We start from the raw sequence: 142,300 nt of genomic DNA on the forward strand, positions 1-142,300 counted from the left end.
CCATCCCAGGACCCTGGGATCACAACTTGAGCCAAAGGCAGACACTCAACCACTGAGCCACCCAGGTGCCCCCTCTGTTCACTTCCTAACTGGAAGATACTGGGGCGGTGGGAAAGGGGCAGGAAATGCAGAAAGTTCACCCACTGTCTCCAGATCCAGGGTCGGAGTTTTCAGTCTTCCCTCCTCTGCTAGCCCACCCTTGTATTCTCATCCCTCTTCACACTTCTCCACTCTCTCCCTCCACCCCCTTACTCTTCCAGCACCAACAGGAACTGCTCAGTTCAGCAAGTACAGGCTAATTACCAGCAACAGGCATAACTGACGTGTTCCATCCTGGAGGACATAACCCTCCTCCTGCCTCCAAAGCAGTGCAGACAGGGTTTACTGCCTTCTCTCCTCTGTGCTCCCATAACATTGTGTCAGTGTGTGTGTGTGTGTGTGTGTGTGTGTGTGTGTGTGTGAGAGAGAGAGAGAGACAGAGACAGAGAGAGTGAGAGTGAGAAAGGGAGTCTTCATTAGCTGAGGATTTTGTATTTGTGAGTTCACCTACTTGCTCATACTCCTTTGTAACCCCCAAATCCATATCCTTATTATTTTTGCAGTCATTCCTAGACGTGTGCACATGGCCAACGTGTTGAGTCCCCTGAGGCAGCCTGAGTTCCCAGCTGAAGTCAAACCAGGTGACCTGCTCCTTGGTTCAACTCTCATGCTATAAGCAAGTGTACTTTTCACCGTCTGTTTAGTGCCACATTTTTCACAGTTTTGTGCTTGTTGTTGATTTTGCTGCTTGAAATGCCCCCCTGCCAAGCACTGTGCCAAAGTGCTGTGTAGTGTTTCTAAGAACAAGAAGGCTGAAAATGTGTGTGTTTAGAGACGTGCCATTCGGACGTGAGTTACAGTGTCGGTGAGTAAGTGTTAAAGAACTAATGGTGTAGATTAAATATATCTTTGAATAGAAACATAAAACAAGGTTATGTATTATTGATCAGTTGATGAAAATGTGACCAGATTGGTCACACACACACACACTCACACACACATATAACAAGGTACCATCTTTTCTCCCTACAAATACCTCTTCTGTTTAAGAGAGTCAGGCCTCTGTCTTATTCACATCTCAACCACCCCTGCAACTTAGTAGTGGTACTTAGAGGTCTGCAGGAGGAGTTTGAGGAGTGAAGCATGAATGACCATCTTCTAAGGCCCTTCAAACCACACCGGAAAATCCCCAGTTCCCTGAACACTTCCCACAGGCCTGACTCCCCATGTGGATAGTTTCCTCAAGGTGATTAGTGTGGGAGGTGTCTAGAGAAAGTCATTTGTAATGACATGGACTGAATAAAACCAAAGGCAGCTTCATTGCTTTAATGTTATTCCCTGTGCACTGCCATAAAACATACTAGTTATAATATGACAAAGCCCTGGGTCTCTTGGGCTTACTGGTCCTGGGAGATAGATGATAGATGATTGATAGATAGATAGATAATAATAATAATAATAATAATAATAATAATGATGATGATGATAGATATAGATATGATGGAAAGGCATATTGTAAAGGACACGTCCATCTTACAAAAGAATGAGTCTTTTTCCTTAGAAAATTACGGAAATGTATAGAACTCTGACATCCAGTCTGGAAAATCCAGACAAGGGTAGTACAAAAATTTTGTCCTTGACTCTTTCCCTAAACTCTGCCCTGGTAGCCTTATCGATCCTTGTGGCTTCTACTATTAACTCCAAGGGGTTATCTTTCAGCCCTCCCACTCGGTCTGCAAACACCGAGCAGCTGCTGTCTGGTAAACATCACCTGGATATCCTGCTGCAATATTTAACCCAATACTTATTCCAAAATTCAGCTCCTCATTGCTTTCCTGTCTTTCCCACCGAGCTATTTATTCCCGCTCTGGTACATCTCTTCCATGGTACTCCTTCCCCATGTTCTCTCCAGATCTCAACTCTGCAGCCATTTCTGGCCCTTCTCTCTTGTTCCCCATCGGCTGCTTGCCGAGGCCCTTCCCAGGGCCCGAGTGCTGAATGAATGCACAAACTAATGAGATCAGTGACTCAGTCCTGGGTGCAAACTATTGAAACGTTTCCTCCTTGATGGTATCAGTATCTAAGAGCATTAGGCAGAGAAGATCAGATGTAGTGGTAAGGAAGGAGGCTCAGGGCTTCCTGATCCAGGGCTCCAGGGACGGTGTGGGATCCTCTGTTCAGAGAGTCTCTTTGTAGAAACGTGGATGCATGAACACATGCAGTGCTGGTGGGAGTGGGAATTGGGCACTTTGGGAAGCCATGTGTAATGCTGTTGGAAATTTTGTCTCAAGGGATAAGACTATATCTTCCCTTTGGGAGACCACTTGGGTTTCCTGCTATTTAGTGCTTAGTCAACTAGGGTTGCTAGAACAAATATCATAGACTCACTGTCTTAAACAGTGGGAATTCATTTCTTACAGTCCTACATGCTACAGGTCCAAGATCAGTGTGCCAATATGGTTGGATTCTTTTTTTTAATTTAAATTCAATTAGCCAACATATTCCATCATTGGTTTCATATGTAGTGTTCAATAATTCATCAGTTGCATATAACACCCAGTGCTAATCACATCGCTGTCCTCCTTAATGCATAGTTGGATTCTTGATGAGGACTCTCCGTGGCTTGTAGACAGTCACCTCTATGTTGCATCCTCCCATAACTGAGAGAGTGAGAGAGCTCTAGTCTCTTAATCCTTTAGAAGGGCACCAATCCCATCTTGAGGGCTCTACCCAATGTCATCCAAACCCAATCACCTCCACAGTTCCTGTCTCCAAATATCAACACATCAAGGATTATGGTCACAGGATATGGATTTTGAAGGACATACACCTTCAGTCCATAGCACTTGGGGATTTATGGTAAATAATGACATTAATAATTTCCTGCTTCTTTTTTTTTAATTTCCTGCTTCTTAATCAATACTTGGTATTTACGTAACTAGCACATTTTAATCTTTATAGTATTCCCAATTTTTTATTTTGGTTATCTTCAAAACTGCAGAAGAGTTACAAAGAACCATATGCCCTTTGTCCAGATTCACCAACTATTGATATTTTGTTACTTTGATATTTTCTGATTTCTCTCTCTCCCTCCTTGCCTACACACACACACACACACACACACAATCTTAAAACCTCATGTCTGTTTCATAAGAACAAACACAGTTTCTCACATAAGCACATTGTAGTTCTCAAATTCAGAAAACTTAACTCATGTGGTATGATATAATTTACATTTCATATGAAAAATTTGCTGTCTCAATGGAGTTTTATAAAGCAATCTTTCCTCCTTATTCCATGATCCAGTCCAGAGTCACATTGGAATCACACATTGCATTTCATTATAAATTCTTTTTATTACTATTTTTAAAATTTTTTATTAAGTAACCTCTATGCCTAACATGGGGCTTGAACTCATGACCCTAAGATCAAGAGTTTCATGCTCCACCAACTGAGCCAGACAGGCACTCCAGTTATAAGTTCTTTTTAATGTCCTTTAGAACAGTTCTTGAGGCTTTCTTTGTCTTTCACAAATCTCCATTTTGGAAGAGTGTTAAATTAGTTGTTCTATAGAATGCCCTTCTAATTTGGGTTTGTCTAATCTTTGCTCATGATAGATTTAGTTCATGTTTTCCGCCTTCCCCCAGGAATACCACAGAAGGGACATTGTGTCCTCAGTGTATCACATCATGGAAACACTTGGTATCTGTTTGTCCCATTATTGGGGATGTCAATTCTAATCCCTTAGTTAAGGTGATGTCTTCCAGGTTTCTCTGCTATATAATTTCCCCCTTATAATTAATAAGTGGCTTATGTTAATTAGTTACAATTAATTATTAAGTAGTCTGTAGAGAGATAATTTAAGAGTATACAGATAACTTATTCCATATAAAATTTTCACTCTCTAGTTAATATACATTGATGATTCTTGCCTCAGTTCATTATTACAACAATGGTTACAAGGTTGGTTTTCTATTGTTTCATCTATATTCTTAGTCATTGGCATTTTATTGTGTGAAAAGTTTTGCCTTTTTCCTTCTTTAGTTAGTACTAGTATGGGATCTCTATTTTATTCAACAGATGGTAATTCACTACTCTCATTATTTGTTGTAATGCCCAGGTTGTGCCAGATTTCCAAATGGCTTTTTTTGGCAGCCGCTCATCATTCTTTGAGTGGCACAAGGTCATGTTGTACTTCCCTATCCTTGGGATCAACCATTTCTTCCAGGAGCTCTGGCTGCTTGTAGGAGGGAATACTACCTAGAAAGTGAGACCTGGGTGCTAGATGAGCTAAGAGCTCTCTGGCCTCTAAGCCTCCACAGTGGACGAAGTTGGAAAGAATAGTCATTTCACGTGGCCCCACTCTCATTCCTGCCATCTATGTAAAATTACGAATTCATACTGCTCCCTCAAACACCAATCCAAAGTCAGAATTTTCCTTGTCTTTCCCTGTTCCCATTCTCCTCCTTGGTGAGAACCCTGGTTCCCAAAGGACAATACAACAGTATCATTTGTTCAATATTGCAACACAAAAATAGTTTCAGGACTGCTGCATCCATTCCACTACAAAAAAACAAACCTAGTAGGTAGAGTTCAACATTTGTTTGTGTTTCTTTTTTCTTTAGACTGAGGCTATACAATCAAAAAATTGTATTCAAAAATTACTTGGATTAGCCCACTTTTCCCCCTTTCACTGTGTCTGATATTCATTTAGAAACACAGGCTCAAAAAAAAAAAAAAAAAAAAAGAAACACAGGCTCATTTGTTTCTGTAATCAATTTTCATTTTCTTTCCCCAGCTTTATTGAATTAATTTTATTGTTCTGAATAATTATAACATTAACATGATTCCAAAAGTCAAAATTCTATAAGAAGGATGATTTAGAAAATAGTACTGGCAATTTTGAGTAATTTATTTGCCTCTTATTTATATTTAAAATTCTCTTTTAATTATTACCAATTATGTCTCCTTTCTTTTATATATATATATATATATATATATATATATATATATATATATATATTATGTCTCCTTTCAATAAGATTTAGTGAGAGATTCCCCTTTGAACATGCCTCCTCCTTGCTCCATTCAGCCTTGGCTGTCCCATATCTCTTTTCTTTCCAGCTTTATGGAAATATAATGACATGTAACATTATGTAAGTTTAAGGTGTACAGTGTGATGACTTGATACTCATATATATTTAGAAATAATTACCACAATAAGGTTAGTTAACACACTCATCACCTCACATACTTACCATTTATTTCCTTTTTGGGGAGGCAGGCATTGTGTTGGTGAGAACATTCTAGATCTACCCTCTTTATTTGGAAGTATACAATTCAGTATTGTTGGCTGTAGTCACCATGCTGTACATTAGATCCTCAGACTTTACTCATCTTACAGCTGCAAGTTTGTACCCTTTGACCACCATCACCCATCTGGCCCACCCTCAAGGCCATCTCCTTTTATTTCTTCATCAGTATCTCCTTAACCTCCAACAATCAAGCCAAATCCAGAAGAGGAGTAACTGAATCATAGCTGGGCTTCCACTAAAAGAAAATGTGCCAGAGATGCCAGCCCTCCATGAGAATGTGTCCTGCAGTCAAGTTCTGTGAATCTGCCAGAAGTTAGCACACATGGGGTATTGGAAAGGGCACATGCTTTGGGATGACATAGTCATCAGATAGGGGTGAAAACACCTTCCAACAAAGTCTGAGGCCTGAGTGTAAGACCTTCCACTTGGCAGTGCTGGCATGCAGTAGGCACTCAGTAGTGTACTTACCCTTCCCTTCTTTGGTCAGTGTGTGGGCAGCCTGGGTGAGCGTGGAATACTGCAATAGAGCCATCCCCTGGGAGTGATGGCCACAAGCACCAGAGCTTCTGGGCCAATGGAGCTATTTGCAGAGCAGCACCCTCCAAGTTGGCTTGTACAGGTGTGAGTGAGGTAACTTGGGAAGTCCCGGGTCTGAGCAAGGTGCTGGGCGGATCCTCAGAAAGAAACTGCACCTAATGAAAGATTAGCCTTCTGCCACCAGCTCTAATTTGGAAACCAGTGGAAACCAGCTAGTGAAGGCTGCAGCTCAGCCAAGTGCATTGTTGCCTGGCATTCTAAAGTGACAATACAGTCTGTTTGCAGGATATAAAAGGGTGCTCAGAGGGGAAGAACTTGTCAGTATTTGTCCAGCCTGCTGGGGAGATGCTGGCATCCCGCTCCAGTGTAAATTAACCAGCAGGATTCCAGGTTATACATCATTTGCTTGTGTATAGGGTCACCGTGAGTCAGCCCCCCAGGGCTCAGTGATTCTGTGTCCTTAGGAAAGCCTGAATGTGTGACCTGCACAGCTGACACAGGCTTGACATCTCTCCATAGACCAGCACTTCTCCCTCCAACCTCATTCACAACGGTGAGTAGGAGATGTGGGTTTGGAGATTCTAATCCCTTTTCCTTAGGGTGCCTTCTTACCCTTTAGAATCTCTTTGGTGAGGTATTGAGGGAAAGCTGTGTGCCAGGCCCTTTATTTGTGTGTGGGAACACACCTGACCCTCACATCCAACCGTGGATTAATTGCAGCCTCAGTTTATCAATGAGGAAGCTAAGATTCAGAGAGGGTGAGGACCCATCTTTGGTCACACAACTGATGAATGGTAGAGCTGGAATTCCGACCCAGGCTTGTTCGAGCCCAGAGTCTGTTCTCTTGGCTACGACACCATAGGGGTTCTTAGAAGAAATCCCACTCGTGATACTGTCAGGGAGTTTTGCCCTAAGAATTTTTGACACTGAAAAATATGCCCTAAACCTTCTGAATTTTCTCAAACATTGCCTAAATATGATTGATAAAAGTAAGGGAGAGAAAAGGGCTCCAGATGTAGGGTACTTTAGGAGATAGACTGTCAAAGGTAACCCGAACCCAGTGGGTAGGACAAACACCATTCAGTTTATAGAGAAGACAGCTTGAAGGACATGGAAGACAAACTATGTAATTCACATTTTTAAATGTTTACTGATTCCTGCTCCCACTTCCTTGGGCTTGTCTATCAGGAATACTTCTACTCATCCTTCAAGCTCCAGGCATAATGTCACCTCCTCCGAGGAGCCTTTCTTGACTTCCCCAGCAGAGCTAGTTTCTCCTCTGGTGGCTTTCCTAGTACCCACTGAAGAGGGCCTTCCTTTCTGACACCATATAGGCTAGATGCAAACCCCAGCTGTAAGACTTCAGGCAACATACTTCACCTCTCTGTTCCTCAGTTTCCCTTGTCTGGACAATGAAGATAATAGTAGCACCTACAGCCCTGGGTTGGTTGTGGACTTTAAATGAGAAAAGGAACACGCAGCCTTTAGCACAGGGCTGGACACATACTAGGAACTCCTTAGAGTTGTTTATTATTTATAATGCTGGGCGTTGGCAGCATATGAAATAAATGCTCATTCAGTATTTGTGGAAGGAAGAAAATATACAAGGAAGGAAAGAGAAGAGAGAGAAGAGACCAAGCAGCCACAGAGGCTCTCTTCAACCAGGGTTGTGCCAGCCTGGCATTTGGAGCTGCAAGTGCCACCTAATTCCTCTCTGTATGCACCCTACCCTCGCAGGTCAAAATTTGGTACCTGCATCTCTAACTCCCCAGAGACCTAATCCCATGCACTGCGCCTCTCCCAGCTTTGCAGCAACAGTGCCTCACCTGTCTGACCAGTTCCTACTCTAGAACAATCACCAATCACACCTGTGTTAGGGTGGACAGACGGGAAGGCCTGGGACCAGCCCCTCTGGCTCAGGGAAAACCAGCCTTGTTTCTCCTAACCTGGCTCACCTGTTTCTTCTAACTCCACCTACTTGGTGGTGACTGCATTCAAGTGGACCTGGAAAAGGTGACCAGCAGAGTGGCACGAGATCTGCAGTATTTGTGACAAGGTGAGAACCACAAGGAACAGCACAGCACTAACAGCAGACACTGTCTCTGTGCTTCCGATGCACCAGGGCTGTGCCAAGCACCCTGCGAGCACTGCCCCTGCATCCGGTCCTGACCACGGCCTCAGGAGGTGGGTGCTCCTGCCACCTTCCTTTGCCAGGGAGAAGCCCAAACGGCCTAGTCAAGCGGCCACATCTGACCGTTGAGCACCTTAACCGAAGTCTGCTGCAATGTGAAACAGAGTGGAAACGTGCCCATTCCCAGCTTCTAGATGAATCACAGATTGAAATGATAGTGTTTTGAGTACATTGGGCTGACCAAAATATTACGATAAATTGCATCTGTTCCTTTTTACTTTTTAAATGTGGCTACTAGAAAATGGAGGCATGTGAGTAGCGTTGTGTCTTCGAGGAAGCACCGGGTTAGGTGATTACCCTAAGCCAAGGCCAAGATGCCAACCCAGGTTGAATGTTTCCACAGCCTCGCTCTTCACTCTGATGCTGAAGCCAAACTTCTACGTGACACACACATCGTCCCCACATGTGATGGGGACCAAACAGAAGTGTACCTGGGGTGTGGCTCCTGAGGAGATGAAATACATTCATTCCTCTCTTCCCCCAAGCTGGTGTACGTGTGTGTGTGCGTGTGCGTGCGCTGCTGTTTCATGGAGAAAGCAGGGAAATGCTGGGGCACACCCATGGCCTCTCAGGCCCTCAGCCGTGCAAACAGCAGAAGCAGAATCTGTCTACTTCCAGGTCTGTCTGCTTCTAGAAACTGGCCTCCTCCCTGCAGCCTCTCCCAGGCCTCCTCTACTCCACAACCTAGAAGGAGGCCAGGCCCAGGTTGTTTGATACAGGGTTGAAACCCAGATGCCGTGGAAATGGAACGATGTCGGGTAAAGAGAAAGGCAGAGAGGCCTTCACGCAGCTGGAAGGGCTCTAGGAAATTGTGTGGCCCCAAACCCAATGTCACAGATGAGGAGACCGGGCTTCAGGAAGCTGTGCCCTCCGTCTTGGTCACACAGCTGAGGTCCGAACCAGGACATCTGGGTCAGAGTCTGCTTTACTCTCTGGCAGTATGTCATTAGATTTTAATCTGGTTTGCAGAGCCCTGCCTTTCATTCCGGGTGCAGTAACGGCCTTCAGCTGTGCACAGGGCTGCACTTCCTCAGGCCACACACACTGCCTCCTCCTGTCCTACGTCCTCAGTCCTTCCCAACCTCTTTCCACACATTGCTCAAGCCCTGTGAATATTCACTCGCTGACCATAAACCTTTGTTGGACCCCAGAACTTGAGTATCTAGTTTCCATGCCCATTTTCTGGCTTCTGTGCCCATTTTCCTAGTGTTGCTCCTATTTGAAAACAATGCCCAATGCCCATCTCTAAGGAGCTGGGATCCTTAGATTTGGGTTTGTAAATCAAGCCTCAGAAACTTTACTTGCTTGCAGAAATCAGCTAGGGGCTGTATTTTATTAATCTAATTAGTCTGATTAACCCTTGATTCCAGAAAGCCTACCACAGTCCCTGGCATTATAGAGGTGCTCAATAAGGGTTTGTGGAATTTCAAGTAATTATCATGATTATAGTGACAGCAATAGCTACCACTGTGTGCCAAGTCTGGGTCTAGCCCATTTCATAGATTTGGCTACTGAGGCTAATAGTGGTTAATTGGCTTTTCAAGAACTTATTAAACTCAACAGCAAAGAAACAAACAATCCAATCATGAAATGGGCAAAAGACATGAACAGAAATCTCACAGAGGATGACATAGACATGGCCAACATGCACATGAGAAAATGCTCCGCGTCACTTGCCATCAGGGAAATATAAATCAACACCACAATGAGATACCACCTCACACCAGTGAGAATGGGGAAAATTAACAAGGCAGGAAACCACAAATGTTGGAGAGGATGTGGAGAAAAGGGAACCCTCTTGCACTGTTGGTGGGAATGTGAACTGGTGCAGCCACTCTGGAAAACTGTGTGGAGGCTCCTCAAAGAGTTAAAAATAGACCTGCCCTACGACCCAGCAATTGCACTGCTGGGGATTTACCCCAAAGATACAGATGCAGTGAAATGCCGGGACACCTGCACCCCGATGTTTCTAGCAGCAATGTCCACAATAGCCAAACTGTGGAAGGAGCCTCGGTGTCCATCGACAGATGAATGGATAAAGAAGCTGTGGTCTATGTATACAGTGGAATATTCCTCAGCCATTAGAAACGACAAATGCCCACCATTTGCTTCAACGTGGATGGAACTGGAGGGTATTATGCAATTGGAGAAGGACAAACTTTATCTGGTCTCATTCGCTTGGGGAATATAAAAAATAGTGAAAGGGATAAAAGGGGAAAGGAGAGAAAATGAGTGAAAATATCAGTGAGAGTGACAAAACAGTGAGAGTTTCCCATAACTCTGGGAAACGAACAAAGGGTAGTGGAAAGGGAGGTGGGCAGGGGTTTGGGGTGACTGGGTGATGGGCACTGAGGGGGGCACTTGATGGGATGAGCACTGGGTGTTATTGTTATGCAATATGTTGGCAAATTGAACTCCAATTAAAAAATTTATTTAGTTGATAATCAAAAGAGTTACATTAGACTATTGCTATATTTGGTATGATGAAAAGGATTCTAAACTAGAAGGTTTCTTACTGGTTCTACCACCAATTCGTTTATGATTTTTCTTTCGGCACTCCACCTTCCTAATCCTCAGTTGTCTCACCTGAGAAACATGCTGGTTAGATTCACTCAATTTCCGTTAGGGGCACTTTTCAATGAGGCTGTACACTACCACCAGGTGACCTACAGTGCCATGATTTAGCTAAAAGCATGGTTATCAAATAAGAAAAAAAAACTAGTTTCTACTCAACTTTTAAATAAACATTTAGATTTTTATCACAATAGCTAATTTTTACAATAATCTTAACCAGCAACACAAATCATATTTAAGATTTGTGTGAAATTAAACCTAGATCATGTTAAATGCCTTGCTCACATTTAGTTTGCTGTTATCAGCCATGACTGACCATATCCTGAATTTTGGTTCAGGTCAGAGGGACATTCTATCAATCCATTTGATATATCTCCCCTTCCACTCGAAATCTTCACACCTCTCACCAGTTTCTTATCAGAAAACCTCAGAGATAGCTATTCTTACCACTCGTACAGCAATTCCAAAAGTATTTTTTTGTGACTTAATACTAAGGACTACAAATACCTCTCTTCTAGTCATGTAAGTATAGGAAATTGTGGTATAAATACGTTTCTACTTTGGAGAGGTTTTCACAGTTCAATGTGTGTTGAGACCCTACAAGATTGAGCTGCTGTGGATGTAGCGGTTCCTAAAGATGTCTGAGCACAGAACACTGAGGACAAGGGTCAGGGGTGGGGACACATTTCACGGGGACTAGCGAACTACGGAATAGCTTCTTGTGAAATCCTAATCTAGAAGCTTCCTTCCAGTCTTTCCTATTTTCTCCTAGAGCAAACTACCTCTGATGTGCATGGTAGGTTTTTCTAATGGAAAGTTTAAAATGATATTTGTGTTTTGTACAGTTTCAATCAGTAGAACCTTCCTGAACTTCCTGAACCCCAAGCAGAAGCTGCAAGAAACAAAATAAGAAACAGAGTATTACTGGCTTTCTAGCCCATCTATCAATCACTAGCTTTCTCTTTTTTATTGTTTTATGCTTGTACACATAAGTTTATTTTTTTCATTTATTTGGTTTTTATTTTAATTCCAGTTAGTTGACATACAGTGTTATATTAGTTTTAGGTGTACAGTATAGTGATTCAATAATTCCGTACATCACCTAGTGCTCATCCGGACAAGTGCACTCCTTAATCCTTGTCCCATTTCACCCATCCCCTGATCCACATCCCCTCTGGGAACCACCAGTTTGTTCTCTGTAATTAAGAGTCTGTTTCTTGGTTGATCTCTGTCTCTTATTTTTTCCCCCATTGCTTGTTTGTTTTGTTTCTTAAGTTCCACATGTGAATGAAATCATATGGTATTTGTCTTTCTCTGACTGACTTATTTCACTTAGCATTATATTATATACCTCCATCCATGTTGCAAATGGCAAGATTTCATTCTTTTTTATGGCTGAATAATATTCCACTGTGTGTGCATATATACATATAATATTTTTCCTTTTTTTAAGATTTATTTATTTATTTATGATAGAGAGGCAGAGACACAGGCAGAGGGAGACGCAAGCTCCATGCAGGGAGCCCGACGCAGGACTCGATCCCAGGACTCCAGGATCGTGCCCTGGGCCAAAGGCAGGCGCCAAACTGCTGAGCCACCCAGGGATCCCCTCCTTTTATATATATATATATATACACACACACACATATATAATATTTTTCCATTCAGTAGTCCATGGACACTTAGGCTGCTTCCATATCTTGTCTGGCTGTAAATAATGCTGCTATAAACACAGTGGAGCATGTATTTCTTTGAATTAGTGTTCTTGTATTCCAGTAGTGTGATTGCTGGGTCACAAGGTACTTCTACTATTAACTTTTTTTAAAATATTTTATTTATTTATTCATGAGAGACAGAGAGTGAAAGCAGGAGACATAGGCAGAGGGAGAAGCAGACTCCCCGCAGGAGCCTGTTGTGGGACTTGATCCCGGAACTCCAGGATCACACCATGGGCCAAAGGCAGATGCTCAACCGCTGAGCCACCCAGGCGTCCCTACTATTAACTTTTTGAGGAAGCTCCACACTGCTTTCCACAGTGGCTGCACAAGTTTGCATTCCCAGCAACAGTGCAAGAGGGTTCCTTTTGCTCCACAGCCTCGCCAACACCTGTTGTTTCTTGTGTTATTGATTTTAGCCATTCTGACAGATGTGAGATGATGTGTCATTGTAGTTTTGATTTGCATTTCCCTGGTGATAAGTGATATTGAGCATCTTTTCATGAGTCTGCTAGCCCTCCATATGTCTTCTTTGGAGAAATGTCTGTTCGTGTCTTCTGCCTGCTTTTTAATTGGATTATTTTTTGGGTGTTGAGTTTTTTAAGCTCTTTATTTTGGATACTTAGCCTTCATTATCCAATGATACTGTTATGTCATTGCAAATATCTCCCCCCACACTGTAGGTTGCCTTTTAGTTTTGTTGATTATTTCCTTTGCCCTGCAGAAGCTTTGTATTTTGATGAAGGTTCAATAGCTTAGTTATGCTTTTGTTTCCCTTGCCTCAGGAGACAAATGTAGAAAGAAGTTGCTATGGCCGGTGTCAAAGAAGTTACTGCCTCTGCTCTCCTCTAGGATTTTTATGGTTTCAGGTGTCACATTTAGGTCTTCCATCCATTTTGAATTTATGTTTGCATGTAGTGTAATAAAGTTGTCTAGTTTCATTCTTTTGCACATTGTTGTCCAGTTTTCCCAACACCATTTGTTGAAGAGGTTGTCCTTTTCTCATTAAATATTCTTTCCTGATTTTTTGAAGATTAATTGACCATATAATTGTGGGTTTGTTTCTAGGTTTTCTATTCTGCTCCATTGATCTGTGTCTATTTTTGTGCCAGTATCCTACTGTTTTGATTGCTACAGTTTTAGCTTTGTAATAGAACTTGAAGTCCAGAATTGTGATGCCTCCAGCCTCACTTTTCTTTTTCAAGATTGCTTTGACTGTTCAGTCTTTTGTGGTTCCATACAAATTTCAGGATTGTTCTAGCTCTGTGAAAAATGTTGTTGGTATTTTAACAGAGATTGCATTAAATGTGTAGATTGGTGTGAGTGGTATGGAAATTTTAACAATATTTTTCTCTTCCAATCCAGAAACCAGTGAAATAGAAACCAAAAGAACAGTAGAACAGATCAGCAAGTGATGCCTGGGTGGCTCAGTGGTTGAGCATCTACCTTCAGCTCAGGGCTTGATCCCGGCATCTGGGATTGAGTCCCACATCAGATTCCCCACAGGGAACCTGCTTCTCTCTCTGCCTGTGTCTCTGCCTTTGTCTCTGTGTCTCTCATGAATAAATAAAACTTTTTTAAAAAAGAACAGATCAACAAAACTAAGAGCTGGTTCTTTGAAAGAATTAAGAGTGATAAAGCCCTAGCCGGACTTACCAAAAAGAAAAGAGAAAGGACCCAAATAAATAAAATCATGAATGAAAGAGGAGAGATCACAACCAACACCAAAGAAATACAATTATAAAAACGTATTATGAGCAACTATATGCCAACAAATTAGGCAATCTGGAAAATATCCCTAAAGATGTATAAACTACCAATACTGAAGCAGGAAGAAATAGAAAATCTGAACAGACCCATAATCAGCAAGGAAACTGAAGCAGTAATTAAAAATCTCCCAACAAACAAGAGTCTGAGGCCTGATAGCTTCACAGGGGAATTCTATCGAACATGTAAAGAATTAATACTTATTCTTCTGAAGCTGTTTCAAAAAATAGAATGGAAGGAAAACTTCCAAACCCCTCCAAGAGGCCAGTATTACCTTGATCCCAAAACCAGACAAAGACACCACCAAAAAGGAGAATTACGGACCAATATCCCTGATGAACATGGATGCCAAAATTCTCACCTAACGACTAGCCAATAGGATCAAACAGTACACTAAAACATTATTCACCATGACCACGTGGGATTTATTCCTGGGCTGTAAGGGTAGTTCAACATCTACAAATCAATCAACATGATACACTACATTAATAAAAGAAAGGACAAGAACCATATGATCCTCTCAATAGATGCAGAAAAGGCATTTAACACTTTCTTGATTAAAACTCTTCGCAGTATAGGATAGAGGGACCATATCCTGATATCATAGAAGCATTCTAGAAAAATCCCATAGCAAATATCATTCTCAATGGGGAAAAACTGAGAGCTTTTCCCCTCAGGTCAGGAACACAGGGATGTCCACTATCACCACTGCTTTCAACTTAGTACCAGAAGTCCTAGCCTCAGCAATCAGAAAACAAAAAGAAACAAAAGGCATTCAGTCGGCAAAGAAGTCAAACTCTCACTCTTTGCAGATGACATGATCCTCTATATGGAAAACCCAAAAGACTCAACCCCACAATTGCTAGACCTCATACAGGAATTCAGCAAAGTGGCAGGATATAAAATCCATACACAGACATCAGTTGCAGTTCTATACACTAACAATGAGACAGAAGAAAGAGAAATTAGGGACTCGATCCCATTTATAATTCCACCCAAAACCATAAGATACCTAGGAATAAGCCTAACCAAAGACGTAAAGGATCTGTAGTCAGAAAGCTAAAGAACACTCATGAAAGAAATTGAGGAAACACAAAGAAATGGAAAAATATTCCATGCTCATGGATTGGAAGAACAAACATTGTTAAAACGTCTATGCTACCTAGAGCAATCTATACATTCAATGCAATCCCTATCAAAATACCATCAACTTATTTCAGAGTTGGAACAAATAATCCTAAAGTTTGTATGGAACCAGAAAAGACCCCCAAATAGCTAAAGGATCATTGAAAAAGGAAACCAAAACTGGTGACATCATAATTCCAGACTTCAAGCTCTATTACAAAGCTGTAATCATCAAGACAATATGATACCAGCAATGTCCACAATAGCCAAGCTATGGAAAGAGCCCAGATGTCCATCAACAGATGAATGGATAAGGAAGATGTAACATATATATATATACAACGAACTACTATTCAGCTATCAAAAAAATGAAATCTTGCCATTTGCAACAAAGTAGATGGAACCAGAGGATATTATGCTAAGTGAAATAAGTCAGAGAAAGACAATTATCATATGATCTCACTCATATGTGGAATTTAAGAAACAAAACAGAGGATCATAGGGAAATAGAGGAAAAAATAAAACAAAACAAAATCAGAGAGGGAGACAAACCATAAGAGACTCTTAATCATAGGAAACAAACTGAGGGTCGTTGGAGGGGAGGGGTTGGGGGCAGATGGGGTAACTGGGTGATGGACATTATGGAGGGCACCTGATGTAATGAGCACTGGGTATTATATAAGACTGATGAATCACTGAGCTCTACCTCTGAAATCAATAATATATTACATGTTAACTGAATTTAAATAAAAATTTTTAAAATAAGAAATAAGGTCCATTTTATCTAATGTCAGTATTGCTACCCCAGCTTTCTTTTGACAGACATCTATTTGCATGATAAATGTTTCTCCATCCCCTCACTTTCATCCTGCATGTCTTTAGTTCTAAAATGAGTCTGTTAGGCATCATATAGATGGGTCTTGTTTTTTTAATCCATTCTGTCATCCAATTTCTTTTGATTAGAGCATTTAACACATTTACATTAAAACTATTATTGATAGATATGTATTTATTGCCATTTTATTCCTTGTTTTGTGGTTGTTTCTGAAGATTTTTACTGATCCCTTCTTGTCTTTCTCTCACATCTTGCTGATTTTATTTAGTGATGTATTTGGATTTCATTCTCTCTATTTTTGCGTGTTTATTGGTAGTTTTTAATATGTGGTTACCATTACGTTTGTATATAATCTCTTCTGCAAATAGTAGTATATATTAAGTTGATGGTTGTTCAAGTTTAAACCCATTCTTTTCTCCCCCTCAATTTTAGACATACATTATTATATTTTATATCCTTTTTGTAGTGTGAGTTCTTTGATTTTTTTTACAGAAATACTCATTTTACTGCTTTTGTGTTTCCTACTTTTATACTGTCATTTTTAAGCTCTCCTTTCCACTCAAAGGGTCCCCTTTAATATTTCTTCCAGGGGATCCCTGGGTGGCTCAGTGGTTTAGCGCCTGCTTTCGGCCCAGGGTGTGATCCTGGAGTCCTGGGATCGAGTCCCGCATCAGGCTCCCTGCATGGAGCCTGCTTCTCCCTCTGCCTGTGTCTCTCATGAATAAATAAAATCTTTAAAAAATAAAATAAAATCTTAAAAAAAATATTTCTTTCAGGGCTGGTTTAGTGGTCACGAACTCCTTCAGTTTTGTTTTTTCTTTTTTTTTTTTTTGTCTGAGAAACCCTTTTTCTCTCCTATTCTGCATGATTAGCTTTCTTAACCATAGTGTTTAATGAGTTTGCTTCCATATAGATCCACAGAAAGAGAGATAGACTTGAAGTATGATGCAAGAACTATTGATGTACCATTCACTTCTTTTTTTTTTCTTTTTTTCTTTATTTAAATGATGTCTTGGTTTTAAGAAACTTAAATAAGGCTAAATAAACACTTTCTAGCCACATCCCAAAGTGTGTTAGGCATGACACTGGTGCTTTATGTAGGTAATATGGGTGGGGATAGAGCCATTTTCCTGATCTAACAAGAATGGTAAACACGGGAGGTCAGGCAGGAAATCTGAACTCACTGAGCACCATTGGGACTGAACCCGGGGTTCCATGCCTGGAATAACTATTTGTGTGGACCAGGACATCGACTGGAGGTCGGGTGCCAGGGGAGAAGGGAGAAAGTGACAGCCCACATATTCTGATTCAAGTGGAGCCCTGGACATGAACCAGAATCCAGTCATGACCTGCTAGGAACCTTGACCCAGTGTTTATTATGGTTTCTTAGGAAAAGGTTAGGAAACAAATTTGTTTGCATGACACATGAATATAAGATCGCTCAGGGGTCCAAGGTTAGAAACATTTGCAAATCCCATCCAAAGTACTGACCTTGGGAAATCCACACTTAGAATTCAAGGAGCTAAAATGGGACATTGTATTTCAAATCCTGGTTACTGTTTAGATTGTGATTGCAAAACTGCTCAAACTGGCTTTACAGAGAGAATGCTTTAAGCAGCCCCATCCTTGTAGCTCTACATCCTGACCCATCCTGGGCCTTGTTCCTCACAGAATGGATCTGCTCCTATCCCTCGTGCTCTGCACGCTGGCGGCATGCTGCTGGGCTACATCTGTACCCATGCCAGTCCTCCCCTTACCTGTCCTCTCCCGTGACTGCAATAACTCGGGTATTCTGGAAGTCGCAGGCTTTGCCCTGCAGGACATTAACAGAGACCGAAAGGATGGCTATGTACTGAGCCTCAACCGAGTGAGCGATGTCCGTGAACACAGACAGGCAAGTAATGGTCCCCTATCCAGGACAGGTGCTTGCTGAAGTTGAGGAGGCCAACCAGGGGATGGGAACCCAAAGACACATGTTGGCAGGTGCTTTCCAAATCGGAAACCCTGCTAAGAACGTTCCTCTATTCTCTGCCAGTGTGTTCTATGTGTTTTTACTGTTTTTTGTGCTAATAGTTCTCCTACTCTGACACTTGTCTAGTATCCCACAGGTTATCAGAAATCTTCACAAACATCACAGAGTTTGGCTTTGTCATAAAAGAGAGACTTTTTGGCCAGTCTTTAAGGGTTTCTGCTTCATGTGGGATGCGATGCATTTCTCAACCCCCTTCCACAGGTTGCTATGGGATCTCTGTTCTATCTCACACTGGATGTGTTAGAGACTGATTGCCATGTACTCAGCAGGAAGCCGTGGAAGGACTGTGGGGTGAGGCACCTACATGAATCGGTAAGTGCTTATGTCTAGGTGCTCCAGAAAAGCTAGGTGTGTTCTGGGTTGGGTGAGGATTGCTCAATATGTGTCATTTCTTTAATGTCCTTCATTATAATCTCGGCCCAGGTGGTTATTCCAATGCTGTAGGTCAGAGTTTAATCCAAGGAGTTTCTGAGAGTCCCACTGGGAGTCATAACCCCAGAAGTGAAAAGTTGCTCCCAAATTATTTCCTACCTTTAAGACCCTCTTGTAGGCTCTGAGCTAGTGTTTGAATTATGAGAAAAAAAGATTTGAGATGTAATGCTCTTGTTGTGTATCTAAGGAAGACTGTAGAAGCAATGGAGGGAGAGCTGCTTTATTGGTTTTATTTTGCCTTATTTTGTTTCAGTGAACACTGATATGAGATGCGAGGTTGGGGAGAAGGTAGGCTTACAGTATGGGAGCTCCCAGAGGTGCCATGGAAGGATTTCCTGGAATCGTAGAACCTAAGGGGCCTCAGCATTCAACATTTTAAAGGCAACTATTAAAGAAGCTTGAAAAAAAAAATGAAAAAAAAAATAAAGAAGCTTGAAAATAACCTAGCTTTCTTTTGCATCTCAATTATCCTGAGGTTATTTCCATTAATTGATATGCAACTTTATATTTTGAGTGCAGGACTATGTTTAGAAGTAAAGTATTTGATTAAGATATCTTTTCTAATCATTTAACTGAATTTGTCAAATTGCACCTATCTAGTTTTGAAGAGCAAAGAATGTTCTTACCCTGTTGTGAATTATATTTGTTAAGGTGATACTAGCTGCGATAATACATACCCTAAAAAGTGTTTACTAATTCCAACGTGGTAGAAGTTTATTTAAAGTTCAAAAGAGAAATTCCAATCAAGAGGGGGGTTTCTTCCAGGAGTGACTTAGAGACCCAATTCCTTCCATGCTGTGGTTTTAGACTCTGTCCCCTTCAAGCCATGGTGTCTATGACCACCGTGCTCATCTGCATCAGGCTATGGAAAGAGAAAAAGCATGGTAGACAGGTGACATGTGGGAGAACTTCATGGGCCACATGGAAATGGTTCCAATCACTTCTCACATTCCTGTGGTTGCAATTCAATTATACACAGTCACATCTGATCTGGAAGGAGGCTGAGAAATGTAGACTAGCTGGGTCTCAGAAGAAAGTTGAACTGTTTAATTTGCTTGCAATTTCTCACACCCCAAACTGCCAAAATTGGCCTTAGCTTTTCATTATTTAAAAATAAAATGTCTAGTCTAACTTCGGGGGTATTTTTAAAAGCCAGAGTTGGTTCCATCCTTTCATAAAATGTGTGTTTCTTCCAGGTTTATGGTCAATGCAAAGCACTATTTTATGTTAATAAGCCAGGAAGAGTTCTCTATCTACCTGCTTATAATTGTACTCTTCGCCCAGGTAAGAAGGCACTCTGATTTTGTTTCTTTTAATAAAAGATGGAAAAAAAATAAAAAATAAAAGATGGAAAAAGAGCATTAAATAGGGCTATGCCTAGAGTATGCAGTGTTCTCCCATCCTATTCATACCAAGGCCATGTTCTTATATCTAGTATTTGCCTCTCCTGTGAAGTTTAACTTGCACCATTCCTTTTCCCCACAAGGAATCTTCTTAAATCACTTCTTAAATCATTTATGATAGAGGGTTGCATTAAATCCTAAATTTTCAGTCTGATAGAAATTGCTTAATCTCTGGTCCCTAGGCTCCCTTTCTAGCTCTCTCTAACATTATTTTCCTGACTATACTAACACTCCACTTCCTACAACTGGATGGATATTTCACTATTTTCCAGACACACATTGCACTTTCCAATCTCCACATCTACTTGTGTGCCTCCTTCTCCACTGAGAATGCCCTCACCTGACACCCTCTGCCCTTAGAACTTACATTCCTTGAGGACCCCCCCAATGCTGCTGTTTCTACCATGTTCTCTATTCCAGAAAGGAAAGGTGCTCTCCCGTGCTCATCCCTATAAAGCTTAAGCCTAACCACTCATGGAACAACAGAGACAATATGCTGCCTTGATTTGGGTCTCCTATCTTATATCATGTAGAACATATATTCCTTCCTCCCTGTCAAAAGCCCTCCTTCCGTTCCTATTAAGTGTAAGGAGGCCATAGTATTGTTGAATAAGTGAACTAAGAATGCACTGAAACTAATGACACTTCAAATATGCACATGTATTTGTTCTGGATCCTTCTTTGGAAAGCAAGCATCCAAGGCATGGGGAAACAGGATATGGCTACTTGTCAAACTATTATGTGCATGTGACTCCCCTAGTGGAACTTGTTCAAGTGCAGATTCTGAATCTAGAGGTGTGGGGTTTGGCCTAAAAGTCTGCATATCTAATAAGCTTCAGGAGATAACAATGCTTTGGGAGATAAAGCAACAGAGCAAGTATTTTATTAGCCACAGTTTAAGCTTCCTGGTTGTGAAGATGAGTCTTACTTAAAAAATCAGAGAACAACCAACAAGACAGACTGGGATTGTTGTTAGTGGTACCAGAGTTATAGAAGGCCAGGAAGTGACCCTTGGGGGCAACGGTGCAGGAGTGACAACCTATGGAAACTGCCTCATGATATGCCCAAATTTGTGCAAATAGACATGCAGTTGATCAAAACAATGCATTTGCTCTATAAAAAGAACCTCTGGGGATCCCTGGGTGGCGCAGCGGTTTGGCGCCTGCCTTTGGCCCAGGGCGCGATCCTGGAGACGCGGGATCGAATCCCACATCAGGCTCCCAGTGCATGGAGCCTGCTTCTCCCTCTGCCTGTGTCTCTGCCTCTCTCTCTCTCTCTCTCTGTGTGACTATCATAAATAAATAAAAATTAAAAAAAACATTCAAAAAAAAAATAATAATAAAAATAAAAATAAAAAGAACCTCTGGAAATGCTCCCTGGCCTGACGTTCACACAAGTTTTGCCACCCCCAGCTCCTCCCAATCAGAAATTCTCGCTATATATTTGGCATAATTATTCTATCCAGTAACACAGTGATTTGACCAATATTTGTTTTCTGGCTCACTTATATGGTGTGCAATGACCTTCCATAGGTCATTCACACATCCGTCATTCACACATCTGTTCACTCAACAAGCATTTGCTAAGCACTTATAATGCATTAGACATTATATTAGGTGTTGGGGGCTAAAAGGTGAATAAGACACGACACTAATGAAATCCCAACATTTTAAGACATTCAGTCTGCCTGACAGAGGCAATGATGGTGAAAAGTATTGAGCTAACTGGGAAAAAGTTTTTTATATCAATATAAACACACATATTATGTATTTTTGAGCAAAATTCCTCTGGTAAATAACTTTGTGTGAGGTATAACAAAAATCTTGCTTTTTTGGATTATGAAAATAGTACACACTCACTGCAGAAAGCTTGCTGCTGACAGTTTTCTTTCCAGATAATGCCTTTTTCACTCCATCCTTGCTGAAATGATTTTTTAAAAATTTCTGCCTCTGCTGTGGTCATATGATTTATGGGATTAAAAATCATTAAGGAGTTTTATTTTTAAACTTCTCTCTTTGGTGTCAACAGTTTCTCGAAGAAGGATTCACAATAGGTGCCCTGATTGCCCCAGCCCCAGAGCCACTGACTTGTCAGATCCCAGGGTTCTAGAAGCTGCCCTGGAATCTCTCGCAAAATACAACAGTGAGAGCACCTCAAAGCAGTATTCTCTCGTCCAAGTCACCAGGGCTTCTAGTCAGGTGAGGCTGAAGTGTCGTTACACCAACAATGTGTCTCATAACTGTTACTGTCAATTCCTAAGCTGAGAGGAGTTTTGATTCCAGCTGAAAAGCCTTTTCTTTGTTCCCTACTCGGGTAGACCTCATGTACATTCAATCATGTTTCAGTTTCTGAGTTATGCCATGGGATTTCCATCAGAGTTGTGGGACTCCATTTTACTTCATTGGCCTTAAGGTGAGAAGGGAACTAGACTCATAGTCTCCTTGGTTATTCTACTTAGGTTCACTATTTGCTGCTACAGTCTCATATTTGATTGACCATGGATCATTTAGCAAGCCAATTTCTGCTTCATCTTAAGGTGTGGAGTAGATTACAGAGGTTTACAGATTAGGGAAAATGGAGGCTCACTTTTATTTGGATTATGTTGAATCTATTTATATAGAGAAAGACTAAGCTAAAAACAAATCTGCAGGAGAAAAAAGCAGCTCACCCAAGGGAAGGTTTTTAGAGCTCTTTCAAATCCTTAAGAGGGGAAGAAAAGTATGATGATTATATTTTTAAATAACAGAATCACAATATATGCTTTGATCTTGGGGGAGTACAGGGACAGCAGGAGACCTGTGTTGACAATGACTCTGAGGACATTTGGTTCTCGAAAATAAAATGCTGTCAAACCTGAATCATTTCTCCACATGGTAAGATTTAATTTTTATTTCTCAACTTCCCTCTCATACCAGTGGGTGTATGGCCCTGCGTACTTCGTGGAATACTTAATCAAAGAGTCACCATGTACCAAATCCCAGGTCAGCAGCTGTGCACTTCAGCCCCCTGACTCTGAGGTAAGTATTCCTGAATGTCTTCATAATTTAAGATTTGGGTTCACGAGTCATCTATACATACTTATGATCATAAATTATTACATGAGGTGTTATAATGCATGAGATGCTTTTCTTCCCCTCAAGGAACAACTAAGTAGAGATTGTGTTGGCTCAGATGCAATAATAAAGGATTTTATTTTATTGTAATTGCAATTTTCATCAGCAATATGATGCCTTCACATACACAAAAAAAATTGATCATAGGGCACTATAAAACACAGACAGATTTTCTCAGTGGTTTGTGATAGTCCTGCTTCTATCTAAATAAATCCAGTTATATTTGGAATACAGCATGGTGCTCCTTTCCTTGGACCACTCCGTAAGAAGGAAAAGAAGTCAAATAGGGTTTCTTTCAAAGAATGTGGCCAAGATAGGCAGGGCACCTTGAAACCATCTGAAACATACCTGGTGAGAAATGTTGATTGACACAATGTGTTATAGCACAATTGGGTAAAATGAGTCAAAAGGCTTTTTCCTCCTTATTTACTTATACTAACAACTTTATTACGATATAATTTACACATCATAAAATTCACCCTTTAAGGTATATTCACAGAGTTGTGCCACTATCACTACTATCTAATATTAAAATATTTTCATCATCCCATAAAGAAACCCCATACCCATTAGCAACTGTTTCCTCACCCCAGCCCCTGGAGATTGCTTGGCTACTTGTTATCTCTATGACTTAGTCTTTTTCTGAACATTTTGTATAATGGTATCATGTTGCGTATGACCTTTGGTGTCTGCTTTTTTTCACTTAACATAATGTTTTCAAGGTTTATCTGTGTTGTAGCATGTATCAGCACTTCATCCCTTTTTATGACCAAATAACATTTCATTGCATGGATGCACCATGTACTGTTTATTCATTCATTAGTCTGGATATTTGGGTTGCTTCCCCATTTGAGCTATTATAAGTAATGATGCTATGAGCCTTTGTATACCAGTTTTCACGCATACTATGTTTTGTTTCTCCTGAGTATGTAGTTTGAAGTGGGATTGCTGGGTCACACTTTATGTTTCACCTTTTGACTAACTGCTGAACTGTTTTCCAAGGTGACTGCACCAGTTTCACAATCCCATCTGCAATGTATGAGGGATACAATTTCTCCATATATTTGCTCATACTAATCATTACCTGTCTTTTTAATTGTAGCTATCTTATTGAGTATGAAGTGATATCTCATTTTGGTTGTTACTTGCATTTTCCTCATGGCTAATGATATTAAGCATCTTTTAATGTACTTATTGGCCATTATTATATATATGTTCTTTGGACATCTCTCCAATTTAAAATTGGATTCTTTATTTTCTTATTGATGAATTGTAATAGTTTTTTACATATTCTAGATACAATCCCTTTATCACATACATGATTTCAAATATTTTCACTCATTCTCTGGGTTGTCTATTCATTTTTTTAAAGATTTCATTTATTTATTCACAAGAGACACAGAGAGAGGCAGAGACATAGGCAGAGGGAGAAGCAGGCTCCCTGCGGGGAGCCCAATGTGGGACTTGATCCCAGGGCCCCGGGATCATGCCTGAGCCAAAGGCAGACACTCAACCACTGAGACACCCAGGTGTCCTGGTTTTCTTGATGATATTCTTTGAAGTGCAAAAGTTTTTAATTTCCATGAAGTCCTATTTATTTATTTTTATTGTCATTGAACGTTCTTTTGGAGTCATCTTTAAGAAATCATTGCCTGATCCAAGATCACTAAAATTTACTCCTTTGCATTTTTCAAAAATTCTTGTAGTCTTAGTTCTGATGTATAGGTTTGTGACCCATATTAAGTTAATTTTTGTATATTGCGTAAGGTAGGTGATTCAACTTCATTCTTTTGCATGCCAATGTCCATTTGTCCTAGAATTTTTGTTGAATAGACAATCATTTCCTCCCATTTAAGTGTCTTGGCATACTTCTTGAAAATCACTTGGCCATCAATGTCAAGGTTTATTTCTGCACTCTCAATTTTATTCTATGGATCTATATAGCAATCCTTATACCAGTGCCTCACTATCTTGAATACGATAGCTTTGTAGCAAATTTTGAAATTGAGAAGTGTGAGTCCTCCTATTTTGTTCTTCTTATTCAAGATTACTTGGGTATTCCAGATCCCTTGCATTTTCATAATAATTTTAGGATCAGCTTGTCATTTTCTATTTTAAAAAGGCAATTAGAATTGTGATTAGAATTGCCCTGAATCTGTAGACCAATATAGGACATACTGTCATCTTAACAATATTAAGTCTTTCAAGCCGTGATTATGGATTGTCCTTCCTTTTGTTTAGGACTCATTTGATTTCCTTCAACAGTGTTTTATAGTTTTCAATGTTTGATACTTACTTATTTGTATATCTAAATATTTTATTCTCGTTGATGCTAACATAATGTATTTGTTTCTTTAATTTTGTTTTTGAATTGTTTACTGCAAGTAAATAGAAATACAATTGATTTGGGTATACTCACCTTGTATTCTGTAACCTTGCTGGATTCATTTAGTAGTTTAATAGTGATCTAGTAGATTCGTTAGGATTTTCTACATGCAAGATCATGTCATTTGCACTTAGAGATAGCTTTACTTCTTTCTTTCCAATGTGTGTGCTTTTTAATTCCTTTTCTTACCTAATTTCTCTGGCTAGAACTTCCAGTACAAGTCAGACAGAAATGGGAAGAGTAGACATTCTTATCTTATTCCTGTGGAAAGTATTCAGTATTTTATCATTGAATATGATGTTAACTCTAGTTTTTTCATGCATGTCCCCTATTAAATTGAAAAAGCTCTATTCCTAACTTCTAAATATTTTTTCTTAATAAAGAAAAGCAGTATTAGAGTTTATTAAATGTTTTCTCTGAGTTAATGAGATAATCATGGGGTTTTTTTCTCCTTTAATCTATCATTATTGTATGTAACAATGACTATTGTATGTTAAAACAATTTTACACTTAAGGGATGAATTCCAATTGATCATGATATTTAATCCTTTTTATGTTTTGCTAAATACAGTTTGCCAGTAATTTTTTTACAAGTTTTCCACTTATAAGCATAAGAGTATTAATCTCTAGTTTCCTTGGATTGTCTCTGCCTGATTTTCATGGGTTTAACATTAGCCTCACAGAATGAGTTGGGAAAAATTCCCTCTTCTTCTATCTTATTTTGAAAGAGTTTGTTAAGGATTGGTGTTCAGTCTTCTTTAAATGTTTGGTAGAATTCACCAGTAGGCCTGAGCATTTCTTTGTGAGAAGTTTGGGGCTTTTTTTTTTTTTTACTATTATTAATAATTCAACCTCTTTACTTGTTAGAGGTCTATTCAGATTTTCTATTTCTTCTTGGGTAACTTTTGGTAGTTTGTGTCTTCCTAGGAATCTGTGTATTTCATCCAAGTTAACCTAATTTCTCAGCACATAGGAAAATGTTCATAGTATTCCCTTATTTCTGAAAGATTGGAAGTAATGTTCCCTCTTTAATTCCAGAGTTAGTAATTTGAGTTATTTTTTCTTGGTTAGTCTACCTGAAGTTTTATCAATTTTGTTGATCTTTTCAAATAATCAACCTTCAGTTTTATTTTTCTGGGTTTTTAAAATCATCTAGTTCATTTATTTTCTCTCTGTTCTTTATTATGGCCTTCTTTTTGATTGCTTTGGGATGAGTTCTTTTTTTTCCCTAGGTTATATAAACAATTTGCTATCCTTTTTTTTTTCTTTTAAAGGTTTTATTTATTTGAGAGAGAGTGTGTGTGAGTGAGAGAGAGCACAAGCAGGGGGAGGGGAAGGAGGAGAAGGAGAAGCAGACTCCTCACTGCATGGAGCCCCAATTTGGAGCTCGATCCCAGAATCCTGGGATCACTACCTGAGCCAAAAGCAGATGCTTAACTGACTGAGTCACCTAGATGCCCCACCTCTTTTTCTCCTTTAACAATAGTGTTTACATCTACAGATTTCCTTCTAAGCAATGTTTTAGCTGCATCTCATAAGTTGTGCATGTTTTGTTTTGGTTTCCATTCATCTCAAAATATTTTCTAATTTTCTTTGTGATTTTTTTCTTTGACCAATTGGTTATATAGGCATATGTCATCTAATATTTGCAGAATTCCCCAATTTTTTCTCTTATCCATTTCTAATTTCATTCTATTGTGATTGGACGATATGTTCCATATTATCTCAATTCTTTTAAATTTATTGAAGTTTGTTTTATAATTTAACATAATGTTCTATGCACACTTGAGAAGATTGTGTATTCTACTGTCTTTAGGTGGAGTGTTCTGTAATGATTCGTTTATAGTGTTAAGTCTTGTATTTCCTTGATGTTTTGCATAGTTGTTCTAACCATTACTGAAAGTGAGGTTTCCATCTATTATTGTTGACTTGTCTTTATTTTCCTCAAATTCTGTCAGTTTTGCTTATGTTCTTTGGGGCTCTGTTGTTAAGTACATATATATTTATAGTTGTTGTGTCTTCCTAATAAATTGAACTTTTTATCATTATAAAGTGTTTTCCTTGTCTCTACTAACAATTTTTGTCTTGAAGTCAACTTTGTTTCATATCTGTTTCATTGCAGCTCTCTTTTGGTTATGTGTATATAAATGTGTATATAAATATATAATATTTTTACTTTTAGCCTCTGTGTGTCTTTGGATCTAAAGTGTGTGTCTCAAAAACCTTGTATAATTAGTCAAGTGAATTTTCTCAAGGAATAATTGGAATACATTTTCATCCTATTCTGTAGGATCACTCCTCACTTCTCAATAACATCTTGGGCAGATCCATAGCTTTCTGGTCATTTTCAATAATAAGCTCAACTTCACTTAGGTAATTAAGATTCACTTGCAGGTCTGAAAAAATTATACTCAATCAATTCTGAAACAACACTTCTATCTTAGATCCAATGCAAAGCTTTTCTTTCTCTCTGTAGCTTCGGCCTGACTCAGAGCTTAGGGCCTGCTGTGAGAAAGGAAGTCAAGGTCTATTCTTTCATTTTTTTTCTCTCCTTTCTGTAATTTTTTGTTTAATTCTGGCTCTTCCAAGTTCCAAGAAGAATGAGAGCGGGGAAGAGTGAACAGTACAAAGTCTTTTTTATATAACTGCAGTTGTAGTTTTCTCTTGCTCTACACTAGCCCTCCATAAGACAGGTTCCAGTACTGGTTCTCTAGAGTAATACCGGTGTGGATTCATCCAGAGATCCTTTCCTGGCAGTATGATGTATTCTCTAGTTGACTCCTTGGAGCCACTCCTCCTTAGATTCAGCCCTCACAGATTTTTACTATCATATGCCCCTTGTCTGGAAGATTGTCCCTTCAGTAGATACTTTCAAAAAAGACCTACCAATGGCATTTGCTTGTCCCATGGAAATCACACATTTTTACTCTTCCAAACAATTGAAACAGTCTTCCCTTTCCTGCCCTTTCTCCTTACCCTACCATAGCAGGCTGCTTTAGCCAAGATCCTGCTTTCAGAATGCTCTGAAAGAAAAGCTAATACAAATCTTCATAGCCCATATGTCCTCACACTTCACATGTTAAGCATGACCACAAACTCGCTCTTTGTGGTTCACTCTAGATTCATCAGGAAGTAGAGTAGCTCAGCAAATCCTACTCAGAATAGGAGTAGACAGGCTCTACTTGGTACAGGTAACTGCAGTGTCTCCAGAAGGTTCTCTTAAAGAGTGTCTCCTATATGATTTGGTGATGAATTGGAGAAGGAAAGAGACTAAAGCACCATTCTCCAAGGACTTTCTACATTAATTAATTTTCCCATCCTAAGGAATTTCTAATCTTCTCTTTCTATAGTCTGGACATGGGTGATCAAGTTATATTCAGGCAATCCATTTAGACACATTTTAGTAAATTCCATGTGAATATTCTTAAGCATTCTTCTTTAGAAATTGAGGCAATATTTTTTTTGCAATATTTCATTACAACATTCTATTTGTACTTGGATATATGTATACTCTATGACTCTAAAATTCCTCTTCTAGGAATTTACCCTGAGAAAGTAACTAAGAACTTATTAAATAATGCAGAGGAATATTAGCTAGTGGTTATAAAGAAGATCACAGAAAACTATTTAATGCCATTAGAGGATTTTCACAATATATTATTAAGTGACAGGAGAGACTTACAAAATAATATATGTAACAATCCTATTTATCTAGAAGAAAAATATATATGCATAGGAAAAAGAGTTACAGGAAAAGAAATCAGATCATTGTGGGAAACAGGTACCTTTCATGCAGTTACAGGTCTTTTTATTTCTTTTTGTTTATTCATATTCTAAATAAGTATTTATTATATTTGTATTAAGAAAAAAATTACTTTATGTCTAAATAAAGAGATGTTGAAGGAGCTGAGAAGGATTTTGTCTGAGGAAACACAGGTGGAATATATATAAAAGGCACTACTATGTGAGAGATGAGAACAGGTTTTCAAAATGACCCAAAGATAGAAGTAAGACCAAGAGGTAGATATCCTGTAGAGACAGATTTCTACTCAATACAAAGAATTTTCTAACGGTTTGTCCTCAAGAAATCCTGGGTTTAGAAACACCTGGGTGGCTCAGTCGGTTAAGCATCTGACTCTTGATCTCAGCTCAGGTCTTGATCTCAGGGTCATGAGTTGAAGCCTCTCATGCTTGGCATGGAGCCTACTTTTTACAAAAAGGAAAGGGGGGGCTGTGCCTGAGTGGCTCAGCTGGTTAAGCACCCAACTCTTGATCTCAGCTCAGGTCTTGATTTCATAGTCATCAGTGGAGCCTACTTAAAAAAAATAAAATAAATTTAAAAAATAATTCCTGAGTTTCACATCATTGGAGGATATGTAGCCTAGTTTGGGTGATTATTTGGTAAAAATGATCTAGAGAGAATTGACTCAGAGCCTGCCCATAACATTAGGAACGTAAAAATGTCGATTGGTTGTGTGTATACAAAAGCAGAAAGCAAGTTGATTTCTATTTATAATCATTGATAATCATTAATACTCACAGGACATTGTGTTTTCTCTTTCTTTAGCCTGTTGGTATTTGCAAAGGTTCTCTGGGTCAAAGAGAATTAGAAAAGTTCGTCTCCGTGACTTGTCACTTCTTTGAACCACAGGTATTTTTCAATCTAATTGTTTGTCTTCTTGTGAAGAAGAGAACAGATAAGCTAAATTCTAACTGCCCCCACCCCACCCTCTCCTTTTTATTTCCTAAAATCCATGATCATCACTTTATTCAGCCTGGCCCAAGGTCATACCCACAGCATGGCAGGTTAAAGACCAGTCAGTCATATTTTGTTTACTATGAGGGAAAGAACTATAGTTGAGAGGGTGACTGAGACAGGCCACCCTGTCCCATTGTGACTCTGGGAACATTCTTCCCTCTCTGAGTCTTGGTTGCCTTGTCTGTAGAATGGGATTGCAACATCCACCTGGTTCAGATCCCTGTGGGAAACAAAGAGAGGAATTAGATGAAGAGCCCTGTATTGGGCCTGGCAATGAATAAGCAATCAATAAAAGTAGCTGTGGCTGCACTACTGCAAACAGGGTGACAGTTCCCCGGGGGACTTGAAAGAAGCCATTTAACCTCTCCAAACCACTGTTCAGCTCTGAATTTGTAAGATTTGCAGTCAAGCTTCTGTTGTCTGGTTTTGCTTTATAACCCTTTAACCAGAGGTTCATCCCTCTAATTGGTCTCCCTTTGAAACATTACATCGGAAAGTCCCAGAACAGCTTAGCTTGGTACTAGCCATGACAGGCAGAAGTTTTTCCTGGGAATGTTCCCTTATTTGAAAATTTGAAAATGTTCATATTTCAGGTTCCTGCACCTGGAGAGGAAAATGCTTCTGCTAGCCAGGGACCTGTGGACCTCCCTGGGGTGGGAGAGTTCCAGCAGAAAAACACAGCTCCTACCAACTCACCCTCCAAAGCTGTGCCTAAGGGATCTGTCCAACATCTCCCTGACTTAGATGATGAGAAGAAGCCTGAGGGTGCTCAGGAAAACAGCCCTGTCGAGGCCTTCCCTGTGAAGCTAGATCTCACCACAGATCCTCAGGGAGAAAGCCTGGATGTTTCCTTCCTTTTCCTGGGACCTATGGAGCGGAAGCTGGTTGTTCTGCCTTTCCCCAACAAAGAACAACGCTCTGCTGAGTGCCCAGGACCAGCGCAGCAGGGCAACCTTCTTATTCTCCCACCATGAGAACCATATAGAGGATTCCATGGGGGTACAGTGCCTTGTGGGAGAAGGGAGGTGCTGGAGAATGGGGACAGGGAGACAGAGAACTCAAATGTAGAAAGTGACTAATAAAGTGTATCATTTGACTCTTTGTGGTCTCATCATGTCATCTGGAAGTGTAAATAATGAGACTACACCGTTGACTTATACACAGGGCTGCATCCCTTCTGAACCATCCAAGGCCTCACACACCATGGACAGATGCCTCTCTGCCTCTCCTGTCTTCAGCCTCTCCCTCTGTAATCTTACTGCCTGTTAGCTAAGTCTCTGACATAGGGCCTGCCATATTCAGAAATGTCCTCTTCTTTCTGGGCAAAAGCACATTGTGAGTCTTTTGATCAAAATAAGATTAAAATGGAAGGATATCAAGAAACTGGGGAGATGCCTGGGTGGCTCAGCGATTGAGCATCTGCCTTTGGCTCAGAGCATTATCCTGGATTCCTGGGTTCAAGTCCCACATCAGGTTCCTTGCATGGAACCTGCTTCTCCTTCTCTCTGTGTCTCTGCTTCTCTTTCTGTGTCTCTCATGAATAAACAAAATCTTTAAAAAAAAAAAAAAAAGAAACTGGGATTCATTGGAGTGTCATTCTACCTATATTCCATAATTATTTAAACAGCAAGTATTGGTCAAATGTTATTTGCACAGCTTTCAACCTAAAGGTGGAATTTTGTTTTTTTATGACCTGTATGAATAGTCTCCGAGCCCCAGAACTTGATAAACTCATCTGTCAATAGGAGTAATTGGAAGCGACAGGTGCCTGTGGCCTGCGATTGAGCCTGGGGAGAACCAAACAATGCTCCAAGTTGGAGAGCTTTTTGACACCTATAATAGTTTTGCTTAGAATAGAAATTAATGTTCTGGTGACATTCATTCCCAATGTTTTCACTTAATAATATATATGTATATAATACAGTATATTATGTGTGTATATATTTATCCAAATATATGTAATAGCTGCATATACATATACACACATATCTTTTGAAATCTGACAGGTGTTAGGGGTTGAATTGTTTCCCCAAAATTCATATACTGAAGTCCTAACCCCCAGTACCTCAGAATCTGGTTGTATTTGCATATAGGTCTTTAAAAATGTAATTAAGTTAGAATGAGATCATTAGCGTGGGCCCTAATCCAACATGACTGGCATCCTTATAGGAAGAGATCAGGACACAGATTAGCACAGAAGCAAGGCCATGTGGGGACACAGAGAAAAGGTGGCCAAGGAAAGAGGCCTCAGAAGAAACTCACCTGCCAACACCTTAATCTTGGACTTGTAGCCACCAGGATTGTAGGCAATCACTTTCTGCCATTTCAACCACTCAGTTTATGGTACTTTTTTATGGCAGCCCTAACAAGCTAATACGACAGGGAAATCACTGGTGTAACAATTGTCCTCCAACCTAGTAGCCGTCTCTTAAAAGAAGCACATAGGCCTTGATAGCATTTGTTTAAAAGCAGTTAACAATAGCCATGTGCTGTTAACTCTTAGCTGCTTCCTTTAGGAAGGAAAAATGATGAAGTAGGGGCATCATGCAGAGTCTCGGGGCCTGTCGCAATCCAGGTCTAGCAAGAAACACAATGCATCACTAGGACTGTATTGGCCTTGAGGGTTCAGTGAAGGAAGGGGAGGAGAATGCATGAGCACATCCAAATCTCAGCCAAACTGTAGGAAAAGGTTATCCTCATCCTGGGAGCCTTTCCATCCCCTGCCTTTCCCTCCACCAGCCTTTAGCTCCCTCAAAGGCACTCTGTATTGGGTGTGGCCAGTAGAGCAAGAATAGAAGGCGTAATTAAGGAGCTCAGCTCATCAAAACATAGTAAGTTTTCATGTTCATCTGTAGTTTTCTCCCTGCCTCTCCTCAGGTTAGAGCCCATTAGTGACATCTTGGCCAGATTCATACATACTACTCCTGTCATTCTAAATTTCATTAAAGAGGTCCCATTTCGCTAAGCAAAAGCTAGTGTCGTTAACACTACAGGTTCAATATCGAGCATAATTCAAAACATGTGTCTTCCATGTTTAGCACTTGCTAAGCCAGCCTGTGACTCTGGGAAGTGGGGCCTGCTTTTCATATACCCTCCCCTTTCCCTCTCTCTTCCAACAATATCCCTCCCTTCAGAGTCTGTTTAGAGTCCAGTGGTTCTCAACTATGAATGTACATTGGAATCACCTGTAGGTTTTCAAAGTACCAAGACCTAGGTCCACCCTCAGAGATCCTTATTGCTCTGGGAAGAGGCCTAGACAAGGATTTTTAGAAGTCCCTCAGGTGATTCTAGAATGAGAACCACTCAGACACTCACTGCAGAGAGAACAGGAAGTGGGGAGCTGCTATTTAAGGGACCTGTCAGGGTCCCAGGAGGGAACCTGGGCAGATTCCTTCAGGAAAAATACAGGCAGGTAGGTTGTTTCTCTAGAAGGGTGGGGGTGGGGTATCAGCCTAATGCCAGGCCTGCCACCCAGGTCAAGCCCTTCCTAGGTATAATGTTCCTAACTCCTTCTCTGGGATGGGCATCAAATTGCTTGATTCCTACCCTCACAACCATTCTCATCCATATAAAGCAATTCTCTTTAGTGCACTTTAGGGGCCACAGAGAACCAGATGATAAGAGGTGCCAACTTCTCAGAAACATTAGTGATAATAATAACAAAATACATCGCATCATTTACTCAATACCCAAATCTGTGCCAAGAATTATACTAGTTACTTTATATGTTTCCAATTTAAGTATCACACAATCCTACCAAGAGGTATGAATCTCCATTTTATAAATCAGAAAATTAAGAATCAGAGAAGTTTAATGGCTTACCCGGCATCACACTGTAAGAGAACAGGGCAGGTTTGAAATTCGGATCTGACTCCCAAGTAACAGCTTTTTAATCCTTCTCTTTAACTCAGAACTCAGTTCCTTTTATGGTGTTAACCATTTAACATGTTACCTCCCTTATATAATGCAATTACTTTTCTTTTTTGTTCTTTGTTCTTGTTTCTTTTGTTCTTTTTTTTTTAAGATTTTATTTATTTATTCATGAGACACACAGAGAGAGGCAGAGACACAGGCAGAGGGAGAAGCAGGCTCCCCATGGGGAATCAGATATGGGACTCAGTCCCAGGACCCCGGGATCACACCCCGAGCCGAAGGCAGACACTCAACCACTGAGCCTCCCAGGCGTCCCTGTAATGCAGCTACCTTCTGCTGAGGATGTTGAATGCCATAATCCAGAGCAGGGAGTGATGGTGGAGCTTTCTGGCAGAAACAGGGAGGCAGATGGAGGGAAACTGCTTCACTTCTAACCCCACCCCACACACCAATGTGGGCAGTGCTTGTGGTCAAAAACATACACTGGATCTGCTACTACTAGAAAAATCCAGATTTTGTGCAGATCACGGGTCTACCACTCACCAGCGGCATGCCTTGACTTTCTGTCCCCAGGACCCACTAATCATTTACAGCATGTTGATAGATATTTTAACCAGGGTTCAAGGTGACTCTCCCCGGTTACACAACAGAAATGTATAAAGACTGTGTTTAATCAATTATGCATGTGTGTATGTGTGTGTGTGTGTGTGTGTGTGTTTTAGAAAGTCTTTATAAAATTCCCTGCTGTGATGTACTATAGCAAGGGTTGGTTTTCCCATTTTCACAAAATGAGAGCCTTCCCTGCAGCACTGCTTCTCCTCCCTTTAGTCGCGCTGCCGAGCTCCTGTGCTGTGATTCCCACAGACTGCGATGCTACTGAATCCTTTGCTGAGAAAGCCCTAGACTTGATCAATAAGGGACGGCGGCATGGTTACCTTTTCCAGTTGCTGCAGGTCGCTGATGCCCATGTGGACGAATCGGTGAGGAATCAGCAGCGCTAGAGCTGAGCTGGGCACTGTGGCTCCGGCCTGTAGGCTTACTGCTTTGCACGATGCAATGGCTTAGGCTAGGGCTTCCAGTTTAGATTCTGCTGCTGCTCTACACTGTTCTTTTTTCCTTCAGACTAACATTTGCTATTCAGAGCGCTTAATTATGAATCAATCTCTAAGTACTTATAAGCGTGTATGCTGAGCCAAGTCCAATAGTGAGCACTGTCAGAGAAGAATTAGAATCAGCCGTAGGCAGGGACCTCAAGGAAATAATCATTGGCTCACATACAGGCACAGGCACACTGTGTAAGCTGGGACACATTCCCAGAGCCAAGTGAGCGGTATAGACGCTGAAGCAACCCCAGGAAAGGGAATCTATTAAAATTGGATGGGAGAAGGATGTGAGTAGGGAATCAGGAAGGAGGGTATCAGGGAGTAATTTAACATAAGCAGAGGGGTGGGGGTGGGGGTTCCAGAAGTTTTATATGGGCTTTGGAGCAGCTATCAGGTTGGAAGAGAGACTGTAGGCTTATCTTGAAGCAGGGAGAGCCTACCGCTTTCATTTAATGATAAGATTATATGCTTGTTTGGCGTGGATTTGAGGGCTTGATAGAGATTATGGAAGGAAGCCTCCCTCCACGCCCCACTCCCCAAATAACCTACCCTTTGGTGGAACCACTGAAATCAAGGAGGCCAGACCATGGAGCACCACAGAAGACAAGCAGAGTAATTCCTACTTGTTACAAGTATTAGAGACAGAGGCACTGCAGGTTGCAGAAAGCAAGAGGGATTGCAGGAATTTGGGATTCGGCCAGCAATTTAGTGATCGTTAGTGTCATTCCTGGCTGTTGGCCACATGTGTAGGGCACAGTGCTACCTCTGAGTGGTGACAAGAGGGTATGTGGGTGGGTGAGGCAGGGGCACAGGGTGTCTGGGGAGATGGAGGCAGGTGAGGTGAACTAGGAAGCTATTTCCTGCATTCAAGAGGAAGGAAATGAGGACCAGCCCCAGGCAGTGGGGATTAGAGCAGGGAGGATGAGGAACAGACACGAGATATTTCAAAGGAAGGCCATGGAAAGCCTGGCTTCTGGATAGTAAAAGCAAAGGAAAGAAACCACTGTTGACCTTCCGATTCTAAGCCGGAGACTAAGACGACAAATAATTAATGATGCCTCCCACAAAAGACAAGGGAGGTTGAGAGAGAGCTGGTTTTTAAGAGAAGAAAGCGGTTTCAGCTTTGGGCCAGTTGAAATCAAGGCAAGCAATCCAAGTTCAGGAATAGAGCTGGATGAGAGGACACAACTGCACGTACAGATTGGAGGCTGTCATCACTCATAATTCTGGGCTTGCACCTCCGACACCTCCGCCCAAACCCGCGCTGCTATTCAATGCTTGCTTTTTAAAGCTTGTGGGCGGAAGCAACATCATGACCGGTTAAAAAGAACATTTGGAAGTAACTCTTTGAAGCTATGTATTCAAAATAAGTAGATCAAATGACACAAAGGTAGGACATCTGTGATGCTTTGGAGAGGAGCAGGAATTCTGTTTCAGAAATAAAGAGCCTGCTTTTACTGAAAAAGCACTAGGCTCCCACAAGCTATTCACCTGTTGCTCTTTTGGCATTCCTCAGGAGTCTGTGGCTGTCTATTATTTAGTCTTGGATGTGAAAGAATCAGACTGTTCAGTCCTATCCAGGAAACACTGGAATGACTGCAAGCCAGCTCTTTCTGCACGTTTATCCGATATAGTAAGTAAGCAGGGTACCATCCTCTTCCTTTTATTTGCCTTGACCTCTGTTTACTCTGCTTACTCAGGGTGGCTGCCTGCCTGTGCTCATGCAGTGAAAAAGGAAGAGCAGATTTTGCCTCTTGACTCATGAAGACTATGTGGACCTTGAGTTATAGTCTCCTGAGAACCATACCTGGGATCCCAGTTCAAGATGAGTCCATGGGGATTGCGGTCCCATGGGATAACATGCCCAGCTGTGAGACCTGGGGCAAATTACCTAAGTTGCTAGACTTTTCCTCCTCAACTGTAAAATAACAGAAGGGGTTTAGGGTAGCTGGACTCTAAGATCCACTCAGGCTGACAGTCTATGGGCCTAAGAACCTATGAATTTGTGACTGTGTCCTACGAAGCCTGGCCCCATTGGCAGGAATAGCCAAAGGGATTAATGCAGTTACCTTGAGAACTAGGGTCTTGTTCTACATTGCATGTGGGCACTCAGATGGCAGACCCTCCACCACAGGAAAAGAACACAAAGGTCAATAAGCACATATATAAGATTTCAGTTCTAGAGAATAAGACATTTACATACCTAGGAGTCTTAGCACTTTTTTCCCTCAAAAATGTTTGGGATATGGTCATAATCTGTTTAAACCATTTCTCCCCGGCTCTCATGAGGCTTTTGGATGCCTATAGTACCCAGCTCACGGGAACAGACTAAGAAAATACAGGTTTTGAGAGACGACTGGGTGAGAAAAAACAAAAATGAATTCTCAATGGATAGTAAGAGTATGTGACATCACTTTTTGTCCCCTCCCCACATTCAACCCGAGGAAAGCAGTATGCAATGACATGAACCCTTTTCTCTTACAGGTGATCGGACAGTGTAAGGTAATAGCTACAAAGTGTTTGAATGAATCTCAGTATCTTAGAGTGAACGACTTTAACTGTACCACAAGTTCTGGTAAGGTCATCTGTTAAAATGCTAATTAATTCTAGATTAATGTAGAATTCAGTCGTACTGTGGTATCCATCATTTGATGCTAAGATATACATATCAGAAATGGTCCCTGCCTTCATGGATTCAATTATTTGATCTCTTCAGAAGAAAAGGGGGAGAGTTTCCTTCTGTTACAGATATACCTCCCTTTAAAGAAATTCAAGGTACAAGAATAGAAATCTATGAGAGGCAGTACAGCATAATTGTAGAGAATGTAGGCTCGGAGGTCAGATAAGTGATGAATTACAACTTCATCACTTATTAGTTGTATAGTCTTGAGGGCAACTTACTTAACCTCTTTAAACTTTCCTCCTTTGTAAAAGAAGGATAATCATAGTATTAGCCTTCTGGATCCTTCTTAGAATTAAGTAAGGCGCTCTATGTAGTACACTTTGCAGAAGTGTACTACTCAGCCCTCAATTATTGATTTCAACATCTGTTAGCTATAACTGTATAGTTCACAAAGCGGTTACACAGATGTTATCCCATTTCATCTTACAAGACTACGTGAGGTAAACATTATGATACTTTCTATTTTAGAGATGAAATAACTGAAGCTCAAAGAGGTTCAATGACTTGGCCTTGGGAACACAGCCAAAATGTAATAAAGACATGATCCTATCACACCAGTGTTGACTCTAAATGCCATGCTCTTTTTATTTCTTTTTTCAAAAAGAATTACCACAAAATTCCTTTTAAAAAAGTCCATTTCAACATGATTCAATATATAAAAATTCAGCAACCAAGCAACTCCTTCAAGAAGTCACCTTGAAAAAAGGTTGACCTGTATCTTCTCTCTCTGGGCGAAACTGTATTAATGATGCCTCTCCCTCCTTGGAGAGACAGGAGTCCCTTGGAGGGACTGTCTCCCTCCTTGGAGAGACAGAGTGAAACAGTAACACTTTGTGAGTGACAGGAGGAGGGGTGTCTAAATGGGGTTATAGCAGAAACATAAGCATTGGAAGGATCTGTGTTTAAGTTTAGCTCTGCTGCTGATTGGCTGATTTGATCTCAGACAATTTATTTAACTCCTCCATCCCTCAATTTGAAAAACGGAAGCTATCATTACTCTTGCCACCATGCTTATGTATATTAAGTCCCGACATGGACAATGCTGGTTCCAACCTGGTACTACAAAGATGACATCTTCTTTCTCCAGTCTCTTCAGCACTGGCCAATACTAAAGACAGTTCCATCCTATTTGACTTCTTCGAAGATACTCAGCCTTACAGAACACAAGCTGACAAAGCCCTTGAGAAGTACAAACAGGAGAATGGAGATTTTGCCTCTTTCAAAGTGGACCGGTTGGAGAGAGTTGTCAGAGCGGTGAGTCACTACTCACATCAGCTAGTGTCTGAGGGCCCAGCTCCAACCTGGCAGGTGCAGAACCCATGGCACTGGCCCTCTCCACTGGCCTCACACGTCCAGCTCCTTTCAAACTGAGGGCCCTGTTGCAGCCTCAATAGAATAAGGCTGCTTTACTGCAGTTTTCTAATTTTTGGAATTGTGGGGAGTATAAATATCCACTGAAGAAGAGGGAAAACCCAAAAAGAAAAGAGGGAAAGACAGAAGAGCATATTATGGTTATGTGAGTCATTATAAATCATCTAGTCCTAATCTCCTTGTATTATGATAGAAAACAGAGGCACCAGAGAAACCGTCTTGGCACACCCGGTGGTGTGGCTGAAGCCAGACAGTGCCCCTGCCTTCCAATCCAGGGGCCCAAGTGCCTCCCCTGCCAGAGTAGTCTTGCAAAGCAGCTCTTGGATGTCTGTCTTACATTTTGCAAATGCCAAGTTAAATAAATTATGGTGTGTACAACTCATGGAATGAACACAGCGCAATCACTAAAGAGAATGTTTTGGGAGAGATTCCTAGGGGGAAAAGCAGGTTGGTGAACAATACTTAGACTCTGAGCCCATTTATGTTAATTAGATATACGTGTATATGGGCAACATATTTAGGAAAAGGCTAGGAGAAACAATCAAATAGGTGGTAGTGATACATCTGGGACAAAGATATTGGGTGCAGGAAGTGTGATTTTTCACACTGTGCTGACTTAGGTCTATATTATTTGACATTTTCAGTGAAATAGTATTTACCTTATCACTTATGTGATAAATTTTTTTTATAAAGATTTTATTTATTTATTCATGATAGTCACACAGAGAGGCAGAAACACAGGTAGAGGGAGGAGCAGGCTCCATGCAGGGAGCCTGACGTGGGATTCGATCCCGGGTCTCCAGGATCGCGCCCCGGGCCAAAGGCAGGCGCCAAACCGCTGCGCCACCCAGGGATCCCTTTTTTTTTTTTTTTTTAATAAAGATTTTAATTATGTGATAAATTTTTAAAAGGCAGTGGCCATAAGAAAAAGGGCACATATTGGTGATTTTGAATCCCTGTGTTGCTTTACAGCATATTGGATAATAGGTATCTACTGTCAATTTTTTTTTACTCTTTATGTTCCTGAAACTGCTTTGATCCAATTTGTTCTAGAGAGGAGGGGAAAGAACCAATTACTATGTGGACTTCTCTGTAAGGAACTGCTCCGTCAGCCACCATTTTCACAGGCACCATAATGTGAGTATAATAAACATCTATGAAGAACTAGGCAACATTTAGAGACCACCCACCATGTGTCAGGCACCCTTCCAAGTGCTTTACACATATGTTATTAACCCCACCACCTACGAGGTAGATATTATTATTCTCTCTCTTATGGATGGAGAAACTGAGGCACAGAGATGTTAAATGAATCATAAGAGTACGATTTTAGAATAAGCACAGTAACTACCTAAACTTAAGCCTGAGGTCTTTTCTAACCCACTAGGATTAAAGACTTAGCTAAAACTAATAACTGGCTTGTGTTAAGAGCCTTCGTTCACTTCATCTCTTTTACTCCTCACAGTGACCCTGTGTGACAATAACAGAGGACCCGTAAAGTAAGGACCTAGCCCAATGCTCATAACCAAGCTGAGATTAGAATCCAATTCTCTTGATGCTCAGTCCCGTGGGATTTATCCCCTAATCATTTATAAGTGGATACTCATGTACCTGCAGAAAGATTGTATTAACAATATTCAACATTTGTAGGGTGACTTACAGTAACAAAACACCTCCATGTGTATTATTGCCTCATTGTATCCCTCTGACAACTGTGCTGAGAAGCAAATGTCTGCCCCATTTCCCTGAGACAGAAGGGCCTGGAAGTTTAACCAGTTGCCTAAGGACAGTTAGCTAGAAAGTGTTAAGGCATAGGATCTTCACAGTGGCCTTCTGATTTCAAGTCCAGGATAATGGTGAGGTTTAACAATACATTCTCCAAGGCCAGAAGAGAGGAAGCATTCATTAGTTCCTTTTCTGGCTGGTCAGTGTTCCCACCTGAAGCAATTCTAGAATCCTGCTTAGTGGCTGCTAGAAGAGATATCTCCCTCTCCTACTCCCTTCTTCAACAAATCCTTCACCACCTTGGTGTGGGTAATGCAAACCCAGTGTAGAAACATGGCAGCTGGAGAACAGGGGCCTCAGTGTTAAGTGTTTTTGTAGCATTATCTCATTTAATTAAGCCCTCCTGCGACCTGAAGGTAGTTAGGAATTTTATGTAACTTGCCTAAACTCACACAACTAGTAAATGGTGAAGCCAGAATTCACATACTTCTGTCTGACTCCAAAACTGATCTCAGAACCTCAGTGCTTAACTGTCTCTTTTAGGAAAGCATTTTCTTCTTGTCCTAGTCTAACTTTGACTGCTGGGTTTAGGAGCCTTTGGGACATAGGAATGCCAGCCAGTAGTAGCCTCTGTACTTAGGGTAGGGCCAGCAGATGGTCACTTTCCCAGGGTCCAACAAATCCATCTTCATACTGGTTCCCTCCTTTCCAACACTTTCCTTCAAGAAACTGAGTGAAACACCATTTGCTTCAACGTGGATGGAACTGGAGGGTATTGTACTGAGTGAAATAAGTCAATTGGAGGACAGGCATTGTATGGTCTCATTCATTTGGGGAATATGAAAATTAGTGAAAGGGAATAAAGGGGAAAAGAGAGAAAATGAGTGGGAAATATCAGAAAGGGAGACAGCACATGAGAGACTCCTAACTCTGGGAAACGAACAAGGGGTGGTGGAAAGCAAGGTGGGTGGGGGGTGGGGGTGACTGGGTGGCAGGCACTAAGGGGAACACTTGAGCACTGGGTGTTATGCTATATGCTGGCAAATTGAACTCCAATAAAAAAAAAGAAAAAATTTCATTTAAAATTATAAAAAATAAAAGGGGGGGGCCTGGGTAAAGTTGTACAAATCCCACTGCTACACCACTCTTCATTCTCACTAGGCACAGGGAACTTGGGTCTTCATTGCAGAAGGCTTGGCCTAAAGACAAGGCATCAATGACGTGCTGCTCCTCACGACTTCCAGTGGGGAAGCCCAGTGCTAGTGAGCACTCATGGAAGGGAAGCACAGCAACTTAGGGTGAACCACTTTGGAACTTGCACTTTCTCCAAGTATTGACTAGGAAAGATTGCTAAATAACTAGCGGAGATATTTGATAATATCACCCTGGTTTTTCTAAAGCTCATCTTCTTTCCCAAATGTCTAAAAGTTTACAAGTCTAGCTGTGCACCTTCATACCACCTGCACACACACACAAATACATGCATACACACACTAATGGGCTTTTCTTTCTTTATAGGCCTTTGGATTCTGCAGAGCAGATTTGTCCTATGATATAGAAGTCTCTGACTTAGAAAGTCCAAAAGACATTGCCATAAACTGTGAAGTCTTCAACTTTGCGGTGGGTTGCTTAAGTAGTCTTTGTGATGAGCAGTGCCAGACTAAGAAATATTTTCGCACACATAGTGTGTTTTGTTCCTATGGCTCTGGGGGGTGGTGGGAGACAGAGGCAGAGAGATGAGAGGGGGGAGACGAAATACAGAGAGAATAGGCCCCTGGAGAAAGGGGTGCAATTGCTGATATGACACAAAAAGCATAAAAAAATTCCAATTGGGGAAATATCCAAATTGGGTAAGATTTGTAAAGTAAAATCATAACCGATTCAATCAACCTTTAATGAATTTGAAAATGGCCCTTGTGGGAATCCCTGGGTGGCTCAGCGGTTTAGCACCTGCTTTTGGCCCAGGGCGCAACCCTGGGGTCCCGGGATCGAGTCCCACGTTGGGCTCCCAGCATGGAGCCTGCTTCTCCCTCCTCCTGTGTCTTTGCCTCTCTCTCTCTCTATGTCTATCATAAATAAGTAAATAAGTAAATAAATAAATCTTAAAAAAAAAAAAAGGAAAAGAAAATGGCCCTTGTAGTGAAGGTTCCAGTGCCGAGACTCAGTTCCTAGCTTTTATTATTAAGCATAGAACCTAAGGTGAATGAATTAACCTCAAACATATTATATAAAGGTACATAAAATAAGGCACAAAGCAATATTTCACATCTGTATCAGAAAGCTTTTCTGTACCAAGACATTCGTCACAGTATTTTTCACATCAGCAAAAACTGAAAATAATCCAAATGTCCATGTGCCAAACTATAAAACAAAGTGGGGAGGGGCAGGGCAGGTTTGTCACCATGAACCTGGCTCCACAGATTTTTTTTTTAACTAAAATCCGAACAAGAAGGAGGGTGAAGAGGTAAAATGCTTATCCTTTAAAGAGATGCTTATACCATAAGGCCTCAGAACTCTGTTAAAGATGTACATTATAAGGCACTAGTTTTCCAAATGTTGGTCTACAGAAAAGCACCATTCTATAATATAATTTCACCATTTTATGTTGAAATGGGAAAAATAAGAGTAATATGTATTTCATAATACAACATTTGTTCCATATAAAGAACCACCCTTTACTCTAAGGCATTTTTCTGACTCTTGTGTTATCGAAATATTATTCCAATTATGAAATAATGATGGTGGTAGATGCTAGTTTTTGTTTGTATTTTTTAAAGATTTACTTATTTATTTTAAAGAGAGAGGGCTCAAGTCGGGGGAGAGGCAGAGGGAGAGAAAGAATCCTAAACAGATTCCATGCTGTATTCAGAACCTGACGCAGGGCTTGATCTCACAATCCTGAGATTACAACCTGACCTGAAACCAAGACTCAGACACTTAGCTGACTGAGCCACCCAGATGCCCCATTGTTTGCATTTTAAATGTCCATTTGGCTGGGTAAGAGTTTGAGAACACTTTTTTGCTATCCCATTTTTAAAATTGATTTGTGAAATCCAAAAGTCTGGGAGCCATTGAGCTAAATTGAGTTGCACACCTAACTTCTCCTTTTGTGTAATGGAATAATCACTTTTCTGTATCCTTTACCAGGAACATAGAAATTTCAGTGGTAAACACCACCATTTTGGCCATCCCCATGGACCTCCTCCTCATGGACCTCCTCCTCATGGACCTCCTCCTCATGGGCATCATCCCCATGGACCCTGTCCCCATGGACGCCCTCCCTTTGGGCCCCCTCCCCATGGACACCCTCCCCATGGACACCATCCCCATGGACACCCTCCTCATGGGCACCATCCCCATGGACCCCCTCCCCATAAACACCATCCCCATGGACACCATCCCCATGGACACCCTCCCCATGAACACCATCCCCATGGACACCCTCCTCATGGACCCCCTCCCCATGGACCCCCTCCCCATGAACACCATCCCCATGGACACCCTCCTCATGGACCCCCTCCCCATGGACCCCCTCCCCATGAACACCATCCCCATGGACACCATCCCCATAAGCATCATCCCCATGACCACGATTTCCTTGACCATGGGCCTTGTGACCTACCACCCCATAGCCAGAGTCCCCAAGATCACCATCGCCAGGGCCAGGGCCCACCACCTCAGCACTCAGAAGAAAGAGGTCCAGGTAAAAAGCACTTTCCCTTCCACCGGAGACAAATCGGATATGTTTACCGACTCCCTCCACTAAAGAAAGATGAAGTTCTTCCTCTTCCCGAAGCCAATTTCCCCAGCTTCTCATTGCCAGACCACAGCCATCCTCTAAAGCCAGAGATCCAGCCCTTCCCTGAATCAGTTTCTGAATCATGTCCAGGGGTATTTAAGAATGACTTTTCAAATATCTCAAAATTTTTTGCATACTCACTTCCAAAATAAAAATTGATTTTCTCGATGGGGAAAAATTAATGTTCTGACTTAGAGCCATAAATAAAATACAACCAATAATGAATGCAAAATTCAAGTATTTTTACCTTATTTTTATATTCAGAGTAAGCAAACGTGGGTGGGGGAGGAGATGGCATGAGAAGAGAGAGACGAATGGAGAGGAAATATGTCAGTGCTGCAAGTCAGTGACAGATCACTAAATCCTTGCCGCAGATCTCTGACCCTCTTTCTTTCATGGATTTAACTCTAATTCTAGAGTCTTTCCTCACTGAGTACTTTCACTGTAGCTGGGCATACCAAGAAGGCATGTTTTAGCAGTCAAAGGACTATTCTTCTAACACAAAATTCAAATTCTCGGGATCCCTGGGTGGCTCAGTGGTTGAGTGCCTGCCTTTGGCTCAGGGTGTGATCCTAGAGTCCCCGGATCGAGTCCCAGGTTGGGCTCCCTGCATGGAGCCTGCTTCTCCCTCTGCCTGTCTCCCTCTCTCTGTGTGTGTGTGTCTCTCATGAATAAATAAATAAATAAAATCTTTTAAAAAATATTCAAATTCTCTCTTATTATTTCTAGATCTCTAAATTTCCTTTTGAAAAAAAAAAATAAGTTCCAAATTCAATTATGAGGCAATAAAGGCTTGGGCTATGAATTGCAAGGAATACCGCAGGTATGAATCGTGACGATAATTTCAGGTGCACAAGAAATATCACTCTATTTTCAGAAAAAAAAAATTAGTTTCCATTTCAGGTTGCCATCCTAGTAGGTTAATAGGAGACTTAACCTCAGTCCTTGGAGCTCCCTCACCTGCTACTCCCCGTGAAAAGTTGTGCCACCATTCTAGAATTTCATGTCGTGCCAAGTGTTTGGGTGGTGGGCATGAAGGGGAGGTCTGACTCTTCATCACTGGTCCACTAGCTCTCTCCTGCTGGGAGATGCTTACAACCCCATGCACGTCCTTCTTTGGGTCTAGTTTATCAGCTACTCCTGAGTCACAGTGAAGCTATCAGAGCCTCTGCAAGGCCACTAATGAACATGTCTGCCCTGGCTATTCTCTCCATGAGATCTTGCTGCCTTCCCGGCTACGTGGCCAGAAAGCAGGGTAGAGGTGTTCTCTGCTTGAGGCCTCCCAGAGACCTCTGCTCTTCTCAGATCTTCCCTCCAGGCTAAGGGGTAACTTCTCTTTATTCAGTTTTTGTGCCAAATGTCTTTTTCCACCATTAAATGCTCTTTCTTTTCCCTTTTTCCCAAATCAGGGCTCAAGCATTTAGACAAGGGCTAATAAGACTTTGGGCTCACTACCTGACTTACCGAAGCAGTTGCAGGTACATAGTGATGGCAGAAAGTAGAAGTGTGTGTTTGTGTGTGTGTGTGTGTGTGTGTGTGTGTGTATCCGGGCCAGGGGATGGGGGCAGTAGATAGGGGGAAAAAACAAAGGCCAAGAAAGATATGGGTAAATTGTTAGGCTGGGGAAAAAGAGGGGCCCCCAAAGAGACAGAAGCTAAAGCTGGGAGAGAAGGAAATGTGTAGCAGTGTGCAGTACAGGAGGAGCTAGAATCAGAACTTGGGGTTTATCAGAAAGGCTCCTTAGGCTTGGTGAGTAGACATCCAAATCCATCACATCAGAAACAAGAAGCAAGGATGGGGGACACTGGGCTTCACTCAAATCATCTCTTCTTATGCTTCTCTCCTGTCTCCTTCTCCCTGGGGAGCATTTTCTTTTCTAAAATCAATACAATTGAGTGGAGAGAGGCTGACTTGACCAGAGACCATATAGGATGCCCATATTTTAACTTTAGTTGCACCAGTGTCCTGGTGTGGGACTCCTACCATGCACTATGTCCCTGTGCGTGGGCTCCGCAGGCATGCCATGCAATTGGTAGCAGCCCGTTTTTTCTGCAGCTAGATATCTTGCAAAGAAATGATTGAAAGGTATCTGTACGTTGTACTCATTGTTGTCCCATGTAGTGACCTTCATAAAGGGCTTTGGGAAAGTCACTTGGGAAAGGGAATAACAGGTGATTGCTGGTTTTTCCTCCTCCTTTATTAGTTTCTGTTCTGATTTGTTATACAGCATTGTGCAATCACCTGGAAATGTGCCCTGTGCTCCCACGTGCTTCTTGAATGCAAACAAGCAGGTCAACAACCCTGGTGTTGTAATGTCTCCACCTGAAATCTGCTTGGATAACCCAACAGAGCCTTTGGAAATAGGGCAAATAGTGTATGGCAGCAGGAACCCACCAGGATCCGGAGCACTGAGGCAGAGAGATAAGAGTACAGAGGAGATAAAGGGCTGGAAATTGCTAAAATCAGCATTCAAGTTGGCACCAGATTCTTGGTGAAACCCTTCCTCAGCTCCTGGAAGGAGACCGCTAAACCATGAAACTACTTGCTATGCTTTTTCTTTGCTCCAGGCTGCTACCAAGTTTAACCCAGGAGTCCCTCTCAGAAGAAATCGACTGCAATGATGAGGATCTATTTAAGGCTGTGGACACTGCGCTAAAGAAATATAACAGTAGAAACCAAAGTGGCAACCAGTTTGTGTTGTACCGTGTAACAGAAGGCACCAGGACGGTGAGTGAGCTGTGTTTTACCCTGAGACCATTCGAGATACGTGCTGTCAGGCGGAGCCCAGTCCCCCTCGCCCCCCTCAGCAATCACCAAAGAACTGAGAAGCAAAGGTAGAAGCTTATAGCGCATAGAAAAGATCAACACCACTCTTTGCCCCAGGGGTGCGGGGCAGGGTATGATTAGACCTTGGGCGACCAAGCTCGGCTTCCTGGGTGATCAGAAAAGCAAGGTACAGTGAAACAAAGGTAGATGGGGTCATTTGAAAGAAACTATGCAGAGTAGGAGAATCAAGGAACTCAACTGGACCGCAGCAAAAGGACTTACTGGGTGACCAGCGGTAGACCACAATATGAAGACCTCTAGACTTCAGAGGGGAGGGGCTGCTCACGTCGAAGAAATACTATATGATCATGTTTACATATGGAATCTAAAAAAGCCCAACTCACCCAAGCAGAAAGTAGAATGGGATTGCCAGGGGCTCAGGCTGGGGGAAATGGAGGACGCTGGTCAAAGTATACAAACTTCGAGTTATAAGATGAGTAGGTCCTGGGGATCTAATATATGGCATGGTGACTAGAGTTAATTATACTGTCTGTGTGGCTGAATGCATCAAGAGTAACAGCGATGTTCTAGATGGCTTTTAATATTTTTTATAACTAATTGATGCACTCATGTTGGAGACAAATCCTGACAGTGTGTGATTTCAAAAAATACAAATCTTACAGTAGTTTGTTTAAATGAATTTCACTCTAAAATTCTGTGCCTATGATAGTTGGTAGCTGTTACTTTGGCAGAGGAGAAATGTCCAGTCATTTGATATGATCAGGGTAAAGGAAAAAGCCCAGTGAATATATTTTTTTTTTCCTGAAAGTAAAATTGAGCCATTCTGTTTCACAAACTAGTGCAATGATGTAGACATTTGGTCCTGGTCCTTTCAAGTAACAGTTGATTGATGGTCTCTTTATTGGCTGACATCCATGACAAATGTAGTTTTTTGTTCTAAAACATCCATAGAATTACGCTTTACCTTTGCTTTGCCATAGGGGCACCATCTATACCTCCACTGCCTAGTTCTTGAACAAAATCTGAGACCTGGAAGAAACTTGGGAGATTATCTTGATGATCATCCCAGATACAAATAATGTGATGCAAGTAGGCTCTGAGAGTCAGGAGACTTGGGATACGGGGCCAGCTCTGCCTTTCCAAAATGCGGGGGGCTGCCTCAGCCCTGCCCATCTACTCGGGGCCTCCTTTCTCTCAACTACAAAGTGAAGGAAGGGCTAGACGTCTTCACCTCTCTGGTCCCTTGCTGTTTGACATGTCAGGATTTTATATCTGGAAGGCTCACCTAACTTACCACCTTTGCACTTTTTTTTTTTTTTTTGGAAAAAAGTATAGTTGTAGTTGACACAGAGTATTACAGGTTATAGTTCAGGTATACAACACAGAAATTTGACAAGTCTATATATTATGCTGTGCTCACAAGTGTAGCTACCATCTGTCACCATACAACACTACTACAGTTATCATTGACTCTATTCCCTGTGCTATGCCTCTCAATCCCATGACTTGCTCGTTCCATACCTGGAGGCCTGTATCTCCCATGCCCCTTCACCCATTTTACTCATCCCCCCACCCTCCTCTGCGCTGGCAACTATAGTTTTTTCTCTGTATTTAGGAGTCTGTTTCTGCTTTTTGTTTGTTTATTTATCTCATTTTTTTAGATTCCACATATAAGTGAAATGATATTGTATTTGTCTTTCCCTGTCTGGTTTATTTTCCTTAGCATAATACCCTCTAAGTCCATCCATGTTGTCATAAATGGCAAGATCTCATTCTTTTGTATGGCTATGTAATATCCCATTATACATACCATACGTGTGTGTGTGTGTGTATAGATAGATAGATATAGATATAGATATGTGTGTGTGTGGATATATATATGTGTGTGTGTGTGGGTATATATATATATATGTGTGTGTGTATGGATATATATATGTGTGTGTAGATATATATGTGTGTGTGTGTGTGTGGATATATATATGTGTGTGTGTATATATATGTGTATGTGTGTGTATATATATATGTGTGTGTGTGTTATATATATATATATATATATATATATATATATATATATAACCCTGGCTATATCAAACTGCACAAGATCCGGGCATCCCAGAACATCTCTAAGACGATCGCTACATCGCAGAACCATATCTATCTCACTGCTGACAACCTCATCTTGAACCTACAGGATGAAAGTTATATATACATATATATAAATGTACATATATATATATATATATATATATATATATCTTCTTTATCCATCCATCTATTGATGGATGTTGGAGTTGCTTCCATATCTTGGCTATTGTAAATAATGCTGCAATAAACATATGGATGCATACATCTTTTCACATTACTTTTTTGTTCTCTTTGGGCAAATACCCAATAGTAGATTGCTGGATCATATGGTATTTCTATTTTTAATTTTTAAAAGATTTTAAAAGAGAGAGAGGGCACAAGCAGGGGAAGCTCCAGGGGGAGAGGGAGAAGCATGCTCTCCATTGAGCGAGGAGCCCCGACATGGGGCTCAATCCCAGGATCCCTGGACCTTGACCCAAGCCATAAGCAGACACTTAACCTACTGAGCCACCCAGGCACCCCTATTTTTAATTTTTTAAGGAAACTTCATACTGTTTTTTTATGGTGGCTGCACCAATTTATATTCCCACTCACAGAGCAAGAGGGTTCCTTTTCCTCCATGTCCTCATCAACATTTCTTATTTCTTGTCTTTTTGATTCTAGTCATTCTGACAGGTGTTAGGTGATATCTCATTGTAGTCTTGAATTGCATTTCCCTGATTATTAGTGATATTGAGCATCTTTTCAAGTGTCTGTTGGCCATCTATATGTCATCTTTAGAAAAATGTCTATCCGGGTCCTCTGCTTATTTTTTAATTGGATTGTTTGTTTTATTTGGCATTGAGTTATATATGTTCTTTATATATTTTGGATGCTAACCGTTTATCAGATATATAATTTGCAAGTATCTTCTCCAATTCAGTAGGTTGCCTTTTCATTTTGTTGATGGTTTTCTTTGCTGTGCAAAAGCTTTTTATTTTAGTGTGGTCCTAATAATTTATTTTTGCTTTTGTTCCCCTTGCCTGAGAATACATATCTAGAAAGATGTTGCCAAGGTCAATGTCAGAGAAATTACTATGTTTTCTCCTAGGAGTTTTATATTTTCAGATCTCAAAGTCTTTAAAGTGCCTTTGCACTTTAAAAGTTTTATTTATTATCTCATTCATGCTAGAAAAAATAGAAAAACTAAGGCAAATAAAAATACTAAAGTTACCAAAAATTGATCCACCATCTAGAGATAAATACTAACATTTTTTAATGAAAAGCGGCCTCCTGTGTTTTCTTACTGTAAAAGAAATATATTTTATTTTTTAAAAAGACAACTCACAAACATTTGTTTGAAGAAGTGAGACAGCCATACTCCCACCACCGAAAGACATTTTAATAGCTTTGCTTCATAACTTTCCAGACTTTTAAAAGTCACATATGTACCAAAAATTGGTTTCTATAAAAATGGGCTAATACTATGGATACCACTTTGTAACTTACAAATATCTAGGTGTAAATATATTATGAACATTCTTCCAAGTTAATATTTATAACTTTCAGCATTTTTAATAAATGTTTTGCTCTCTTTGAATTAAGTCAAGATCAAACATTCATACCTGCATTGGAGCCCACTCAAATTATTTGCTGTTGGGTCAGTGATGTGTTGCTTTTTTTCAGGACGACCCTGACACATTTTATTCCTTCAAGTACCAGATCAGGGAAGGAAATTGTTCTGTTCAAAGTGGCAAAACCTGGCAGGATTGTGACTACAAAGAATCTACACAAGCTGTAAGTGGGTTGACGGTTCCTGAGCCCCCGGTGTTCTCTGTTGAGACTGGCAGAATTTTTTTTTTTTTTTTTTTTTTTACTAGAGCTGAAGATGGTTAGTATAGTTAGGCTCTTTGTAAGGGATGCATATAAACCCTCAAATGTGTAGAAAAGGCAAGTGTTTGTTGTCTGTGTTCTCGGGCTCTGTGTCAGAGCACAAAGCCCAGCAGTTAAATACAGAGAAAGTCCTCCCATGAGAAGGGGACTCTATCGACCAACTGGGGCAGTAGACCAGGCCCCAAAGAGACAACAGATCAACATTTGGGCCAAGATCCAGGGCTGGTGAAGGGACAGCATGGGTGCTTTATTTGCATGGGCTCTGCCTCCAACTAGCAGACCCCGGAGAGCCTGTGTGCTGCCTCCTAAAGGGGAGCTAACAACGGCCTCATCGGGTTGTTGGAGGATGAAATGAGACACAGTATGCCAAGAAGCTTCTTTTGATAACAATGGCTATCGACGTGCCTGGCACAGCGCAGCTGGTTGTTTTGCCTTAATGAGGGGGGCGTGGGGACAGTGTCTGCTCAGAAGCAGGCGGCTCTTTCCACAGTCCGGGGTCCGCCCCCAGCATGTCACAGCGCTGGCCTCCTGCACGCGGTTTCAACACCGAAATGGGAGGTCAATCAAGAGGAGAGTTTAACGGGCCGGCTCTAAGGCGCTGCATCATTTTGGTGAAAAGGAAACTTGCTTTAAAACCTCACCTTTTGGGCAGCCCGGATGGCTCAGCGGTTTAGGGCCGCCTTCAGCCCATGGCGATGACCTTGGAGACCCGGGATCGAGTCCCACGTTGGGCTCCCTGCGTGGAGCCTGCTTCTCCCTCTCCCTGTGTCTCTGCCTCTACGTCTCTCATGCATAAGTGAATAAAATCTTTAAGATAAGGAAAACCTCGCCTTTTGTACTGTTTCCCCTCCAACGGCTCGTGGAGGTCAGTGGCTTGTAAGAATAATCCTTAGGCTACAAAAACTCATTCTTGGGCCTCAAAACTGTTTTTTAAAAAAAATCTTGGCAAGTTTAAAAGAAAGGCAAAGCTATATTGAGCCACAGTACGAGGTGGATTTCCCGCCTGAAAGGTGGAGATAAATGGCCTCTCTCTCTTTTTGTTCTTTGCAGGCCACGGGAGAATGCTCCGCGACCGTGGGGAAGAGAGGGAAAACGAAGTTCTCCGTGGCTACGCAGACCTGCCAAATCACTCCCGGTGGGTCTTTCCGGTGGCAGAGCAGCGCCGGGCTCCTGCCGGTGTTGGGGCCGCACACTCGGGGAGAGCCCCCAGGAGGCGCCCGGACTCCCCAGGGCTCCCCCTCCCTGCGGCCTGAGCTTCCGACCCGTGGGTTCGGGCTCTGGGCTGGGAACCTTCCTTGGTAACTGCAGACTGACGTTCCTCGTCGAGCACGTGACGTCGGCTTCTCGCCCGTCAGCGCCCCCCGCCCCGTTCTTACAGCCCGCCTCCTCCGGCCTCGGACGGCCCCGAAATAGCGGGGAGAGCGCCTCAGACGCGTCTTCCCGAGGGAGCCCGGGCCCCGGCCTCCACGCCGGCTAGAGACCCGCAGCAGAGGACTCTGCGACCACACGCACCGGGCCACCCCTCTCTGCCTCCTGCTCTAAGCTCGGCCGAAAGGGACATATACCGTGTTCCACACCACTGGCCCGGACTCAGCCTGCTTTCTCGGAGCCGTCCTTCTCCTCCCGCCCCCTGGCTCCTCCTCACGACCCCTGACTCCTCCTCCCACCTCCTAGCTCCCCTTCATGCCTCCTGGCTCCTCCTCCCGCCTCCTGGCTCCTCCTCACACCTCCTGACTCCTCCTCAGGCCTCCTGGCTCCTCCTCACATCTCCTGACTCCTCCTCCGGCCTCCTAGCTCCTCCTCACATCTCCTGGCTCCTCCTCCGGCCTCCTAGCTCCTCCTCACATCTCCTGGCTCTTCCTCCGGCCTCCTAGCTCCTCCTCACATCTCCTGGCTCTTCCTCCGGCCTCCTAGCTCCTCCTCACATCTCCTGGCTCCTCCTCCCACCTCCTGGCTCCTCCTCCCGCCTCCTGGCTCCTCCTCACACCTCCTGGCTCCTCCTCAGGCCTCCTGGCTCCTCCTCACATCTCCTGGCTCCTCCTCCGGCCTCCTAGCTCCTCCTCACATCTCCTGGCTCTTCCTCCGGCCTCCTAGCTCCTCCTCACATCTCCTGGCTCCTCCTCCCACCTCCTGGCTCCTCCTCCCGCCTCCTGGCTCCTCCTCACACCTCCTGGCTCCTCCTCACACCTCCTGACTCCTCCTCAGGCCTCCTGGCTCCTCCTCACATCTCCTGGCTCCTCCTCCGGCCTCCTAGCTCCTCCTCACATCTCCTGGCTCCTCCTCCGGCCTCCTAGCTCCTCCTCACATCTCCTGGCTCCTCCTCCGGCCTCCTAGCTCCTCCTCACATCTCCTGGCTCCTCCTCCGGCCTCCTAGCTCCTCCTCACATCTCCTGGCTCCTCCTCCCACCTCCTGGCTCCTCCTCCCACCTCCTGGCTCCTCCTCACACCTCCTGGCTCCTCCTCCCACCTCCTGGCTCCTCCTCCCGCCTCCTGGCTCCTCCTCACGACCCCACTCCTCCTCCCACCTCCTAGCTCCCCTTCATGCCTCCTGGCTCCTCCTCACACCTCCTGACTCCTCCTCAGGCCTCCTGGCTCCTCCTCCCATCTCCTGGCTCCTCCTCCCGCCTCCTGGCTCCTCCTCACACCTCCTGGCTCCTCCTCACACCTCCTGGCTCCTCCTCAGGCCTCCTAGCTCCTCCTCACATCTCCTGGCTCCTCTTCCCACCTCCTGGCTCCTCCTCCCGCCTCCTGGCTCCTCCTCACACCTCCTGGCTCCTCCTCCCGCCTCCTGGCTCCTCCTCACACCTCCTGACTCCTCCTCACATCTCCTGGCTCCTCCTCCGGCCTCCTAGCTCCTCCTCACATCTCCTGGCTCCTCCTCCGGCCTCCTAGCTCCTCCTCACATCTCCTGGCTCCTCCTCCCACCTCCTGGCTCCTCCTCCCGCCTCCTAGCTCCTCCTCACATCTCCTGGCTCCTCCTCCAGCCTCCTAGCTCCTCCTCCCACCTCCTGCCTGGCTCCTCCTCACATCTCCTATCTCCTCCTCCCTCCTCCTGGCTCCTCCTCCCACCTCCTGGCTCCTCCTCACATCTCCTAGCTCCTCCTCACATCTCCTGGCTCCTCCTCCCACCTCCTGGCTCCTCCTCCCTCCTCCTGGCTCCTCCTCACACCTCCCGGCTCCTCCTCCAGCATCCTAGCTCCTCCTCACGCCTCATAGCTCTTGTCGCCTGGTTGACCTTGACTACTGTTCTGTTCACCCTTCTTAGCTCAGGTCTGTTCTCCTCAGGAAAGTTTTCCCTGAGCTCGCTCTGGGCTCCTGATTTTCCAAGCTCCTGCCGAATTATACTGAGATGATCCGTCTGCAGTTCTGTCTCTCTCACTTGACTTTACTCAACTGCTTCACACCAGTGACCATCACTAGCGAATTAATGTACCCACAGCCTAGCTCAGCACCTGGCTCATTACAGCAGTTGCAAAACATGTTTGTTGGATCGAAGTGATACAGAATGCTATACCCTGAACTGGGCTTCAAGGAGCTTTAATTAATGCTAAAAATAATAAATAATAATGTATCTGTTATGTTTTATTTTTCTAAAGAAAAACATTTATTTTAGAGAGGGTGCGAGAGTGCAGGGGTGGAGGGGTGGGGCGTGGAGGGACAGAAGGAGAGAGATTCTCAGACTCCCCACTGAGCATGAAGCCCCACATGACAGGGGGCACCGTCTTACGATGGATCCTGAAATCATGACCTGAGCGGATATCAAGAGTAGAACACTTAATGGATTGAGCCAGCCAGGTGCCCCAGTGTTTTGCTTTTTATAAGAGGATAAACCCATGTTGCTTCTATAATTTAAAATTACTTTTAAGTAAGATTTTAAAACATTTTATTTATTCATGAGAGACACAGAGACATAGGCAGAGGGAGAAGCAGACTCCCTGTGGGGAGCCTGACGTGGGCCTCGATTCCAGGACCCCAGGATCACGACCTGGGCAGAAGGCAGAGGCTCAACCCCTGAGCCACCCAGGCATCCCACTTTTAAATAATTTTAAAATAACTGTGCACAAAATTATGCACATAAGGTGTTCCTAAGCAAATGAGAGGTTTATTGTGCTGACTAGAAAGCAATCTTGCATCCTCTGTTTTTTTTTTTTTTTTTTTTTCACATAGTAGGATTTACTGGAAAGTTTATGAGGGCCTTCTAAGTTATCTTACGTATTTAGGGCAACGTATCTAAATGCAGGTTTCACTCATTAATGCTGCCCTTTTGCCTGCTCTTTGTCAAGCCGAGGGTCCTGTGGTGACAGCCCAGTATGACTGCCTTGGCTGTGTGCACCCCATCTCAATTGCAAGCCCTGAGCTGGAACCCGTCCTAAGACACGCCATCGAACATTTTAACAACAACACGGATCGCTCCCACCTCTTTGCTCTTAGAGAAGTGAAAAAGGCCCACAGACAGGTTTGTTCTTTAACTTCATTTCGCACAGGAGTCAGTATTACATGTTCTTTGTAGAAACAGCGAAATGGAAAAAGTTACTCTGTCCTTCGGGTTTCAAGAAAACTGTATCATCACCCAGCTGTCATAAGTCAAACACGGCTCTAAAAATTAAATTTTACCTAAAAAGTTGGCACAGCTTTCTGGATATCCTCTAAATTCTAGGTTCACTGGGGGGATAAAAAAGTAAATACTTGCAAATCTGGTCTTTTCATTGCCTCAGTTCACTGAGCCTTTACTGATAGTTGACTGGGCCCCTTGTATTTCAGCCTCCAATTACAAAGGACTCACTTGGGTCGGTAACATACCCTGCTTTTTTTTTTTCTTTTTTCTTTTTCTTTTTCTTTTTCTACATACCCTGCTTTTAATAGACCTTCCAGCTCGTTTTCATGCGACACCTGGGCTCTGCCCAGTTATGTCCCTATCCAGCCGTGTCAGGGCGCAACTAGCCCAGGATGAACCAGGAGAAATCTTATTGCCTAGCAGTCTGGGAACCTGAGGTCCTACCAGTAAAGGCCACCCAAGCTCCAAAGTTTTCTTTAGCCATCTAGAATAGCACTATTAATATTTCACAGATTCAATGGTAGCTTTCCTTCCTGCTGCCTAGAGAAGAAACACTGCTAGGTCTTCCTTAGGGAAACGGAATGACTCCACGTGTATATTGTGTTCCATTGTTAGATGTGTAGGAGTGTGTGTGTGGGGGGGGGTGCTGTGTGGAGGGAGTGAGACTCATAAAGTGTTTGCTAGTTCCTGAGAAATGACTTCTGCCTAGAAGGATCATCGTTCATATTCTTGAGTACGTATGATAGGCCATGCAGCATTCTCTGTTCCTCATGATGCTGTCAATGGTGTTTAAGCTGCCTTTTAAATATTTGATCCAAAATTGTTTCAGGTGGTGACCGGATGGAACTATGAAATTACTTACTCAATTGAGCAAACGAATTGTTCCAAGGAGAATTATCTATTCTTAACTCCAGACTGCAAGTCCCTTCTGAATGGTGTAAGTAGGCAACAATCTAATTATAAAGTTCTTAGCATTTTGTGTCTGGTCTTTCCAGGTGTGGGAACCCTCAGCTATGTAGAAAGTCTCGGTCGCTAAAATGTTAGATGGTATTTACCGATTCACATTCCCTTGGGAACTCCGAAGCTCTCATACTGATCAAGCTGCCTTACCCACCTAGTCAAAGAGTCTACACACCCTAGCAGAGCACTTACAGATGTCAGCAGGGACTATGAGAGCCTGAAACAAAAAGATGCCATGATCAAGTTGTCTTTTCATGCCTTCCCTTTCCTGTCTCCGTTTCTTCTCCATGTGCCCTATGTCCTTACTCCCAAGCTCTACTCAGAACAGTCCCTCACCTCCAACTTGTCTCTGCTTGCTTTCTTACCTTTCCTCCCCTGCCTTTATCTCTAATAAACACAGCCCAAGTCTCTATCCCTCAGTGACTCTTTCTGGGATGCTATCCTGTTGTCTGAACCAAAATTATGTTCAAAGAGAGGATCTCAAGGTAATGGTCATTAGTGCATATTAAGATGGCTAAGGCCTGATGACTTCCCCGGAAATAATAGAAATATTGGTCTATTAGCAGAAGACACTGTTTAAGCAATGGATTGGTGCAAGCCCTTTAACTTAGAAATTTGAATTCTAGAATTATGTGTGAAGAAAATGAGAAATTCTGGGGCACCTGGGTGGCTCAATCAGTTAAATACCTGCCTTCAGCTCGGGTCATGATCTCAGGGTCCTGGGATCGAGCCCCACATCAGGCTCCCTGCTCAGTGGGAAGTCTGCTTCTTTCCCTCTGCCCCTCCCCCTGCTCATGCTCTCTCTCTCTCTCTCAAATAAATACAAATCTTTAAAAAAAATAAAGAAAATGAGAAATCCAGACAGCAATAATTTCAGCATTATTATTAATAGAGAAACATTGGAAGTGGCTTATATCTTCAACGGTAGGGAATGAATGGTTAAGTAAATTGCAGTATATCTGTAGAGTAGGATATATGCAGCCATTAAAATTACATTTCTAGTTTTTAGTGACGGTAAAATGGTCATAATCTGTTAAGTAAAAAACAAAAAAGTAGGGTACAAAAGTATACATACACAATCATTCAAATATATAAAGTAAATGTAACTATAAGTGGTGAGAAACTAATATGCCAAAACATAAAATATAGTTAACTTTCAGTTGGAAATACAGGTGCTTTTTCTAATTCTTCATACTTTTTGGAACTCTTCAATACTTTTCAGTGTCTCTGGTGAAGTATACATTTATTTCATAATTGGGGGGAAAGTTAAAAGGGTTAAAAGAGTAAAAAGACAACCCGCAGAGTGGGAGACAATATTTGCAAATCCCTTCTTTGGTACGAGTTTAGTATGAAGAACATATTTAAAAACCCCTATACTGCAACAACAAAAAGACAACCCAATTTTAAAATGGGCAATGGAAAAATAAATAAATAGATAGATAGATAGATAAATAAATAAATAAATAAATAAATAATTCAAGCCACAGGATGGTTTTAAGTTTTATAATTGGAAAATAATAGGTGTTGGGGAGGACGTGGAGAAACTGGAACTTTTGTATATTGCTGGTGGGAATGTAAAAATGATGCAGCCGCTGTGGAAAACAGTTTGGCAGCTCCCCTAAAAGATAAACAGAGAATTACCATACAACCCAACAAATGCATGCCTAGGTGTATATACCCAAACAAATTGAAAACAGATACTTGTATGCCAACATTCATTGCAGTATTATTCACAATAGTCCAAAAGTGGAAACAACCCAAAGTCTCGTCAACAGATGAATGAGTACACAAAATGGGATATATGTATAAAACAATGGAAAATTCTTTAGCCAAAGAAAGAAATACTGACACATGCTACAACATGACTAAAACTTGAAAACATTACACTAAATGAAAGAAACCAGACACGAAAGGATGAATGTTGCATGATTCCAGTTATATGAAATATCGAAAATATGCAAATTCATAGAGACAAAAAGTAGATTAGAGTTTATCAGGGGCTGGAGGAGGGAGAATGGGAATTTATTGTTTAATGAGTACAGAATTTGCATTTGGGGTGATGAACACTTGGAAATGGATAGTGGTGATGGCAGCACACCACTGGGAATGTAACTAATGCCACTGAATTATGCATTTTTTAATGGTTAAAATAGCAAATTTTACATTGTATGTATTTTACCATAATAAGAAATAGTAAAAAGAGAGAGGAATTGGGATCCCTGAGTGGCGCAGCGGTTTAGCGCCTGCCTTTGGCCCAGGGCGTGATCCTGGAGACCCAGGATCGAATCCCACATCGGGCTCCCGGTTAATGGAGCCTGCTTCTCCCTCTGCCTGTGTCTCTGCCTCTCTCTCTCTCTCTCTCTGTGTGTGTGTGACTATCATAAATAAATAAAAATTAAAAAAAAAAAAAGAGAGAGAGGAATTCTCCAGAAACGTATGCTCTCACTACTATTTCACTTTGTCAGTTTGATTCAAGTCTGGTCATTGAAGCATCTGGCTATTCACAATAGCCAAGATTTTGAAGAGACGAAAGTGTCCATCGATAGATAAGTGTATAAATAAATCTTGGTGAATATTACTCAGCCATGAAAAATGAAATCTTGCCATTTGTCACAACATGGATGGAACTAGAGGATATTATGCTAAGTGAAATAAGTCAGAGAAAGACACTACTGTATGATTTTACTTATGTGGATTCTAAAAAACAAAAGAAGGGTGCCTGGGTGGCTCAGTGGTTGAGCATCTGCCTTTGGCTCAGGGCGTGATCCCAGGGTCCTCGGATCGAGTCCCACGTCGGGCTCCCCGCATGGAGCCTGCTTCTCCCTCTGCCTGTGTCTCTGCCTCTCTCCCTATGTCTCTCATGAATAAATAAATAAAATCTTAAAAATTAAAAAAATTAAAAACAAAGCAAATAACAGAAACAGACATACAGATACAGGAAACAAACTATTGATTGCCAGAAGGGAGAGGGTTTGGGCAGCAGGTGAAATAGATGAAGAAGGGGGGTAAAAAGTACAAACCTCCAGTTATAAAACAATTAAGTCATGGGGCTGTATGTAGTGTACAGAATAGAGAAGATAGTCAATAATATTGTAATAACTTTGTATGGCAACAGATGGTAACTAGACTTATGGGGATCGTTTTGTAAAGTATAAAATTGTTGAATCGGGGGCACCCGGGCGGCTCAGTTAAGCATCTGGCTCTTGGTTTCAGCTCAGGTTGTGACCTCAGGATCCTGAGATCAAGTCCTCTGTGGAGAGTGGGCTTTCCCTCTCCCTCTTCTGCCCCTTCCCCCTGCTTGAGCTCTCCCTCTCTCTCTCTCTCTCTCTCAAATAAATAAATAAATCTTTTTAAAAATATTTAATCACTGTGATGTACACCTGAAACTAATATCAATTATACTTCAGTTTTTTTCAAAAGGCTCTTAAAACTCTTTATATAGGTTAACTGTATGCTGAATGTATCAGTTTCTATTCTATCAGCAATGCATACCCCAGATAGAATTCAGTATCAAAAAAAAAAAAAAAAAACTCTTAGGGGCACCTGGCTGGCTCAGTTGTCAGAGCATGCAACTCTTGATCTTGGGGTCATGAGTTCAAGCCCCACCTTAAGGATAGAGTTTACTTTTTAAAAAATGAATTAGAAAGTCATGAAGATTAAAAAAAAAAACTTAGCTAATTTCATAGACAAAAACCTTTCTAGTTTTCATTTTATCAGTCAACAGTGTGGTTAATATGCACTTATTTAACCACTATATTTTCATACATTTGTTAGAAATTTATGAGTTGAATTTATAAATTGTCTTCTGTATTCCTTAACCATTTCTTTTTTGGAATAAATCTTAAAGATTTGGAAAACAGTATTTCTATAGTAAAGGTATCAGTGCTTTGTCATAGTTTCTGTTGTTTACTTTTTAGTTTTCATTATGGTATTTCTGGACTTACAAATAGTTTTTGTTTATAGGTTGCAAAATTTACCAATATTTTCATTTTGAATTTTTCTACCATTTGCTCAGCAGTCACCTCATTTTTGTTTCTCCTAGTTTGTCTACAGTCAGTATTTTATCATGTAACTTTTGATCCTATCTGGAATTAATTTTAATGTATCTTGTAATTTTTTCAGTTTTTTAAAGAGAATAACCAGATATCTCAACAATCTTCCCTTCTACATAAATTCGTGACAATCTTCATTCCATAATTGTCTCTTCCAAAAAATTTCTTCTCTGTTTCTGTACCAATACCACCACCCATAGCTTCACAGAAAGTTTAAATATGTGATTTATTATCTAGTGTTTATATCTTCAAAAGCAACCTTAGAATAAGTTTGTGAGAAAAACTTACATTGCCACATAGATTGGAATTGGATTACATGCCTAAATTAATTTGAGGAGAACTGGCATATATGCTCTTTAATCTTTTTAGTCAAGAATTTGGTATACATCTCTGTTTAGACAAGATTCATTTTATAATTCTAAAGTGGTGGGATATTTAAAATATATATACCTAGAATATTGCTCACTAATGATATTTCTAGGTTTTGTTTTCTTTTGTTTGTTTTTGGTTATTGTCATCAGAAATTAAACCCTTTTGTTTTTATTTTCTTCTATTATTGGAAACAAATGTATACATTTTTATGCATTTTTCTTACATCCAGCAACTTCACTGAATTCTTATTAGCTCTAACAGCTTTTCATTGATTCTTTGATTGTTGTATGTATACAATAATATCTTATGCAAAAAATGTTTTTTCTTTTCTGAAACTCATTTTTTTGTTCCATGTCTTAATGAATTGACCCAAATAGACAGACATAATTTCTTAAATACCAGTGATCACACACCATCATGTTTTATTCCTGATTTTATTGGGAAAGCCTCTAGAATTTTGTCATTATGTATAATACTTGCTGTGGGTTCCAGTAGACGTTCTTTATCATGTTAAGGAAGCCTCCTAACATTCCTGTTCTTTAAAGAATTTTGTTCTATTTGTTTTCTTCTTAAATAAGGAATTGATATTGAATTCAGCAAATGGTTTAGAATAGACTTTAAAATATCATACTATGTTTTCCTAATTTAATCTGTTAGGTTGTTTTAACAACTTTCCTAAAGTAATCTTTAGGTCCCTAAATTAAATTCTGTTTGTTTGGTGTTAATTATTCTTTAGATATGCATTTGGATTCTATTTCTAGCTTAGGAATTCTACATCTATATTTAGAAGTGAAAGGAGTTTAGCAGTTTTCTGGGTGTGTGTTTGTATATTCATTCTATTTTTTCAAGTTTCGATGTCGGGGTTATAATTTTACAGAATGAAAATAGTTTGCCATTATTTTAATTTCCTAAGTTAATTTTTTTAGTCATCTCTACACTCAACGTGGCTCAAACCAACAACCCTGAGATCAAGTCACATGCTCTATCTAGTAAGCCAACCATGCACCTCCACCACTCTTTTCTATATTCAGAAACAGTTTATACAACAGGGAAATATATATACTTCTTTAATTTTTAAAAGTATTCATCCATAAAATATCTACATTGTTTGGAGGTGAGAAGTGGAATGTAAGTTTAGAGTAGGAGTAGCATTCTTTTCTTTTCTAATCATTGGTCCATTCAGGTTTTCTTCTTGTTTTTAAGTCAGTTGGTTATTTATAGGGTTCCAGAAAATTATCTATTTCTTTGGAATTTAAATTATCATACACTTGTTCATGATATTCTCTAGTATTTTTATACTTCCCTGTATACTTTGCTATGTTGCCTTTTTTATGTGCTTGATTTTTCCCTACCTCAAGAGTGATCTTTTGAATTTATTATTTAATGCTAGTGCTTTCTGTTTTCAAACTTCTCAGTCTTTCCTTTACCTTCATTGTTTTCTCATTTTCCCAAAGCCTGTTCATTATTATTTTTCTTTAACTTTTGATATAAACACCTAGACTTTGGATTGTTTTGTTTTGTTCTTGCCTCTCCCCTTAAATTATGAAAGAATATAAAACCACGAGTTAATGCTAAATGGTGCTCTGGCAACATGATGTGGAATTTGTTTTGTCTTTTATTTTTTCCTTATCCAAGGAATCCTAACTATTTAAGTAAATGTGTCTATATTTCCAAGCAGCTAGTCCTTATTTGTTTATTTGTTTAAACTTACATTATTAATTTTCAGGGAGTTTTCTTTTTCTTTTTGGTGCTGAAGCCAAAGAGCATGGCCATGTTATTTCTGATTTGCTAAATTTATTGAGCCTTTTTTGTGAACTAGTGTGGAAGTGATTAAAAATTTTGTACCACACTTATGAAAGAGTCATTTTAAATCCTGTGCATCATATGAAAGTATGATTGAAGTATATCTTTATTATGTTATTCAAGCCTTCTATGACCTTATTTATTTTTTTAATCCATCTGGCCTGTCTTAGATTTATGGTGTACATTAATTTTTCCCACCACAACGATTTTTATCCATTTCTATTCCTATATGTTTTCTGCTTTATTTATCCTGATTCTGGGCTTCTATACTACGTGTTTTATAAAAATAAAATAATCAGGACGCCTGGGTGGCTCAGCGGTTGAGTGTCTGCCTTTTACTCAGGGCATGATCCCAGAGTCCTGGGATCGAGTCCCGCATCGGGCTCTCTGCATGGAGCCTGCCTCTCTGTGTTTCTCATAAATAAATAAAATCTTTAAAAGAAATAAAATAAAATAATCTTTCTTGCTATCTTTGTGAGTTTTTCATTATCTTGAATTTTACTTTTTCCAGTATTAATGATGCTTTAGCTCTTATTTTGTCATATTTGCCTCCTATAGCTTTGCTCATCCAATATATTTAAATTTGATCTTTTTTATTATAAGATATTAAACTTGAAGATGTAATACATTAATTTTGTTTTTAGCTTAATCTAAAAGTCTTGCCTTTTTAAAAGGCATATCTGTTCACTTATATGGTTATTATTTCTCTACTAGGTATTCTTGTCATCTTGATTCACGTTCCTATGGGCTTGCCACTGTGTTTGTTGTTGATACTGTTAACTAATTGTTTTTTATTTTCACTTTGCAATCAGACTATATTTTGTTTTCATTTTCTATGTGATGATTTGTAAGGCCAACATCCTATTTTGAGTTATACAAGTTGTTTATGTTAAAGGTTCTTAAAAATGTTTTTTTACTTTTTGTATTTATATATATATTTAAAACCAGGATATCGGTGAATGTACAGATCATGCACACATGGATCTTCAGCTAAGAATTGCTTCTTTCTCGCAGAAGTGTGAACTCTTTCCAGGTATGAGGTGATACATATTAATGCTCTACTACTGCCTGTTGGTCACTGACAGCTGGCAAAGTCTTTCCCCAGGAGTTGTGCTTTGGTTTCCATGTCATGCCACAAAGTCTAGCTGATTGGCAGACCTTTCCAAGAACACCTGACCCCATCTCTGCCCACCTGTGCTGCAGCAGGATGCAGCTGACACTGCTCTGCAAGTAGCCAGGAGGGATTATGGTGAACACAAGGCGAAATGGCCGGCTGCTGGGTACAACACCAGCTGATCTTCCTTGTGTGCAACATGTCCCTATGTCAGGTGCTGTAAATTGGGAAAGCTGCATCTCATTTTTAACCACTTAGAGTAAAATCTTTTCAATGAAAGATTTTTTTTTAACCTACATGTTTTAATGGAGGGGAAGGGAAATACTGCAAGATTATATAAGGTCAAGTCCTCATTTCTTTTTTTTTTCTTTTTTTTTTTTTTTTAAGTCCTCATTTCTTATACCAAGAGTTGCCTTTTCTCATTCCTGAGAGATAGTTGGATGCATTCCATGATGAGAAGCACTACTGAAGCTGCCTCCTCACCAGAATCATAGGACTTAAAATTTTCCCACTAGAGAGTCATTCCTTTAAGTAAGATTTGCTCTTTACAAGTTCTATCAAAGATACAAAAACTTAGGAAAAGTACAGTGTATTGATTGAGCCACTAACATCTACTGATTAAATGTTTCCCTGAACACACTTGGCTCTGAGAAGAGGGAAAGAGGAGAGGCCATAAGGTAAAAGTCAGACAGACAACCTCTACACACTCACTACTGAGCCTTGGGCTGTCCCATGACCCCCTTAAATGAATGTCAGATCACGTGCAGGGGCTACTGGGCTAGACTTTTCCTTCCCCTGCACATGCTAACTTAAAACTTGTTTCTTTCAGGGGAAGATTTTGTACAACCACCTTCCAGGATTTGCCTTGGCTGCCCCAAAAAAATACCTGTTGACAGCCCAGAGCTGGAGGTGCCTCTGACTCATTCCATTGCAAAGCTTAACGCAGAGAATAATGGAACTTTCTATTTCAAGATTGACAGTGTGCAAAATGCAACAGTACAGGTCTGTAAATTATGCTACAAAAGTAGTGATGTTATAGCCTATGTGCAAATTGCTGACTCGTTTTGCCATTGTCCTTGGCTCTGCACAGAGAACCAGCATACCTGGGGAATAGGTTTTGGGAGATTTGAATTTCAAGTGCCAGCCTCGCTGCATTCTTTGTGTGTGATCTCGGGAAAGTCACTTCAAACATGTTATTCCATTTTCTATCTGTAAACAATAGGGGTGAGGATCAAATAAGAACATATAATGTCAAAAAAAAAGAACATATAATGTGAATCATTTTTCAAACTCCAAAGTGCTCTGTAATTACTAGCCACTATTATATAATTAACAAAATTCAGTGCTAGGAGAAGCAAGACTTACTCTCTACCTTTCTAGACTCATTCTCATAGTAGTATTGCTTAGTGCCTTGGGCTTGGCCTCATTGGTCTGTCATTGTCCAGACTCTTCACATTCTCACCTGCATGTCATTTCTACCCTGCCTTGAGTGCCCTTCCCTCCTACAGATGTACCCTCTGGGAATTCATCTCTCTCTCTCCATGTCCTGTCAATAGAGGCTAAAGAGTGTCCTATTCCGGGGGTCAGGAGACCCAGCTCTACCAAAATACCACCACCATCCTGAGTGATCTTGGAGCCACTCGGACTCACTCAACTCTTGTGGTGCCATCTGAAAAATGAGTGGCTGGATTACTAGACCCAAATTCATTCCACTCCAGCAGCCTATAACCAATGTTTTTATGGACAAAGTCGCATGATAGATCTCACAACTGGCTTCCCTAAATACCAGCTAAAGAAAAGTAATCAAAATAGAACCACACTTTTACACCAAAATAACATAATCTTTATAAACTGGTGAAAGAAGTATCACTAAAAAAAAAAATCATGCTTTTGGCTCAATATTGAATTTGTAGAAATATAAACTAGAAGGAGTCCTGGGCTGTCTGGGTGGCTCAGTGCTTGAGAGTCTCTGCCTTTGGCTCAGGTTGTGATCTCGGGGTCCTGGGATCAGGTCCCACATCAGGCTCACAGCAAGGAGCCTGCTTCTCCCTCTGCCTATGTCTCTGCCTCTCTCACGGTCTCTCATGAATAAATAAATAAAATCTTTAAATAAATAAACTAGGAGTCCTTATATACAGTGATATTCATTGCAGCTTTAACTATAACCCCCCCCCAAAAAAGATAAACTATCAAAATGATCAATAATCTAGAAATGATGAGCTCTATCTGACATATCCTTACAAAGGAGTATTAAGCAGCAATTTGAAAGCATCTTTGTGAGGCTCTTGGTGCGGTCAGTGACTTGTGTTAAAATATGCAGTGAAAAACAAGAGGCCATAAAGCTGAGCATGTCTTCTGTCCTCAATTGTGTCATTAAAAAGCACAGAGGACAATACTGAAAAGAAACAAATGCCTTAGACTATTCACAGTGCTGGTTTTTAGGTGATGGCACAATGGGCTCTTTATGTTCCTCTTTCTAGTTTCCTGTTTTAGTTTTATAACTGGAAGAAGCCCTCTAAACAAACAGTATCCAAGGAAATCAAACCTGACACTGTGTCTCCTACTCGGGCCCTTACTCCTGTTCCCGATGCCAGCACCCTCTCCCTGGTCTCCTGGCATGTGACCCACATCGGGTTCCCTCAAGGAGGCTACTAATCCATGCTCCTCCTGTCTGTCCACTCTTCTCCTCACTTTACCTCTCTGCTTTCCTGTGCCTTATTCTTCATGATGCAGGAGTATGTGGTCCTCTGCCATTTAGTGCAGGTCAGAGATCTGCCATCAGGAAGAGAACCTCTCATGCCCAAGCATGAATATCTAGTCATCTTGCTGGTTCGAGCTCTGTGAATTAGCTAATCAACACTCTCGTGTGTGTGTGTGTCTGTGTGTGTGTGTACACGTTAGTGTGCGTGAAGGATGCCAGGGAACAGCAGTAGGTAATGCTGTGAATTGAAGGGAACTGACATCCCTTCTGTTGCCAGATCATCCTGAAATCTTGTGAAAATTTCAAACTTACTCTCAAGAGTTGAATCGGTCTTCACTATGTTTGCATTTAAAGAGAGCAACTTGACTGCTCGGACTTAGATATTCAAGGCAGCCTGGGTAGAAGCAGCCCATTTACTAAAAACTCAATGCATCAGGAGATGATTTGCTAAGAGCCAAGCTCTGAGTGACCAATCTGCCAAATGGTGGCTAAAGATTTGTTTTACAATCATAGATACACATAGTTGAGCACCATTTTAAGAAATATGGCATCATCAAAATAATTGAGGGCAGAGAGGATAATATTGTTTGGAAACTGTTGCAGAAAATTTTCTGAATATGAAGAAGTTTTAGAAATACCTTAACAATTTGTTTTGCTTTTGTTTTTCCTTTTATATATATCCAAGTATGATATTTGATTTACATCTAAATAAGTATAAAAGAGCTTTTGAAAGATTAAAAAAAACACATTGTGTCATAGTTCAAAGTCTTTTTCTTTTTTGCTCTCTTTTCTTGGTGATTTTTAAATAATGCTATGTTTTAGAACTGACAGGGTCTTAAATTACATGAAATGCCATAGTTTCCTTCCTGGAAAATTTATTGCACAGTAAAACAGTGCAAACATATTTTGTTTTTACATGTAAAATGATGTTAAATTCGAGGCTCAGATAAATAAATATAAGTGGCTTTCCCTCTCTGGAGTGGGACAATTTTGTTGTTGTTGAGGACTTACTGTCGGTATATAGCATTCCTGACACTACCTAATAAAAGCCAATAACATTCTTTATAATAACAAAAAAAAAAAAGATTTGTTTTACAGTTTTAGTTTTGCCTTGGCCTTGCATGTTTAGTCCTGTGTGAATGCATATCTATTTCAAGCTAGTTTTGTATTTCAGAAACCAAGAACTTCTTAAATCCTCCTTGTCTCACACACATGAATGGTTCTGATTTCTATCACATGGTGCTTGTCTTGCTTGCCCCTCCCCCACTGCTGCTGTCCCCCCACCCCCACCCCCATCTGTCAGTGTTCCTCCCTGCCTCTGCTCGGATGAATATGCTTCAAGGATCTGTGTGTGCAGGCTGAGGAGCTTCTCCTTTGACAAAGCCCTAGAAATGTCCAGGAGTATGTATGTGTCTAAGACTTGATACAAATGGCCAAATTACAAAGTTCTTTGCAATTATGCCGAAATACATTCACACCAACTGGGTATCAGACACTGACTGAGGATCATGAATTATATTCCTACCAGCAGTGATGGAGGCTGCACGCTCCCCATACCTGGCCAACAGCAGGCATCATCACTGGCTTCCATCTTTGCCAACATGGAAGATTAAACACAATGTTGCATTGCCTTTTGAACGTGCATATCCTTGGTTATTAATGAAGTAAACATTTTTTTTCCAGGATAAATGATCATTTTAACTTCTTTTCTGAAATGCCTATTCATGCCCTTTGCACATTTGCTTTGGCATTTGGGCTTTTTATTGATCCTACATCATATTTGTCCCAAATTGCCTTGCTACTTTGCCTGGTGTGATTTTTGAGAATCAGTTTTCATTTTTGTCTAGTCAAATTTAGATATTTTCCCCTTCCTTTAGGTTTCCATCCTCTGCTCTTCACCTAAGAAAAGCCTTCCTCATCCTAAGATCTGATGAATAGTTATTTATATCTGTCTGGCTCATTAATTTAAATTTGTAAATGCCTTTGGAACTTATATTGCTATATAGCGTTCTCCATTTTAAAAACAAAACTTGAGGGAGATTCCTGGGTGGCTCCATGGTTTGGCGCCTGCCTTCGGTCCAGGGTGTGATCCTGGAGTCCCTGGATCGAGTCCTGTGTCAGGCTCCCTACAGGGAGCCTGCTTTTCCCTCTGCCTGTGTCTCTGACTCTCTCTGTGTCTCTCATGAATAAATAAATAAAATCTTTAAAAATAAAAACAAAACTTGAACAGGATGGATTTAAGCAGGGAAGACTTCTGATAAGAATAACACCTGATGATGATAGTGATGTGGATGTGACCTTCGAGGCCCTCAAATGGAAGATGGTATTAGGTCTCTTTCATTCCTCTCCTCCGGACCCTGAATACAACGGAGTCTACAACTGTGGTTCGCATTATATGTTGTCAGCTTTCTTAGGCAATATCATATTGATCAGTTAACTCTAAGGCCAAAAAATTTGATGAAAGTATATCCTGAAATGAGCAAGAAAACTTTGATGACCAAAGTATAGACTCTAAAACCCTCTTAGAAACTTCCTTCCTACTTACATGTACACTTGGAGTTTTAAAAGTTAATTATCACATTTCTCTTAAAATTTTAACCATGCTTACCCAGCAAGACAATACCAAGAATGAGAGAAGAGGAGCTTAGTTCTTCCTATAACTCTGCTTTCCTCGCTGGCCTTCCATCATGCTTTCCCCATGTTTTTCCAAAGTATAAAGATATAAGGAAGACTGCTAAGGTTTGTTTTTCTAAAAATGGGATTGTAGTATCACCCTGTAACTTCATTTTTTTCAATAATGGTCATCCTTCTAGGTCAACAGATATACTTGATGTATTTTCTTGACAACTACATAATCTCTCTCTCTCTCTCTCTCTCTCTCTCTCTCCTTACACACACACACCACACACACACAGAGTTTGTTTAGACTACGATAGCAAAATATCAAAGATTGGGTGATTTAAACAAAAGGAGTTTATTTCTCACAGTGCAAGAGGCTTAGAAGTCTAAAAGCCAGCCAATTAGGGCCCCTGGTGAGGGCTCTCTTCCTGGCTTGCAGATGGCCACCTTCTTGCTGTGTCTTCAACTTGAGAGAGAGAGAGAGAGAGCGCGCGCGCTCTGGTCTTATAAGACCCTTCTAAAGAAACTTCTTATAAGGATACTAACTCCATTATGAGGGCCCTACCCACATGACCTCATCTAAATCTAATTGTCTCCCAAAGGCTCCATCTTCCAATACCATCACACTGGAGGTTAGGGCTTCAATATATGAATTTGGTGGGAGACACAGTCCATGACATACACACACACACATATACACACACATATTTAAATCCTAGAATTAAATACCAAATAACTTGGTCTAGAAACCACATCAAGTTTTTAACAATTAATTTTAAAATATTTTTGTCAAGTGTCTTTCTCAGGGTATAAGGAATATAAGATATGGCATTTTATTTTATTTTTAAAAAACATTTTATTTATTTATTCATGAGAGACACACAGAGAGAGAGAGGCAGAGATACAGGCAGAGGGAGAAGCAGGCTCCATGCAGGGCACCTGATGTGGGACCCGATCCTGGGATTCCATGATCAAGCCCTCAGCCAAAGGCGGCGCTAAACCGCTGAGCCACCCAGGGGTCCCCCAAGATATGGCATTTTAAAATGACTTAAAAAGTCATACTTGGGATTTTGTTGAAGTCAGAGTAGTTTAAAAACACGAATTTCATTTTTTAAATAAATAAATAGGATGTGCCTCTTCTAGACAAAAAAAAGGGGGGGCTATAAATTGCTTAATGGAAAACAGCACTGTATAATGATTAAAGCTGGATATTAAAACATATTATTTTTAAAGAATTTTTATTATTTATTTACTTGAGAGAACAAGAGAGTGAGCATGAGCAGGAGGAGGGGCAGAAGGAGAAGGAGAAGCAGACTCCTGAGCTGAAGCAGAATCAGCTGAGCAGGGAGCTGGATTTGGGGCTTGATCCCAGGATCCCAGGACCTTAACCTCAGCAGAAGGCAGACACTGAACCAACTGAGCCACCCAGGTGTCCCTAAAACATTCTTAATATAAAAAAGAAAGAAAAGCAAATTCGAAAATCCAAATAATTTGTCTAATCACGTAATTTCTATAGTGGTACTAACTCAGCATTTCTCTGATTTAAGATTTGGCAGGATGATAAGGCATTTCAAAGAAAATATTTAAGTTTTCCTTCCTACTTTTCTTAGATTCTATTACAATGTGAGTCCTTGAATTATTCGTGAATTTTGCAGCTGTTAAACAATAAAACTCAAGAAAACATTAAAAAAAATTATAGCTTGCTTCCTCCCCCATTTAGAAAAGGAAATGAGACCAGCCATTAGCCAAATATTTTTCACGTGCATACAAGTTGAAGGTTTTGTTGTCAAACATTTGTACTTTTCTGTGTAACTCTCATTTGTTCAGTATACAATTAAAATGTCAATATTCTCCCCCCAAAGTTCAAGTATTAATTAAGCTCCTACTTTGTGCTAATTAATTATCCAGATGGTGGCTGGAGAGAAATTTTTTATCCAGTTTGTAGCCAGGGAAACCATGTGTTCCAAGGAAAGTAATGAAGAATTGGCGGAAAGTTGCCAGATCAATAAATACGGAGTGAGTAGTAACACAACTGTGTACTTGTTCTCTGGAAAACTTTTTGATGTTTTATACTTGTTTAAGCATCTCATGAATAACACTGGTCTCTCTTTTGGCTTCTGTTTTCCTGGATAGGAACAGCTAAAATGTGAAGCCGAAGTGTATGTGATCCCTTGGGAGAAAAAAATTTACCCTACTGTCAACTGTCAGCCACTGGCAAAGGTATGATTCTAATTACTGTCAGCCCAGGACAATTTTGTTCATTCTGAAAAGTCATGTTTGGGATTGAAAATGAACCATTATTTAAATGAATTAGGAAACTATCTTTTTTTTTAATTTTTTTATTTATTTATGATAGTCACAGAGAGAGAGAGAGAGAGAGAGAGGCAGAGACACAGGCAGAGGGAGAAGCAGGCTCCATGCACCAGGAGCCCGATGTGGGATTCAATCCTGGGTCTCCAGGATTGTGCCCTGGGCCAAAGGCAGGCGCCAAACCGCTGCGCCACCCAGGGATCCCAGAAACTATCTTTTTAAAATGAGGGAGAACTTCCACATTTCTGTGCTGACCTCTTTATGGCTAGACATGGGAGCAGCGGTCCTCATAATTTTTGTCACATCTTGTCAGCGTGCCATGGTCAGGGGGCCCTCTCCTGGTGAAGTGCAGGCCCTGCCGTGGAGGGCTGATGCTAACTGTACCCACAAGGATGCCTGCGGTAGGGCACAGCTCTCCCATGCCCACCCCTCAGGGCCAAGGACCTCTGGAGAAATGCCTATCTCAGCCCCCAACTCCGCATTTATTGACTCAAAATCTGCATTTTAAGATGATCGCTAGGAACTCATACCCATGTTCAAGTCTGGGAAGCATTAGTTTGCATCATTTTTTTTTAATTTTTAAAAGGTCCCTGGGAGGTAAAACTTACCCCATTGTCAAGGATGACATAGTAAATATTACAAAGATGCTGAGGTCTAGGGTGAATAATAACATTACCAAGTGCATTCTCTGTCCCAGGCACTGTACTGAGAGCTTCATACGTATTTCATTCCTGACACTTCTATGAGGCAGGTGCTGTTATTATCCTCTTTACAGATGAGAAAAGTGAAGCCATGATGCTCAGATTCAAATCAGAGCCCATCCTATTTGCTATGATGCTGATTATTAGTAGGGTCTGACTGGTTTGACTCCCCAAGCCAAGCTCTTTGTACTACCAAATACTGCCTCTGAACATCACATTCTCACAGGTAGTGAAAGCGTAGGTGGAAATAACCCACAAGTCCATATCTTCAGTGCAATTTGCCTCTTCTTACTTTTTTCTTATTTTTTCTTACTTTTTTGCCATGTGTTGATGTGTATATTGTCTAACAAACATTAAATAAAGACTGCGTTTCAAGCTGGTGAACATGTCCTAATGTGTTTCAATCCAACAAAGTAGTTGTGGATATATGCTCCCTAGATATTCAGCTCATAAAGCCACTTAGGGCCTTTTAAGACAAAAACAGTTAATTATGCTAATAGAAATAGTATCAATGAATAAATAATATGTTGTGATTTTTATATAATCATAGATGTGGAAGGTACCCTAGAGATTATGTAGTACCACCACCCAATTTTTCCAAACGAAGGAAAAACTCCCCAGCTTAGAGTATTAAGAACAATAATCAAAGGGCTGTGGAAGGGGAGGTGGGTGTGGGTAACTTGGTGACGGGCACTAAGGAGGGGTAACTTGGTGTAACTTGGTAACTTGGTGACGGGCACTAAGGAGGGCACTGATGGGATGAGCACTGGGTGTTATACGATATGATGGCAAATTGAATTTAAATAAAAAAATAAATAAAACTAAAAAAAAACCCAATACCTACAAATTATAAAATCAATAAAAAACACTTTCATCTCCTCTGGAATATAAATATAATATTTTTTAAGATTTTATTTTTTTATTCATGAGAAACACAGAGAGAGAGGCAGAGACACAGGTAGAGGGAGAAGCAGGCTCCTTGTAGGGAGCCCAACATGGGACTTGATCCTGGGACTCCAGGATCACATCCTGGGTCAAAGGCTGGCGCTAAACTGCTGAGCCACCCAGGGATCCCCTAATATAGTATTTAAAATCTGATAGATTTGCCCTATTATAAACCAAGGTAGCATTGCCAGGACTCAGTCCCTCCTTTCTTCTTTGATAGTATGGTTTTCACAGATGAATGCATTCATCTTAATATTCCCTATTTAGGTCATATTGATGAGAAGGCCTCCAGGTTTTTCACCTTTCCGATCCTCATTCATGGAGAAAACAGAAAAAGGAACAACTGTAAGTTCACCCCACAATTCCATGGTACCTGTACAAGATGAAGAGTGGGATTCAGGAAAAGAACAAGGACCCACTCATGGGCATGGCAGGGGCCATGAAAAGCAAATAAAACATGGCCATAAATATAAGCATGACCAAGGCTATGGCCACAACAGGGGACATGGCCTTGGCCATGGACATCAAAAGCAACATGGCCTTGGTCATGGAGGTCAACGGGAACTTGACTTTGATCTTGAACACCAAAGGAGACATGACCTTGGCCATGGACATCAAAGGGGACATGGCTTAGCCCATGGACATAAATATGAGCATGGTCATGGCCATGAAAAATATAAAAATAAAAGAAAAGACAATGGAAAGAACAATGGTCGGAAAACAGAGAATTTGGCAGGTTCTCCTGAAGATAGTACTACCTCTTCTGCACAGACACAAGAGAAGACACAAGGGCCAACAACCCTCCCTTCCCTAGCCCAGCCAGGTATTGCAGTTACCATGCCTGACTTTCAGGACTCAGATCTCTTTGCAGCTGTGATGCCTAACATACCACCAACTGCCACAGAGAGTGATGATGATTGGATCCCTGACATCCAGATAAAGCCAAACAGCCTTTCATTTAACCTGATATCTGACTTCCCAGAACAAACCTCCCCCAAATGTCCTGGACGCCCCTGGAAGCCAGTTCATGGAATGAATCCAACTGTGGAAGTGAAAGAATTTCATGATTTCGATCTCTCTGATGCTTTGTATTAATTTATGCAGCCACGATTCTTTCTTTAACACTTCATTGTTCCTTCTCCCCATTGTCTAAATGTCCTAATATAACACACCAAAAGCCATCAAGCTTCAAAACAGCCTAGAGAGAAGGGGTGAGACCCCCAATGGGGACACTGTCAATCTCAATGGAGGACATAAAACTGTGCGCAGTATTCTAAATCCCCTCTGGGTCTTCCTCACAAGTTTTCTTAACTAGCACAGAAAATGGACAAACTCATGTGCCTTATGGCCTACTGCAATTTGCTTTTCTGATAACAAATATGTACCTCAAGATGTATGTCATCAACTTTCATACAAAGATTCTTTTTTTTTTCATACAAAGATTCTTGACATTCTGAATAAACTATGGCATGTGGTCCCTGAACACATGTAAAAATAAGGGAAGTCAAGAGACTGAATGATGAATCTCTTGCTGGGAAAAAAATAATAATGGAACCTCCAGAGGTTAAGGAGGGACAACAAGGAAGCAAGACAGAGCAGCCTAAGAGAGGACAGGAGGAAGTAAATTAATTGACTTTCGGTTTCCAGAATGACTAGTATACCAAATAGTTACTCCCACTGGACAAAGCTGTCCTGATAATTCTCTTTCTGGGTGAGAGGGTTTCTTATGCATCAATAATTTACATTTACTCAGTGAGTGCCCTTTGCAGCAAGACTTCCAAATAGGAGTTTTCTGCTTGCTCATTCTTGCCCAGGCTGCATTGAGTGATCCTTAGCTTATCACTGACTTTAGTGATAAGGATGGAAAGCCAAGAAAGTAATGTAGAGACAGTCTTGCCAAGGAAAACATTCTTTAAATAATTGACAAGGGAATATCATGAGACGTGATGCAAATTTCATTCAAAAATTTTATGAGGAAATTCCTCTCTAGCCTCACTTTATGATCATATCATCTTTTTGCAATAACGTTGAACAGCACTGATTTTTTTTTTTTTTTGCAGAAGAAAATAATACGATTGTCTTTAATTGCCTTATAAAATGAGGGAAGGATATATTTTACAACCCTTGCTGTCGTTTTGCCTAGGGAAACAAGATAGAGCTTTAAACAGCTACATTTACCTGTGGATGAATGCATCACTGCTACTTCAATTTCTGGGATGTATTTGAACCTCTGAGTTTTTATTTAATTTCAAATATTATCTGTACTTTTAAATAAAGAACAAATGATGTAGGAAAAAAGTCTCATCTTGTCAAATGGTTGCTTCGCTCTTCTTTTATTGAATGATCACAACAGATTAACAGAGTTTTGCTATACTTACAGAGGCGCCTAAGGCTCTGCGAGTACAAGGGTCGACCTCAGGAGGCAGGGGCAGAGCCAGAGCCAGCACCTGAGAGTGAGGTCTCTTGACCAGTGGGCAGAATCGTCACGCCTGACACAGTAGCTCCAACAACCTCTATCATCAGCCCCGCATGGAAGGACAAGAAGATGGGATAAAATTTAAAGAGAAAAATGCCACCTACTATTCTGTTGCTGGGTGAAATAAAGTTCAGTCTTGGTGCATTCCTGGTGAATTTATGATGGTCTTCTTTTGGCCACACCCATCCTACAGCAAAGCCCAATAGATAAGAGAGCCAGTATCATGGCTCTATCGTGAAAACTCCTAGCCCAACTCTAGAGTGCTCTCGCTAGCCAAGGCAGGAGTCCCTTAGGTGAGACTACCTTACCACCAAGACCTCATCATGGGTGCTAAGTTTAGTGTTAGTGAGTCATGTTTCTACTAGAAACCTAAGGACTCTCTACCTTCCCTTCTTCCTCCTCTCAATTGTCCCACTAAACTTAAGACTAATTTGTCTTATTATAGTTTTTTATGATCCAGATGATTACCAACAAGAAAAAAAAAGCTTTTGTTAATGTGATGTCTACCAACTTCTCGTTATTAGAAAACATCTAACCACAAAAAAAAAAAACAAAACATTTTTAAAAATCTTTTAAATTATCTTTCTGAACTGGGTAAAGAAGAAAATAGAAATCCAGTAGAAGAAAAAGTATAAAGATTTTAAATTTTCTGTAGTAAAACACATGTATTGAATGCCTATGATAGCCATTTACTATGCTAGACAATTTCCTTTTGGGGTGTAACTTAATCCTCACAACCACTCAGAGGTCCCCATCATCACTTTTTTTTACAATGAGGAAACTGTAGATCTCAGTACCCTGCCCGGGGTCACACAGTTAATATGTGACAGAGCTGGCATTCAAACCCAGACCTCTTGAACTACACTATGCCATGTTATAATGAGGCTTTCTTATCAACATTGTCATCACAGAAAACACATCAGGATAATTTCTGATTCCAAGATGATCATTATCTCAATCCAAAAACCCTTATTAAATAGCTCATTGAGGCTGGTGCTGTCCTGGGTACTACTCAGGATATCCTATAATTGAGTCAGGTTAACAGGATTGACTCTTTTCCATTTAGTTAACACAAGGTCTTGAGAAGAAGAGGAATTTTTAAAGACGTAAATCCTTTCCCTCAAAAAACTCGCAACCACATCAGGCAATGTGACTAAAGCACATAGAACAGACATTTAATCCAAGCCACGGTCACTTGTGGAGCCGTGAGCAAGCCTGACTCGATAGGAAGTTGTGAAGAGGTGGAGGGACCAATGTGGAGAGAGAAAATGAAGCCCAATTGGGAATTCAGATCAGAGTAAACCATGGAGTGCCTTTTACATTTCTTGAGCTAAGATGTACTGAAAGAGTGTTTAAGGTCCATTATTCAAAAGATTCTGGGGAGCACAGGTCAGAGTGAGACCAACTAGACTCGAGGCAGTATCCCAGGCATCTCTCATCCGGCGCATCCTAACAGAAGAATGACCACTTGGGGCTGGCATGTAGAGCCTCCAGTTCTCACTTTACTCAATAACTTGAAGCATTTCCACTTCAGACCTTTTTAGGGTAAAATAATGACAAGTTTCCTGTGATCCAGCACCCACCTTTTACTTTTTTTTTTTTAAGACTTTATTTATTTATGAGAGATACAGAGAGAAAGAGGCAGAGAAAGAGGCAGAGACACAGGCAGAGGGAGAAGCAGGCTCCATGCAGGGAGCCTGACATGGGACTCGATCCGGGGTCTCCAGGATCACGCCCTGGGCTGAAGGCAGGTGCCAAACTGCTGAGCCACCCAGGTGTCCCCTCTTTTTAAAATATGTGCACCCTACCCCCACCTCTGAGCCAAAGGCACATCCATGTTTTTTATTTGGTTCTAGAACCACACACTTCATCCCTTCATGCTTCTCTTCAGCCTGAGAATTTCCTCTTGCCCACTCCAACTGACATTCCTCTCGTTGTCTAGGCCAGGCACCTCAAGCAGGATGCCCTTCTCGACTTTTTATCCCATCTTCCATTTCCTGCCTCTCAGCCTGGTTCCAAAAGACTTGAGGCTTGCTGGTCTCATCTGGGTACATCTTGCACCCAGTGCTGCTCTCTGCTGCTGCCTGTGCACTGGCCTTGTGGGAGAGGCCAGACCTCCCCAAATCCCCTGTGAGAAAACACCAGAGTATCCAGCGGACTTGATACCAACCCACCTTTTGGGAAGTCTCAATGTCTTTCCTATAATGAGTCCATCAGAAAGCAAAATATTCTATCAACACGGTGCACAAATGCTTCTGTTAAATTACTTTCCTTCAGCCTTTTACAAGAACCTCCACTTGAACACCATTCTGTCTTTTTTTTTTAATTTTTATTTATTTATGATAGTCACAGAGAGAGAGAGAGAGAGAGAGAGAGAGGCAGAGACACAGGCAGAGGGAGAAGCAGGCTCCATGCACCGGGAGCCCGACGTGGGATTCGATCCCGGGTCTCCAGGATCGCGCCCTGGGCCAAAGGCAGGTGCCAAACCGCTGCGCCACCCAGGGATCCCACCATTCTGTCTTTTGCACAACTTTAACTGGAGGTATTGCCTAGTGTATTCACATCAGAGACAGTACAGGAAGTGGTCAAGGATCGGGTTCTACAGTTAGTCCAAAAGCTGCAATTTATTTTCTCAGGACCTCAGTTTCCTCATCTGAAATATTAGGATAGTAATACACTCACATCATAGATGCGTTGTGAGACTTAAAACAGCTAATTCCTTCAAATGGCATAATGCTTAGCACTTGGCAAACAGTCAGTAATAGGTAGCCATCAGGATCACCTGGCTGTCGCAGTCGATAGAGCCTATGACTCTTCATCTCAGGGTTATGAGTTCAAGCCCCACATTGGGTATAGACATTACTATAAAAAATAAATGGTAGCTATTATTGCATTATTACAACATACACAATATATTAGTTTTAGAGTTTAGCTCTGGGGAAAAATGTTTTGGGGGCCCATGAGAGGTGTTGAACACAGCATGCATCCCTGTTGAACACAGCCATACTCAGGATTAAAAAGTTGTAATCAGCTCATAGCAAGTGGCTGGTAATATCTACTCCTACATGTCCAATTCCACAGGTTCTGAACCTTGGCCACACACTAGAATCACCTAGGGAGCTCTAAACAATATGAATCCGAGTCCCCCAAGTATCACTATTTATCATAAGTCCTCCATTATTTGTAACACATCCAACAGTAATAACAATTGATTTAGGCCCTCTCTGTTTCTTTTTAATCTTAATTATCCAGTTTTGCATTGTTCTGCTTTATTAGCAGAACACGGCAGAGGGAGAAGCAGGTTCCATGCAGGGAGCCCGACGTGGGACTCGATCCCGGGTCTCCAGGATCAGGCCCTGGGCTGAATGCGGTGCTAAACCGCTGAGCCACCCAGGCTGCCCTATTAACTCTTAAATCTTTTTGCCAACAGGATGGTTACGAATCTCACAAGGGATGGATAGATGGATGGACAGGTGACTAAGTTTTTTATGTGCTAGGATTGTCACAGTAAGAACGGAGAGTACAAGATGGGTATAAATGGCATTTCAAAGACTTATAAACAAATTACTACATTTGAAGGATGAAGGACAGGAACAGGTCAAAAATGACAAAAAGTTTTCCAGTCTAGAGTGCCTAAAGGGATGGGTTGACACAAGCAAGGAAATGGGGACCTAGTCTGTGATTTACAGTGACTCACAAAGAGACAAACTGACCCAAACTGCACATAATTCAAGATGTTTCAATAGCTAAATGAACATATTAAATCAATGTACAAGTGGAGTATAGAACCTTCCTACGTCCCACCTCAGATTATTTTGTTTATTCTGATATCTGTGGCCCCTGCCATGTACACAGGGGAGTATCATTAGCTACTCCTGGAATAAACTTGAGGAAACTGTCATCACAGGACTCCTAGCAAAAAGAACAGAAAGGAAAGAAACTTTTCTCTGCAAGTAATCTAAACTTCTATTTCTACTAGTGAACCAGAAGCCCAAATCTAGCAAGAGATCTTTGTTACAAAAGCTTTCCTGTCTTTTGTCTTCTTTATCTGGCATGTGGCATCATATTGTGTGGAAATCACACTATCTTATCATGGGTATTAAAAATAATGAAATAGGGGCAGCTGGGTGGCTCAGTCAGTTAAATGTCTGACTCTTGGTTTCGGCTCAGGTCATGATCTCAGGGTCTTTTTTTTTTTTTAATTTTTATTTATTTATTTATTTTTTATCTCATGGTCTTGAGATCCAGCCCTGCATTGGGCTCTGTGCTCAACAGAGAGTCGGCTTGAGAATTCTATCATCTATCTATCTATCTATCATCTATCTATCATCTCTCCCCCCTCCTCTCTCTCCCTCTCTTTCTGTCCCTCCCCCTGTTCAATCCCTCTCTCAAATAAGTGAATTAATTAAAAAAAATAGATGAAATAAGTGTGCCTATCATGATAAGCACTGAGTAATGTACAGAATTGTTGAGTCATTCCATTGCACACATGAAACTAATAAAACATTATATGTTAACTATACTGGAGTTAAAATTTAAAAACTTAATAAAAAAATAAAATTAAAAACCAAGATCCTGCCACTCCCACACTTACAGCTTTGTGGCAGTTTTAGTTCACTGAAAATGATACTAAAACCCTGTATAGTTGCCTACAAAAACCCCTGTAACAACCTTTTACCCATGTCTCCATCCTTGGCCCCAGCCACTCCTTTCTTTATTCACAGCGCTCTAGTCACAAAGATCTTTCGACAATTCTCAAGTATGACAAGCTCTTTCACACTGTAGGTCCTTTATACTTCCTGTCCCTTCTCACTGAATGTGTGTCCCCTGGCTTTAAGCAAGGCGCCTTCCCTCCCATTCTTGAAGTCTTAGTTATAATATCAGAGAGATTTTTCTCTGACCATCCTATTCACGACCCCCCACAGTTATTTTGTTTTTAAACACAACACCCCACACTATTTTTTCCTTCAGAGCACTTACAACTATTTATTATTTTGGGGATCCCTGGGTGGCGCAGTGGTTTGGCGCCTGCCTTTGGCCCAGAGCACGATCCTGGAGATCCGGGATTGAATCCCACGTCGGGCTCCCGGTGCATGGAGCCTGCTTCTCCCTCTGCCTATGTCTCTGCCTCTCTCTCTCTCTCTATCTGTGACTATCATAAATAAATTTTAAAAAATTATTTATTATTTTGCTTCTTTATTCCGTATAACTGTTAGTATTTGATTGATTGATTGATTTCATTTTTCAAAAAATTTGAATGCCTACCACGTTATTTTGTTCTAGGTTCTAAGAGGATAGCAACACATGGCCTCATGAATCTTATTTTCTAGCAGGAAAGATGGGAAATACAGCAGAGTAAAAGAATGTACAGTTGGGAGAAGGTTTGGGCGACTAGGATGGGATTTTCTGAAGAAGAGATACTTAAACTTAGACTTGAATGACATAAAGAAAAAATTTGCGAGCTATGAAGGAAAAGAACCCCATGCCACAGATTAAGAGTTTGGGTCCTGTATGTATAATATGCCTATAAATAGGCATATTTATGCCTATTTAATTTATTTATGCCATATAAATATATTTATTTATATTTATATGCCGAGTGGAAACATGAATAGGTAGTTGAGTGTACACGTCATGCCTACTAGGAGATAGAGAGGAGTGGTAGGTCTTTGAGTACAGAAGCAGCATAGTCACAGAAGCTGAGTGTAACTTGCCCAAAGATAATGCTCTAGTATGACGTAGGATTTTCAGGGAGAGATGTAGATAAGGTTTTCTTGTTTGTGTATTGCAGAAAGGTTAGAGAGCAACTGGCGAGTACTTTTTGTATTAATCAATAACTTCTTTTGTGTTTTGACTTCAAGTCTCTGGCTCTTATGGTTCTCACTAAATGGAACCCTACAGTTCATTACCAAAACTGCCAAGGATAGATATCAAGAAATTGTTATTCAAGTATTTATCGCTTTGTTTTCCTTCCAGAATGACCATCTTCTTGCTTTCATTCTTACATTTGTAAGACCCACAACCTCCGATTGTGCTCTGCTTTATGCCAATCCCATTGTTTTTCCTTAAGAAACTTGCCAGGCATTTAACATGGGCCACCTTGGAAGGCACGTATATGAACAGTCTTGAAAACCGTTATTATTCTAAGTAGGTGACAACTATTAGCTGATATTTTATAGCTAAGGTGGTGGGGAGATGGAGGTGAATGATATTATTAAAATCGAGTGTTGAGGGGGGAAATGGATGAAATATTAGTTCGTGGGGGGGGGGGAATGTAAGTTGCAGCTTTTTGGGTAAGTACTATTTACCACCTGGGTGATTTAGTACCTTAGTACCATGTCAACTTGGCTAAGCAGTTGTTTGTCTTGAATTTTGTTTCAAGAAGCCCCTTTCTGGGTACCCGGGTGGCTCAATGGCTGAGCATCTACCTTTGGCTCAGGTGGTGATTACGGGTCCTGGGATCAAGTCCCACATTGGGCTCCCCACAGGGACCCTGCTTCTCCCTCTGCCTGTGTCTCTGCCTCTGTGTGTGTGTGTGGTGTGTGTCTCATGAATAAATAAATAAAATCTTAAAAAAAAAAAAGCCTCTTCCTTATATGGTTCTAGGTTAGAGTTGCTCAAAAGAGAAATTCATGTGTGATGAAGAAGATGGAGGGAGGCAGAGCCACTGCTCTCTGATGCCATCAGGTAAGATGCATGAGTGAGTACACAGGGGTGCTGAGGGGCTCCAGCTTGTCCTCCTCCTCCCCTGCTTTGCACGAAGATCCCTTCCCACTGCTGACAGGTTGACCTACAGCCTTATGAGGCCACCAGAACAAAAGCCTTCTGTGGATTTTTCACTAACTCCCCTTTACAGGCCCTCCGAGGCCAGATATGCTCTTCTAGATATCTCTAAGAGCTCTGATTTGTCCAACAGCACAATACTTGAGGAAGCCTGGAACTTTTTTCTGATCCTCCAACTTCTTTTCCCTAAATCTTACTTCCCTAGCCCCTCCCTCAACAGTGTAAATCTAATCCTTAAGATAAAACCAATATACCATAATACTCACGATGGTTCTGCTTCCCTGATCAAACCTTGCAAGACAAACCGACCTTTATTCTCCTATCATTTTGCATTAGGGGAACACATTCCGTTGCTTTTGAATGGTGACCCAGGCCCAGCAATGCAACTGCTTTTGAGCATCTCCTAAGACAATGAGTAAAGGCTGCTCCTGCCCTAAGGAGATCAGTTTAGTGGGGGACACAGATGTATAAAAATATATATCAATCAGTATAAAGATTACAATGGTAAGAGTTCTGCTTAAGGGACAGTGAGAACCAGAGAGAAGAGTCAAGTCTGAGACTTTAGTAAGCAAGCTGTAGGGCAAGGCCCTGTCTCGTACAGCATCATATTCCCAGAGCCACGGTGCAACACTCAATGAACAGAAAATTGGTGCTCAATGAACAGTTCCTGAATTGAATTGAACTAAACTGAACTGAATTGGTGTGTAGCACTGAACAAGACAAACACAGCCCATGCCTTTAACTTACAGTCTAATGTAGTGATTCCCAAATGTTAGCGTGCACCTGAATCTCCTGGAGAGCTTGTTAAAACTCAGATTTCTGGGGTTCATTTCCAGTTTCTTGTTCCATAGTCTGTGATGGGGACCTGGAGTTTCTAACAGGTTCCTAGGTAATATTCAGAACTGCTATTCTCAACCTGGCTCCACATCAGAATCACTTGGACAAGTGTTAAAAATACCGTGCTAAGAATATCATCTCAGACCTATTAAATCATGTTCTGAGAGTTCTGCAGGTGATTTTAACATGTAGGTCAGGATTGAAACCACTGATGTGACAAATAGTAGTAGCTGCCATTTATAACCTGTTTGCTGTGTGCTAACATTTGAAGATCCCATATACATTCTCACATCTATGAGCCTATTTTACAGGTAAGAAAACAGGTTTAGAGGTGAGATAAGCTGGCTGAGACCACAAACCAAGTGTCAGAAGGAGAGGCAGGATTGAACCCAGGTCTCTCTGACCACAGAGTCCACGCTCATAGCCACCAATGACTGTGAAAGAAACAGAGCACCTGACTTGAATATTCAATGATGAGTAGAAGTTCTGGGGCAGACAAAGGGGAAGAGCATTTCAGGCAGAAGAAATGACGTAGAGACTGGAGGTCAGAGGTATTCAGGGAAAAGACGACAGCTGTGACACATCCTCCTCCAAGAGTCTAGAATTATGTGATAAGGCAAATCTAGAACCTTGTGGATCAAGAGGAGGAGAAAGATATGGGCAATAATTTGCTCAGAGCTGCCCTAAAAAAATATTTAGCAGATGCCTCTTTAGTCTATTTAATCTATTTTGAACATCTACTGCTGCTCAGTTCTGAAAACTTATCCACCCCAAAACAACTTTATGTTCCATATACGTGCAAGATAAATATTTAATAAGTAAAAGCCAAGATATATGACAGGAAAATATAGGGCTAAGATTGAGACTATTTATATTTAAATATTTACTTAAATGTTGAAATTCCCTATTAATGTTTCTCTCAGTTTCTTAGTATGTGCATTTTCTTTTTTTTTTAAGAAGCACTTTTTAAAAAAAGATTTATTTTTTAAGATTTATTTATTTATTCATGAGAGACACAGAGAGAGGCAGAGACATAGACAGAGGGAGAAGCAGGCTCCCTGTGGGGAGCCCGATGCAGGACTTCATCCCAGATCCCAGGATCATGCCCTGAGCCCAAGGCGTATGCTCAACCAGCCAAGGCACCCAAGTGTCCCACATTTTATTTTATTTTTATAGAGAGGGAAAGAGAGAATTTCATGCAGGCTCTGCACCCAGCACAGAGCCTGACATGGGGCTCAATCTCACCACCCTGAGATCATGACTTAAGCTGAAATCAAGAGTCAGATGCTCAACCAACTGAGCCATCTAGGCACCCCAAGATTTATCTACTTATCTGAGGGGGCAGGGGCAGAAGGAGAGGGAGAGAGAGAATCTCAAGCGGACTCCCTGCTGAGCCCAGAGACAGACATTTCTATCCCACAACCTTGAGGCCATGACCTGAGCTGAAATTAAGAGTCAGACACTCAACCAACTGAGACGCTCAACCAACTGAGACATCCAGGCATCCCTGTGTTCTTTCTTTTTATATGTATTTATAATACAAAATACTTTAATGTTTTGTTTGGGAAATTTAGAAATTACAGAATAATGTAAAGCAGAAACTAAAAGCTATTGTAATCTCACTAGCCAAATGAAACTACTGTGGAAATTTTGGCTATAACTTTCTAGAAATGTTTTCTTCAAATGTCTGTAGGTGTGTGTATGCCAAAAAGGGAATCATGCTGTATATGTAGTATATAATCTCTATTTTTTCCTCAACAAAAATCATGACCATTTTTATGTCCTTAGATTTGATTCCCATAATTATAATAAATACATGAATACCTTTTCAAGATTTTTTTATTTTTAAGTAATCTCTACACCCAACGTGGGGTTCGAATGCACAATCCCAAGATCAAGAGTCACATGCCCCACCCACTGAGCCAGCCAGACATCCCAAATATATGAATACCTTTTTTGTTTGTTTTTTGTTTTTGAAGAAGTCTCCACACCCAGCATGGAGCCTAATGTGGGGCTCAAATGCAGGATCCTAAGATCTGAGCTGAAATCAAGAGTCAGAGGCTTAACCCATTCAGCAACCCACTTGCCCCCATGGGGCAATGTATTAAAAATACATTTTAATTGTGATACACTGCTAAAAAAAATTGCAGTTGGTAAGAAAATTCAGTAAGTATGGTATTTGTTGTTGCTGTTACTGTACTGTCCTGTGGCTGATAACACAAAAGGTGAATTCATAAAATGGGTGGAGATCCATCTACTAGTAGCTGACTCAGAAGCAGAATCAACAGTCTTTAATTTTTGAATACATGTTTCTACACTTGAGAGGTGATTCAGCTTAAATCTTATTCCAGTGAGTGAGGATTCTTTGTGAGATTCCAACCCCATAGGAAGCAAGCTTTCCCTCACTAAAATGAGAAATGGAATGAATGAGGGCAAGAGGCCAAGCTCCTTTTCCAAGGTTATCTCTGCTCCTTTACAGGCAACTGCTGCCCCCCTGAGGATAAATGCATAGGTGAAGGCCTAAGGAAACTCAAGGCGACTAGGAGAAAATGATTTCTTTCTTTCTTTTTTTTTTTTTAAGATTTATTTATTTATGAGAGAGAGAGCGTGTGCGCACATGCACACTGGGGGTGGCGAGGGGAGGGGGCAGAGGCAGAGAATCTTCAAGCAGACTCCCCACTGAGCGCAGAACCCCAAAGCAGGGCTCCATCTCACCACCCATAAGATCACCACTTAGGAGATCACAACCTGAGCCTAAACCAGGAACCCACTGACCAACCAACCGAACCACCCAGGGACCTCACTTTCTCTCCTTAATAAATACATTTCCATCCTTTTTTTTCCCCCTTGTTCTTATGGAGTCACTATACAATTTCTATTTGCCTGAGGGTTTACTAATTCCCTTTGTTATCTGGCTGTGGGTTTTTTTCCTCCATGTGAAAGTCCTTAAGTATCCAGGAGGATATGGGACTCACAAAAGAACACTTTCTGAAAGCCTTTGGCAGGAAAAGCTTTCTGTTCCTGGAGGATTAGTGTGGATCTGCCACAAGCACCAGAGAACAAGAGCCTCCCTTGGCAGAAGCCTTTGAATTATATAGGATAACTTGGCCATGGAGGGAATTAAAAAATAAAGTCCAGTAAACTATCTTAAATTTAATGGGGCTCCTACAGCTGGTTTCAAAAGACCACTAAGGCTTTACATGAATCTAAGAGAAGGGACCATAAAGTTTCTCAAGAAAAGTGAGACATTAAACCTGACGATAAATTAATGAAGGAGAGCTGTTTCATTTGTAAAATGACACAGCTTCCTATTGAAGAGACTCTGAGAAACCCTTTTAGGGGCATCTGGGTAGGTTGAGCATCCAACTCTTGGTTTTGACTCAGATTGGATCCCAGGGTCCTGAGACTGAGCCCCTGTTGGGCTCTGAGCTCAGTGAGGAATTTGCTTAAGATTCCGTCCCCCTCTCTCTATGCCCCTCCTCCCCACTAAAATAAATAAATAAATATTTTTAAAAAAAAGAAATCTTTTAATCACGATTTCTAGGGTTTTCATATTGCTTTTAAAATATATGAATAAAAAGTAAATTTAAGCCAAGTTTACATAATACTGCTCAAATACTTTGATAAATCATTTTATATATTCTGGCTGTGAAAAATCACTATATGTTTTGTTCCTTTTGCCATTTAAGAAATAAAAATTCAAAGACATAAGATATAATTTCTCAATTTCATGTGAGAAATTTAGCATTTTACAGAAATTAGATGCAAGCTTCAAGATTCTAAATCCTTGGCTTATAAAGCAGTATTACTTATACTAATATTTTAAAGTATATAAACATGAATGTGGGCATATGACTGGATTTAGATTTACTTGAATAACAGGTGTCATTGGAACCAGTCTCATAAACCTCAGACAACAATGCAACTTACGAGAACCTCCAGAGTCCTTCCATTTACCAGGTGTGTAAACTTAGAAGAGGTAAGATCCCTGCGAAAAAAAACAGTGAAAAACAGTATGATACTGAATTTAAATGCAATATTTTTTTAATCCACGATTGTCATTGGAACTTTGAACTAATAGATTATTGAGAAACTTAGTTAATAATCAACATTTGCTTGGGGACTTTTAAAAATGTTAAAGTTTAGAGTGGCAGGAACTGTGAATAATCTCACATTTTACTCTAGTTTTAAGCTAACAAGTTAGCCCCCCGCCCCCCTGCCCCAGTTTCATGATCCTGGCAGACGATACAAGACACCTGAGTCTGAGACATTCCACATGGCAATCCCGGCGTTTCACAGGGTGACACAGGAGGGGTCAGCTGATACCTGCATCACACACAGAGTGGGTTGCATAGCAGGAGAGGAACCCCAAGTTTTAAGAAAACAAATATTTTATAATAAGCAGTAAGCCTGCCTGACCTTTGTGCTATAAGGAGACATTATCTTTATTACAATGGACAGTAAATAAAATTGCCCTTTGGTCAGGAAGCAGACACAATTCTAGTCCCAGGGCTGTTCATTGTACAAATATCCTTGAAAGATAGTCCAGAATAGGGCACCTGGGTGGCTCAGTGGTTGAACTTCTGCGTTTGGCTCAAGTCGTGATCTCAGGTCCCTGGGATCAAGTCCTTCATTGGGCTCCCCACAGGGAGCCTGCTTCTTTCTCTGCCTGTGTCTCTGCCTCTCTCTCTCTCTCTCTCTCTCATGAATAAATAAATAAAATCTCTAGAAAGAAAGAGAGAGAGAGGGAAAGAAGGGAAAGAAAGGAAAGGAAAGGAAAGAAAGAAAGAAAGAAAGAAAGAAAGAAAGAAAGAAAGAAAGAAAGAAAGAAAGAAAGAAAGAAAGAAAGAAAGAAGAAAGAAAGAAAAAGAAGAAGAAGAAAGAAAGAAAGAAAAGAAAGAAAGAAAGAAAGAAAGAAAGAAAGAAAGAAAGAAAGAAAGAAAGAAAAGAAAAGAAAGAAAGAAAAGAAAAGAAAGAATAAAGTTAGCTATTGCCTCTGCTCTTAAGATGTGCAGAATTATGAGAAACTCATGGAGGCTTATCTCCCAACACAGAAAGAGAAATAAAAAATAAAATATATAGCTCCTACACAACACCTAAGCACGTTTTCATATATTTCATACTCTTATTTATGCATGAATACTTTTTTCCTTCAGAATACTCAATTAAGACAAAATAAATATAAACATAAAATTATGATATACTTGATAAAGCTGTTTTAAAACTTAGAGTTTTAGGGACGCCTCAGTGGCTCAGCGGCTGAGCATCTGCCTTCAGCTCAGGGCATGATCCCAGGGTCTAGGATCAAGTCCCACATCTGGCTCCCTGCATGGAGCCTGCTTCTCCCTCTGCCTGTGTCTCTGCCTTTCTCTCTCTCTCTCTCTCTCTGTCTCTCATGAATAAACAAATAAAATCTTAAAAAATAATAAAATAAAACTTAGAGTTTTAAAGCTTTAAGTATAATGATGAGAATCCCATCATTTAATTTTATATGACTATATAAGTGTATATTCGCACATGTACATTTCAGAGCTATATCAAGGTCAATGAATTTTTTAATATGTATATATAACAGAGGATAGATGACTTGCAATTTGGGAAAAGAGAAATTGGTCTCTGCATATGTCATCTGTTGCCAACATGAAGCAGGTAAAAGTTATTTGCCTAAATTATGTTCTGACATGGTAGCAATGATTGTCACAGCTCTGGATGTACACTCTCACTTTTCACGAGTGCGCCAACATTCATCTTGATCCTGTGATGGTTTTGAGAAGTTCATGATTGTACACAAGTGTAAAAACAGCACAAGTCCTTATTGCTAAAATAACTTTTTTCCACTGTTAACCTCTGTGTGGCTGTTATATCCATTTAAAATTTTCAGTCACTGTTTCTATTATTTTTATCAATTGTGCAGTCTCTTAGGGCTACTTTTTCACATATTATCCATTTCTACAATTTGACCCCAAATCCAGAAGCTTTGGGCACTGACAGGACATCCCAATAGCCAAGAATCTTGGGGAAAAATGGATTAAAATGGCCAAAAATACGGCCCATAGCAAAGAAGCAAGTAGCAGTGATTACCTTACCTCTGAGGAGAGGAGCTGGAAGGGAAAGGGGTATGAGAAAGACTTCTTTTTAACCACTTACCCTTTTCTTTTACATTTTGTACAGTGTGTATTACTCCATATCCGAAAGTACATATAATAAAATAACCCCCTTCTAAATTACAATTTCACTTCCTGACCCTTGAATTGCACGTCATATGGATATCTGCACATGTGCAAATGATGATGGTGCAAAGCTGTTCGGGGCAGTGTTGTGTAATAGCAAAAGGGGAGAACTGTCAAAATATTCATTGAAGGGGATCAGTGAAATGAACTGTGTCACCATTCAGTAGAATGCAATGCAGACCTCAGGAAGGATCCAGATTATGTACTCACATGGAAATGAAATCTCCAAATATATTAAGCAAAAGAGAGAGAGAGGGAAGGACAGAGAGAGGTGCAGAAAAGTTAAGTATCTTTCATTTTCTGTAAATTGGATATGATTTCCTTGCTTGTGCATTAACATATATATATGTGTGTGTGTATATATATATATATATATTTGAAGGATACGGAATGAACTAATATCATTGGCTGATCTGAAGAGAATAATTAGGCTGGCAGTGAAGACAAGATAGAGTGACTCTTCACTGCATATACTTTTGTACTTTTTAAACTTTAATCTTTTCTTTAACGCTTTTATTTATTTATTCAGAGAGAGAGAGAGCATGAGAGTGAGAAGAGGAGCAGAGAGAGAGAGAGAGAGAGAATTCCAAGCAGATTCCACTCTGTGTGTGGAACCCGAGGCAGGATTTGATCTCACAATCCTGAGATCATGACCCAAGCTGAAATCAAGAGTTAGATGCTTAACCCACTCGGCCACCCAGGCGCCCGTAAACTTTAAATCTTATAAATATGTTATCTATTCACAAAATAAAAACAAAAATTTTTAGAAGAGGAAGATAATATTGAAATGTAACAGATTTCAAAAAACCTCATCAGTATGCATTGTCTACACCTCCACCGAAGTTCAGTTGGCATCCCAATGAAGTCCATTCAGACTGTCCCAGAAAGCATCCTGAGATTAGGTGAAGTAGAAAAAACATGGCAGGGATGCCTGGCTGGCTCAGCAGTTGAGTGTCTGCCTTCGGCTCAAGGCCTGGTACAGGTCCGGGGATCGAGTCCCACATGGGGCTCCCTGTTAGGAGCTGGCTTCTCCCTCTATGTCTCTGCCTCTCTCTGTGTGTCTCTCATGAATAAATAAATAAAATCAAGAAAGAAAGGAGAAAGAAAGAAAGAAAGAAAGAAAGAAAGAAAGAAAGAAAGAGAAAGAAAGAAAGAAGAAAGAAAGAGAGAGAGAGAAAGAAAGAAAAAAGAAAGAAAGAAAGAAGAAAGAAAGAAAGAAAGAAAGAAAGAAAGAAAGAAGAAAGAAAGAAAGAAAGAAAGAAAGAAAGAAAGAAAGAAAGAAAGAGAAAGGCAACTAACTACTCTTTAAAGACAAATGAGGAAAAAAAAGACAAATGAGGAAACTCACGTAGCTTTTCATAGATACAAACTTTTTTTAATGTATAAGTACCCATTCATCAGAGTGCTCTTCTTCCAATGAGATTTCCAAACTTTTAAAATTGTGACATGATTTTAGACTGACAAGAGTTGTAAAAATAGTGATAGTTCTTTTATACCACCTTTCACTTGGCTTTCCTAATGTCAACATCTTACATAATAACACTACAATTATCAAAACAAAGGAGTTAACACTGTACAGTAAAACACAATAGTAGACATAATATGCTATAATGCAATATAACACATAGTGTAATACTATTGTTGCAGGATTCCAGGGTTCTTATCTCAGAGTGGAAGAATGAATTAATCTGATGGACAAAAAAGAGTGAAGTGAAGTGAAAGTTTATGAGGTGAAGGTAAGAACAGAAAAGGAAAGCACTCCAGAACAAGAGGGTCCAAAATTGGTTGCCAATGAGGGCTTTTATGGTTGATTTTTATAGGAAACTGATCCAGAAACTTGGTAAATTTCTTGTCAGTACCATGGAAGATTTGTGAATATATATATATATATATATATATATATATATATATATATATATATATATATATATAATTTAGAACAAACACGATGGACTTGTAACTATCATGAGAGCAAACAAGGTGTTCTTGGAAATATCATATTTATTTCTCCACATCTGGAATTTCTAGAAACCTGGTTACATAGGCCCCTGCCTCACTCTCTTCTCCTCTTGTGGCCCCATACCGTCTCTCCCCACCTAGCTTCCCCTGTACCTCACTCACTATTAACTACACTATAACATTATTCTGACTTCCTGTAGGCTTTTAAATGATGTTTCAAAACCTACTTGATTGTGAAAGCAAGCCATTAGTAGGAACATGAACATATTGTTTCTTTCTGTTCACAGCAAAAATTTGGTCCCTTTCTTTTTTTTTTTTTTAATTTTTATTTATTTATGATAGTCACACAGAGAGAGAGAGAGAGAGAAGCAGAGACACAGGCGGAGGGAGAAGCAGGCTCCATGCACCGGGAGCCCGACGTGGGATTCGATCCCAGGTCTCCAGGATCACGCCCTGGGCCAAAGGCAGGCGCCAACCACTGCGCCACCCAGGGATCCCCCCTTTCTTTTTTTTATTTTGTCTTCAGGTCTTAACTTTTTGTCACATATCTTTTTGCATAGTATTCTGAAGATTTTAAAAAATTTTATATGTATGTACAGGAGCACACATTTATATTTGTAATGGAAAAAGTGGGATGTTATATATAGAATTGTGGATCTGCCTTAAGGGACTGCCTAAATTCTGGCCTGAGGGAGCTGTTTATCTGTTTCATCACTTGATCACAATGTTTTACTAGTCAAGAACTTTAATTATCCAGTTAAAACAATTTCAATTCCATTCCTGAGTCTACCATCAAAAGGAGTGGTTCTGGGGCACCTGGGTGGCTCAGTGGTTGAGTGTTTGCCTTCGGCTCAGGGTGTGATCCCGGGGTCCTGGGATTGAGTCCGGTATGGGGCTCCTACAGGGAGCCTGCTTCTCCCCTTGCCTATGTCTCTGCCTCTCTCTGTGTGTCTCTCATGAATAAATAAATAAACTCTTTAAAAAAAAAAAACTTCTATATTGATAACCTCTTCTATCAGAAACTAATTTGATCATTTTCTGGACACAAAATGAGTCCCAGCAATGCTTATTTGGCATGGTTCTGATACATACAAATCTCAAATCTCAGTGACAGCAGTCTAGTTAAATGAAGACCAGTCCCCCAACAATGCAGTGCCAATTTCAGTTACCACAGTGTATTACTTGTGAGTAAGTATAGTACAAATCTCACAGTCCTGGAAACACTAGGGAAATAACAGATTTACATCCGGATTAGGGGCCAATCACGTTGATTCCTTCGAAGTCTGTTGATGAGTCAGCGCTGTGCATCTGTTATTCAGATCCCCCAACCTGCCAGGTATGTAGTTGCTACAGAGTCTGCTTTAGCCAACCACCTTGAGCAATGGAAACCTGAGTAAGGAAGAAGGGCGCCGAGTGACTCCCAATCCCCCCCAACCCCAATGGAGTACAAACAGGCCCATTAGGTGACCCACCTCAAAATATCCATAAGCCCTAGCTGACCAATGGGTTGCTTACACTCAGACCAAAATTCCATATGTTCCCATACCGCCTCACCTTCCTCACTGAACTACCTCACTCCCCCACCCCCACCTTGCCGCAGACAGTCTTTCCTTTTCTGTCCTGCCCTGGGCTCCTCTGCAGTGGATTCAATGCACTCCTATCTCCTTTGTTCTGCCTTGGGTGAATCAGTTCACTGCCCACACTGCTAGCTTCCACCTCATGAGGGTCCCCACATTTGGTGGCCCCCATCTAGTCTGGAGACATCACAGTTGACACTCTGTCTCCCCGTAATAAACCCACATGACATTTTCCAAAAATGTATGATGGAAAGAGAATTGTCCAGCAAAGATGAAAGTGCCCCAAAGAAAGGAAAAGTGATACCGCTGGAAGAGAAATGGGATGTGATGAGAAGCTCCTAACCGGGAACGTTGATAAAGCTGCCAATCTCTAGACTCCAGGTGTACAGCCAGAGGAATTTCGTGAAGGTGAGCTCACTGATATAAACACAGAGCTCAATGTGACACAGGAATGAAGATGTCCCAGGGGAAGTGAGCCTTGCAAGCCCTTTGCAGCAGAGCACCCTTCAAGGTGTTTCATAACATGGAAAGCACGAAGGCTTGGATCTTGTAAGCAAAAGGAAGTTGTCAAATCCCATACACCCTGAGAGCTGGGGCCTGTAAAATTGCACTGGCTGCTTGGGGAATTAAAGGCTGGAAAACTGTATAACGAATTGGAAACACAGCAGCTCAGAGACTATTGCTGTGTCTCGTTTAAGTTCCTTTTAGCCTCTAACCTTTGGTTTCTCGCTGGCTGTCATTCTTAGCAAGGTACTGGTCTGATAATATTTAAATATTGTCTCTCTTTTTCTGAAAGATACCCATACTTGTGAATATTCCTTGTTAAGCTCCAGTAGGATTTTTGGCTCCAGTCCCTCCTTTATGGTGGTTACAAGAAGGAAAGAGGGGAGGAGGCAAGAAAGGGAGACAAGAGCAATGGCTGGAGAAAGGAGGAGGAGCTCTGTTCTCCACCCACCCAGCCCCTTCTGAAATTGTTCTCCCTCCTCCGCTGTCTCATTCTTTTCTCAGGGATTCAAGTCCTGTAGGTCTTAGTCATTTTAAATTGTTCTTATTGCAGGTTGTCTTTCAGATAACCTTTCTATCATCTGAAGTTCACAGCCACTGAATCCTACTGTTTGTTGTAAGTACTGAATCTCTTGCATGGTTCCTTGCTTCCATGTGTCCATATTTTCTTCTAAGATTTTATTTATTCATTCATGACAGATGCAGAGACACAGGCAGAGGGAGAAACAGGCTCCATGCAGGGAGCTCAATGCAGGAATCGATCCCGGGACCCCAGGATGATGCCCTGGGCTGAAGGCGGTGCTAAACTGATGAGCCACCTGGGCTGCCCACTCAGACACATTCTTTTTTTTTTTTTAATTTTTTTTAATTTTTAAAAATTTATTTATGATAGTCACACACACAGAGAGAGAGAGGCATAGACATAGGCAGAGGGAGAAGCAGGCTCCATGCACCAGGAGCCCGACGTGAGATTCGATCCCGGGTCTCCAGGATCGCGCTCTGGGCCAAAGGCAGGCGCCAAACCGCTGCGCCACCCAGGGATCCCTCAGACACATTCTTATGTTAAGTTCTCACTTTGGGGTTTGGAGGACTTTATTAGTAAAAGAAATTCAAACTCCAAACCTCTCTGGGGAGCTGGACTCCCAAGATGTTAACCATGAGGGAAACTGGGTGAGGGGTACGTACAGGAACCCTGTCTTCTATCTTTGCAACTTCTCAGCAAACCCCAAATTATTCCAAAATAAAAAGGTAATGTTTTAAAAATGAAGCCCCTGGGTTACTGAACTAGTTAAACCCATAGGTAGCTGTGGAGTCAGCTTGTATGTTTACTGGTCTCATTTTCACCTCCTTCTTCCTCATGGCCATCTGCAATACCCCTTCTTCCTTGCAAGTTCAGCTATGAATTTATTTTTTTTTAATTTTACTTATTTATTCATGAGAGATACAGAGAGAGAGAGAGAGAGAGGCAGAGAAGGAAGCAGGCTCCATGCAGGGAGCCTGATGTGGGACTCGATCCCAGGACTTCAGGATTACGCTGTGGGCTGAAGGCAGGTGCGCAGGCGCTAAACTGCTGAGCCACCCAGGGATCCCCTCAGCTATGAATTTAAAATAGCTATTTTGAATTTAAAGAATTATAACATTCTATGTTATAATTTATGTAGCATTTCTGGGAGTTATTGTAGACAGATTTTGAGATCCCACCAACCTCACTACTTATGGAATCTTAACTCCTCACTTTCTCTTTAATCCACACAAATCAAGCTTCTATCCTCACGGCTGAAACTGCTCTGGTCAACCTCACCAGTAGCACTCATCCTGCAAACCAGTGGTTGATGCTTAATCGTGGACTTGATCTTTCATTAGCGTTTGAACAGTTGCACATGGCTTCCTTGAAATCCTGTATTACCTTGGTTTGTCACTTATTTCACTGGCCTCTCCTCAGACTTCTTGGTGGACTCTGGGTCCTTTGCTGAACTTTCAATGTTTGGTTTATTTTTCTAAAGATTTTTATTTATTTATTCATGAGAGACACACACAGAGAGAGAGAGAGAGAGAGAGAGATACAGGCAGAGGGAAAAGCAGGCTCCATGCAGGGAGCCTGATGTGGGACTCAATCCCAGGACTCCGGAATCACACCCTGGGCCAAAGGCAGGCACTAAACCACTGAGCCACCCAGGCGTCCCATCCGACCTTTCAATGTTGAGTGCCTCAGGACTCAATCTGCCACCCGGTCTCATATAATTTTACATCCCTCCCTAACTGTTTCTGTTCAGTCCAATGATTGAAATGTCATATGTATACTAATGACTCTCAAATTGAGGTCTTAAGACCTGATTTATTCTGTGCCCACCCCTGGCTCCCCAGACTCATGTAGTCAACATCCCTACCTGAATATTAAACTTAATATGACCCAAACTGAACTCTGGATTTGGTTCTAAGAGTAACAGAATAGGTTGTCCACCATATGCCTGTGGTAGGCCTGGGCCAGGCCTGGTGATGTGGCAGCAAAGAGAACAGAAAAATAAATCCCTAGGGCAATGCAAAGCCTTCTCTGTGGGGTAGCAGGTAGACCTTTCAGTGTGAGCTTGGCCCTTTCCCAAGTCTAACAGATGAGACAGTAAAACCAGAGTTCTCTGCATTAACCACGAAATTTCTGGCATACCTCACGAAGACCCTCAATCCAGAAACCTACTACTTCACTATGTTTGGAGAATAAACCTCTAGAGGAGCCAGCATGAAGGAGGGAAAGTTGCCTACCTACCTTGGATCAGGGGAAGAATTCCTGACATCTTTTTCTTTCTTTCTTTTGTCTTCATTTAATGTCATATTTTTTCTCATCGCATTGGGCCGGGAAAGGAAAGAATCATGAACCATTATCTTCCAGACAGAAATGGAATCCAGGTTCCGATTTTCTTTAATTTCAGGATCTGAATCAGAGTCAGAGGAGGCTGATCCTTGTTGGGACCTGGGGGCTGCTAAGAGAAAGGTAGGAAACAGGAAATGAATGTACTTGATTTTGGAGGTTGCATGTCCCAGGGCTCCCATTCAGGTACCTGAGGACCCTCCGGGTAGATCACATGTGGAATACGGATGGTGCAGGCCTGAGGCTGGTCTCAGGAGGTGCGAAGTCAGCCGCATGTGCAGAGGAAGGACCTGAGAAGCCACTGTCCCCTCACCTGTACCCCAGGATCCTGAGAAGGGCTTCTTGATAAGGACAGGATCAGGTTTGCTCCTCGGCCTCTGGTTGGCCTCATAAATAGTAGAGAGTAAATCCTGCAAATGTATGAGCATCTGGGGACGTGGCTGCCATTTTTCTTCACGCCCCTGTGCCTGAGACCCTGGCCAGTTGCTTTTGACCATATATGATTCTTCCTCACTTCTTCACATTCAAGGAGTTCTCATTCTTGTGGGACACTCTGGATTTCCTAGTCACTCTAAGTCTAATTAAGAGGCCTATGGGCTTTTTCTGATCCCCGGGTTTCTTTTTCCTCCTTTACTTCCTGGAGGTTTCTAGCAATTTCAGCCTGATGTGTCACTTGGTCTGTTTTTACTCCTGTGTTTTCTTTTATTTTTTTTAAAGACTTTATTTATTTATTTATGAGAGACACAGAGAGGCAGAGACACAGGCAGAGGGAGAAGCAGGCTCCATGCAGGAAGCCCTACATGGGACTTGATCCCAGGACCCCAGGATCATGCCCTGGGCTGAAGGCGGCGCTAAACCGCTGAGCCACTTGGGCTGCCCATACTCCTGTGTTTTCTCTGCAGCCACAGGGTTATAATCCAGGGTGGGGAGAGGGCTGGCCCTTACTGGCCGATGCTACAATTCAGCAAGCTGGAGGTGCTCCAGTGCAGAAATGTGCCTGCTCCTCTCTGCTCTGGAGATTTCTAACTGCTTTTGCAAAGGATTTTCAACCCATGTTCATGGGTTCATGTCTCCCATCCCGTGTCCAAAGGAACCTGATGCTTCCAATTCCTGAGGCTTCCGCTTGTTCTGCAGCATAACTGGGTTGCTCATCGGCTTTCCCCACTCCCCATTTAGGACTAAGCTTTCTCCCATCTGTCAATTTTGTCATCATTTCCCCTTTTGCTTTCCAATTTAAGAAGCGTTGTGGGCTGTTGTCTCTTTTCCAATTTTCTTGAGTGTCTAAGTCTTTTTAACCAGACTTTTTACCATTATTTTAGTTAGCTTGTATCATCTTCCAACTTGAGCCCCAAATCTGGAGATTTAATACAGAGAGATAAAAAGCCCCTCTTGAAGGCAGAGGTCAGGATGGAGCAAAGGTGAGGATGTTAATGCCTCTAGGGGCCAAAGGAATCTACCTACAAACTGAATTATTTGGAGTTCCCTGGGAAGCTTTGAGACCTCAGTTCATACTTGTTGACCTAAGAGATTGCCCAGGGAACTCTCCCTCCACTCAAGCAAAGCATTCATATGCAAACATTCTGAGATAAATCATTTATTCTCTGTACCATCCAACCCCCTCCACAGTTTTTACCTCTAGGAAGCAGGGTCCCTGCAAAGAAGGAAGGCCACCAAAGTTGGAACAAAGGCTCCCCAGAAGAAAATTTAGTAATTATGCTTCAATCTGTACCCCCGTGAGAGCTGATCCCTCAGTGATTTCCTGCTGTACCACAAGCATACTTCTCTCTTATCAGATAGCCTCTGATCTGATTAAGCTAAATTCATATGGAAATGCATTCCCTGACTCTACTTTTTAACCTGAGAATCTCATGTAGTTAATTTGGTAGATTTTCCATTCATTTTCTGCTTCAGTGAGTCCAACAGATTCAGCAATTAACCCCAATTTAGAGATAGACAGGGAAGACAGGAAGATTCCTGCTGGAGGTCCCAAAGGATCAGCTGGCTGCCTTTCACTTCTTTTGGGTTGTCGAGGAGTCCATCCAGAGCAGCCCCTTTGCCTCTGAAGGCAGTTTTGCCAGCTGAGTGCACTACCGCCTCACCTTGTCCAGGGTCCAGGTTTTGGGAAATATTTAGATGTACATTTATTGGAATTACTATTTTATTTTACTTGCACAGTCAATAAGAAGACAGTAGACACAAGGTCTGAGGTTTCCTAATTGACTAACAGAGGGACATCAGGTTATGTAAAAAGATCAGTCTTGTTAAATCAAGGCTATCAAAGTTCAACTCCAATTTAAGTGAATAAATTCCATTTTCTACTGCAAACATATTCTTGATTAAAGAAACACTGCAAAGTTGTATTTGCTTTGCAATAGACAGGGGATCAAATGATGACTGATGGGGATCCCTGGGTGGCGTAGCGGTTTGGCGCCTGCCTTTGGCCCAGGGCGCGATCCTGGAGACCCGGGATCGAATCCCACGTCGGGCTCCCGGTGCATGGAGCCTGCTTCTCCCTCTGCCTATGTCTCTGCCTCTCTCTCTCTCTCTCTCTCTCTGTATGACTATCATAAATAAATAAAAAATTAAAAAAAAAAAACAAATGATGACTGATGGATGAGTGAAGGAAACACGTGAGTAGTATTAGATACTCAGGAAAAGTGTTGGTATTTCTTACTGACCATAAGAGATAGAGCCTTATAAATTACAATTAAATAAGTCCTTTTCTCCACCTATCTACTCCCGTTATTTCTGAGATAACCAGATTGCCAAGTTGTACGTGTGTGTGTATGTGTGTGTGTGTGTGTGTGTGTGTGTGTGTGTGTGTGTCTAGCTTGAAATCCAACATGGGGCTTGATCTCACAACCCTGGAGATCATGACCTGAGCCAAAATCAAGAGTCGGATACTTAACCAACTGAGCCACCTAGGTGCCCCTGGATTGTACATATTCTTGATCCTTGATTTCTTAACTTACTGTGGAGGATAATGACCAGCCTAGTACTTTGAAAATTTCAAGTTCTTGACATTATAGGTCATGGTCATAATAGATCATAATGGATCGCTTCCCTCAAAGCTTATTATTATTTTTTTAGTTTTTAAAAAATTTATGTAAGTAATCTCCACACCCTATCTTGGGCTGGAGCTCACAACCCCACGATCAAGAGTCACATGTTCTTCTACCTAAGCCAGCCAGGCGCCCCACTCCAAAGCTTATTAAATGACATTATAACCTATATAATTTTTAGAAATTGAGATCAAGTGTAAGTATAAAATTTTAAAGTTACTTTTCCAAAGAATGTTAAAGGAAAATAAAAATAAGCCTCCACCAAGAGGACACTACTCCTTGACTGTCTTCTCTCTTCAAAAGAGACTAGAAGACCTTCTGGGGGGCACCTGGCTGGCTCACGCGGTAGAGTCTGCAACTCTTGATCTTGGGGTTGTGGGTTTGACCCCCATGTTGGATGTAGAGAGTACTTTAAAAAAGGAGACCTTCCTGGATCCCTGGGTGGCTCAGTGGTTTAGTGCTTGCCTTCGGCCCAGGGCATGATCCTGGAGTCCCGGGATCGTGTCCTGCATCGGGCTCCCTGCATGGAGCCTGCTTCTCCTTCTGCCTGTGTCTCTGCCTCTATCTGTGTGTCTCTCATGAATAAATAAATAAAATCTTAAAAAAAAAAAAAAAAAAAGACCTTCCCAAACAGAGACAGTGTCAGAGAGCACCAGTTATGTTTTGCCTCAGCCTTTAAATAGGAGTAAAAAAGACAGCAGAATGCAATTCTAGAAGGTTTTTGTTTTGTTTTGCTTTTTTTTGCCAAAGTTCCATTGATATAATCAAAAGTAATTTTCACCAAGAACAACGGACAAATATTTAGCTAAATATTTAGCTAGCTAGTCACAGACTTCAGCAGGCTTCTCATTCAGAATTCAACACTGGAAACCAAGATCTAATTGACCTCTGCCTAATGACTACAGATTTTTGTAGGCCTAAAGTCTTTCTGTACCAGTGTACCCCCAAACAGTCAGAAAGCTTCAGATGGACTATATTGACATACATTTATTTTGATAGTTATGAAATTATTTTAATCAATATTAGGAAAATGCAACAAGTTAAACCTATGATTTCACTCAAGTGAAGTAAATGTGAGTCAACTTGTAAAAATATCAGTAAATAGTGATACTTAGATGGCACTCAAGTATAGCAAAAATCCTGAAGCCTGGATAATTGAATGGCTAGATTTATACCAAAGCAATGAGGTCTGTAAACTGCTTCCCTTCTACATCTACTGCACCCTAGATTCAGATGTAAGGACTAGATCTAAGGGTCACCACCACCCAGCCTGTGCTCCAGGCCCAGCCTCCGCTTTGGGCAGATTCCCCATACAAATAACATTGACAGAAGTGACAGTACTGGAGCGGCTAATGTGGCAGGGAATAGGAGGAAATGTTCTGCTGCACTAGGCCTTTGTTCCTTTGTTCCCTGATGAAGTAGCGTGAGGAGAAATTTTACTATTTATTTATTTATTAAATATTTTATTTATTTATTCATGAGAGAGAGAGAGAGGCAGAGACACAGGCAGAGGGAGAAGCAGGCTCCATGCAGGGAGCCTGACGTGGGACTCGATCCCCCATCTCCAGGATCAGGTCCTGGGCTGACGGCGGTGCTAAACTGCTGAACCACCTGGGCTGCCCGAAATTTTAGTTTTTAAATGTCGTTTATTATTTTTAAAGTATCATTTGTACCATAAAAAAGTAAGATTAAGAAATGGCAAGTAGAACTGCAATTTGTTTTACAGTCTAGATAGTTTAAAACAGCTCCTTGTTGAAAACTTTTATGTAGGAGCACCTGGGTGGCTCAGTTGGTTAAGCATCTTCCTTCAGCTCAGGTCATGATCCCGGGGTCCTGGGATTGAGCCCCATGTTGGGCTCCCTGCTTGGTCGGCAGCCTGCTTTTCCTTCTCCCTCTACAGCCCCTCCTGCTTGTGTTTGTTCTCTCTCTGTCAAATAACTAAATTAAATCTTAAAAGTAAAAAAGGCTTTATGTAAATTTATTTACATAAGTTTGCCTTTATGTAAATTATCACCATTTCAATAAGTAAATGAAGTCTAGGGGATAAAAATTGGCATAGAAGCTGGAGAGCGGGCAGCCCCAGTGGCTCAGTGGTTTAGCACATTTGGCCCAGGGGCGGATCCCGGAGATGGGGGATCAAGTCCCACGTTGGCTCCCTGTATGGAGCCTGCTTCTCCCTCTGCCTGCGTCTCTGCCTCTCTCTCTCTCTCTCTGTCTGTCTCTCATAAATAAATAAATAAAATCTTAAAAAAAAAAGCTGGAGAGAACATCAGATATGCTCTTTTTGAATGTGAATAGTACTCCATATGAGGAGTAACATATACTGTCTAAAAGAAATCAATTAGAATATCAACATTAGAAATCACCGTAGGAAATAGATAATATTCCTCCATCTGTGAGTCCTACTATTCAATTTTCTAGTTATTCACTCATTCATCCAAAAAATGATGGAGTGCTTATTATGTGTGTAAGGAATTGCTGCCAGCAATGAAAAATTCTTCTAATCAGTTTGCTTGACCTATGAATCAAGAAGCAAAAAAATCATTTTGCCATTTTTGAATCAAAATTCATAACTTCTCAGAAGTTTTTTTGGATCAATTCCATTCTATTCTAATAATTCGTTTGCTGTCTCCTCTCAGTACATATTTTATACACTATTCCACCAGTTGGTTGGCTGTTGTAGCAGACAAAATAATTGCCCGCTCCAAAGATGTCCACATCCTAACTCCCAAACCAGAATGATGTGGCCAGGAGCCAAGGAGTGTGGGTAGCCTCGAGAGGCTGGAAACACAAGGAACAGATTCTTCCCAGAGCCTCCCAAGGGTCACAGCTCTGCTGACCCCCTGATTTTAGCCTTGTAAGGCCCATTTCAGTTTCCTGAACTGAAAAAAAAAATAAAATAAATGTTTTGTTGGTTTAAGCCATTAAGTTTGTAGTAATGAGCTACAACAGCAGTAGAAACTAATGCAAGCATCAAAGCATTGGGCTTCCTGTTGTGGGAGATGCAAAGATGAATAAGATACAATCCTTCCTCTCAGGACACTACTTACTGTTTAGAAGAGATGAGACACATGTACTAAACTATGAGCTAGACCATGATGACTGTCCTAAGGGAGGTACTGCATAACAGCTATTGAAATTCATGGCTAAGGAAGTGACTTCATTTTGAAGATGATTAAGAGGAGGCTTTTGAGCTGGCCCTAAGAGGGTAAGTAAATTTCAAGAGATAAAAGTGATGGAGAAAGTGGCATAACTCTTACAAATTAAATCACATAATAAATTATTTCTATATATACCTATTGTTAGTCCTTTGATAAAGAAAATGCATGCCTATATTTTTTATAAAATCGTGCCCTAACACATCTTTGCTATTAAGCAGGACATGATTAGATCTGCTTGAATGTGAAGAATGACATCCATGAGTCTGCTAGAGCTGACATGGTCAGATGCTACAGACCGGGTAGCTTAAACAACACAAGTTTATTTTCTCACATTTCAAGAGACTGGACCTACAAGATCAAGTTGTCTACAGGTTTGATTTCTCCTGAGGCCTCTCTCTTTGGCTTGCAGATTGATGCGGTCTCTCTGTGTGTGCTTGGCCTCAGTGTCTTCCTCTTCTTACAAAGATACTAGCTCTTTCAGATGAGAGCCCCACCTTTGTGACCTCATTTAACCTTAACTACCTCTGGCCCCATCTCCTGATCTAGTCCCTGTAGGGCTTAGGGCTTCGACATATGCTGAAGGCAGACGCTCAACCACTGAGCCACCCAGGGATCCCCTGGGCTTCAACATATGAACTTGGGGGAGCACAGGTCCATCCGTATCATATTGTAATTATTGTTTTAAAGATTATAGTAATATATGCCAAAGGTACAAAAGAGACAAACTGAACAACAGCATGTCAAGTAAAAAGCAAAACATTTTCTTCTCTCTCATTTATAAACTTCCCCTGGAAGGAATCAGTTTCCTTCTGGAAAAGTTTGATTGAAACAATTATAGGTAAGACGCCAGAGAGTTTGTTTCCTCTCTCTTTAGAGAAACAAATGCATCTAGGGAAGGCCGTGTGAGGACCCAGTGAAGAGGCTGCCATCTGCCACCCAAAGAGAGAGCTCTCACTCGATGCGGACCCTGCCAGCATCTTGATCTTGAACTTCTAGTCTCCAGAACTGTGAGATAATAAATTTCTGTTTCTAAGCTCCCCAGGCTCTGGGACTTTGTTGTGGCAGCCCAAACAGACTAAGATAGCACGGTTCTCTGCATAAAACTATGATATATATCTATCCATTTTGAACACAAATAGGATCTTGCTAAATATAATGTTCTTCAATGAGCTTTTTCCATTTACAGTACATCTTGAACATCTTCCCATACTGGCACACACAGATCTAGTGACCTCGTTTTGTTCTTTTCCACTGTCACTTTATTATATCAGTAACCAACCTGGAAGACCAGGATACATTTGGCAATTGTTCGCTTTATTTTTTAATTAAACTCTCCTTTTTATCTTGAGATAATGTAGATTCACAAGCAGGTGTAAGAAATAACACATGTACTCTTTGCCCAGCTTCCTCCGATGGTAAGGAATATCTTGGAAAAGTATAGAACAGTATCACAACCAGGATGCTGACAGTGAGGCAGTCAAGATATGAACACTTCTATCACCACAAGGATCTCTCCTGTGGCCCTTTTATAGCCATACCCACTTCTCTCCTGCCCGCTCTTTTTTTTTTTTTAAGATTTATTTATTTATTCATGAGAAACACACACATACACACAGAGGCAGAGACACAGGCAGAGAGAGAAGCAGGCTCCATGCAGGGAGCCCGATGTGGGACTCGATCCTGAGTCTCCAGGATCACATCCTGGGCTGCAGGTGGCGCTAAACCGCTGCGCCACCGGGGCTGCCCCTGTCCGCTCTTTATCCCCCAATGACTAACCTGCTCTCCATTCCTATAATTTTCTCTTTTCAAGAATGTGATATAGATGGAATCACACAGTGTGTAGCCTTTTGACATTGGGTATTTTCGCTCAGTCTGTCTAGAGACTCTTTCAGGTTGTATGTGCATCAGTGAATACATCTTTCCTCTTTAGTAGTGAGTAGTATTCCGTGGCTAGATGTAGTGCCATTTAACTGTTCCCCAATTGAAAGAAGTGTGAATTGTTTCCAGCTTATGACTATTGTAAATAAAGCTGCTATGATCATTCATGCACAAGTCTTTGTGTGACATAAGTATTTCTCTCTGGTAAATGTCTAGGAGTAACAGTTGCTGCATCATATGATAGTTGCACATTTAGTTTTGTAAGAAACTGCCAAACTTTTTCAGAGGAGCTGTACCATTCTACATTCCCATCAGCAATGTAGGAGAGATGCAGTGTTCCTGCATCCTTGCCAGAATTTGGTGTTATTGGTTTTTTATTTTAGCCAACTCTATTTTTTTTTTTTTTTTTTTTTTTTTTTTTTTTGGTGGGAAGGGGCAGAGGGAGAGGGAGAGAGAAAGAATTTTAAGCAGGCTCCATGCCCAGCACAGAGTCCAACATGGGGTTTGGTATCTCAACCATGAGATCATGACCTGAGCTGAGATCAAGAATCAGATTCTTTTTTTTTTTTTAAAGATTTTCTTTATTTATTCATGAGCGACATAGAAAGAGAGAAAGGCAGAGACATAGGCAGAGGGAGAAGCAGGCTCCATGTAGGGAGCCCAACGTGGGACTTGATCCTAGGTCCCCAGGATCACACCCTGGGCTGCAGGTGGCACTAAACCGCTGCGCCACTGGGGCTGCCCCAAGGTTCGGATTCTTAACTGACTGAGCCACCCAGGCGCCCCTCATGGTGGTTTCTATTCACATTTCTGAAATGGCTAATGATGTTAAATGTCTTTGCACATGTGTATTTGCCATCTATTCATCCTCTTCAGTGAAATGTCTTTTCATATCTTTCTCATGTTTTAATAGGATTGCTTGTTTTTTTTCTATCAAGTTTTTGAGTTCTACTATATCTAGATACTGGTTAGATACTAGTACATGTGATCCTTGAACAACACAGGAGTTAGGGGCACTGATTCCCTATGAAGTCAAAAACCCATACATAATTTTTGACTCCCCCCAAAACTTTACTAATAGCCTAATGTTGACCACAAGCCTTACCGATGACATAAATGGTCAATTAATAGGGTGCCTGGCTGGCTCAGTGGGAAGAGCGTGTGATTCTTGATCTCAGGGCCATGAGTTTGAGCCCTGCATTGGGTGTAGAGATCGGTAAAAATTAAATAATAATAAAAATTTTTAAAAATAGTCAATTAACACATATTTTGTACATTATATGTTATTATATACGGTATCCTTATAAAGTGAGCTAGAGAGAAGAAAATGTTATTAAGAAAGTTATGAGGAGGAGCCCCTGGGTGGCTCATTCAGTTAAGTGTCTGACTTCCGCTCAGGTCATGGTCTCAGGGTCCTGGGATGGAGCCCGGTGGCAAGGCCCCGTGGCAGGCTGTGTACTCACAGGGAGTCTGCTTCTCCCTCCCTCTCCCTCTGCCCCTCCCCCTGCTCCTGTGCACCTGTGTGCAAGTGCGCTCTCTTTCTTAAATAAATAAAATCTTTTTTTTAAAGAATCATAAGGACCGTACTGTATTTTACAATACTGTACTGTATTTATTGAAAAACAAAGTCTGCGTATAAGTGGCCCCATAAAACTCCAGCCCGTGTTGTTCAGGGGACAACGGTACTTTGTCAGACGTGTGCTTCGCAAATCCTTCCTCCCATGCTGTCGCTCGTGTTTTCATCCCTCGAACAGAGAACTCCAGAGAGCAAAGGTTTGTCCTCGCAGGAGGTGGAGTCGGGGCGGGGCGGGGCGGGGCGGCGGCCGGGCTCCCTGCAGCCCCCTCCCGAGCCCCGCGGGACCTCTCTGTGTCTCATGAATAAATAAAATCTTAAAAAAAAAAAAAAAAAACTATAAAATAAGAAAAAAGAAAAAGTTGCTGTAGGAGAGAAGGTCACCGGAGGAAACCAAGGCACGAATTCTTTTTTTTTTAAGATCTTATTAAAAAAAGAAACGATCTTATTTATTTATTAGAGAGAGAGAGAGAGAGAGAGAGAGAGGCAGAGGCGCAGGCAGAGGCAGAAGCAGGCTCCACGCAGGGAGCCCGACGCGGGACTCGATCCCGGGCCTCCAGGGTCACGCCCTGGGCCGCAGGCGGCGCTAAACCGCTGAGCGCCCCGGGCTTCTAAACTTGCCAAGAGAAGCGGCCGGCCCGGAGGGGAAGCGCCCGCTCCTCCCGCGGCCCCAGACAAGGGGGTTTCTCCCGGAGGCAGAAGCACGGAGGCCGGAGGAGCAGGGCGCGCCGAGCCCTCTGACGCGGGCTGCGACCTGGGCTGCGACCTGGGCTGCGACCTGGGCTGCGACCTCCGCGGCACCCCCGCCGCGCGCCGGGCCCCCGGAGCTCGCCTACCCCCGGAGCACGTGGGGGAGCACGTGGGGGACCCCAGAAGGGACCCCAGGGCACCCGCGAGGCCAGGCCCCGGCGGTGCTGCGGGGACGGCCCAGCCCCCACGCGACGAAGGGCGGCCGGGCCCGGCCTCCAGGCCTCCTCCTCTCGGGCTCTTGTGTCCGCTTTGTACCCAGTGTCCAGGCCTCGAGCTGTACTTCGCAGGACGAATAGGGCGAAGCGTGTGTCTGCTCCATCTTCCTACAAGTGGAAGTGGACTCGATTGTTCTTAATGGCTAATAGGCAAGGCATAGAATTTCTTCGCCAGTCTCCTTTTGGTAGACATTTAGGTCATTTCTAAAAGGGTTTTTTTGTTGTTTGTTTTTTTGTTTTTGTTTTGTTTTGTTTTGTTTTTGCTATTAGAATAATGACAAAAGGAATGGGCGTTCTGGGACGCCTGGGTGGCTCAGCGGTTAAGCATCTGCCTTCAGCCTAGGGCAGGATCCTGGAGTCCAGGGATCCAGTCCCACATCGGGCTCCTTGCAGGGAGCCTGCTTCTCCCTCTGTGTCTCTGCCTCTCTCTATGTCTCTCCTGAATAAAAAAATAAAATCTTAAAAAAAAAAAAAAAGGAATGGGCGTTCTTTTTCTTTGAGGGGGTGGGAGTAGGCAATGCGGAGAGAGGCGGAAGACAGGGCTGGGCAGAGTTCTGGGTTCTGGTGCTATTTATATGCATAGGATAAAATTCCCAGCTGGAATTGTTGGGTCAGAGGACATGTGCATTTTAATTCATCATATTGTCAAAGTATCCTCAAAAAATGTGACATGAATTTAAACTTCCATCAACAGAAGAATGTGTTTTTCCATTGAATATTATCAAAGTTTCTGATCTTTGGTCACCTGATTGAGAAATACTCTCTTGTTTTTATGCACTTATTTTCCTTTCTCTGTTAGATCCAAAGTGGGAATTGTGCCTCTTTCTTTCTTTGTTTTTTCTTTTTTTGATGTCTGCAAGGCCCCAGCACCATGCTACATATCATAATAGTTATCTGTTTATCGCTGATAGTTTTAGCACTTCCAATAAAGGATTAGAGCTGGTCATACAGAATTCTGGCGAAGTTTCATGACTTCAAATAAAACATGCAAGTTCAAAAGGTTTTACAAGCAGGTGTTTTTCAAAATGTCTGTAAATTAAATGGAATCAGAATCACTGGGTGTAATGGGAAATTTAACACTATGTGCCTCCTAATATGATGGCTTAAAGAGGGTGCTTCACCACCTAGATGTAATATTCTTGCCAAAGATGTTGGCATTGAATCTAATGATGCAGGAACAATCACAGAAATTTAAAGCGTGGAACATTCTATAACAAAGAAATAAAATCAAACTGATCTGGAATTTTCAAAATGTGAATGTCCTAGAAGACAGGAAAAACAAACTAGATCAATGAGGTCACAGAAAATGCAAGCATACACCACACACACATATTTACATTATACACTTATATGTGTAAGAATTTCTAATGAGAAAATCCCTTCCCTAATTGGGGTACTGTCCTAAATTAAAAGAGACAGGCTCACTAAATATAATGTGTTACCTTTGTTTGGGTCCTAGATTTTATTTTTAAGGCTATAAAGTACATTATTGGGACATTTGAGAAATGCTGAACACCGACAGTTTTGTAGATATTATTCTAATAGTAAACTTGGGGGGGATATAATGATATTTCTGTGGTTTCATGGAGGAGAATATCTTTATTTTAGGATGCAGTGCTGAAGTATTAGGAGTTAAGTGTCACTACATGTCTGTGAATTTCAGAAAGGTCAGAAAAAAAGTCAGAAATATGAGAGAGAACAAATGTAATAAACTGTTAACAACTGATAAATGTGACAAAGATTTGATGTTCATTATTTTATTCTTGTAACTCTTCCTTAGGTTTTGAGTTTTTCAAAATAAAAAGCGGGCCCCACCTCAGAACCGATCTCTTGAATCTTGGTGGGAGGGCAGAGCATACTTGTATCTGCATTTCAAGATCTTCCCATTGATTTTTATGCATAGTACAGTTTTGCATGTACTGATCTGAAGTACAATAATGTATTTTTATTTTAGTCTTTACGAAGGTAGAGCTGAAAAAAAAAAAACCCAACAACCCTCCATATCTTGGTTATACAATAGAATGTAAGAACGTTGGGTTAACAGGTTTAAACCCAGTCCTTACAGTTTCCGCAGTCCCTTCTGTGGTCCTCCTCAATTTTCTCCATTTTTTTCAACTCTCTTAATCGTTACTTATCTTTATGCACATAGTTTTCAAAGTTATTGTGAAGAATGTGTCAGTGAGGGCTGCCCTCCAAATTGCTTCAGTGGACACCGCCTACGTTTAGGCAGAAGCTAACTTCTTATTTCCTCCAGCAACGGAAAGGAATGATAAAGAGCTAAGTAGCACTACTGTCCCTATCCAGCTCAAGGCAATTCTTTTTTTTTTTTTTTTAAGATTTTATTTATTCAGGATAGATATAGAGAGAAAGAGAAAGAGAGAGAGGCAGAGACAGAAGCAGGCTCCATGCCAGGAGCCGATCCTGGGACTCCAGGACGGTGCCCTGGGCCAAAGGCAGGTGCTAAACCGCTGAACCACCCAGAGATCCCCCTCAAGGTAATTCTTAAACACTTAAATAACAGATGTAGGGACAAGCATGTATTATATTGTGTTTACTAAAGAATAAATGACATTAATAAGTAATGAGTTAAAGATCCAAAACACATACCTTTTAAAAATTATTTATTTATTCACGAGAGACACAAAAAGCAGCAGAGATGTAGGCAGAGGGAGAAGCAGGCTCCCTGCAGGGAGCCGGATCCCAGGACCCCAGGATCAAGACCTGAACCAAAGGCAGATGCTCAATCACTGAGTCACCCAGGCATCCCCAAAACGCAAACCTTAACCAACATGCATATCAATAGCCTCCTGCTTTAAACGCGTAACTATCACTTAAGATCTGATAGACTTGAAATAATGTAAGAACCTCAAAAGAACACATGTACTTTCTTTAAGAAGCCATCGCTTTCAACATAAAGCATATTGTTTTTAAGGTTTTGTTGCATACTGACATATTCGTACTAATTCCTTGGTTCCTCTGGTGAACAATGGCTTACAATTGCTAGCTGGGTTTAGATTGTCAGCTGAGGCTTTCCAAGAGTATAAATGGCCTCACGTGATCCAGGTTAGCAAAGAAGCACTTGCAGTTGACTTTGAGAAAGCTCTAACTTTAGATCTCAGGAAAGTAGAAAGTTTATTTTAACCATAGAAGAATATGCTCTCTGACATGCACACTTTGTTAATAAGTGTATTTTGGATCTACAATTCATTTGTTACCTCATGGTGTTTAGTAAGCACAGGCAAATGTGGTAAACACAGCGTTTATTAGAAATACATTGTAGGGTTGCAGGCACTGTGAGTCTGGATTTTGACTCTGAATTTTTTTTAAAGATTTTATTTATTTTTTTCATGAAAGACAGAGAGAGAGAGAGAGAGAGGCAGAGACACAGGCAGAGAGAGAAGCAGGCTCCCTGCAGGGGGCCGATGTGGGACTAGATCCTGGGACTCCAGGATCACACCCTGGGCCAAAGGCTCAACTGCTGAGCCAGCCAGGCGTCCCTGGATTTTTGATTAGAAAGATTTTTTATCTGGAAACCCCTTCAACTGTGACCTAAACCAGAATTTAGCCCTTATTTCCTTTTAACAGATTCTGGAAATGTAACAGTAGTGCTAAACCTAAAGAAAACTCAACAATTTAGGTGTTGATTGATGACTGATTTCACCTTGTGATTGATCGGTTTCACCCTAAAGACTCCAGTGAGACTAAATGGTTGGTCATTTTTCTGATTTAGTATTTCCTTTGGTTTCTCAGATCCCTGGAGAGTTTTAGTAGGTTTATTGAGACAATAAAGATCTTTGACCTCCATTTGCAGAACATATCCCGCATTATCTCAAATCTGAATTTGAACATTATTACAGGGGGATTAATTAGGAGCAGCATCCCTAAACTGAGACCTACGCCTACTTTGTCATCTCGGTATTAGTTTTTCTCAGAGTTCTTGGCACAATAATTTTTTTTTTGAAAGAAATGTATTTAGAATCAACCATCATACGCAGACGTAGAAAATTATGTCAGTTTTTCCAGGTAGCAGATCTTCGGTGGCCTTCTGAATTAACGAGAAAAATGTTTCCCTGATGATATCTCGCAGTGTGGGTAGTATTTTTAAAATGAAATGACTAAATGCATTGGGCCTACCCCAGGCCTGGGTCAGGGCTACAGTCGGAAACCTCCGCGGCTTCAAGAATCGTGCAGTTTATTTAAGCAGCAGGGGTTGTATCGCTCTCAATTTCCACTAAATCAACATGCATTCGGTATGAAGCAATTAAAGTTCAAAGCCTTTTGGGGGAAAAAAGAAAAGAGCAACATAGACCCGAATCAAAAAAAAAAAAAAAAAATCTATCTAGTCCCAAAGGGGGCACGGAGCTCTATCTGCCGGAAGCGTCCATTTAAATTCCTACGTTGTAAGGAAAACCAGTCCTTAGCTGTTAACCATTTGCAAAAGTTCAGGATGATTTTGTCGGGCATTCATTCCCCACGCGTTAGGGCGGTCAGCGTTATTTTTTAAGAGCGAGCGAGCGAGAGGAGACCGGGGGCAACCTGAGAGCAGCGTCGGCTGCCGCGGGGACCCCTGCAAAGGGCACTGCACGCTTTTGCCTCGCTTGGCACAGTGCCCTGCGGTGCGCCGGGGGCACCGGGCTTCGGGGACCTGCTCGGAGGCCGACATTTTCCCGAGCAGGAAGTTTTCACACTTTCAGGCTCTGGATGGGTGTTAAGCGCCCCGCCGAAGGCCAGGCGGCTCTTCCCCGGAGAATTAAGCCGCGGGGGGAGCCGGCGGGGCAGCCCCAGGTGCCCCCGTGCAGCACGAGGCCGCGCCCCCGTCCCCGTCCCCGCCGCCGCCGCCGCCCCCACCCCCGGGCGCCGGACCGCAAGCTCGCCCCGCCGCCCGCGGGGAGAGGCCGGCCGCCGCGCACGCAGCCGCCCCGGGCTTCCGCCTCCCGGCCGCTCGCTCCCCCGGCCGCCTCTGCTTCGGGGCCGCGGAAACCCCGTAGGAGCGGGGCGGGCCGGGAGCGCGGTTTGGCCACCGCTTGCTGCAATATTCTTCCGCCGCGAGGCAAAGAGTCCCAGCCGCCCCCAAGGCCCCGGCATGTCCCGCGGCCCCGTAATATCGAGAAATAACCAAATTTGGGTTTTCCCACCCACTTGCTTGGGCTATTCTCCGAGGTAAGGACCCCAGGATCACAATTTGGTGGGCGACCGGAGAGCGACGAGAAAATTCCTCCGCGAGAAAACGGGTTCCGGCCGCGAGCCTATAAAAAACGGGTGGCGCGGCGCCGCTGTCTTTCCAGTCGGGCGCTGAGTGGCTCTTCGGATCATGTCTGGTGGCTCCGCGGACTATAACAGGTACGGCGCTGCCGCGGGGCCGGGGGTCGCGGCGGGTCGTGGCGGGTCGTGCGACGCCGGCGGAGGTGCTGGCGGTCGGCGAGCAGCCTGGGGGCTGTGGGTTCGCGGGCGTTTCCTGGAGGCTCAGCGCCTCTCTGCCCTTCGAGAAGCTTCCATGATGGGTAGGGCCTGGCCTGCGGGGAGACGAGGGTACAAAAACGGACTGGTTGGAGGGGCTTTTTTTCCCCCCGTCCCCTCCCGAAGACGCCCTGGCATCCCGGACGCGTCCCCCGCCCGCCGGCGCACGTTTTAGTTGAGCGGTGGCGCAGTCCGCAGTCGACACCGTGTAGCGGGGGGGAGCTCTACCGGCGGCGGAAGGCGCGAGTTGCAGGCTCGGCTTTGGGCGGGGGGAGGGGACGGCGGCGCCCGCCCGCTCGCCGGCCGCGGCCTTGCGGGCGGATGGGGCCGCGCCGGCAACCGGGTCCCCGCGAACCGTTGGCACCGCTCTCGCCGGGCCGCGGCCCGCGTCAATCACCGCGGCTTGCGCAGTGTGAGGGGCGGAGCTCAGCGCGTGGAGCTCTCGCGAGACCGGCTGGCGCCGAGACGGGAGCGCCTGGCGCTCGGGCTGGGGGAAGGGCCGGCGGCCGTGGGCCTTTCCTGGGCGTCCCCTGTGGTCGGCCTTGGGGCGGGCGCGCACGGAACGTGACGGGCGCTGCGCCGCCGGCTCCCCGGACTGCAGGCGCGGGTGGTGCGCACGTGTGGGGAGAGTGGCCGGCCTAGCCTAGGCCGTCCCCGGGCCGTGCAGGTAAGAGGGCTGGGGAGAGGGACGTTCTCTAACTGCGGTGTTCTTGTCGGCAGAGAACATGGAGGCCCAGAGGGAATGGACCCCGATGGTGTCATCGAGGTAAGACCTCTGTGTTGGATTCTGGAACGTGGGCAAGGTGAGGTGTTCATCCGACTTACTCAGGCGTCCTTTTGTGTGTGATTTACAGAGCAACTGGAATGAGATTGTTGATAACTTTGACGATATGAATTTAAAGGAGTCTCTTCTTCGGGGCATCTATGCTTACGGTTTTGAGAAGCCTTCAGCTATTCAACAGAGAGCTATTATTCCTTGTATTAAAGGTAAACGAGCTAGCTAGCCCTTTTTGAAACATGCATTAACTGTTCTACATAACTGACCTGGACCATAAAAGGGAAAGTAACTTCTGGGGGAATAGCACCTGTTTGTATTCCTTAAAGTGAAATGATGGCAATCATCTTTCGGGACTGACCTGAAATGAAGAGAATACTCATTGCTGATCACTTGATTATTTGGGCATAATTAATGTTCCAAACGGAATACATGGTGTGAACTAGAAGTGGCGGTTTGATGTGGGATCGGTAAATATGTATCCTACTTTTTTTAGGGTATGATGTGATTGCTCAAGCTCAGTCAGGTACTGGCAAGACAGCCACATTTGCTATTTCCATCCTGCAACAGTTGGAGATTGAGTTCAAGGAGACCCAAGCACTAGTATTGGCCCCCACCAGAGAACTGGCTCAACAGGTATTGATAGTGTAGTTCAAAAAAACTGCTTGCGTGTTGCATAGGTTTCAGGTTTCACAACTGTGAAGAATTTAAAACTTAGTATAAATTGGTCCTATCGATAGGAGCCCTCCTAATTGTCCATGCATGCAGGGAGTTTTTGTTGAGTTAAAAATAGGAACTGGGTGTGCAGGTATGGTTTGCAGGGTTGTGTAACAGATTTGAGAAACCAAAGTGTTTTCAGGGTGGACTACATCTGTTCCCATTTTTAAGTTTGAATGCAGTTGTGCAACATGAAAACTGCAGTGACATGTTATTTGACTGTCTCAGTAGTTTGTGATGCATCTGTTGCATGCTATGTTTTCAAAGCTCACTGCTATATTGGCTTTGAAGTAAGACCTTGCTAATAAAACTAGGTTTTATTAAGGTCGAAAGGACGTAAGCTCCAGTACTTTGGGAAAGACTAAAGTTACCAACAAGTTGTCCCTAGATGTGCTTACTTACAGAGTTTGTTCCATTATTTACACCTTCCTACACAATGAAAAGCAATGTAGGAAATGATGTAACTAAAATCATTTAATTAACTTAGGTGGTATCTGGGGTAACAGGATCCCAAGTTTGACAAGGCACAAGGAAGACACGTTAAGGGACTTTTGTCATGAAACAGATCAGTCTGCATTTTAAGCTTGGAAGTAGTTAAGTGCTGTGCATGCATAGAAGCTATTTGCAGACCAGTTATTTGCTGTTATGCTTTGGAAGTTTAGTCACAGCCTGTAATTCTGCTGTGTAATAATAAAGGGTTTTGGCTTTTAGATCCAAAAGGTAATTCTGGCACTTGGAGACTATATGGGAGCAACTTGTCATGCCTGCATTGGTGGAACCAATGTTCGGAATGAAATGCAAAAACTGCAGGCTGAAGCACCACACATTGTTGTTGGTACACCAGGGAGAGTATTTGATATGTTAAACAGAAGATATCTTTGTAAGTATTGCTGTCTCTGGAGTATAGTTTATTTTAAATTAAAAGTTTGAATAGTATCCCTGTGGATTTAGAGCTGATAGTATGTTTGGCTTTCTTGGTCAGCTCCAAAATGGATCAAAATGTTTGTTTTGGATGAAGCAGATGAAATGTTGAGCCGAGGGTTTAAGGATCAAATCTATGAGATTTTCCAAAAATTAAATACAAGTATTCAGGTGAGCTTTCGTTTTTACTCTTTCATATAGTAGCTGGGGGCTTAGGTTTAATGGAAGTTAAAGTACAACTGAAGTCTTTGTCCCGCTCCCTTCTTAAAGCTATTGGCACATAACTATGACACTTGGTTATAGTTTTACTGTGAAAGTTGGCTATTTGTGTGACAAGATAATCATTGTCTTTTTAAGGTTGTGTTGCTTTCTGCCACAATGCCAACTGATGTGTTGGAAGTGACCAAAAAATTCATGAGAGATCCAATTCGAATTCTGGTGAAGAAGGAAGAATTGACCCTTGAAGGAATCAAACAGTTTTATATTAATGTTGAAAGAGAGGTAATTTGTCTAATTACTATTAAATTTTGGTTTTTTATTTAACCTTCTTGTATAAGCACTGTGCTAAAATTGCAGAAACTAGGATTGCCTTAGTTTTTGTAATAATGCTAGCAGAGTACACACAAGAAGAAAAGTAACTGCACTGGATTGTAGAGACTGGGGTGGACCTCTTTCTTAATGTCCAGTGTCCTTTGTCTTAAGATTTGGTGCAATATGTTTTAGAATGGCCTAACAATGAATTCTAATGAACATGAATTGGAGACTAGATTTTAATGACTGTTAACTTTGAAAAATTGTAGGAATGGAAGTTGGATACTCTTTGTGACTTGTACGAGACACTGACGATTACTCAGGCTGTTATTTTTCTCAATACAAGGCGCAAGGTGGACTGGCTCACTGAGAAAATGCATGCCAGGGACTTCACAGTTTCTGCCCTGGTAAGAGGTGTCCTAGTAGTGATAATTATGCTCCCCGACCCCCCATTAAAGCAGGATTTAGACTACAATATAGCTGTTAAGTGCTGTGTTGTCGTTCCCCCTGCTCAAAATAAAGCTGTTTCTTAACTATACCTGTCTGCTATACCCCTGTAGCAGCCAGGGACGCTTGGTCTCATACATGTCAGTAAAATTAAATAATTGATTTGACTGGTGATTCTTGAATTAAGGTTTGTTGATTTGCAGCATGGTGACATGGACCAGAAGGAAAGAGATGTTATCATGAGGGAATTCCGATCAGGGTCAAGCCGTGTTTTGATCACTACTGACTTGTTGGTAAGTCTCTTGCTGATCTTTTTAATCTACCAAAAGTTTGTTTTGGGGGGAAGGTTTTTTAATAACCTTTACCAGATTGGGCTGTTTGGGAGATTAAAGAAAAGACCACACTCCACAGTGGGCTATATCACTTAACGTATAGTTCACTACTATTTTGTGGCCTACATTATGTATCTGTGTACAGTTTTAAATTAGAATTTGAACATATACCATTGTATTGCAGGCTCGTGGGATTGATGTGCAACAAGTGTCATTGGTTATAAACTATGATCTACCTACCAATCGTGAAAACTATATTCACAGGTGAGTAGGTGGCATCTTGTTACTATATCGGTGAAATAAATTCATGTGTGACTTTTCTACAGACTGATTTGTTTGAAAGGCAACTTCATTATCAGGGAAGTAAAGACGTAGTAACTTGGTTAAGATGTCAACTAAATTTGTATTTGGGAAGATTGGTCATCTGCAGTGGGAAAACAGTCGTAAATGTTGCCCAAACTGTGGATCAGGTTGTTTAGATTTGTTGGTCTCAGCTTATTTTTGAGTTTTTAGTGATCTCGTGTCCATGTGCTTTCTTGGTGATTGTAGTTGGGATTTTCTTGGTGTTGTCTGGTAGCAATTTGAGCAGTCCCTGGTTTTTAGTTATAGTGGCTTTATCCCTAAGTAAATTGAACTGTACTTTGTTATATGATGTAAAAAAAGACTTTTTAAAAAATACAGGAGTCGATAGCAGCAGTTGATGACGAGATGGCGCTCAGAAACGGCGTTGACGTAATTTAGGACGTGGAATCATAAGCGAAACAGCACACTGTTTGAATAAAGAGCGAGTCGGTATTTATATTTGTTTTTCTTTTGTCATGATTATTTGATATTTTTAAGTTGCTCCAGCCAAGGCATTTTGTATGTTAGTTTTATTAGGTGGTTTGTGTTGTCTGGTTTCCATGAGGAAGGTAGAAAGCTGCTTTGGAGGTAAACACGTTTGAGTAATTTGAGTTACAACGTGTAAAACTGAGCAAAAAAGCAGTGATAAGTTTGGGTTACCATACCAAATACTCGTTTTCCCACTGGAAAAAGTTGTAAGTTTTAGACAATAGTTAACCTTGCAGCATTTGTATTTACAGTTTACAGTTCCAGATGTGCGTCGAAATGTATTACATAACTGTTCTTCTTGTTTTATTCCTGGTGTTTACATCTGTCCCAGGCTGACCTCTGCTCTTGGCTGGCCCACTTTGGTATGGGCTTTAATTTCACTACCCCAAACACAATACTGTCATCTGCTTTAAAAGTAATGCTCAAGACACCGGATAAAATCTCATTTTGCAGCCAGACAAGCCTTGAATCCTTTTGGCACTAACTGCAAAGGAAGATTTTTTTCTCTAGATATTGATTAGCAGCTAGTGCGCTCCAGTTAGAAGCACGAACTGTAACCTTATTAAGTAAACAGCAGCTGATGGTTAACAAGTGGATCATCATGTTCAGTAGTTCCCATTGGAGAAGTAACATTCTAATTGCTATGTTTCTTTCTCTACACAGAATTGGCAGAGGGGGTCGATTTGGGAGGAAAGGTGTGGCTATAAACTTTGTTACTGAAGAAGACAAGAGGATTCTTCGTGACATTGAGACTTTCTACAATACTACAGTGGAGGAAATGCCAATGAATGTGGCTGACCTTATTTAATTCCTGGGATGAGATAGTTTTGAATGCAGTGCTCGCTGTTGCTGAATAGGCGATCACAACGTGCATTGTGCTTCTTTCTTTGGGAATATTTGAATCTTGTCTCAATGCTCATAACGGATCAGAAATACAGATTTTGATAGCAAAGCGACTTTAGTCGTGAGCTCTTGTGAGGAAAGGCATTGGCTTTATCCTCTTTAGAGTTAGACTGTTGGGGTTGGGTGTAAAAGATGGGGTCTGTAAAATCTTTCTTTCTTAGAAATTTATTTCCTAGTTCTGTAGAAATGGTTGTATTAGATGTTCTCTATCATTTAATAATATACTTGTGGACTAAAAGATATAAGTGCTGTATAAAATCAGCCAATTATGTTAAACTAGCATACCTGCCTTTATTGTGTTTGTCATTAGCCTGAATAGAAAGGCCTTTAAAATTGATTTTTTTTTTTTTAGAAAGCATTTGAATGCATTTTGTTTGGTATTGTATTTATTCAATAAAGTATTTAATTAGTGCTAAGTGTGAACTGGACCCTGTTGCTAAGCCCCAGCAAGCAATCATATCTTAGATAGGGTTAAACTCCCAGTAAAATTGCCATATTGCACATGTCTTAATGAAGTTTGAATGTTAAATAAATTGTATATTCACTTTAAAGGTGCTTTGGTGATTTTTATTTAAAAAAAAAAAAAACCAAGTATCCTACAAAATTTTAACAATTCTGTGTTAATTGCTGCATCACTGTAGCACAGAGGCTGATCAGTTGTAGATGTTCATCGGCACCATCTGCTAAGCATTTATCTGCTTCCTACAAGAAAACCAGAAGTTAATAAAGTTTGCCCTTGGAGTTCTATTAAACATTGTGCTGAAATGTGCAAAAATGCCTACTTACAGCAAGTTTTTCTGTGATGATGGATTTCTGTTTATCAGAAAGATTATCGTTCTCTACAACCACATCATGAAATTGACTTACAAGCTGAGTTGCTGCATGACCCTCATCTATTAAGTCCTGTAACAGAAAGTTGTATTTGGTATGATCATTTAAGTTTCCCTTACCTGGAAGTGAGCAGTAAAGGGACTTACCTTTACCACAGCTTCCAGTTTGTCAAAAGAGCCACTCTGACATGCAGCAAATATTCCATCAATAGTCCCAGCTGGTATTACCTAGAAAGTTGTTTAAAGATAAGCCTTTATCTCCAGCCTGGGTAGAGTTCACTGTGTAAAGCTGTTTCTGTAACACTAAATCGACACCCTTGGAAAGGCAAAGGAAGAGAACTTGGGGAAGAGCCTTATACTCCTCTACCATGAGCTCAAGAAAGCTAACCTTCTACCCTGCCTAGGACCATCTTTATTTTTTTTTTTAATTTATTTTTATTTATTTATGATAGTCACACAGAGAGAGAGAGAGAGAGGCAGAGACATAGGCAGAGGGAGAAGCAGGCTCCATGCACCGGAGCCCGATGTGGGATTCGATCCTGGGTCTCCAGGATCACGCCCTGGGCCAAAGGCAGGCGCTAAACCGCTGCGCCACCCAGGGATCCCTGCCTAGGACCATCTTTAAATTAGATCAGTCACTATTCTGTAACCAGGGTGGTCTTTTCTTTGCTTCTAATAGTTTCTGGTTTGGGTGCATGATGGAACAAGAATAGCTGATCTGGTCAGTGGGAGAACAGCTAAAAATTCTGGGTGGCTGGTACCCAAGTGGTTCTATTCCTCTACAGCGGCTAAAGTCAGTCAAGTTTAAAGAGGGAATTTAAGGGAAGGTGCCTCCTTTCCTAACATACCACTAATAGACTGCTTTTAGAAAGCCTATAATTCCCCCAAAATTAAAGGGGACAAATGCTATAGATTTCATCATGGTATGAAAAATATCTTTGGGAATCCCTGGGTGGCTCCATGGTTTAGCGCCTGCCTTTGGCCCACGGTGTGATCCTGGAGCCCCAGGATCAAATCCCATGTCGGGCTCCCTGCATGGAGCCTGCTTCTCCCTTTGCCTGCATCTCTGTCTCTCATGAATAAATAAAATCTTAAAAAAAAAAAAAAAAAAAAAAAGGAATCGCATGATCTACTAGTAGCCAGTCAGGTGCCCCCATCCATTTCATTGGGATGCCTGGGTGGCTCAGTGTCTTAGCACCTGCCTTCAGCCCAGGGCGTGATCCTGAAGACCCAAGATCAGAGTCCCACATCGGGCCCCTGCATGGAGCCTGTTTTTTCCCCTCTGCCTGTGTCTCTGACTCTCTCTCTCTCTCTCTGTGTCTCTCATGGATAAGTAAAATCTTAAAAAACAAGGTTTTGAAAGTAGTAGTGATCCTACTAGTAGTAGAGATGAACTCTGGCATTATTTCCCTAAGTGGGATATTGCTCCCTCTATATATGACCCTTTGTCAGAATGTATCTGTAAGAACAGGGATATTAAATTTTTTAAAAATATTTTATTTATCAAAAGAGAGAGGCAGAAGGAGAAGCAGGTTCCACGCAGAGAGCCCAACATTAAATTTCTCTTAACTCCCATATCCCTGAAGTGTTCTTGATGGTTCCAGGTTATTCCCTTATTAGACTGTTTCTAGCATACTACTTGGCACATACTATAGACCAAATATGCCCCTCAAGATTCAGATCTTAGACTGCCCAGCCTCTGGAACTCTGAAATTTGTTTATAAGCCACTAAAGCCTATGGTACTTTGTTAAAGCTGCCTGAATGGATTAAACCAGCACATAATAAACATTCTGCATACATCTTGTCAATGAAAATTTTTTAAGAGCCACAAGCCCACTAAAAATTTTAGAATATTTAGTGCCCTTACCCCAGCAATGTCTGTGATCACCTTCTCTGTGATCTCCTTTCCACCTGTTAATCGAGTAGCACTTTGAAGAAATGTAATGGCTTTTCTTAAATCTCCTTCTGACACTTTAACAAGATAAGCTATTCCCTGAAAAGAAAAAAAAATTTTTTTTTACCCGTGATGGATGGCCAATGAAGACTTCTTGATTTTAATAAAAGTGAAAAAACACTATGTTTTGGCCTAAAGTTAGTGGGAGAAAAAATTCATTTTCAGTTTTAAGGGAATGTTATTAGTCCTAAAATGGAAAAATTCACACAGCATCAGTACAAGGGAAGGCTAGAGATCTCTTGCCTTTGGAAGAAATTTGCAGAGAAAAATGTTCCATAGTTCTATTTTCTTGAATATATAAAAAGATTTAAATTATGATTAAATTCTGTTATAATGAATAAGGCCTATATATCCTCTTTCTATACCAAAATTTCACCACCAAATTTGTTCAAGTGATATATTAGCTAGGACACTAAAAAATCTTATTATGCAGAGATTTGTTACTGCAGAGTATGTATCGTGTATGAAATCTGTCCTAGTTCTGGCTCTGTGAAATACTGATAATAAACTTCTAAGAGTAACAAGAAGGTTGAACCTATAAATCCTACATATTCCAACTGTTGCTCTTTTAGCTTAACTTTGCCTGAAGGTGTAAGAAATTAAAGCAGTATGTTTGTTTTTAGGACCTCTTATGAGTTCATCAAAGGCATTTGTAACTGCAATATTTGTAATACTTAGTAATTACCTCATTGCTAACTTTGACATGTTCTTTATCGGCAATGTCTAGTAATCGCTGCTGTTGAATTTTATCGGACAGTGGTTTGAATCGGAACTTAGAACATCTAGACGTCAGAGGTTCAATTATTCTGTAAAATATTGGGGAAAAAAGTCAGCGTCTGAAGATGATTTTCCCCCAAAGAACTCCTTTTTATCAAGAATAAATCAAGATCTGATGGAAAAGAAATTACCATAGCCTTGAAACATTGACATTTTTTTCTCTCCCTAGCTGGGGTCATCAACATGAGGCTGCCCCACATGCACCTTCAGGGCAACGTACATACCGGCTGACGTAGTTGCAGATGAGACAGAAACGGGTGGTTTTAGACTCCTTCTCCATGGTACGCCGCAAAGCTGCCTGAGCAGCTGAGGTCATAGAATCTGCCTCATCCAAAATCACAATCTTAAAAGGGGGACACGGCTTCCCACTGATACAGAGAAACAGGACTTATAATTCATGTATCACCACCAAAGTCTAATTTTAGAACATTCTTATGGTCCCAAAAAGAAATCCCAGGCCCTCTAGGAGTAACGCTTCCCGAGTATCCCAGCTGTAGGCAGTCATGAATCTCTCCCTTCTGTCTCCACAGGGCTGCCTACCCTGCACATTTCATGTAAATGCAGTCATACACTGTCTTTTGTGATTGGCTTCTTTCACTCAGCATCCTTTCAAGGTTCATCCATGTTGCAGGACATCACTACTCCATTCTGTTTTTACTGCTAAATATGGCAAAGAGATATACCACATTTCTTTCATTCATTCATTCATTCATTCATTCATTCATAGGCTGATGGCTGTTTGGGTTGTTTTCATGTTTTGACTACTATGACTAATATTCTTAAGAACATTTTTGAAAAAAAATTTTTTTGAACATCTTTTGAATAGACCTATGTTTTCATTTCTCGTGGTTATACCTCGGACTTAAGGTTGGAATTGCTGGGTTGTCTAGTAATTCTCTATGTTTAACTTTTAGAGGTCCTGCCAATTTATTTTCAAAATGTCTGTAGAAAGTAGAAGAGTTCTAATTTCTCCACATTCTTGCCAGTATGTTGTCTTTTTGCTAAGAGCCATCCTAGTATGTGTAAAGTGGTATCTCATCATGGTTTTGATTTGCATTTCTCTATGGCTAATGATGTTGATGAGCATGTTTTCATGCCCTTGCAGGCCGTTTGTATAGTAGTCCCCCTTATCCACAAGGAATGCATTCCAAGACCCCAGGAGATGTCTGAAGCCCTGGATAGTACCGAACAGCATATAAATATACATAACATATTTCTCCTATACACACATACCTATTATAAATTTCAATTTATAAATCCAGCACAGTAAGAGATTAACAACAATAGCATCATTAACAGTAATAAACAATTTTAATGATATATGTAATACAAGTTACATGACTGTGGTCTCAGAATAGTTTATTGGACTGTACTCCCTCTTCTTGTGATGTGAGATGACAGGATGCCTGCTTGATGAGGTGAAGTGAGGTATGACATAGGTACTATGACGTTAGGCTACTAACGACCTCCTGATGATAACATCAGAAGGTGGGTCATTTGCTCTGGACTTCAGCAGAGCAACTGGTGAGTACAGGCAACTGAAACTATGGAAACTGAAACCATGGATAAAGGGTGACTATCTTCTGTGGTGTAAGGTCTACTCAGTTCCTTTCCTTTTATATTGGGTTTTCTCTTGACTATTAAAATGTAGTTCATTTTTTAAAAAAGATTGTATTTATTTATTTATGAGAGACACAGAGAAGAGGCAGAGACATAGGCAGAGGGAGAAGCAGACTCCTTGTGGGGAGCCCGATGTGGGACTCGATCCCAAGACTCCAGGAACATACCCTGAGCCAAAGGCAGATGCTCAACCACTGAGCCATCCAGGCGTCCCAGTAGGAGTTTTTTATATATTCTTGATCTGAGTCCCTTATCAAATACAGGATTTATTTTTTTATTGTTTTAGATTTTTTATTTATTTATTCATGAGAGACACAGAGAGAAGCAGAGACATAGGCAGAGGGAGAAGTAGGCTCCCTACGGGGAGCCTGATGTGGGACTTGATCCCAGGACCCCAGGATCATGACCTGAGCCAAAGGCAGAGACTCTCAACCACTGAGCCACCCAGGTGTCCCCAAATAGAGGATTTATATGCATTGTCAATCCGAGGTAGATTATCAAAAATCATTCACTTCCTATAAATTCTTAAAAGTGTGCTCTGATATGAATTCAATATATGCCAGGTTCCAAAACTTTAATGTTAGAACTCTGTCACCTAAAGATTATAAGTAGCTGATTAAACATCTCTGTTTAACTCAGGGCAGTCCTATTTAAATTATTAATAATACCTCATCTTTTATTCTAAAAGTGTCCCAGTATGGACAATAACTTAAATGGAAATATGTATTAGGAAATATAGGAAATATATACTGAAGCTTAAGCTGACAGAAGATTTTTTTAATAACATAATTAACAAATATCAGGATTTTTCACTAGCAGTATACCAACCAAACTACCAAATTTGATTACTAAATAAATACTCCTGAGACATAACATCAGTTAAAAACCCTTGACAGCTCAACAATTTAAAATTAGTTACTATAATGGGAAGGTCATTTCTGGGTTTAAATAATTTAGATAAAGGGGCACCTGGCTGGCTCAGTCAGTAGAGCATGCAATTCTTAATCCTGAGGTTGTAAATGGGAGCCCTATGTGAGATTACATTAAAAAAAATAAAATCTTAAAAAGAAATATGATCCAACATGAAAAAGGAGTTGGGACATTTGGCAGAAATATGTTTTTGTTTTTTAAGATTTTATTTATTTATTCATGAGAGACACAGAGAGAGAGAGAGAGAGAGGCAGAGACATAGGCAGAGGGAGAAGCAGGTCCATGCAGGGAGCCTGACGTGGGACTCAATCCAGGGACTCCAGGATTACACCCTGGGCCAAAGGCAGGCGCTAAACCACCGAGCCACCCAGGGATCCCAGAAACATGTATTTTAAATAATGCAATGACATGGTATGAAGAAGGAAAAGTGAGCTTTACTTACTCTGAGCGACTTCCTGACACAGTTAATTGAGCAAAATTCTTCACTTTTTCTCTAACTACTTGTATTCCACGTTCATCAGATGCATTTAACTCAAGAACTCTTAATCGAAAAAGTTCAGGCCTATGTCAAAATGAAACAAATATGAAACATCATAAAGCATGTAATAACTGAGTTTAAACCACATTTTAAAAAAATTTTTATTTTATTTTATTTATTTATGATAGGCACACAGTGAGAGAGAGAGAGGCAGAGACACAGGCAGAGGGAGAAGCAGGCTCCATGCACCGGGAGCCTGACGTGGGATCCGATCCTGGGTCTCCAGGATCGCGCCCTGGGCCAAAGGCAGGCGCTAAACCACTGCGGCACCCAGGGATCCCCTAAACCACATTTTAACCATACACATTCTGTAGTACTAAATCCACCTAGTAAACACTAGATAGAAGGCATGCGATCACTTTCATATTTTTTATATTGCAGAGACATGCAGTTTTTTTCATGTAGTTTAAAAAACAAATGATACATAATTCGTAAAATTTTAAATTTAGTTAGAATTATATCATAAACATCTTGCCATGTTATAAGAACCACTGTAAATAACATTTTAATAACTTATATGACATTCTATCCAATAAGCATACCATCATTCATTTAATATTCTTCTATTGTTAGGTATTTAGATAGTTTTAATACATTACAATTTTAAATAATGCTGCAATACAGCATATTTTCAATTATTTCTATAAGGTCGCTTGCTAGGGACTAATACCGGATCAAAACATAAACAAACAAAAAAATTTTTTTTGAGTTAAAAAAAAAAACTATTAAAAATAGCTCACCATAGGGTCACTGAGAAATCAAAAGAAGATGAAAACAACTGGCACGCCCTTCCAAGCCACTGTTTTGAAAACTTCCTCCTACTTTACTATACATAAATATATTTTTTAATTAAAAAAACAAGAGTTGGAACTTAGTTTTGTCTTTAGTTTTCCTAAACAGCATGATATCCTAAGCATTTTTTATGGGCATAAACATCCATAAGCTCTGTGCATATATTTTCTATTTTAAAATGACATATATTATGAAATGCAGAATTCATAATTAAGTTCTTTTAGTTCTATAAGAACAAATGTTATTTTTAACAGGATATTTAAAAAATTATATAATTTGGACTGACCTACTCTGAAAAAACTAACAAACTACCTAAGTTTCATTATGACTACATTGCTAAGGCTGGTTTAGATTGGATCTGAGTTGTGGAATAATTTAAAAAAACCCTCTTTTATAATTTCTTTGAGAAATAAAAATTGCTGTCAAATAAAATAAAATATTAGGTTCACAGCACCTTCCCTCTTTTTCTTCCTTTACATTTCAATAGAACTAATTATCTGTACATATTTGATGGTTTTAGAGGAACCTATTTTCACATGTAGGATTTCAGATGTACCCTTTGCTATATGCCTGATATAAAATTTCTGGATAAATTCAAGATAGCCTTTGGTACACTTGATCTTAGCAAAAAGGCCAAGAAGAACTAGACAGACTTCTCTATGTCAGTGCATGTTTTAGGGATATCATACATACCCAGGCTGATATGTATCTTTTAATTCTAGTTAAAAGGCTCCTTTACAATGGTTGGCTAAGCCAAGACAGTCAATCCTGGGGGAAGAAACTAAGAAAATGGCTCACACAGATTTTCTGGTGTACCTGGAGTTCTACTGGGGCAACTACTACATACTTTGCTCACACTCAAGATACCTGAGGGCTAGCAGCTTGCCTAGCCACTCCAGAGGCAGGGTCTGGAAAGGCCAGAGCAAGAAAAAACTCTAGAAGGGGTGGTATCGGTCAGTATCATGAGACATAGCAGATCCTATCACACAAAGACATACATGGGAACACAACCATTTAGAGAGCAATGAAAGTATTGGCATGACTAAAAATAGGATGGGTCCTCTGGGCTCCAAAATCAAAATGGAAAAGTTAAAGTGATGAAAAAATCTTGAGGCTTCCTATTGTTGTAGTATATTCAAACATTTGAATAAGGTTCAGAATGAAGATTATAAAAGATGTAAGCAAGCTTATTTACTGGAGGGGAGGAACTGGAAATGGGCCCACTAAATAAATAAAAAATACAGAAACAATAACCTTACAGAGATCAAATACAAATTTTTAGATAAAGAAAGGCAGAGATTTTTGGTGTCAAGTTTAAAAAAAAAAAAAAAAAAAAAGAGAGAGATGTTTCAACTTACCCAAAGAGTTCCCTAGCCGCTGCCAAAATAGTAGATGTTTTTCCAGTTCCAGGTGGCCCATAAAACAAGAGATTAGGGAGCTGTGGAAGTTAAAGTTTATTTTTTAAAAATTATATTCTGGTATATGAAATGATGGTGGAAAATGTGTATAGAACAGTGCAACAGCTTCCCTAACAGGGCACATATCTGAATACAATATTTCTTAATATAACAAGTATTACACTGTTAGCAGTTGTAAATCCTGCTTTTTCACATAATTCTATACTCCCTCCCCCCAAATGTCTTTTCTGATATCTAAGTTGAATCAATATTTATGATTGTTCTATACAAAATATATTTAGGTGAAGTTTTCAAAGCAGGAATCAGAAACCTTCCTTTTAAAAGATTTTATTTTTTATGTAATCTCTACACCAAACATGGGGCTTGAAATCACAACCCAGAGATCAAGAGTGCACCACTCCATTGACCAAGCCAGCTAGGCACCTCAAAACCTTTCTTTTGAAGGGAATCTCGGGCTTCTGTGAATTCTTATCCCACCTCTCTGCTCAAGATTAGGCAAGATTTGATATTTTAAAAAGATGTCCATTGCTTCAAAGGGGAAACAGACCAAAGAACTTTAATTTGGCTAATACCGAGGAAAAAAAGAAAGAAAAATACTTATCAAGACTCTGGATGAGCTGATGTTCCAAGAACAGGGGGAAAAAAAAGAGCATTTATTAGGTGCCAGGCAATACTATATGCCATGATTATATACCCTGTAGGGATGCCCACATACATCAGGAGAATTAATTAGAAGAAGGGGTAAGGCTAAATCACTAGTTCTTCTTTTATATTTTAAATCTCACTAGCTTGGCTCCTATCAAGCATACAACTAATCTGGGGTAGACTGATAAATGTACTAAATTCCATGAGCTGTCATAAAACTGCACTCTTTAGTATGTCCTTTCACGTACAGAAATCACTGTACATAGGAAACTAGGCAGCACGGTTTATTTGCTTCCATTCTCGCCTAACCCTTGACCTTCCTATCCATTCTTCACCCAAATCAGCTGCCACTCTTGCTTGCTACTTGAAACTATTCACTGGCTTCATACTCCACCTAGAAAAACAAAACCAAACCAAAAACCAACCTGTACGTCCATGGATGTCCATGATCTGCTCACCAACTCTCTCACTTTCCAGGCTCCAATTTACAATGAATCCTAACAACCAAGCACTGTATGACCTTATCTTGTCCCCCATGAGCTAGGGTCTGACTGCTTTTTTCCTGGTTAGCCAACTTCTACTGCATCACAAGTCAGAAGCCTTCCCTAACCACCCAATCTAAAATAGAACTCCTCGGGGATCCCTGGGTGGCTCAGCAGTTTAGCGCCTGCCTTTGGCCCAGGGCGTGATCCTGGGGTCCGGGGATCGAGTCCCATGTCAGGATCCCTACATGGAGCCTGCTTCTCCCTCTGCCTGTGTCTCTGCCTCTCTCTCTCTAGGTCTCTCATGAATAAATAAATAAAATCTTAAAAAAAATAATAAATAAAACAGAACTCCTCTGTTAGTCTTTGTTGCACTTACTTCAACTTGCACTTATTTATATATATACAGTAATTTGCAACTATTGTTATTTATTTAGTGATTTGGTTTAATTGTAAAATACCTGTCTACTTCACTATACCGAAAGCTTAAGGTCAAGAATCTTAGGTGCTCTATTCACATCTGTATTCTCAGCATCCTGCACAGTGCTCAACATATGTCCAGTAAATAAAACAATGTAGAAATATATTAATTGAAGATGATTACATTGGTAGCACATAGCTTAAGATACAAGTTATGAGTTTCACTACTTAAAAACAAACACCAAAAAACTCCTAAGCTTTTTGACTGGTTTTGGTATCAAGGTAATGTTGGCCTCACAGAACGAATTTGGAAGTTTTCCTTCCTCTTTCTATTTTTGGGATAGTTTGATAGGTGTTTAACGTCTTTAAATGTTTAGTTGAATTCATATGAAGCCATCTGGTCCTGGACTTTTGTCTGCTGGGAGATTTTTTTTTTTTTTTTTTTTTTTTTTTTTTAAATTTTTATTTATTTATGATAGTCACACAGAGAGAGGAGAGAGGCTGAGACACAGGCAGAGGGAGAAGCAGGCTCCATGCACCGGGAGCCCGACGTGGGACTCGATCCCGGGTCTCCAGGATCGCGCCCTGGGCCAAAGGCAGGCGCCAAACCGCTGCGCCACCCAGGGATCCCTGCTGGGAGATTTTTGATTACCAATTTCATGACTAGTAATCAGTCTATTCAAATTTTCTATTTCTTCCCAATTCAGTTTTGGAAGATTCTATGTTTCTAGGGATTTATCCATTTCTTCTAGGTTGTGCAATTTGTTAGTATATATTTTTCCATTGTAATATTCTCTTACAATTCTTTGTCTTTCTGTAGTGTCATTTGCTATTTCTCCTCCTTCATTTCTAATTTTGAGTCTTCTCTTTTTCTTGAGAAGTCTGGGTAAAGGTCTATCAATTTTATCTTTTCAAAGAACCAGGTGTTGGCTTCACTGATCTTTTATATATATATTTTTTTTCCCTTAGTCTGTATTTCACTTTTTCTACTCTAATCTTTATTATTTCCTTCCCTCCAGTAGCTATGGGCTTGTCAGTTTGAGTATAAAAAACATTCCTAGGCTTCATCTTTAACTATTATTTTGATTCATACATACCTCAATATTTGTAACAATTAATCCATGTAACTATTACATAAAGTAACTTGAATTTTTAAAAGCATGGTAAAATTACTATACCTTACAATTTTATATATCTATATCTATATAGTGTATTCAACAACTACATGTAAAATATTAGTTCTTAAAATTGATTTCTGATGATCATCTATTGTAAAATCTATAATACTTTAATGTAAATGATGGAGTGAGTGCTCAGTTTTGGCAGCACATACACTAAAGTAAATGAAGGAATGAATTCTTTTTCTCTACTCTGTGGAATTTAAAATTACTTCATCTTTAAGTTTCACAGAACTTAGTCTGAAAAGAAACAAAATATTAAATAAGAGTTTTAAAGAAGTAAGTTCTTAATTCAGTCTTCTAAGATAAATGGCAGAAAGTCAAGAACTGGGTCATAATCCCACTACATTTGCCTCAAGGAATGAGAATACTACCAATCAAAATTTATCTTGTTCTACAATCTGTGTAATTATTACTATACAATTAAAATTGTATACTGTAAAATTAAAAGGTAAAGGTATTTGGATCAAATCAAAACAAAAACTGGCAAAGATTTTTAATAGTTTGATAAATATAACTTCTTTCAAAATATATACTGTTATAGTGTAATTCTGGGAAGAGAATGGCAGCAAAAGCCAAAAGAACCTCTAATTCAAAGTAACCAGTTTGAGAGGAAGGAGGCAAATCTTACTTGGAAATAAAGGAAAACACCACATCCCACTTTTATCTGCAACTTTTCTCCTTCTTTCACTAAGCTCTTACAACACTTCATCATATATAATTTTAAACTGCTAATTCTTCTAATGGGCCTATCTTGTCTCTGAATCATCTAAAGTGTAAGTCATTCAAGAATTTCTTTTATCCCATATATGACAGCAGGAGACACAATGCTATAGGCAGAATTAAATACTCATTTTTTGTATTGTAGTTCAAACCAAATTCTAACATTAGGTAAGCAATTATACTTTCAAAGAGTCTCAGACTCTTCTTTACAGCACCTATTATCTATAATTCTCTTGCTTATTTGGCTTACACATTTATTCTCCATCTCTCCCCACAAAAAAAAAAAAAAAAAAAAAAGCCATGAGAAAAGGGACCCAGTATGTCTTGTTCAATGGTCTCTACTTAAGTACGTACCGTGTAACAATGCCAAGATAGAACAGGAGATGCTTAATAAATATTTGTTGAACTCATCATCCATTATACAAATAATTATCAAGGGCCTACTGTACATACAGCTACTATTTAAGGGGGGCAGGTGATTATAAAAGGAAGGAAAAGGATGAATAAATGAAATCTTGAATCTCCCAATGACATGAAACATCATCTGCTACTCACATCAGCTCCCTCTAAAGACTTTTTCAGCACTGCAACCACTTCTTCCTGGAAAGCAACTTCGTCCACACATTTTGGGCGACTGGGGAAAAAAAAAAACAAACCAGAGAGATTATTTAGTATATTACAGTAGCCACAGAAATGTCTTAAGTGTTCCTTTAGCTAAAATACCAATGATAATTCTCATATCCTGGCAATAAAATAGGAAACTTTCATTATTAGAAGTAGGTGGAAACCCCATTTGTATTTACCTTAAGTAAATACAAACTGAAAGAGTGAAGTTACTTTTCCCTTTATAGATGCACTGTTTGTATCTATAATACTTAGAAAAATTAAGCAAAAAGATTTTATTACACCACTCGTTAAAAATTTAAAGTGAACACTTGCTTAGAAAGTAATATATTTTGACAAGATCATAAGATCATGCACTTAAGCTGAAAAGAGAGAACTCTTTCCTCAGGAGAGGAAATTATTTTGGTTAATATAGCTAATTAATACCAATTTCCTCCATCACCTAACTCCACAAAAAATTCCTAGCTAGTCACTTGATTGAGGGCTAAATAACAAATTTAACCAAAATGAAGTATAACAACATATAATTTTCATCCTGCATCATTAATTGATGATTTTAAAAGAAGCTGGACAAAGTTATACTCCTAACCCCAAGGTTAGGTATTGTGCTTAATTAGCTAGCTGAAAGCTCTTCTTTGATTTATACATTTCAAATTAATCAGGTAAATGCCAAGTAGGAATTTTATGACAGAAAATGTTTTCTAGGGAAACCAACATTAAATTATAAACTAGGGTTTCATGTTCAAATACCTGTAGGGGCCAGGAAGAAAACAAGAGTAAATAAGGCACAGTGTAAGGCAAGAGAAAACAGAAGGACATATGACCTCTCCAGAATGAGAAGCAGCACTCAGGTCCATTTAACCACTGTCAAATGATAATTTTTATCTAGTTCTGCTTAATCTCTTGAAAAACTGAACATCTCTAGACTTTTTTCCCCCCTCTGCATAATTTTTTATTTAAAAATCTAGGCTTTTATGTGAAATTTCCCACTTTAAAAACCACTGTTGGTGCCAAACAAAACATGAGGGTCTTACATGATCTATAAGTAATCCGCAAGCTTTTAATAATAATTGAGGCTACACCAGGAGTTACAACTATTGTCATAATATGACTTAGCTGATTGAAATTTAAGAGCCACTTCAAGTGTTGTTTTTGACAAAATGTATGAACAAAAAACTCAATTATTTCCCCCTGTCCGTAATGGAAGGTGGAAGAGATTATTTGGATTTAAGGAGAACTCCTGACCCAAGAGCTTATGACTACCTTCTAGCAATTGTTTTCTCTTATTGTGTATCAATCTCTAAAACCACAGTCCCGAGTTACAAAAAGTCCTTAGTTCATCTATAAAGTAATTAAACTAGATCATTTGATGGCACTTTCAGTTGCAAGGCTCTAGGACTTACATATTTGGATGATTTTCAAGCACATCTACACCAAGCAAATCATCTCCTTCTTAAGTAGCAGTTAACAACAACAAAAAAGTGACTAAACTGGTTAGAGAAGTAATTTATTAACTATGTCAAGAAAAATAGAAGCATTCTTACTATTTTTCCACCCATGGAACAGGTTTGGTTTTCTTGTTCTCTCCACTGCTTCCAGCTGTGGCAGCTATTCCTCGATCCTTCAGTGGTGGTTTAGTACTGACAGATGTGCCTTTTAGAAAAGCCTGCATGGTTACTGCACCCTGACCAGATGTAAGACAGAAAAGGAAAAGCTCTTCTGAAATCATTACAAGAAAGAACAGCAAGAAAGCACATTTAACCTCGTGCAAAATATTCCAACAATTACCTACCATATAAAGGACATCACCTCATAACCTAGCATCCTCTAAATGTACTCTACTGAGAACTAGAGGGACCATATAAGAGGCCAAAGTGCTTAAGGAACTTATTAGACTCTATAGTGAGAGTTACAGATCAAAGCTAAATCTAATGACTGAAACATTTTTAAGAGTTTTTGACAAATTTGTCATTAATGGCCAAACTGCATGGGCTTCTACAGTCTCATCCAGTCCAGTCATGGGCCTAGCTCTAGCTCAGGCCCTGAAATGCACTTAGCGATGAGGAGTGCTGGGACCACAATGAGAACTTCTATTTCTTTTCTTGGGCCTAGAGCTCCACTCAAGGGCTTTTGCTGGAAGAACCAATGATTGCCTTCAGAAGCTGTTTTGTAGGAGGGTTGGGGTGAGGACTATGTTGTTAAAATGGAAACAGCTTGGGATGCCTGGGTGGCTCAGTGGTTGAGCGCCTGCCTTTGGCCCAGGACATGATCTTGGAGTCCCAGGATCGAGTCCCAGATCGAGTCCCATGGAGCCTGCTTCTCCCTCTGCCTGTGTCTCTGCCTCTCTCTCTCTCTCTCTCTGTGTCTCTTATGAATGAATAAATAAATAAATAAAACCTTTAAAAAATCTCACCCAGAAAATAACTACTATTAACATTCAGGCAAACTTTCTTCCAGGCAGTAGAAGGCTGTTTTAGGGATAGAAAACCATCAGCAGGGTATCCCTGGGTGGCTCAGCGGTTTAGCGCCTGCCTTGGGCTCAGGGGCATGATCCTGGAGTTCTGGGATTGAGTCCTGCATGGGGCTCCCTGCATGGAGCCTGCTTCTCTCTCTGCCTCTCTCTCTCTCTCTCTCTGTGTCTCTCATGAATAAATAAATAAAATCTTAAAAAAAGAAAAAAAAGAAAAAAAAAGAAAAGCATCAGTAGCTTGCCTGAAATTCCCCAGCATTACTGGCAATACTACTTTCTTCACTGCTTTTCCCCAGGGCCTAGGGGTACATGGGGGTACATGACAGATGCCCCATAGTATTTGGGGGCTGAATTACTACCATTTATGAGGCTTGGCTTCCCCTTCTGTAAAAGGAGCTAAGGCCTATTCCATAAGGTAGTTAATAAAATAAATAAATAAATAAATAAATAAAAAAGAAATAGAATTTTGAAAGCCCTCATGTACTGTTGGTGGGAATGTAAATTGGTGCACACACTATGAAAGAATTTCCTCAAAATATTAGAAACAAGAGTTACCATATGATCCAGCAATTCCACTACTGGGTATCCATACGGAAAAAGAAAAAGATCACTAACTCAAAGAGATATATGCACCCCTATGCTCAATGCAGCACTATTTACAACAGCCAAGACACGGAAAGATCTAAGTTTGTTCATCAGTGGATGAATGGATAAAGATGTGATACGCACATGTAATGTTACTCAGCCCTAAGGAAGAATGAAACCTTGCCACTGTGGCAACGTGGGTGGACCTTGCGAGTATTATGTTAACTGAGACAGGCCGGTCACAAAGACAAATACTGCATGATTTCACTTACGTGTGGAATCTAAAAAAAAACAAAAAACAAAAAAAACAAAAAAAACGAAAACAAAACAAATGAAAACCTAGACTCAGATACACAGAGCATCAGAAGGGAAGGGGGCAAAAGAGGGGAGGCGATTAAGGCGTACAGACTAACAGTTACTCGGGGAGTCCTGGGATGCACCGCCCGGCGTAGGAGATGCGGTCGGTAAGTGTGCAAAGCGTGCAAAACGTCTCATCACTGTTGTGCCCCTGAAACTAACACTGAATGTCAACTGGACTTAGACCTCAGTTTACTTCTTTTTTAAAAAAAGAAAGGGCCCCCAGGGAAAGCATCCTCCTGCATCCACACCTTTCCTGGCACTTGGGTGTACTCCGTCGGCAGACGGTTTAACCACCGTAAGCAGCCAAGCTTCTCGACGCTACCGGACACTCCGTCCCGGCCCCCGGGGGCAGTGACTACTGCACGCTCCGACAGCCCGAAGCAGGGCTCCGGAAGATGCGGCTCTCGGCCACCGCTTCGCAAACGGGTGCGCGCGGGGGAAGGCGGGGAAGGCGGGGGAAGGCGGGGGAAGGCGGGGAAGGCGGGGAAGGCGGGGAAGGCCGGGGAAGGCCACCCTCACAACCCCCCGGGCCGGTCACCTGTTGTCCCCGGCACGGCCTGGGCCCTTCAGCCGCTCGGCTCCGGAGGGTGCACGCGGCCGGCTCGTCCCTGGGGCTTCCGGTCGCAGAGTCCTCGCTCCGTCCGCCGGGGCGAGAGCATCAGGCCTGGGAAACCCCGAGCCGCCACACGGAGCGGCACTCGCCGTCCCCGCCCTCAGCACCGCGGCCCCGGTTCCCGCCACCGAACGCGGGCCGGGACTACGCGGGCACGCAGCGCGTCACTTCCGGCCCGCCGCGCGCACGCGCGCTCCTCCTCCACGGAGCCTCCGGGTCGTGCGCCGTTCTGCTTGCGCAGGTGCCACGCCGGCTTTTAGGGGACCCCCCGCCTCGGAGTGGAGCGAGGATGGCTTAGGAGGCGTAAACAAAGCTCCACCTGTTCTCGTGCGTTCTTCCGAGTGGAGGCCGCGGCGGAGGCTGAGGGCGGCGGGCCCGGCGAGCTTAGCGGACGCGGGCGGGGAGGGGTCTCGCCGGCGCCGCCGCGGGGTGGGGGCGGGGCCCGCGGCTCGCGGCTCGCGGCTCGCGGCTCGCGGCCGGCCTCGGAGCCCGCTGTGTCTGCCGTGCGGGTCTGCCCGCCCCGTGCGGCGCCGTGAGCCTCCCTGGGCGTGCTGCGGCCTCTCGCACACTTCTCTGCGGCGACACCGCTCGGCCGCCTCCGGAGGAGGACGAGGCTTGGGGAGGCTGCGGTCGGCCCCTCGCTGCGGAGGGCGCTCTGCCGTCCTGCCCTCTCCGCCCCCTTCGTCGGCGCGCGGCCCGCTCGGTGCTTTCCTGGGAGACACGTCTGAAGACGAGGCCTTCGCCCTTTTGAGCGCGCATGGCTTACGACCTGTATTACTGCTTCTGCCCGTTGGTGAGAGGGAGCACCTTGGCATGCAGCTAACGGTCATCTAATCCCAGAGCACTGCCCAGAAATACGGGGAAGCACACGCCCAATAACAATTAAAAGATTGAAATAAGGGCAGCCCCGGTGGCTCAGCGGTTCAGGGCCGCCTTCAGCCCAGGGCGTGACCCTGGAGACGCGGGATCGAGTCCTGCATGGAGCCTGCTTCTCCCTCTGTCTCCAATAAATAAAATAAAAATCTTAAATAAAAGATTGAAATAATGTTTAACCCCACCATGATACACGTCCCGGGGGCTCCAGGCAAGTCTGAGGACTCCCTTTTCAAGTTTACCTTTTTTTTTTTTTAAAGCTCTGAGATTTTCCTACCTCTTAGCTGAAATCTGTCCCATTTGAAATGCTGCTTTTGCTGTGGGGCTTTTCCAACCATAAGGTTGATCTGGGTCTTCTCCAAAGGGTTGACTATAAATTTTGTTTGGTGCAAGCTCAACATGATATTCTTGTTAATTGTACATGTTTTTTCATTTGTCTTTTTTTTTCTTTTTTGTCTTTTAACTAAAGCTTGTGACACCAAGGTCAAGGTCCTCATTAGAAAAAAAAAAAAGGGATATTGAGACTTGAAATAGGGTTATCTGGGTTGATGCATTTGAAAACCTTAAATCTACGTTTCCTTGAATGCTGTTGATGACAGAAGTAGGCCATTCTTCCCTGTTAAATTAGGCTGATGCTTTTCTTCCCTGTTAAATTAGAACTTGATGTAGATCTGCCTTCTAACATATCCCTCCTTACCCCCACAACAGTCTACCCCTCTCTCCATTCCCGGCCACCAGAGCTATAGCGAGTATGAAGAAATGCTGGGCTGGCTGGCTAATCGTAGAAAAGGACTACTTGCTGAGAGATCTACAGGACTGGGTGACAACCTGACTGACCAAGCAGGAGCATATATGGGACTGCACTGGATGAAAAAGGGAGAAAAACCTGTGACATGGGATTTAATATCTTGGCAGAGTCCAGGTGATAGTATTTGGTTGTCCCTTAGAAACTTGGGAAAAGCAACAACCCACACTAAGTAGAAATGCCCCGCAGTCACAAGCACTGAGGGAAGAAAGCAAGACACTCGATTAGGGTATACTGCGCAAGACTAAAAAGCTACTAACCTCCTCTGTTCTTAGGATACAGTGTTCTTGTCCAAAGTGACAAGGAATGTGCTGATGGGGGTGCTCCAATATTCTTAATAAACTCAGTGGTGGGTGGTCATCTATAGGCCAAGGCCACTGGTAGGAGATGTTAGGATGGAAAAGGGTTTTCTAGTAGTTGTGGGGACAACAGAATTCCAGAATAGTAGCCAGATGGCAATACTTAACTCTCAAAAGCAAGGCAGGTATAATTATCATCATGAGTGGCAATGTCAGAGAGGTCGGACTCACAGAGAGCTAGGGAGGTGGTTAATACAGCATGGCATCCTGAGAGACATGACAGATGAACAGCAAATGAGAGTATTGCTCAATCTACAGAACCAAAGTAAATCCAAGATGGATGACCAAGATACTGACCACAGACCTGACAATAAAAAGTCTTGGTCACTTTCTCAGTTTTCAGACCTGTGCCAGTTTTCCAACCTAAATCCCACTGACTGACAGAAAAGCTCATGAAAAAGAACCCTGCAAACACCGTGGCAAAAAAAAAAAAAAAAAAAAAAAAAAAAATAAGGTAGTGATTTCCTTAGTCCTTCTCCAAAGCCTTTTACTCATAAAACTGTACTCTGAAGGAAAGAGAAATACAAAACCTTTCAAGGACTGTTGGATACACGGTCTGAGTTGAGATATCCAGGGATCCAAAGCATCCTCATATCTTCTCTCTCAGGAGCGGGTGCATAAGGGATAGGGTAGTAAATGGAGTTCTGACTCAGGTGTGGTTTATGGTAGGACCCACTCCTCTGCTGGTAATTTCCCTGGTTCCCAAAGGAATAATGGAATGGCCAAGCTTAGGTACTGGCAGAAGCCACATTGGTTCCTTGACCTATGGGGTCAGGCTGTCATAGTGGAGAATGCCAAGAAGGATCTTGTGAAATCATTCTGCCCTTTTCAGTGAAGACAGTAAATAAACAACAGTATCATATGAAGAGATAGGGCAGATACTAGTGCTACCCTTAAATACGTAGGCAGGAATGGTGGTCCTCATCATAGGCCCATTCCATTAATCAGTATGAAGTTAAATGCTAAGTGTATCCTGGAGGATAACAGTGGGTTACCATACACTAACCAAGTAGTCGCCCCCCAACTGCAGTTATGAGCCAGATATAGTATCTTTGCTAGATCACATTAAAATGGCCTTGGATACAAAGTATACAATATCAATCTCATAAGTATATTCTTTTCAAATCTCATTAGGAAGGGTGATCAGAGCAGTTTACATTTGCATGGCTTAGGGCACAGTATACATTCACAGTGTTGCCTTTGAGCTATGTTAAATATGCCCTCTCCTACAATATAGTCTTAAGGACCTGGACCATCTGGACATCATGCAAAAAAAAAAAAAAAAAAAAAAAACTACATTCCTCTATTATATTAATGATGAGATGAGCAAAAAGTGGCAAATATACTGGAGGACTGGGTAAGACATGCAAGGGAGAGGACAGAGAAAAGGCTACATGACACTTCAGGGGCTCACCACATCAGGGAAGTTATTTGGGATCCGGTGGTTTGGTGCAAGTTGGGACATATGCTCCCATTACTACCAAATTAGGCCAGATTATTAACTCACGTCTCACACAATGAAGAAGAACTCTCACACAATGCCTGGAAATCCTTTTGGTTTTCTGGAGGCAGCACATTCCATATTTAGAAATACTGCTCTTACTTATTTACTTGGTGACAAGGAGAATTGCCAGCAGATCCAGGCTGACGTGCAAGTATCACTGCTGCTTGGGCAGTACCATCAGTGGGCTATACAACCAGGTACTCCTTGGTATTAGAGTTATCTGTGGTGAGAAAAGATGTCACATGGAGAAGAGTGGAAGTACAACACAAAGCCCCGGGGTTCTGATGCAAATCTATGTGATCTGCAGCAGAGAATCATTTGGAGAAAAGATCCCCATGTGCTACAGAGCCCTGGTATGGATTAAGCACCTAAATAAGGGGCCTTAAGTGACGACATGTCGAAATTTACTCACCAGGAGCTGGGTTCTGTCAAATTTACCAAGGTTGGGAGGAACTAGCACCATTCCATCATAAGATAGAAGTGGTAACTCTGGAGACAGCAATGCACAGGGACAGAGAATACAGGAAACCTGCACGAGCAAGTGGCCCAGGCTCCCATGTCACCTACCATTCTGTACCAGTGCCTCTCTCTCAGATCATATTTCTGGCTGTGTAGTAGGTTTCTATTGCTGCATAAAAGTATTACTATAAACTTAGCAGCTTAAAACAACACATTTATTATTTCACAGTTTTTGTGAGTCAGCACTTAGAATGTAACTTAACTGGGTCCTTTTCTTCGTGTTTTCACAAAGCTGTAATCAAGGCATTGACTGGGACTGTGGTATTATTATCTGAGCATCAGCTGGGGAGATTCACTTCCAGCCTTGTGTGGTTATTGTCAGAATCCACTTCCTTGCAGACTGCCACACTGAGGGGTTTATCTTCTTGTTGGCTCTTAGCCAGAGACCCCTGATTCAGTTCCTTGTCACATGTCCCTTTCCATGTAGCAGCTCATAACATGGCCACTTGTTCTTCACAACAAACGGTTTAAGGCACAAGGGAGTGTCCTTGCAAGACGGGTGTTACAATCTTATATAGTGTATCAAGTACACTTATTACTCATGTACATCTCATCATCTTCACCATATTCCATTCATAGAATCAAGTCACAGGACTTGCCTCACTGAAGGGAAGGGGATTACCCATGACAGTGAACACCTGGAGGAAGGGATCATGGGGCCACCCTAGAGACAGCCCTTCATAGACTACATGGAGGGCTCCTATGACTAGCTGACAGAGGAGGAAAAAGGCTGTGTGGTTCTTAGATCAGTTGGTATGTGGGTGTGAGACAAAAATGGATAGCTACTGTAGTGCAGCCTCAGTTAGGGGTCCCTCAGGGATTACTGTGAAGAGTATCCTCCTAAGGATGGTATCAGGCAGTACATCAAGTCATCTACTTGAAGAAAGAGAAATGGGCCAAGGCAAGGATGCACAGAGGCTTGTGGGCAATGGTGAACAGGTTGGCCAGTTGGTCAGGGACTTGAAAAAAGAAAACACTGGAAGATTGAGGATGAAGGTTTGTGGGAAAGAGGCATGTGGCTAGTGGACCAAGATAGTGGGCGTGGAATGTGAACATTTTTGTAACCTATGTTAATACTCAGAAGAAAGCATCACCCGTAGGACAGGCACTAATCAACCAATGACTCTTCCAGTTATCCTCAGCCAGTCTCTGCCTTTGGTCACCCTAGTGTTGGCACAATAAGGTCATGAATGGAGTAGCTACGGAGGCTATATGAGTCCAACAGCATGGGCTGTTCTAGCTACTGTGCTGCTGAAAGTTCAACCTGCCAACACACAGAAACTAGCATTGGGCCCTCCTCTGCCTTCAGGGCTCCAGCTCTCAAGGAGAATTCCCAACCTTCCCCACAATGAAAGAAAACATCACTTGCTGCCACCAGAAACAAATTTCTGCTCTCTGCATTGTCCTAAAAATCCTTACTTCTTAGAGTGATGTTTCTCAAAAGGGTAACTCAGGCCTATAGCTTCCGAATCACTTGAGGGGCTTGTCACAAGCACTGATTTCCACCCAACCTACTGATTCAGAATCTCTAGGTTTGGTGCCTGGGAATCTTTATTTGTAGAACATAGAGGTTTTGGTTACTGGCCTTTGTCTACACTTTAATATTCTAACTAAATTTCTTCCAGGAAACAATACAGTTGTTATGAGATGGGAAAGAAAATATCAACCTAGGAGTTTCCAAAGTGAAATATATAAAGAACTGATACAACTTAACACTCGAAAATAAATACTCCAATAAGAAAATAGGCAGAAGACATGAACAGACATTTCTCCAAAGAAGACATACAGATGGGTAACAGACACATGAAAAGATGCTTAACATCACTTATCGCTAGGGAAATGCAAATCAAAACTACAAAATACCACCTCACACCTGTCACAGTGACTAAAATAAAAAACACAAGAAACAAGTGTTGGCAGGGATGTGGAAAGAAAGGAGCCCTCGTGCATTGTTGGTGGGAATGCAAACTGGTACAGCCACTGTAGGAAACAGGATGGAGGTTCCTTAAGTTAAAAATAGAACTACGCTGTAACTGTTACTCAGTATTTACCCCCCAAAATGCAAAAACACTAATTCAAAGGGATACATGCATCTCTATGTTTACTGCAATATTATTTATAATAGCCAAATTTGGATGCAGTCCAAGTATCCATCAATAGATGAATGGATAAAGAAAATGTGATATATGTATATACAATGCAATATTATTCACCTATAAAAAAGAATGAAATCTTGCCATTTGCAACAACATGGATGGAACTAGAGTATAATGCCAAGTGAAGTAACTCAGAAGACAAATACCCTATGATTGCACTCTTATGTGGAACTTAGGAAACAAAACAAGCAAAGAAAAAAAGACAAATCAAGGAACTGACTCTTAACTATAGAGTACAAACCTATGGTTATCAGAGGGGAGGTGGGTGGCAAGATGGGTACAATAGCTGAAATTAAAGACTACACTTATGCTGAAAACAATAAAATAAAATAAAAAAAAACAAAAATAAACTTAACAACAACAAAGTGGAAAATCGCTTTACCCTATCAGTAAGACAAACCTGTTATTCGGTTACCAATTCAGAAATACATTTATAGGATCTCTGAGAGCCTGGCACTATGCTCTAAGTTGTGATGGGAATTAAAAGCATAAAGTCTGGGGGCACCTAGGTGGCTTAGTCAGTTAAATGTCTGACTCTTTTTTTTTTGTTTTGTTTTTTTTTTTTTTTTAAATGTCTGACTCTTAATTTTGGGTCAGGTCATGATCTCAGGGTTGTTGAGATAGAGCCCTGTGTCAGGTTCCACACTGGGCATGGTGCCTGCTTAAGATTGTCTCTCTCCCTCTCCCTC

The 142,300-nt window shown here is 41.3% G+C and overlaps 6 protein-coding genes, 1 long non-coding RNA gene and 4 other non-coding genes across 16 annotated transcripts in view; 9 read left to right on the plus strand and 2 right to left on the minus strand.

Annotated features, from left to right (window-relative positions):
- The first annotated feature begins 608 nt into the window (after nucleotides 1-608).
- On the plus strand, nucleotides 609-31,324 carry FETUB (fetuin B). 2 transcript variants are annotated; one of them, XM_072807757.1, is made up of 8 exons: nucleotides 6,234-6,444; nucleotides 17,770-17,992; nucleotides 18,332-18,442; nucleotides 19,759-19,846; nucleotides 21,994-22,163; nucleotides 22,881-22,982; nucleotides 30,032-30,115; nucleotides 30,817-31,324. In XM_072807757.1, the coding sequence occupies exons 2-8, from the start codon at nucleotides 17,771-17,773 to the stop codon at nucleotides 31,195-31,197; spliced, it is 1,158 nt and encodes a 385-aa protein (XP_072663858.1). In that variant the 5' UTR covers nucleotides 6,234-6,444; nucleotide 17,770; the 3' UTR covers nucleotides 31,198-31,324. The 2 variants fall into 2 exon arrangements, with proteins under 2 accessions (XP_072663859.1, XP_072663858.1); XM_072807758.1 differs by lacking the exons at nucleotides 6,234-6,444; nucleotides 17,770-17,992 and adding an exon at nucleotides 609-680.
- LOC140622152 (uncharacterized) lies at nucleotides 30,216-35,282 on the minus strand. Its single transcript, XR_012021855.1, has 2 exons — nucleotides 35,032-35,282; nucleotides 30,216-30,443 (listed from the first exon to the last, which is right to left on the minus strand). It is a non-coding gene; the product is annotated as an uncharacterized lncRNA (long non-coding RNA).
- Nucleotides 34,816-45,017, plus strand: HRG (histidine rich glycoprotein). Its single transcript, XM_072807756.1, has 7 exons — nucleotides 34,816-35,076; nucleotides 36,716-36,832; nucleotides 37,684-37,774; nucleotides 38,970-39,136; nucleotides 40,307-40,390; nucleotides 42,497-42,598; nucleotides 44,126-45,017. The coding sequence occupies exons 1-7, from the start codon at nucleotides 34,846-34,848 to the stop codon at nucleotides 44,927-44,929; spliced, it is 1,596 nt and encodes a 531-aa protein (XP_072663857.1). The 5' UTR covers nucleotides 34,816-34,845; the 3' UTR covers nucleotides 44,930-45,017.
- A 2,065-nt stretch (nucleotides 45,018-47,082) lies between these two features.
- KNG1 (kininogen 1) lies at nucleotides 47,083-76,273 on the plus strand. Its single transcript, XM_072807761.1, has 11 exons — nucleotides 47,083-47,504; nucleotides 51,315-51,425; nucleotides 52,572-52,656; nucleotides 55,805-55,977; nucleotides 56,906-57,013; nucleotides 64,212-64,296; nucleotides 65,207-65,379; nucleotides 71,606-71,713; nucleotides 71,831-71,917; nucleotides 73,921-73,998; nucleotides 76,034-76,273. The coding sequence occupies exons 1-11, from the start codon at nucleotides 47,310-47,312 to the stop codon at nucleotides 76,118-76,120; spliced, it is 1,290 nt and encodes a 429-aa protein (XP_072663862.1). The 5' UTR covers nucleotides 47,083-47,309; the 3' UTR covers nucleotides 76,121-76,273.
- A 36,290-nt stretch (nucleotides 76,274-112,563) lies between these two features.
- EIF4A2 (eukaryotic translation initiation factor 4A2) lies at nucleotides 112,564-118,986 on the plus strand. 3 transcript variants are annotated; one of them, XR_012021856.1, is made up of 12 exons: nucleotides 112,747-112,861; nucleotides 113,699-113,744; nucleotides 113,833-113,965; nucleotides 114,250-114,389; nucleotides 115,182-115,350; nucleotides 115,453-115,562; nucleotides 115,749-115,892; nucleotides 116,192-116,329; nucleotides 116,573-116,662; nucleotides 116,886-116,965; nucleotides 117,383-117,493; nucleotides 118,196-118,986. XR_012021856.1 is itself a non-coding variant. In XM_072807762.1 (11 exons), the coding sequence occupies exons 1-11, from the start codon at nucleotides 112,833-112,835 to the stop codon at nucleotides 118,338-118,340; spliced, it is 1,224 nt and encodes a 407-aa protein (XP_072663863.1). In that variant the 5' UTR covers nucleotides 112,564-112,832; the 3' UTR covers nucleotides 118,341-118,986. The 3 variants fall into 3 exon arrangements, 1 of the variants encoding a protein (XP_072663863.1); XR_012021857.1 differs by having other exon boundaries at nucleotides 117,383-117,489; XM_072807762.1 differs by lacking the exon at nucleotides 117,383-117,493 and having other exon boundaries at nucleotides 112,564-112,861.
- LOC140622523 (small nucleolar RNA SNORD2) lies at nucleotides 114,080-114,148 on the plus strand. Its single transcript, XR_012022280.1, has one exon. It is a non-coding gene; the product is annotated as a small nucleolar RNA SNORD2 (small nucleolar RNA).
- LOC140622519 (small nucleolar RNA SNORA81) lies at nucleotides 115,934-116,109 on the plus strand. Its single transcript, XR_012022275.1, has one exon. It is a non-coding gene; the product is annotated as a small nucleolar RNA SNORA81 (small nucleolar RNA).
- LOC140622507 (small nucleolar RNA SNORA63) lies at nucleotides 116,378-116,509 on the plus strand. The gene has a single exon (XR_012022264.1). It is a non-coding gene; the product is annotated as a small nucleolar RNA SNORA63 (small nucleolar RNA).
- On the plus strand, nucleotides 116,689-116,830 carry LOC140622512 (small nucleolar RNA SNORA4). The gene has a single exon (XR_012022268.1). It is a non-coding gene; the product is annotated as a small nucleolar RNA SNORA4 (small nucleolar RNA).
- Nucleotides 118,981-135,567, minus strand: RFC4 (replication factor C subunit 4). 3 transcript variants are annotated; one of them, XM_072807763.1, is made up of 11 exons: nucleotides 135,321-135,567; nucleotides 132,912-133,051; nucleotides 131,299-131,377; nucleotides 127,236-127,315; nucleotides 124,990-125,109; nucleotides 122,222-122,365; nucleotides 121,906-122,026; nucleotides 121,134-121,259; nucleotides 119,413-119,493; nucleotides 119,222-119,338; nucleotides 118,981-119,137 (listed from the first exon to the last, which is right to left on the minus strand). In XM_072807763.1, the coding sequence occupies exons 2-11, from the start codon at nucleotides 133,037-133,039 to the stop codon at nucleotides 119,042-119,044; spliced, it is 1,092 nt and encodes a 363-aa protein (XP_072663864.1). In that variant the 5' UTR covers nucleotides 133,040-133,051; nucleotides 135,321-135,567; the 3' UTR covers nucleotides 118,981-119,041. The 3 variants fall into 3 exon arrangements, with proteins under 3 accessions (XP_072663864.1, XP_072663866.1, XP_072663865.1); XM_072807765.1 differs by lacking the exon at nucleotides 135,321-135,567 and adding an exon at nucleotides 135,031-135,153; XM_072807764.1 differs by lacking the exon at nucleotides 122,222-122,365 and having other exon boundaries at nucleotides 135,321-135,533.
- The window catches only part of LOC140622348 (uncharacterized), an 11,000-nt gene continuing 3,577 nt past the window's right edge, over nucleotides 134,878-142,300 (plus strand). The window contains exons 1-3 of the mRNA XM_072808139.1: nucleotides 134,878-134,886; nucleotides 134,993-135,444; nucleotides 135,500-136,188. Coding sequence (XP_072664240.1) covers nucleotides 134,878-134,886; nucleotides 134,993-135,444; nucleotides 135,500-136,188 — 1,150 coding nt within the window. The remainder of the gene's footprint in view (nucleotides 134,887-134,992; nucleotides 135,445-135,499; nucleotides 136,189-142,300) is intronic.

This window comes from Canis lupus, chromosome 31 (assembly GCF_048164855.1).
Source record: "Canis lupus baileyi chromosome 31, mCanLup2.hap1, whole genome shotgun sequence".
In the NCBI taxonomy this organism is placed as follows: domain Eukaryota; kingdom Metazoa; phylum Chordata; class Mammalia; order Carnivora; family Canidae; genus Canis; species Canis lupus.

What these genes read in the sequence shown, in the direction of transcription:
- EIF4A2 (XM_072807762.1), top strand. Translation starts at nt 112,833, where the DNA reads ATGTCTGGTGGCTCCGCGGACTATAACAG. An exon ending in ACCCCGATGGTGTCATCGAG is followed by an intron (nt 113,745 to 113,832) that starts GTAAGACCTCTG and finishes TGTGATTTACAG; the next exon opens with AGCAACTGGAATGAGATTGT. An exon ending in GTTAAACAGAAGATATCTTT is followed by an intron (nt 115,351 to 115,452) that starts GTAAGTATTGCT and finishes TTTCTTGGTCAG; the next exon opens with CTCCAAAATGGATCAAAATG.
- FETUB (XM_072807757.1), top strand. Translation starts at nt 17,771, where the DNA reads ATGGATCTGCTCCTATCCCTCGTGCTCTGCACGCTGGCGGCATGCTGC. An exon ending in TGAGGCACCTACATGAATCG is followed by an intron (nt 18,443 to 19,758) that starts GTAAGTGCTTAT and finishes TGTTTCTTCCAG; the next exon opens with GTTTATGGTCAATGCAAAGC. An exon ending in TCACCAGGGCTTCTAGTCAG is followed by an intron (nt 22,164 to 22,880) that starts GTGAGGCTGAAG and finishes CTCTCATACCAG; the next exon opens with TGGGTGTATGGCCCTGCGTA.
- HRG (XM_072807756.1), top strand. Translation starts at nt 34,846, where the DNA reads ATGTACTATAGCAAGGGTTGGTTTTCCCATTTTCACAAAATGAGAGCC. An exon ending in TAACTGTACCACAAGTTCTG is followed by an intron (nt 37,775 to 38,969) that starts GTAAGGTCATCT and finishes TTCTTTCTCCAG; the next exon opens with TCTCTTCAGCACTGGCCAAT. An exon ending in ATTTTCACAGGCACCATAAT is followed by an intron (nt 40,391 to 42,496) that starts GTGAGTATAATA and finishes CTTTCTTTATAG; the next exon opens with GCCTTTGGATTCTGCAGAGC.
- RFC4 (XM_072807763.1), bottom strand. Translation starts at nt 133,039, where the DNA reads ATGCAGGCTTTTCTAAAAGGCACATCTGTCAGTACTAAACCACCACTG. An exon ending in AGTCTTTAGAGGGAGCTGAT is followed by an intron (nt 127,316 to 131,298) that starts GTGAGTAGCAGA and finishes TAACTTCCACAG; the next exon opens with CTCCCTAATCTCTTGTTTTA. An exon ending in GCGGCTAGGGAACTCTTTGG is followed by an intron (nt 125,110 to 127,235) that starts GTAAGTTGAAAC and finishes ATTTTGACATAG; the next exon opens with GCCTGAACTTTTTCGATTAA.
- KNG1 (XM_072807761.1), top strand. Translation starts at nt 47,310, where the DNA reads ATGAAACTACTTGCTATGCTTTTTCTTTGCTCCAGGCTGCTACCAAGT. An exon ending in TGCAAAATGCAACAGTACAG is followed by an intron (nt 65,380 to 71,605) that starts GTCTGTAAATTA and finishes TTAATTATCCAG; the next exon opens with ATGGTGGCTGGAGAGAAATT. An exon ending in ACTGTCAGCCACTGGCAAAG is followed by an intron (nt 71,918 to 73,920) that starts GTATGATTCTAA and finishes TTCCCTATTTAG; the next exon opens with GTCATATTGATGAGAAGGCC.